General features: G+C 45.6%; 1 protein-coding gene across 9 annotated transcripts; it reads left to right on the forward strand.

Moving 5' to 3' along the window:
- Nucleotides 1-6,858: 6,858 nt before the first annotated feature.
- Nucleotides 6,859-120,635, forward strand: KTN1 (kinectin 1). 9 transcript variants are annotated; one of them, XM_083166260.1, is made up of 47 exons: nucleotides 6,859-7,023; nucleotides 38,628-39,187; nucleotides 43,377-43,526; nucleotides 44,229-44,408; nucleotides 52,285-52,415; nucleotides 56,346-56,459; nucleotides 57,512-57,652; nucleotides 59,812-59,918; nucleotides 68,388-68,520; nucleotides 68,594-68,681; nucleotides 68,847-68,998; nucleotides 71,142-71,210; nucleotides 72,104-72,141; nucleotides 72,618-72,708; nucleotides 74,853-74,921; nucleotides 75,613-75,650; nucleotides 76,952-77,042; nucleotides 78,384-78,452; nucleotides 79,024-79,055; nucleotides 80,707-80,797; nucleotides 82,222-82,290; nucleotides 82,373-82,407; nucleotides 82,970-83,060; nucleotides 83,416-83,484; nucleotides 84,785-84,822; nucleotides 85,904-85,994; nucleotides 86,498-86,566; nucleotides 88,452-88,489; nucleotides 90,323-90,413; nucleotides 90,506-90,571; nucleotides 90,734-90,774; nucleotides 92,289-92,379; nucleotides 92,465-92,542; nucleotides 94,396-94,433; nucleotides 97,693-97,783; nucleotides 99,630-99,731; nucleotides 104,126-104,218; nucleotides 106,162-106,242; nucleotides 106,554-106,643; nucleotides 106,737-106,829; nucleotides 107,585-107,656; nucleotides 111,534-111,617; nucleotides 113,024-113,107; nucleotides 115,147-115,230; nucleotides 116,834-116,926; nucleotides 117,238-117,361; nucleotides 120,172-120,635. In XM_083166260.1, the coding sequence occupies exons 2-47, from the start codon at nucleotides 38,662-38,664 to the stop codon at nucleotides 120,174-120,176; spliced, it is 4,311 nt and encodes a 1,436-aa protein (XP_083022386.1). In that variant the 5' UTR covers nucleotides 6,859-7,023; nucleotides 38,628-38,661; the 3' UTR covers nucleotides 120,177-120,635. The 9 variants fall into 9 exon arrangements, with proteins under 9 accessions (XP_083022386.1, XP_083022387.1, XP_083022389.1 ...); XM_083166261.1 differs by having other exon boundaries at nucleotides 99,630-99,716; XM_083166263.1 differs by lacking the exon at nucleotides 113,024-113,107.
- Nucleotides 120,636-144,179: the final 23,544 nt, after the last annotated feature.

Genomic DNA, 144,179 nt, shown 5'->3' on the forward strand with positions numbered 1-144,179 from the left:
CTGTGTACTATATGGGGGCGGCCATTTTGTGGTGGTCCTCAGCAGAAGAATGGAGCCGCCGGGACCAGCGAGATAGGTAAGTCTGCGGGGGATGGGGGGGGGGGGTGTGTAACTATAGCACCGCAGCCCCCGGCGCCCCTACATGCACAGCGCCCCCCGCGGTGGCGGGGGCTGCGGTGCTATAATTACGCCGCTGGGTTAGTGATGCCTCAGCCTGAGCTCACTACTACATGTCCGTGCAGTACCGTGGTGCTCAGATAATTTCAAGATGGCGCTGTGCATGCACAAGTGACCTGACGGTAGCTATATGGTAAATGAGCTGATGCTACGGTTTTTATGGAGCATCATGGAGGCTGTTATGGTATAGACAGAAAAACGATGTCAAGTCCTGCGCCCTGGGAAGCCGACAAATTTATGACCAGGTATATGGTTTAATATGACCAGACTTGGTTACAATACACAATAATCTATAAAATCACATACAAACTAAACACAAAATAAAAGAGAAAAAAAAAGCACAACCGGTTGTGGCTACATACAGCTCCTAAAATAAAATAAACCTAAAATGGGCATATAATGCTAATTAAAAGCGGCATGCACTGTAACTGTATTAGTTATTGAGTAGACAGAATACGGTCTGCTGTACGGGGGCAGCCATTTTCTGAGTGACAATTTTTTTATGACAGCAGGCGGCGGAGAGCCGGAGCGCAGACTGATTCACTGGCGGAAGGTCCCAGGGCAGACGCAGCGGAAATATGTGGAGGGGTAAGGGGGTTGGGGGGGTCGGGTCGAGCTGGTCGGAGGGGGGGAGGCGCAAGAGATTTGTGGCAGGGGGGAGATTTTTTCATAGTTACGCCACTGACCCTACAGATGTCGCCTTCTTCTCAGGTCTCCCAGTCGCTGGTGCCGATTAACCTTCAGAAGCAACTATATCCGGAGTGAACTCATGAGACGTGTGTAGTGGTTGGTTATCCTATTAGGTGTCCCTCTTATGCATTTGCTGAATAGATCACCAACGCGTTTCCCCGCCTTTCTTTTATTATCAGCGGCATCCTCAGGGAGTAAAAGTAGGAAAAAGAAACACAACCGGTTGTGCTCTTTTATTTTGTGTTTATGTTGTATGTGATTTTATAAATTATTGTGTATTGGAGCAAAAAATATTAATAAATGTCATATTATTGGTGAAATTTATTACCGACATTGCGCAGCTCTATCCTTCTTTTTTGTTATGGTATAGGGCAGGCATGTCCAAACTATGGCCCTCCAGCTGTTATGAAACTACAAGTCCCATCATGCCAGATATGTGGGGTGGGTGGTTGGTCACACAAGACCAGATGGTTCTTGAGTTTGTTAGGATATAATATATATATTGGGGTGTGCTACCACTGGACAAGATTAGTCAATAATCAAGAAGAAGAAACAGAAAGATTTGTCACTGTGTGGTTGGTGCACCAAATTCAATGTGAGGTACTCGTAAAATTTCACATTTATTAGTTAGTCTAAAATGCGAAATATAAAAACACATGCATGAAATGACGATACAACAATACATAGATTAATAAAAAGCTGGTGTGGGTGTTTCAATGCTCTGTTTTTTTTTGTTGTACTTTTATTCCAATTGCATACTTGCCAACATTCAAGGCGGCGGAGGCGGGACGGTGTGCGCGCTGGAGGCAGCGCAGCAAATTTTGGGGATTGTGACCTGCTGGGAAGGGGGCGTGGCCTATACTCTCGACGCTCCAGCGAGGCCACGCCCCCGTTTTCGCCGCGGTGGGGGCATGCCCAGCAGCTCTGTGAGCTGCTGACCAGCCCCCAGCCCCTCTGCCTATTCACGGACTACAGGGGGGGGGGACTCCCAACTGCCCCCCCCGCCGCGGGACACTGCCTGCAGCGGGAGGGACGCTGGAATGTCCCAAAATTTCGGGACGTTCCCGCGATAAGCGGGACAGTTGGGAGGTATGCAATTGTTTGCGTCTCCTTATATATGTATCAATAGTGATCATTTTATGCTTTCCAGCCAAGTCACAGATACTTATAAAGAATATCTGTGACTTGGCTGGAAAGCATAAAATTATCATTATTGATGCAAACAATTGGAATAAAAGTACAACAAAAAACAGAGAACACCCACACCAGCTTTTTATTAATCCATGTATTGTATCGGTTTCGTGTATGTACGTGTGTTTTTATATTTTTCAATTTAAGGCGCATACACACTGTACAATTTTTTTGACCAATTTCCTTGAAAGACATTTCCCTTGAACCCAGTGTCCTGGATGAAAGATGTTGATGAAAGATATTAACGAAAGACGAAAGATCTATCTACAGTTTATAGGCTCTTTTTGAAAGATATCCAAATTGAGCTGCATGCACAGTTGATGAACAACGGGCGAGTACGCGCATCATCATTCATCTTTCGTCGTAAACGCAGTGAAAGATATTTTGAACAATTTTATTCAGAATGGCCGAGATGGGTGAAATTGGTAAAAAAAATTGTACAGTGTGTATGCACCTTAAGACTAACTAATAAATTTGAAATTTTACCTCACATTGAATTTGGTGCACCACACTGTGACAAATCTTTCTCTTTCTTCTTCTTCTTGATTCAGTCCTATCATGCCTTGCCACTGTTTTGCTAATAGGGAATGCTATACCTATGGCAAGGCATGCTGGGATGTGTAGTTTCACAACAGCTGAAGGGCCGCAGTTTGGACATGCCTGGTCGAGGGGGGTCGACAGTCACTAGCCACTAATGGTCAACAGGGACCATATAACCATGGAGACAGTGAAGTAAAAATCCATTTGCAGCCTGTGGGGTAACACCCACATCATTCGATGGTCGGATCAACCTTACATATGCGGGCACGATCAGAAGGAAATGGGCGGGCAGCTGACATCCGGTGATGTCAGCTGCCAGCACCCACGTCATTGGCCCATTCCCATATGCTAATGGTCGGCCAATTAATATGCAGCGTCGGCTGGTGAGCCAATCCGAGCTCGTATGCCTGCAGCCGCTCTGATTGGTTAAGGTTACACGAAATCTGATTGGCTCAAAAGACGGTGCAGCATTTTAATAGGTGGCCTGCATTCTGCATTGAAAAAGCCTGTGCTTTGGGACCTGCTGAGGACTGAGCGCAGCTCAGGCAGCACAGCATAGGCTTGCTGTGGACAAAATGAGCTGCCCAGGCCCTTCCAGAGGCTGGGGCCCGGGACAGCTGTACCCATAGCACCCCCCCTGTCGGCGGCCCTGCTGTTGCGCTGCACATAGAATCTTGCAGGTGTGTACCTAGCATCATGCTGGCCAGATGTCAAGACTTTTTTAGGCTTACCTCTGTAAATGAAATGAAAAACAGGGAACAGGAAAAAAGACGGATTCATGGTTTCAAAATGTTTGGAAATTCCATCAGTAAATCATAGGTTACCCGGCTTCTCCGGGAGAGATTTCCTGTGGCCACAGCCAAGGTCTTGCGGCTGCATGGTAGGACAGAAATGTGATACGCTAATTATTGGTCATGAAAGCCGGGATTTGCATAGCATTTGCAGAACTTTAAAAACCATGTCCTTGTTTTTCCAGTGTGCAACGTTTCCGTCATAACCACCTAATAGTATGTCAGTCACACGTGCCCAATATGTAAAGCAGAATCCTGGGAGCAATGGAGTCATTTGCCACTGGGCTCCTGGCCTAAAGGGGCACTGACTCCATTGCTGCCGCCGGGTACCCACTGGCTTCCCCCCTCATCAGGCGTCAACATGTAGATCGCCCGCTCTCTCTACCATGGCCGCCATCAGGGGGGTGCTGTGGGTACAACTAATTTAGCCCACCACAACCCCTCCTTCTTCCTGCGGCTGCCTCCAATGTTCTGCCTGCGCTCAGTGCGATGAATGAATTCATGCTCCCGGAGCGCAGGCTTCTTCACCTCCGGACACCGGCAGCCAATTAGAGCTCGCATACTGGCAGCCGCTCTGATTAGCTAACGGTATGCGAGCTCTGATTAGCTCACCAGACAGTGATGCATCTTAATTGGCCGCTGGCATCTGAAGGTGAAGATGCCTTGGTTCAGCTCACTGAGCACAGGCAGCACAGCAGAAGGGGGTTGGGACCCGCAGCAGGGCGGTAGCAATGGGTGGAGATATAATTCAGGAGCACTTGGTGGTGATTTAGCAATGGGTGAAGGTATAATTCAGGAGTGCTGGGTGGTGATATAGCAATGGGTGGAGGTATAATTCAGGAGCTCTGGGTGGTGATATAGCAATGGGTGGAGGTATAATTCAGGAGCTCTGGGTGGTGATAGTAGACAATAGTTTTGAGTTTTCACACTGTGCGCTGAAATTAGGTGTCTGCAGCACTAATCACTTAAAGTTACTCCCCAAGTAACATACAAAGTTTATAGGAAAGGTGATATAGCAATGGGTGGAGGTATAATTCAGGAGAGCTTGGTGGTGATATAGCAATGGGTGGAGGTATAATTCAGTAGCTCTGGGTGGTGATATAGCAATGGGTGGAGGTATAATTCAGGAGCGCTTGGTGGTGATATAGCAATGGGCGGAGGTATAACTCAGGAGCATTGGGTGGTGATATAGCAATGGGCGGAGGTATAACTCAGGAGTGCTTGGTGGTGATATAGCAATGGGTGGAGGTCTAAGTCAGGAGTGCTTGGTGGTGATATAGCAATGGGCGGAGGTATAACTCAGGAGCGCTGGGTGGTGATATAGCAATGGACGGAGGTATAACTCAAACAGGAAAAAGGAACAAGTGACCAGCGCTGTTAGTAGATACTCAATCAAGGTTATCTTTCTTGGAGTTTATTTCTATTCTCCGTAATGAATTCTTCCGGGTGCTAGTAAGTAATAAACTCACAATTTAATTCACTCAGGCGTGCCCGTAGCAATTTCTTTGCATATCCCTCACACAAGTAGAGAAGTCGACATGCAGAACAAATGACACGGAGTTGACTTACATGAAAATTCAACCTCGCGTGCACATCAGGGTTTCTTTGCTTTAGTAAGATATAGCAATGGGTTGAGGTATAATTCAGGAATGCTGGTTGGTATCATAGCAAGAGTTGAGGTATAGGGCGTAATTTAGTATGGATTGCTAATTAAAAAATTTGCATATCAAGCAATTACAGAACCACTGTGTATGCAGACTGTTTGCATTACTCCTGCGTGTGGGGAAATAGCGTCAGAAAATGTGTATGAATCATAAATTTATTTATTTATTAACAGTTTCTTATATAGCGCACACAGATTCCGCAGCGCTTTACAGAGTATAGTTATGAGCAAACACACATAACAAATTACAGTACAAGACAGTTTAGGACAAGTACATGGTTAATACGGATAGTTGCACCAGGGGACAGGACACTGAAGCAATTATCAGGGTGGCAGAGGTTTATATATTCTAAGAAAGGCACATAAGGAGAGAGGGCCCTGCTCGTGAGATAAATGCAATGTAGACACACTGACAGGAAGACGGCTTTGGGGGTGGTAACCTGCCGTTTTCTGTGTGTGTCTGATAATTGCAGGTGTGCCCAGGCGTTTTAAGGGTGGGTTTGTGATGTCAGCGCTGCCGTCTTCCAGCCTGTCTCAGACCTACGCAAATTTGCACAACAAAGTCTCTTTGATGTTTTGCGTATGGGTATGTGAGTGGATAGCGGTTAGGGATCCACTACCAGATTTGCACGAGGCGTTATTTCTTTCTGTCAGGGCAGCGATTTTCTCCTCGCAATCAACTGCATATTCTCTAATTAGCGATATCCTGAATTAGACCCACAATTCAGGAGTACTGGGAGGTATCCAAGGAAGGGTGGAGGAAAAACTCATGAGCGCCAGGTAGAGGTATAAATCAGGTGCTCTTGGAGGTAAGATAGCCGGTTGGGAGGAAGGTAATTGCTGATGTCATGAGCTTACACACCTGCCATGTCACAGACTCTTTTTGAAAGATGTCAGACAGGAGCTGATTGGCTGGCTGTTTATCACTCTCCATTTTATCACTTTTGAAGCGTAGTCCATCTGGCCCAATTACTGGCTGAAGGATGTCATTCCAGGAGCTATGCAACAGTGACAGCTCCGCCCCAGTGCCCTCTGCCACGGCACTGCATGCAACCCCAATAGTAACGGCCCTAGCAGCAAGTAACACATGAGTTGTTATGGTAGTAAGAATCATGCAGCTTCTTCTTATTTACTAAGGTGTGAGCACTAATAATGATAGTATGTTGCCCTTACCAACCAATCAGAATCTACTTCTTTATTTAGCATATTCTAGAAGATAATAGATAGTATCTGATTGGTTGCCCATAGCAACATCCCATCTTCTATAGAACTCCGATCTTAGTAAATAAACCCCTTGATGTCCCTATCATCTTACAGGGATACTGTGGAGCCAACCTCTGCCTTGGCAGTGCCAGCGCCCTACATCTCTGCAAGCGTCACACTCATGGCCAAAGCTTGTTGATGATGCTATGGAGCATTATCATCTAAACATGGGGACTGGCATTGGCGCAGAATGTCAACTGGGTGAAAAAAGGGAGCAGTTAGTTGGCACCCCCCTGGCACTGTGATCATGGCAGAGCAGCACCAGGGGCATTATGTAATGCCTGAGATCTGCAGCACTGTGACCAGCGGGGTGCATATTAGGGTATTAATGGTACATAAAGGACAAGCTTGGGAGAGTGCTAGAGTTGAGAGATAAAGTAGCTGCCACATTATACAGGCGGTTTTTGGTGGGGACTTTATCTCTCTACACTTTATCACTCTCCTGCGAGCACAGCAGGGGAGATGTGACTGAGATTGCAGCAGGCACATCCTGTGCTCCAGGGCCCGGCCGCTGCTGCTGCTGCTGCTGGTGACTGGGGGCAGGCTGTACTGACGTGCGGGCTATACCGGGCCCAGCTCCTCCCCCCGTCTCTCCCTGCCCTCCTCCTCCTCCTTCAGTGTCGGGATCTGAATGAGACCAGGGGGACCGGCCGTACATCCAGCGCCCAGGAGGCCGAGGGGAGTGTGAGCAGCGGCGGCTCGGAGCAGGTGAGCGGCAGGGCCTCGGGTGGGTTGCGGGGCTGCCTGGCAGAGGCCTGAGAGAGCGCTGCCCCCCTGCGATCCACCTCACGCCGGGATCTCGTAACCCTTTCCGGCCAGTGTGGAGGCGTCTCCCGGGCTGGCGTAGCTCCGGCAGCTGGGAGCCATGTGGGAGGCGGGCAGGACGGTGCCCCCCTGTGCCCACCCGTCCCATCTCCAGTCACTGTACAGGCCAGGATAACGTGCTGCCACCAGCCTGCTATTATGGCTGCAATCACGGTGCCCTCACCCCTTCCTATCTGCTCGCCGGAGGCCCCATGTCTGGCCAAGGTGTGGTGCCCCCTTCTCTGGTCATGTAGTGATGGATTAGGATCACCCATGCCTGGACAAGGTGTGGTGCCCCCTTCCCTGGTCATATAGTTATGGCTTAGGATCACCCATGTCTTGATAAGGTGTGGTGCCCCCTTCCCTGGTCATATATTGATGGCTTAGGATCACCCATGTCTGGGCAATGTGTGGTGCCCCCTTCCCTGGTCATATAGCGATGGTTTAGGATCACCCATGTCTGGGTAAGGTGTGGTGCCCCCTTCCCTGGTCATATAGTGATGGCTTAGGATCACCCATGTCTGGGCAATGTGCAGTGCCCCCTTCCCTGGTCATATAGTTATGGCTTAGGATCACCCATGTCTTGATAAGGTGTGGTGCCCCCTTCCCTGGTCATATATTGATGGCTTAGGATCACCCATGTCTGGGCAATGTGTGGTGCCCCCTTCCCTGGTCATATAGCGATGGTTTAGGATCACCCATGTCTGGGTAAGGTGTGGTGCCCCCTTCCCTGGTCATATAGTGATGACTTAGGATCACCTATGTGTGGGCAAAGTGTGGTGCCCCCTTCTCTGGTCATATAGCGATGGCTTAGGATCACCCATGTGTGGGCAAAGTGTGGTGCCCCCTTCCCTGGTCATATAGTGATGGCTTAGGATCACCCATGTCTGACAAGGGCCCTTATTCAGATCTGATCGCAATACAAATTTGTTCTCAAAATGGGCAAAATCATGGGCACTGCAGGTGGGGCAGATGTAACATGTATAGAGTGAGTTTTTTTGTTTCTGTGCAGGGTAAATATTGACAGCATTATTTTCACACTGCAATTTAGATTTCAGTTTCAACACACCCCACCCAAATTTAACTCTCTGCACATGTTACATCTGCCCCACCTGCAGTGAACATATGGTGATGGCTTAGGACCACCCGATTGCAGCAGGAAGACAACATTTGAATGGCCATTTGTTTTTCAGTAGTTCTGTAGACTTGAATGGCTTAGGGTCCAGTCCGTCAGCGGGGAATGCGGCCTTTCTGCCCTGCAGCATATTGTGTTACTTACCTGTTCAGTCATGGAAATGTAATAAGATCAAGGTTTGCTACAGCAACTGCCTAAAATTCTATCCAACTATTTTCTTATTAAATCCCCTGTGACTATGTATGAGTAAATAGTTCAAATGAAGCTTGAGTTGCTTTGACACTTTTGCATGGGCTATGCTTATGTTATATAAGTTCGGTATTTATATAGACGGCATCTGTAATCATTAGATCATTGCTGACATGATCTAATGAAGGTCTGGGGAGCCCCTAAGGCACATCACAGCCAGCTGGAGAACCGAAGCTTCCTGGTCCCACGTGAAGTTTGCCATGCAAGTTCTGACACTGGTTGGGAAGGCAGGGGGTAGTCACAATTGCATCACAATCCTCCTTCCTGTCAGCTCTTCAGTTGTTCCTGTCTTTCAAGTTAATTTTATGTTCTTCCTTAAGTCATATTCTCTAAACGTAAAGAACTTATAAAGACTTTCTTTATAATAGGATTTATGTGATTAATACCGTTCTTGGGAAAATTAACTAAAAGGAATTTCATTTCTTTCTGTTTTGAGACGATCGTTTTCTGTAACACCTCTGTACGGTACATAGAACACTGCAGTATAAAGTTATCACCATTAACATCATGTTGCCCCTCTCTCTGTGTACAAATTGTAACAAAATTCCATATACAAAAAGCAAACTAATTTGTTTTTAGTAATATACAGGTTTTAAACAAAACAAACAGAGTAATAATAAAGTATCACACGGATAGTGTGTACAGACGGTAAGATATGGCTTCCGATGTTGCCGATATAGTGAACATCGGAAGCCATATCGCGTGCAGATTGTATGTTTTTTTTAGGGCTTGCGAGCCCGATGCGCTGCCGTGTGAGCGCAAATCGGCAGTGAAATAGAGGGCAGGCAAGACTATATAGTGCAGATCTGCACCATATAGTCTAAATTGTGCCACGCGATGCGAGTCCCGATGCGATCTGATCGTATCGGGACTCGCATAGCACGGCATATCCTGCCGTGTGTACACACCTTGACACAAACATGTAAAATTGATTCAATCTGGACAGACAAATTCTGTGTACACGGTGAGATTCCCTTGCTATTTGAGTGCTTTGTAATCTTTGCTAACTCTGTACTATTTACATACAATTCATGCAATCTGCATTAGATTTGGGTACTTATGTAGTAACTGGGCTGCCGATTTTTTGATTGTATGCCTTAAGTTAAGGCATACAATCAGATGCGATGCGATGCGATATCGCATCGCATCGCATCCGATATCGCATCCGATATCGGATGCGATGACCCGATTTTTCCATAGGAATCAATGTTAAAATGATTCCTATGGAAAAATGGGTCCTTTTCATACCCCTACTATCCAAGTGGGCATGGAGTTGGATATAAACCTGTGGCGAGCGTAGCGAGCCACCGAGCCCGAAGCGTGGCGAGCGAAGCGAGCCCCGCGAGGGGACGGTATTCGTCCCCTCGCGGGGCTCGCTTCGCTCGCCACGCTTCGGGCTCGGTGGCTCGCTACGCTCGCCACAGGTTTATATCCAACTCCATGCCCACTTGGATAGTAGGGGTATGAAAAGGACCCATTTTTCCCATTGAATTCCATGTTAAAATGGACTCAGTCCATTTTAACATTGATTCCTATGGAAAAATCGGGTCATCGCATCGCATCGCATCGCATCGAATCGCATGGTCGCATGCGATGCGATGCGATCTCCCGATCCGACCCGATTTAGAAATCGGCAGCCCAGTTACTACATAAGTACCGTGGACTATATAGTCATTGCTGCCCTGTCTATCTGGGTTTCGGTGTGTGCTGGCACGGGAGCACGCATTGGGATCGCAAGGTAAAAAACCTGTGTGATCTGAATGCGATCCCGATGCGATTTGGCTATATAGTCAAAATCTCATGCTGATTGTACCCGTGTGTGCACACCATTAGACACACGTAGAGATTTGCGGAATTTTGCAACGATTACCAAGATATTGTGTTCTGCATTTGTGACGGATTCTGAATTGGTAATAAATAATTAGAATAAAGTTTGTACCTGGACAATCCATGTTACAATGCAACAAGTGAAATTTGTTTTCTTTTTTTTTTGCGTGCAAGGTAAATACTGGCTGCTTTTGCCTGTAGCCCACAAATGCTCGCTGAGTTGAGACCTCAGTCATGACTGATCGGTCAGGGCCAGTGTTAGGACACGTGTCAAACCGTAACGCAGGTGTCCTAAGGCGAGGTGTCCTAAGGCGAGCTCAAGGAGGGCAGAAGCCTCCCGTGAAGCAGAAGGTGCTCTGGTGAGAACACTGGCCCTGCCCTGCGATTAACTAGATCTTAACTTATCCAGCACGCAGGATATTAATGTTTATTATCATAATTATTAATCGCCGGGCAATAGCATCGTGCAGATTATTTGAATTTTTTTGATTACAAGCCATAATATCATCGGAGTTCATTTTCTTTCAGGCCTCTGTATGCTCCGATTTTGTCATTACAGATTCTTCATTACAGGGTAACACACCCCCCCACCCCCCCCAACTCATAATGATCAGCAGTTGCGCATAAGAATAACCTGTCGGATTATTTTACACCTACCTCTACATGGTTGTAAGATCTGAGATCAGAACGCTAAGCATTAATGGAAAATTAGGCTTTACTTATTAATTTGTCTGGGTCCTAAGCCGCTTCCTCGTTTCGAAGCCCAGACTCTGTAATGTCACATGGAGAGGTTTTCTACCCGATTTCAGGGTTTATTTAATGATCTGGCACTACAGTATATTCAGAAATTCCTTGAGTGCACTCACACCAGTGACATGCATCCTGCTGCAGTTCAGGGGCCCCCTTCTATCATCCAGAAGTGCCAAATATTCTACTTTAACTCACAAACTTTCTTGAATCATAGCGCACTAGAGTATCATCCGTTCCCCCCCCCCCCCAATAAAATGTGTTGGATACGTTTGGGAAAAATAATAATATATTAAGTCACTAGTGCCTCCCTGTCATCTTTAACCACTTGAGTGGCATGCCTGGAAAATTTCCGGGCTCAGCTGCGCTGCTGCAGCGGGCTGTCACGGAACATTTCCGGGCATAGCACCATATTGAAGGTGTGCGCCAGAGGTGCCTGCAGCTGTGCACCACTGGCGCATCACCTGTCCGGCACCCCCACCTCCCCTCCCTTCCCATCGCTCCCCCTCACCTCTCCGGCAATCGTATGCCGGAGCAGGCGGCATGCTTCGGGATGTTCGGGGGGACTTGGGAGTTTGGGCGCCCAAGTCCTTGTGAGTCTCCCAGAGCCTGTCACCTGTTGTGAACGGCGGCTGGGGCAGCGTCAGGGCCCGGGAACTCCGGTGTACGATCACCAGAGTGGAGATGAAGGGGATGGGAAGCGACAGTGGAAGGCATTGGGTTTTGCTGGCCTACTTGCCCTGGTAGGTTTGTCCTGCCCCAGCAAAACCCACCACTCAAGGGGTTAAGGGCCCTACACACTAGGCGGAGGTATCGCATGCGGCCTCCTATGCGATACCACAGCAGTTCTCAGTTAGTCATTTTGCATACGATGTTTCACGTGTGATCCCATTCACCCCCCAGGGACTGCGCATCGGATCAGATTTGTGAGTATATGACATACGATTTGACACCTTTCACACGATTTATCATCCTGATCCTGTGGAAAAGGGCCAAACTCTATCAGCACCTTCCAAAATCTGTACAGTTCCTCTTTCCTGCCCGGTGTGCCGCTCTCTGCTGTGGTGTTTAAAACAGTCTGGTCTGTATCCCAGTGCTGAGATACAGACCTGATTGTGCTAGAAGCAACAAAGTAAAGGGTGACACACCAGGGAGAGAGGAGGAACTGCACATGTTTTGGAAGGTGCATGGTGCTAGAATGATCACTACAATTCATATAGTATGACTTGGCTGGTTTATGGTGTCAGGCAGGGCTAATACTGACCTGTAACACTGTATAATGTTTGCTAGAGGTTAGGGGACTGGAATATAAGCCGTATAGCAGCTAGGTTTATGTTGTAGGTAATAACCTGTCAAACATTAATTCTCATGACGCTATTGCATTCCATGTACTTCTGTATCGGAATAGAGACAGAGATAAAGCAGTAAGATCATTGTGGGTGTTCTTCAGGTCTTCAGGTGTCTTTAAACCTTGTTCTGCAGTATTTATATGACTCCTTACCCCAGGCATGTCCAAATTGTGGCCCTCCAGCTGTTGTGAAACTACACATCCCAGCATGCCTTGCCATAGGTTTAGCATTCCCTAATCGCAAAACAGTGGCAAGGCATGATGGGACATGTAGTTTCACAACAGCTGGAGGGCCATAGTTTGGACATGCCTGCCTTAACCTATTGTAATCCGTGTGGATGAGCCTCTCTTTAACCCCTTCACTGGCAATTCCGAGAATTTTCCGGGCTGTGCCTCAGTGCCCAGTCTAGCAAGCCCGGAAAATTCTTGCGATTGTCACTATTTAGAGCCGGGCAGCACTGCCGAGTTAAATGCTGAACTCCGCCGCGCCTCCTCCTCCCCCCTACCCCCAGCTGTTCTATTACAGCCTACGGCGCCGGCTTATAACAAGCTGGTTGCCGGGGGCAGGGACGGGGCATCGGGCGCAGGGACGGGCAGCGGCTTATTGACAGTTCAGCGGTGCTGCCCGGACCCGGGGAGACAGTGGCTGTGAATTCATCCATGAGGGGAAAACCATTCCCAATCACTGCACGCAGCGGCGATTAAGCTGCTTACAGGGCGCTGCGAAGGCTGCATGGAGAAGGAGGCCGCAGCTGGCGTCAGTGATCCTCCCTCCCAACGGCCGGGAAGGCCTGCTCTTTCTGGGGCTCTCCGAGAACAGCAGGGTTACCACCCCCAAACAGGTGCAGGGTGTCAATTGCCCTGCAAACAGCCAGCATTGGCTGCCTTTGCATGAAGTGCTCACGCATGCACACATCGTGCTGTGCACATGCGCTGTCGCCTAATTATCGGCAGAGAATTAGATTTGGGTGAGTTATTTTGTTTCTGTGCATGGTAAATACTGACTGCTTTATTTTCCCACTGCAGTATAGATCTCACTTTGAAGTAAAACCCCACCAAAACTAATTCTCTCTGCACAAGTTACATCTGCCCCCCCCCCCCTGCAGTGCACATGGCTTTGTCCATTTGAGAAGGAATTTGCCTTTGCGAGTGAACCAGAATAAGGGCCTATATGTATAGTTATGTGTATTGGATTATCTAACAATCTTTTTACCTGCTTGCCACTCCCAGGTGTGGCACACCTAAAGGAGTGTTGTCCCATGTCCTGTGTCTGCTGGGTCTAAAGTACAGCAGGTAATAGCCTACCTGTTGTTCTTGTTTTCTGTTCTGTTCCGCTTTCCTGGCATTGTTTTGCAGGTATGTGGACTTATGTGTACAATACATTGCTATCTCACTCTTTATTTTGGGGGAAGATACTGCATCAATTTGAAATGAACTAATGAGTGATGAAATTTAACCAATTAGCTGATATTATATTTTTAAAATGCAACCCATTAATTGGGTTTTAATTTATTAACAGGGATATACTACTTTAGAAGCTGTTTTTATTATTGATTTATTTTTTTATTAACCGTTTCTTATATAGCGCACACAGATTCCGCAACGCTTTACAGAGAATATTTGAACATTCACATCAGTCCCTGCCCCAGTGGAGCTTAGAATCTATATTCCCTACCACATCTCTTAACATATCTTTTCCGGTTATCCTATTTGTAGTGTCATTCTAGCACCTTTCAAAACCCTCGCAGTTACTCTTCCCTGCCTGGGGTGGCACTGTCTGCCTTGGTGCTTTTAGTACAGTCTGGTCTGTATTGAGATACAGGCTACAATGATAGAGACACCACAGCAGACAGCGACACCCCAGGTAGGAAAGAGGAACTGCATGGGGTTTGAAAGGGGCAGGGTGCTAGAATGAACACTAGCCATTTGTCTGAATAACAGCCAAACCATTAGAAATGGCTTCCCCCAAGTTTTAAGGGGGTTGGGTGAGAATCTGATATAAAGGTTTAGTCTCCAATGTTGAATATTAACAAGAACAAATATTATGTGATTTGTGAGTTGGTGTTAGCACATACTCCCTAGTATGGGAATTCCTAGTAGCCTTTTATATGCAGTTCACTCCATGCAGATCTTGTTGGGTGCAGGGGTAGGTAAATGATGTAATTAGGCCCCACCCCCTGGTTCCAGATGTCTCTAGGGCAGGCATGTCCAAACTGTGGCCCTCCAGCTGTTGTGAAACTACACATCCCAGCATGCCTTGCCATAGTTTTAGCATTCCCCAGTAGCAAAACTGTGGCAGGGCATGATGGGACTTGTAGTTTCACAACAGCTGGAGGGCCATAGTTTGGACATGCCTGCATGGGTGGAGCCTAATTATACCTGCATTGGGGAGGCTCAGACTGGTGGCAGTCAGGGGTGTTTCTAGGTACTTGAGACCCCCGCCCCTGCATGCAACACCGCTTCAGTAAAATACCCAAATACCCCAAAAAAACTTTTTTATTTTTTTTCCAGTACCAGAAAAAGAAAACCGAATTAAGTTTGGATTGTGACAATAATGCGATATTGATGTTCTCTTCTTCACATTGGTTTCTCTTTTACATACATTGAGCATTACCTTGAGTGTGATCGCCAGAATAGGCCATCTAGTGATGCACGAGGCAGCATTACACTGTATGGAATTCGGTCCTGTAAGAGGCTCACAGGATCCGCATTAAGCCAGCCTGTATAGCGAACACATGTCAGGGCTATGAATGTTACACCTCAGGCATCATCCGCACATGCACCGCTGAGCATTCCTAGCTCCCTAGCTGCCCTACTGTAAATCCTGGGAATGTGTGCTCACGTATGTGCATGTACTGAAGGGAGGTTGTTCCTGCAGTGTGCTTGAAGCCGCTGCTTTGGAGCCATTGCACTTTATTTAATGGGTTGCTATCTTGAAAGCTTCCTGTGTTCTGTGTTTACATATTTGGTTATGGACTTGTAATCTGCGTTGGGAAAAGTAAATGTCAAATTAATGGTCGTCTCAGAGCATTTCCACTGTGATAGATGTAGCACTGATTCTCACCCGGTATTTACTTATGGTCTGCAGGTTGTGGATGATCGATGCCATTGATTATACAGCTGTTCTGACAGATCACAAGCCAATGAGACTGACCTTCTGGGTGGGTGTTTTAGGTTGCGGGGTTGGAAGGTTAGGCTTTGGCACTAGCAAGAGGGGGAGCAGGAGGAAGTCTAGTGTTCATTCTAGCACCCGCTATCTTTGAGAACCCATGCAGTTCCTCTTCCCTGCCTGGGATGTCGCTGTCTGCTGGAGTGCTTCTAGCACATTGTGGTCTGTATATCAGCACTGATATGCAAACCAGACCTGTGCTAGAAACAGCAGACAGACACCCCAGGCAGGGAAGAGGAATGCATGGCTTCTCAAAGATAGCGGATGCTAGAATGAACACTAGGTACAGTAAAGGCCCCCCTCAAAATACCTGTCAAATGACCAGCCGTTCTGTGATTGGCTGAGAGAGCTCTCAGCCAATCACAGAACGGCCGGTCATTTGACAGGTATTTTGAAAATCTAATAGCCGCCACTGCGTCCCGTCCCGCAGCGGCAGCGCTGCTATTTGTGATCACAGCATGCCGGCCAGGTCAGCATCACTCGCCGCACCCGCCGGGAACTCATTCGCCCCCACTACTGCCGCCGCCCGCCCCCAATACTGCCGCTGCTATTTGTTATCACAGCATGCTGGCCAGGTCAGTGTGTCTGCCCGCCGTGCTCCCCCGCCTCCCGGTGTCTGCATGCATATGCCTGACAGGTGGGCAGGCATATGCATAGCATACAGGGAGGTCGGATGATCTTATGTGCTGACCGTCCAACCTCCCTGATCCGGTCCGATGCACACGGGACCGCGCATCGGATCGGATCATATATCACACACCTGCGATTTTGGGGCGATTTCATCCAGTTATCGGCCCAAAGTGCCGAAATCTGATGAAATCGTCCCAAAATCGTATAGTGTATGGGGGCCTTAAGTATATTTACATAACCGTAGGAAACCCACACAAGCACAGGGAGAATATACAAACTCCGCACAGTTAGGGCCATGGGGGGAATGGAACCCATGACCTCAGTGCTGTGAGGCAGTAATGCATGCATGCTCCTGAACCATTGTTATTGCAAGGTTACATTGCTAACAAATTATGCCAAGCATTTCTTTCAACAATACGGATGTATTTTTATATAAATAGGCAAAAATAAAACCAATAATTTTTTGTATACTTTTAATATATATATAAATATTACACACCCACTGATAATCGGGCGCCCTCATATTATACATTTTACACAAGCGGTGCAACCCCACCCTGTTTTGCAGAGAACAGCCGTGACTTGTCACGATCATGGCCGGTTCTGGACAATCCACGACCGTTTGTGCGGACACACTCCCTTTTCGACGATCGGCAGGCGGGACAATGAATCCTGCCTGGCGATTTGCAGTTGAGCAAAAGGAAAATGGCCCAGGGTCGCGGCGGACCATCAGTCATAACCTGGGATTGAATACCCCCTCAGACTGTATGTATGTATATATGTGTATGTATATATTTTACTAATTCACTCCATGCTATGCAAGCCTGAAGGATTGTGTACATTTCAGATGCAGTGTAAATACAAAGCAGTCCCAATATTTATGGGTTACATGGAAAAGCAGCCTGTATTTACCCTGCATGCAAATCCAGTGAATGTACTTGCATTGCCACAGGGTTTGTTCCATATGCATACATTTTCTGGACCCCTAAATAGAATCGGACCCATTACTTGCACGTTTGTAAGCTCTCTCTACCTCTTACACTGTCATTATAAGTGCGCTTGTGAAGTAGCTCAGAATGTGTTTGTTCATTTATTTGTTGTCCTGGATGCCGCGATATGTGCTGACCCTGATACCACAAGTCTCCCATCTACATATATTTATTTTCTTGCTGCTAGACTGTGGCGAGTTTGTTTGACTTGGGATCCTGTGGTAAATTTGCACAGTCTGAAGCATGCAGTGAATGTTTAACATTTAAATCAAATGTTTAAACAGAGCAATGCTTCAGATCAGAACCCTGAGATGTCACACCAGCTGGAATCCTGTTATGTTGCCAGCTGACCTACTAGTAGTGTTATTTTGCCCTTGTTTAACAACTATGTAACATTTGTAACTTTCACTTTCCAACCCCCGCCCCCAGACCGGTTTAACTGGACAGGAAACAGGAATTATTGGTCAAGATGGAGAACCACTAAATTGGGTTGATAATGTATTTTTTGGTACTTGTGGAGTATCACGGCTCCCATCGTATGCCATATGTAGTGGCATACGATGCGATGTTTTACCGATTTTTGAGCATTTTTGCTCAAAAATCGTATGCCATCGCATGGCATCGTATGCCATATGTAGTGGCATACGATGGCATACGATGTTTTACCGATTTTTGAGCATTTTAGCTCAAAAATCGTATGCAATCGCATCGGATGCCATACGATGGCATCCGATGCGATGCGATGGCACCCGATTTTGCACAGAAATGCATCAGAATGCATTGAAATGTGTATTAAAGTAGTGAAATGCCCCCAAATGCCATTTTTCATAGTGCACCACCCCCACTATCAACGTCAACCCGAAGCGTGGCGGTACGCGTCCTACGACCTTTTCATACCCCCACTATCCACGTCGGCGTGGAGTTGAGAATAGAATAGTGTGGCGAGCGCAGCGAGCCACCGAGCCCGAAGCGTGGCGAGCGGACGCGGATACCTGTGAAGCCCGCGAGGGGACGCGTATAGCTGTGATGGTATCCGCGTCCCCTCGCGGGGCTCGCTGCGCTTGCCACGCTTCGGGCTCGGTGGCTCGCTTTGCTCGCCACACTATTCTATTCTCAACTCCACGCCGACGTGGATAGTGGGGGTATGAAAAGGTCGTAGGACGCGTACCGCCGCCCCTCGCCGGCTCGCCACGCTTCGGGTTGACGTTGATAGTGGGGGGTGGTGCACTATGAAAATGGCATTTGGGGGCATTTCACAAGTTTAATACACATTTCAATGCATTCTGATGCATTTCAGTGCAAAATCGGGTGCGATCGCATCGCATGCGATGCGATGTGATTTTTAGCATACGATCTGCATACGATGCAGGTCGTGGGAGCCGTGATACTCCACAAGTACCTATTTATTTAAATGGCCTCAACAAATCCTATAAAGTAATGTCAATTCCATGCTATATAACGGTATCGGTTTTGAGTTACTTATATAGTGACCACACATTTGTATGGTGTCCTGCTACAATCCCATCTCTTGTGGGTGTCCTTATATTCCCCCATCTGTTATATTGTACACCTTATGCTGCTTTCCCACTGCCAAACCTGCTTTCATCCGGTTTTTGAAATGTTTCTTTAAACGGTTCAAAGCAGGTTTTAACCCTTTTCCCACTGCATGTAGTAAATGGTATATTACTGGTTAATTACCGTTTTGTACCTTTCACATTGAACCCATTGTGAAAGGTACAAAATGGTAATTAACCAGTATTATACCGCCCCCCCTCCCCTTATACTTACCTGCGTGGGGGATCCGGACAGGGGGGTTCGCGCATTGGTGGGGAGGCAGCGGAGTCCGGCATGGGCACGGTACTTCAATGTCCATGTTGACTGCGTTGACATTCGGGACAAAGAACGTGAAAACTCATGTCGACCTTTTCACTGTTGACCTTCCCATTGTCGACATAATGCTTGTGTCGGCCTTCCGACTCTGTTGATCTTACCCGTATCGACCTATTTCAGGTTTTGACCTTAACTGGTCAACCCAATGCACATGAACCTAAATTGGGTAGACCTATACCCCTTTATTTCAAAGGTTTTTATGTTAATTTTGAATGGTCTGTGCTTAATGACGGCGAAGTGTCCTGATCTAGTCTTAAACTTCTGCCACATAAAGGGAGTGAGTCTACCTAGGCAGGGTCTGTGACCAATCCGGATACCCATGGGAAGCAGGAAGAGCAGCCCTCTGATCTCCCCCTATGCTCCTGCTGAATGAGAATCTCCCCGCACTCCAGGAAGCCTCTGTCCCACCAGGTTTTATACACCCCTTTTGTGAATGGTAGACCGAAGTTGTTGAGTCATCTGTGACCTTCACTGTAGAAGACACAAACATATTTCATTAGTGTAACACGTACCTGGAATGTGAACGTACTGCAGAGAATGCAGCGGAGGGCGTGGGGAGGGAAGCGCACTGGAATAAGTGGACAGGCGTAGCTTGCTTGGAAGGTATTTCCCAGGGAAGGGCCAGGCAGGCATCAACCTGCTTCAGTGCAATATCCGTAATTGCTTCATCACATTCTGTCACCCTGCACGCTGCTCTGACCCACTGGGTCCGATACATCATTACAACGCATATAAATCATGAATGTAAGTGTAGTGCACTCTACAGTATTGATGGACCCTCTGATCCGACCACATTTACAGCCCGTTCCGGCAGTCATCTTATTAATCCTGACCATGTTTGTGATTGGTCGCCGTCTGACTTGGATGCTCTAATGTGTGGCCGCTTATGACATCCCAATCGCAGACTCTATGGCAGGGATGGGGAAACTTCGGCGGTACTTCTTTACTTTCACGGCGCCACTAGATAGGACAGATAGGACAGATAGGACAGATAGGATACTAGATAGGATACGATTTGTATGCGATTTGACATAAGATATCGCATAAGATATAGGATAAGATTTACTATCTATTTCATTACCCCACTATCCACTAGGGCGTGGAGTTGATTTTATATAGCGTGGCGAGCGCAGCGAGCCACCGAGCCCGAAGCGTGGCGAGCGCAGCGAGCCCCGCGAGGGGACACGGAATGTATTTTATGGAATTGCATGCAAATGGCATGCGATATTGGGGACTTGCTTTCAAACAACATCCGTGTCCCCTCGCGGGGCTTGCTGCGCTCGCCACGCTTCGGGCTCGGTGGCTCGCTGCGCTCGCCACGCTATATAAAATCAACTCCACGCCCTAGTGGATAGTGGGGTAATGAAATGGATAGTAAATCTTATCCTATATCTTATGCGATATCTTTTTTTTTTCCAAAATATGTTTTATTGAGCCTCATGTATCAACATTGTTATAAACATCAGAATTAGATATTGAACAGTATTTTATGAGGATCAATTCACAATTTTCAAAATTTTCCAAAAATAGTTAACATATAAAATAGGTAAGGGAAAAAAAAATGGTACATGGAACATGGCATGGCAACATTGGTAGCAGTAAAACAGTAGATTGAGCAATGATTGCCAAGAATAATTAGTAAAGCCTTAGCATTCAGATAAAAATGCACGCCACAAAAATAGTAGCAATACTAATTCGATAGTACCTAATAGATATCAACTTCGAGATATCCAAATAACTAACTAAACAAATAAACAAATAACAGCCCGCCTTTAGCACCAGGTCATCTACCCATCCATGGACCGATCCAGCCATCCAGCAGAGGATACATGGGAGAGAGAGAAAAGAATGGGAACAGAATATGGAGTAAAAGTGCACAAGGAGAGGGGGTCTCAGGACGTATGGCGTCTAAATGGTGACAGGGGTCTTATTTTGGAGGAGTTGAAGGTTATACCACGAGGTGGACTGGAAGCATAATTGGATTGCCGATTTGGTCCTAGGTGGTAGGATTTGGATGTATTTATCCCAGCATTGGAATAGGGTTGCGGTCATGGATTCCTTATGAAGGGACGTCTCTAGCCAATCCATGGTAAATAGGAAGAGCAGCCTAGACGTCGCCATCTCTAAGGAGGGGGCCAGGGTGTGTATCCACTGCTGCAGGATGGCTTTTCTGCCAACAGCGGACAGGATCACCAGGAGTTTTTTGTCGTGCTTGGGGACAGAGGATTGGTCTGCAACGTATCCAAACAACGCCCATGCCTCATTACACTGAAAAACCAGTTTCAATGAAGAGGTGGCAAAGTTGTGTAGGGCGTTCCAGAAAGTTTGGATATGTGGGCAGGACCAAAGGCAGTGAAGTAGGTCAGCATCATGGGAGTGACATTTGGGGCAGTCAGAAGAGTCAGCGGTGCCCATCAGGTAACATCGCTTGGGGGAGAAGTAGGCCCTGTGTAAAATTTTGTAAGACATTTCCTGATAGGAACTAGCTGGAATAAGTTTGAGGTTAGATAAAAATGTGTCTAAAATGGTTTCAGGCTCTAGAGTTGTGATCTGCGATGACCATTTGTGAAGTCCCTGGATATCCGAGTCGGGGTCCAATTCAGGGCGTATGCGTGCGTATAATGTGGATATGGAGTGTGTGCCGGTGCGGATGACAGAGTCAAGGGGATTAGTGATATCTTGGGGCCGCAATTTGGTGAGTATGGATTGCAAGTAGTGAGTTGCTTGGAAGTATGCAAATTTATGGTGTGGCAACAGGTGGTAACGTGAGACAGCTTCGTCAAAGGTTAACGGGGTATGTTGGGTGTTTAGTAGGTGTCGTAATGACAGAATGCCATAAGAGCGCCAGGTGGTGAAGGGAGAGGTGGTTTCGCCACTCTGGAACTCCAAATTGCCCACAAGTGGTAGAGATAAGGAGAGGTAACACTGTAGGTGTAATGATTTCCTAGCACATCTCCATGCGTAAATCGTGGAAGATAGAAGAGGGTTATCGTATTGAACTGACTTTAGGTTGGATGGTTTAGCGTGTAGAATATAACTAAGGGAGAGGGGATGGGAGAGCTGGGAGTCTAAAGAAACATCCGTAAATATGTTAGTATTAGCAATCCAATCTACAGCAAAACGAAGGATACATGCCAAGTTGTAATATTTGATATTAGGTAGGTTGACTCCACCTCTCTGAGTAGTTTGCGTTAGCTTGGAAAGGCTAATTCTAGGTTTCTTGGAGTTCCAGATAAACTTGGATATCATAGCATTAAGGGAAGACAGGTCAGATTTGGTGAGCAAGACTGGGGTCATCTGTAAAATATATAAAAGTTTAGGAAAACTAGCCATCTTAAAAAGGTTACAGCGGCCTATGAAATTAAGAGGTAAATTTTGCCATAAGGTAAGTTCCATTTTAATTTTTTGAATAACTGGAGCTATGTTATGTGTATATAGGGTATGTGGGTGTGGGGGAAGAATAATGCCTAAGTAAGTGATGGAGGAGGTGGCCCATTTAAAGGGGAAAGGTGTGGACCATCCATTGCGTGCCTGACCGAAAATGGCGAGAGCTTCAGATTTTTGGAGATTAATTGAAAAGCCAGCAAAGGAGGAGAAGCTATTGATTGTATCAATAAGGAAGGGGACCGAGTGTTTAGGGTTGGAAAGGAAAAGGAGGATATCGTCCGCGAATGCCACTACCCGTATCTCTCTGGTGCCTATGTTTATGCCCTGGATATGAGATGATGAAGTGATGTGGCGGATGAGTGGTTCAAGTGCCAAGTTGAAAAGTAGTGGGGAGAGGGGGCATCCCTGGCGTGTCCCTCTTTCAAGGGAGAAGGTGGCAGAGGCAACATTGTTAACCAATACTTGGGCCTTAGGGTCTGTGTATATAGATGTGATGAAAGCCCTGAAGGATTCTCCAAATAGTTGACTAGCCAATGTCCTGTGAAGATGAGGCCAAGCTATCTGGTCAAAGGCTTTTTCGGCATCTAAGTTAAGGAGGATATTATCATGGGTTTGGTGGAGCCGGGTATGGGTTATTGCGGCAATAGCTGCGCGAATGCCCACCACTGACTGTCTCCCCTTAACAAAGCCGAGCTGGGCAGGTGAAATTAAATGTGGTAGACACTTCTGTAGACGGTTGGCCATTAATTTTGTTAAGATTTTAAAGTCCTGATTCAGGAGGGAAATAGGGCGATAGGAGCCGACCAGGGAGGGGTTCCTTCCAGGCTTCGGGAGGACTATGATTTTGGCTTCATTAAAGTTGGGCGGTAGGGTTTTGGAGGTCAGGATGTGGTTGAAAAGAAGGGTCAGGATTGGGGAGATCTCAGAGCGTAGCAATTTATAGAATTCAGCTCCGAATCCGTCTGGGCCTGGACTTTTGCCGTTAGAGAGGGACTTGATCGTGGTACATACTTCTTCCTCCGTAATGGGGCTATCTAGCATATCCCTTTCCTCCTGTGAGAGTGTGGGTAAATTAGCTGTCTTCAAGAAGGAATCGCTTTCAGCTACGTTATCAGGGCCCGCCGAGTATAAGGACTTGTAGAAGTTCATGAACTCGGTACATATGTCGTTGGGGTCAGTAATGTATGTTCCCGATTGTTTGATAGTGTTTACCCATGTGCGAGAATGTGGCCCCTTAATCAATTTAGCCAAAAGCTTACCAGATTTGTTTCCAAATCTATGCAGTTTGTTTCTAAAAAAATTGTGTTTGGTCTGGGCCTGTTCTGTAAGATAGGTGTCATAAATCAGTTTGGAAGCAAGATACGCTTCTTTGTTAGCAGGGGTGTCAGATTGCTTATAGGTTCTATAAGTCTCAGTCAAGGTTTTACTTAGCTCTTTTAGACGAAGAGCAAATTTTTTACGCGTAGATTGAACATAGGACATGATATGGCCTCTGAGCACCGCCTTAGAGGCGTTCCAGAATAGTGGAGAGTTTTCTACGTGAGCTGAGTTATCAGTGTTGTAGTTTAACCAGGAATGTTTTAGGTGTAGGAGGAAGTCATTGGAGTGGAAGAGGTGAGACGGAAACCGCCAACATCTGGTAAATGTTTGGGGTAGTGATAGTCGGATGGATAATAAAATGGGGGCATGGTCAGAGATAATGATGTCATAAATGGAAGTGTGTGTTACCTTAGGGAGAAGGTGGTCTGAGATAAATAGGTAATCAATTCGAGAATGTGTCGAATGAGGATGGGAGTAGAATGAATAGTCTCTCTGTAAGGGGTGGAAAATGCGCCAGGGGTCAATTAGAGTGAGCTGAGAGCATAGAGGAGAAAGAAGGTGAGAGAGGGCTGGAGGTCGGTTTGTACTCACCCCAGACCTGTCCATGGATGGGTCGACAACTGTGTTAAGGTCACCTCCAAAGATAAGATTGGTATGGCCCCAGGAGAGTAATTTCTGTAAAAGTAAGGCAAAGAAAGAATCATTGGGGCCCGTAGGAGCGTACACATTGAGCATAGTATAGGTGACATTGTCAATAAGCACATCTAGAAGGATAAATCTGCCCTCCGGGTCAATGAATTTCCTAGCTATGGAATATTGTAAGTTGTTACTGAATAAAATGGCAACGCCCCTGGTTTTGGTAGTGAAGGGGGCGGAGACATATTCCCCGAGCCAGGGAGCCCTGAGTGTTGGTTGTGCACCCTCTACCCAATGGGTCTCTTGCAGGAAGACAATATGTGGGGACATTCGCTGCAGATGTGAGAGAACTTTTCTACGTTTCACTGGGTGGTTGAGGCCCTCTACATTCCAAGATAAGATATTGAATGAGAGAAGAGGGATGTCTCTCCCAGAAGAGGTAGATGGGGGAAGCTGGTCAGTTATGCTAACCAACTCCTGTAGGCGGGATCATAAAGAAAGATAAACATGTTATAGGGAGTCCCCCTTTGTCCCAGCGAGCAAAGGGGGGGAATCCCACAGAGGGGATGCGCCTGGGTGCAGAGCGGGCAAAAATTACTAATAACATACAAACTGTCAAGTATAACATTAATAACTAATTTCGAAAGGGCCCAATGGTCGTCTGAACCTAGAACATTATCTTAAGCGCTCACACAATACAGCTATTATTGAGTAAATAGTATTAAACAGTGAAAGGTGGTATATGCAGTGTTAACCTCGAGTTCGCAGTGTGCATCGAGAAAAAAAAAGGGGGAAGGAGATAGATTGTCTCAACTTCACCACTGCCCAGCAAGAGGTAAAAAGGTTGGGTATAACCAATAGAGGAGAGCCTGTGAAAGGAAGGCTGAGCATGTTCAAGTGTCCGGGATGGAAAAATGGGATTTCGCCTCTTCCAGGGTGTCAAAGAAGATTGGTTTTCCATCTACGAACACACGCAGACGGGCCGGGTATAGCAGGGAGAACTTGATGTTAGCGTTGATGAGATGTTTGCAGACAGGTGTGAACTCTTTACGTTTAGCTGCTACCAAAGCGGAGAAGTCCTGAAAGATAAGTACTTGGTCTCCGTTGTAGGAAAGGTTAGCAGTTTTGCGGTAGTGCTCCAAAACTCTGGTTTTATCTGCGTAGTTGAGGATCCTCATTATGACAGGGCGGGGGCGCCCCCCACGGTTTGGTCTTTCCGGGCCTATCCGGTGAGCTCTTTCTATGGCAAGTGGAGCTCCTTTGAGGTCAAGGGCTAGTTGCTCCGGGAGCCAGGTTGACAGAAGGTTTAAGAGCTCGTGGCCCCTCACCGATTCGGGGATGCCCACCACCCTCAGGTTATTGCGACGGCTCCTGTTTTCCAGGTCCTCGATTTTCTCTTGGAGCGCCTTTATATCCCTGGATTGGGAGTCGATGGTGCCCTGGGCCGTGGTGAGATCGTCTTCCACAGTCGAAACTCTTTGCTCTACCTCGTCCAGGCGTTGGGAGTGGTGGGTCAGTTGGGTAAGAGTGGTGTCGATGGCCTCCTTAATACCCGCCAGCTTCTCATCTAGCAGAGGGCCGAGGACCGCAGCAATGTCAGCTGGTTTCATCTTGGGTTTTTGGGGTTTGGTAGTGGATTTACGTTTTTTCTTTGAGGATGATCTGGTAGATGAGTGATCTGAATCAGTGGAATGTCCACACGTGGTAGCCTCAGAGTGGACTAAAGCTGGGTCCACCGCGGACATTGATAGAGGTATCAGGAACCTTTTCATAAACAGAGGTCCCACTGTAATCCAGATATCAGAGGTAGGAGCACGATCAGCGTAGTAGGAGGGCTGTATGTGTGAGATTCAAAACATCAAAGATTGCATATCGATGGTCACATCATAGAGCAGGTTGGAGTATGATGGTGTCAGACCCGTTGGGAGTCATAAGATGCAGGCCTCTTACATTACATCATAACAGCAGGCCATAGTCTGTATAAAGGTGTATATTCAAAACATGAAGGTGCGGAATCAGAGTCCTGGTGGGCCCAAGGCCAAATAAATGTGTGTGCACAGCGGTACTCCCAAAGAGGGACGCTGGTGGTTCAGGTAGGCTGTGTATTGCGAAGGGGGGGCAGCCTTAGACTGTGGGGGGAGGAGGCGGGGTCCAGATGTAGTGCGGCTGGCAGAGGTAGTTATGCCAGGCAGCCAGGGGGGGTATTATATGAAGAGGCTGTTGCAGGGTTGGGAGAGTGGGGTGCAGGACATCCTCTTCCAGGCCTATATCACTGATGTGGTCCCTTCCAGCCCCAGCCTGTAGGTGTGCTGCAGACAGTTGTGGGATTTGAAGGTGCCCCCTTTATCATGGGGAGTCACCTGTGCCCACCAGGTATCCCCCTGTGGGCTCCGGAGTCAGTGGTGGGATGTGTGGGCAGTGGTGGAGTGCGGGGGATGAGTGGCTGAGGGCGGGAGGCGGCTGGGCCCCCCACGGCGCTTCACCCCAGTACCTTAACCGGGGCCCGAATGGCGCCCGCAGCGTGTCTCCTGCAGGTGTCTGGGCGTCAGTGAGGAGTCCGCTGTCCCCCCCGTCCCCAAGCAGCAGCTGGGGCGCGTGCACAGCGCGCCGGCGTCTGATCGCGGCCGCGCGATGTCCCGGGCGCGGCCGAAATTGAGTCCCCGGCTCCGTCCGACGGACCAGGCCGCAGCTCTTAGGGAGAGTCCCCGACCCCGCAGACCACGCCGCCCGTGTCCCGGAGGCAGAGGACACCGGCTGGAGGGCAGCAGGAGGTAGGACTCGCGGTCTCAAGGGGTTTTTAGGAGGATTTAGGCTGGAGCCCCAGGTAGTTGCTGCCGGACAGAATGGCTGCCAGGCCACGCCCCTTATGCGATATCTTATGTCAAATCGCATACAAATCGTATCCTATCTAGTATCCTATCTGTCCTATCCTATATCTTATGCGATATCTTATGTCAAATCGCATACAAATCGTATCCTATCTAGTATCCTATCTGTCCTATCTAGAGTGGCGCCGTGAAAGTAAAGAAGTACCACTTCGGCCAGCCAGCTGTTGTTGAACTACACATCCCAGCATGCCCTGCATCATGGCCAAATAGCAAAAATGTAGCAGGGCATGCTGGTATGTGTAGTTCAACAACAGCTGGAGGGCTGAAGGTTCCCCATCTCTGCTCTTTGGGCAGTGTGAAAGTAATGAGGATCTTACATGCCTGTTGTAGACTAGATCATGACATTTTGGGTTCTAGGTAACTGGTCTATGTGGCAAGCATGGACATAGGTTCTATAATCTGTGTCTCCTGAAAGGAATTGCGGAAATGCTTGCTGTAGCGTCCATGTATTCCTCAGACAAACCATGTATTCATCCAAGTCTGTGATGTAGAAGTTGTGGAATGAACTGTAGCGCTCAACTGTGAAAGGGATACGGGCGACAGGGTTGGAAGTTCCACACAAGCATTAGGTCGAGAGTCAAAAGGTTGACATGAGTTTTTCATGTTTTTTTGGGGGAGCCGACGTGCGCCGCGCGCAGCGGTTCACTTTGTTGGTGTCCATGTCGACTGTGGTGAAAAAAAGCGTGAAAACCTCCTGTCGATATTTTGACTGTCCACCTTCCAACCCTGTCGGCCTTAGCCATTTTGACCTAAGCCCTGTTAACCGGTCGACCCAAACCCCTTTGAAATACACGGTTAGTATAAGAAAGCGATGGATTCCTACTGCAGGGTTCAAGTGGGAAATGTTTCTGAAGGTGGCCGACATTAGTTACTGAGTTCCATAGGTACCTTTCCCCAGGAGGCTGTCCGGCACTTCATGCAGGATGAACCCCGATCACCAATAGCAGGGCAGTCTCTGTGCGGCCTCTGGTTCCAGAAACTGCAATATTTATATCCAGTAACCTGTTGCCTGATGATTGACCTGACCAGCGCACTACATGTTTGCATGTGCTAAATCCAGCTTAACCCTGCTAATTATAGCAAACCTTTCCTGTCCTCAGACGTAACGCGGTGCTTGAAGTATTGTGGCATAGTGTTCAGTTACTGTGCATATGGGGGGGGATTGGATTCTATAAATTGCTAAATAGTGCCATGTTGTTTGGGAAAAGCAGACGCCTAAGGGGGAAATTTCACCCGGGATGTTGCTATTGGCAACCAAACAGATTCTATCTATCTTTTAGAAGGTGCTAAATTATAAGTAGATTCTGATTGGTTGCCCATAGCGAAGAATTTTACTATCCCGTTGAATTATATATAGACCTGCTGTAGATATTTATTTAGGAACGTTTGTGGGTAATGCATTGCCTTTCTATCCAGATCTTCTTATATGCATCAGATTTAATGCTTTATGGGGGGCATTCAATCCCGGGTCACGACTGTCGTTCCGTCCCGACATTCATGACCCTGGCCCGTTTTTTCGTTTTGCTCGACTGCATATCGCCAGCCAGGATTCAATGTCCCGCCTGGCGATAGCTGAAAAGGGGGCGTGTCTGTGTAAACTGCCGTATATTGTCCAGATTCGGCCATGACCGCGACAATTCATGGCCGTTATGGACAAAACGGGCCTGACTGCTTAGTCTGGCCTGTTCTGTCGATCTGCCTCTTCAATACTGTCGGGGCAAGAGAGCATCGAATAGGCTGCCGCCGCTATTTACCCCATCGGAAATTGCGTCAGGGATTGAATACCCCCCTATATCTGTTAAGGAACAACCAGGCTGCCAGTATAAAGCTGGAGAACATTGGTTAATGTTCCGCTTCGTAGCACGACTACAGAATGTGAGCTATTTTGGAGGAAAATTGGGATATTCAGTTATTGAGTGATATCTTATCGCATGTCTGTGATGTGAGTGGACTAGTTTTATTTGTGTACATCGGCAATACCGTATCCGGTCGACGGATCCTACAATGTCTAAATTCGACTTTTTAGGAAGTGGAACCTGTGTGGAGGAAAGACGGCAGAATACGGCTGTCTGTGAATAGGTGTGTGCTTATATATCTGACTTTCCTAAATATTGGCACGCATTGAATTGGCTCGCAAGAATCAAGAGAAACTCAACAGACACCCCAAACCACTTGGCCGATCACCCATGTCTGAATGTGGGGATATTCTAGATTGATCACCTAAAATATTCTCCTGTCCAGTCTTCTAGAATGTTCCAGACGATTCCAATTTGCACGCATCATGGTTAGGTTCCCTATTAATTGAGTGTGTCCATAATCGACAAGTCGACTATGTCTAGATTGACAATCACTGTGTTAACCACTAATGGGACAGTGGTACACGTATACGTTGTCCATGTTTACCTGTGTCGACATGGAGACTGAAAAACTCCTTTCAACATTGTCACTTTTTTTTTTATTTACAAACTTTATACAGAAAAGCAAATTTGTTAATTCCCAAGAGTATGTAGACCAGGCCTGACCAACCTGTGGCTCTCCAGATGTTGTCAAACTACAAATCCCATCATGCCTTTCCACAGTTTCGCTATAAGGGAGTGCTAAAACTGTGGCAAGGCATGCTGGGATTTGTAGTTTCACAACATTTGGAGAGCCACAGGTTGGCCTGTCCTGATGTAGATGGTGTGCTCACCTCACACTTAGAATTTGTACAGGTTTACTAGGTCAGTACTCATAATGAATGTATTACAGTTTAGAGTAACGTAGGACTGTCGACGCTTCAAACAAGTTGAATGTTCTGCTTATTGCTAATCTTCATAGAGTGCAATAATAAAATAGTAGGGTCATTTCCCTGTATAAGCAGCTGTGTGTGATGTCTGGAAATAAACAGATCAGGGCTAAGTTTATCCTCTAGTCTAGTCGTGTGTGATTACCTTCAAGTCCGTGGCACTTGCCTATTGTGCTAATTATGGGAAGGCTGCGTCTACAACCGTTGACCTTGGAAGCTCTAAAGGAATTCCTTTTTTAAAATACACTCTTTAGCCAAAACATTCATTGTTCCCTGTGCACAGCTTGAAAACTTACTGTAATTAGCATCTTGTAAAGTTACCCAAGTCAGTAGTGTTGTTATAACATTATAACTGTAATCTGAAATATGCCTAGCCCAATGGTTCCTTAACTGGTAGCCTAGAAGCAATTGGATGCTCTAAGGCTCTTGCATTGGTGCCTTGTGTTGGTGGTTCAGGATCGAATCTAATTATGGTCAGTCATAGAGGCAAGACCAGTGCTGGTGGCTGCCAATCAGAAAACATGTGGGCCATCAGAAGCGCAAATGTGCACCACCACAGAACTGACCCAAAATGTGGGTTCACATTGGAGCAATGGGGACTTTTTTCCAACGTCGGAACCAATACCAGTCAGCTCAGACCTCCCATATGCACTGGAGCAATGTTGATGAAGGATGGAATGAACACTGTTCCGTCCTTCATTAATGTGGATGGTATCGCTAGGTTTGATGTCCAGCGCATCAAACCTAGCTTTGTGCTTATTGCACATACACACTGAGCAATATGGGCGATGTGCTGGTCTGATCCGCCTGACTGGATGGTATATCGCTTGTTGTGTACCCAGCTTTAGGATGACAGGTAGGCACAAATGACTTAATTATTTTTTAACAAATAGATTTGTTAAAAAATAATTATCATAAAATAGAAAAATTGCTGATGTTCACATGCATGGCCAACCTGTGGTTGTGAAACTACAAGTCCCAGCATGCCTTGCCACAGTTTTGCTATTAGGGAATGTTAAAAACTGTGGCAAGGCATGCTGAGATGTGTAGTTTCACAACAGCTGGAGAACCACAGGTTGGCCTGTCCTGGTCCAGAGCACTGGTATTCAAGAAAGTAAGTTTGGGAACCAATGATCGAGCTATATACTAATCCTATATCTGTTTCATACCTCCCAACTGTCCTGTTCACAGCAGGAACATTCCGTTTTTTTGCGGACGTTCCCGCATCCTGCCGGAGCCGGCAGTGTGACCCGTGTGTGTGTGTGGGGAGGGCTGTTGTAAGTCCCCACTGTCGCCTGTGAATAGACGTGACTATAGGCCACACCCCCAAAAATTCCGCCACCCCATCATTGCGCGTTTGATCATCCCGGCTGCTAATGATGAAAAGTTGGGAGGTATGGTGTTCTGTCTCCGGCATGCGCATTGGGAGTCAGGGTGCGCAGAAGACACAGAAGCAGGCACCCTCCACCCCCTCTGTGCTATACTTACCCTGGCTAGGAAAGTACGGCCAGGGTAAGTATATGATGGAGGGGCTGGGGATGGGCAGTAGAGACTCATTGGGTTCAATATACAAATATTATAATATCTAGTATCGATGAACAGTTTTTATATAGCGCAGCATATTCTGTTGCGCTTTACAATTGGAGACAGTGATACAACAAACTGGGTATTTACAGATAGTCAAAAGGTAGGTGGGCCCTGCTCGCAAGATTAAGATCTATAACTATGCAGACAAAGCACTGAAGGCAGTATATATAATCTCTTATAAACTCTAAAGGCCCGTACACACTGAGTGATTTTTCGCCCGTCTAAACGATTTTTTTTCCCTGGGTTGGACGGCTTTCCATAGCAGGATGCTTATACCAGCAGATGAGAGGCGGTGATGCGGGAGCGCACATCAGCACTCACCGCTGGCCCACGCACACTGAGCAGTGTGTATGGGCCGTAAGATTCTCCGATGACGGAATGTCTTTCTCTCCCTGTGTGTAACTTTCTGTGTATCCGTAAACTGCCCGGCGGTTAGGTCTATTTCTGTGGCGTGAGGCCGTTTTCCTTAGAAAGGAAATCCTATATTGGACAGAAGCGATGTTCTAAGCTCGGGAGGGTGGCCCCTCACTTCCCCAGAAAAGAGGCTTAGCCGAAATGTAGCGTGCGTAATTATACCCTCATTACTCAGCAGAATTTTATTCAACATCTTATTTTGGGAAGCCGCAGCAGACCCTCGGCTTGCTGATGAACCTTCATGCAATCGAACTATGTTTAGGAGGGGGTCTGCTAAGGGCTGGCTTGCACACGTTTCCACAATCATTCATTTGTTCTGATTCATGGGTTGATTTGCTCGTTGGTGAATGTAATAATTGTAAGATAACTTTTATATTGCCAGATACAGCAGCACATTCCTTTTTGATTTTGTTGGCAGCATACATGCTGTGGGTGGGATTAAAATACATTGCCGCCTGCCCACCGCGATGCCAGCGCATATGTACTAACATATGCGGCTGGCATCGCGGTGCGGTAACTGAGACCCCCGCGATACCTGTACTGTGGTGTGCGGGGGGTCTCCGTCACCTCCCTGCCGCCTGCTTCTCTCCTTACATCGGTGACAGCTAAGCAGGCTGTCCCCGGCGCCTCCTCCTCCCCCCTGCAGCCAGAAGGACGTCCGGCTGCTTTATTAGGGGGAGGAAGGGCTTACCTTCCGGGTCCAGGAGGACCTGGACCAGGTAACCCAGAGGGAGGGGGAGAGGGGGGTCGGTGGGTTTGCGGCGGATGCATCGGGCGGTGAAAAGAAGCCCATAGGCTTCTATAGGGTATCACCACCCACAGGTGGCGATACCCTACAATGCGGTATTGTGCTGGCGGCCTTTTAATACATAGGAAAATGCGGTAAAACGGGGGTTTTACCGCATTTTCCCCTTAGTACATCCCACCCTATATGTGTAAAAGTCACTTAAGCTGGTACACGATAGTAGATAATTGACCTGATGCGACAGCGATTATCGGATTGTTGTGCAAACATACACACTCTGCAGTTTTAAACACAATGTTTTCAATGGTCTTTAACTAGATGCACGGTCCTGCGCGTCGCTATTGCCCGCAGGGAAAGCCAGTGCTTGCAATGGCTTCCCTGCTTGATCGCGGTGCTTTGCCTATAAACAATAGGCAAAGCCCCGCTCAGTCCGATTGCTCAGTACACAGCATCGAGGGGTGAATCGTGAGTGTACCGTGATGTGTGCGGAACGATCGTGTTTAAGGGTAATGTGTGGGAATTTGTCCGTGCACAATTAACTCACGGATAATGATGAGACTGAATTTTTTTTTTTTTTTTGGGTGGGGTGCCCAAAATAATCCCGTTAGAGCAATTATATTGTTGCTTTGATCAGGCACCCAAATAGACAGGGTTTAGCAGTGTGTGTGTAGCGGCGTATCTAAAAGTCCTGGGTATTGAACCCAAACTCCTGTTTGGCACCTAAACCACAGACTTTTCGCACATTTCTTCTCACCGCCTCAGGAGACAGCGATCGGAAATGTCCTTATAATGGGCAACTGAATGGTGCAACAATTGAATCCATGCTTCCTTTTGCGTCCCCTACTGGTAGTTTGGGGGAAATGATTGAATCACAGCCATGATTTTTTTTTGCAGTTTAATGCAAAACTCAACCGTGAAAGCACATTTTTCCCCCACACTCTCCTGAGCAGGGGTACAGTGGAGATGTTCTTATTTTAAGGTAGAAATGCCAGGGGCACATTGCTGAACCTCCCTATCTCATACCAAATAACATGGATCTGGAAATGTTTTCTCTAAGGAACTCTGCTGACTAGTGTAATGCTGTGTACACACGGGGGCAATAGGGGCTATAATCGCTGGAAATATGGTCGCAGGCGACCATATTGCCAGTGATTGGAGTGCGCACCAGCGATAAATCGCCGGGTGCGCGCTCCCGTTTTCTGCCCCATTGTTATCGCTGGTAGCTAATTACCTCTGCAGCTCCCCCAGCAGAGGTTCCTTTTCATCAGCGACCATCTCTGGTCGCTGATGCAAAGGAGACACTGGGCAATATATTGCTCAGGAATATATTGCTAGCAATATATTGCTGGGCAATATATCTCCCCCCGTGTGTACGGGGCTTTAGTCCGAGACTGCAGTGACTTCTTATAATGGTCTTGGTGGCATGGAACTCCAACTTCCAAAAATCCTTTTCTCTATAAATCGTTAAATCCCAAGCAATCCAGATACACGTCCAATAGCTGTCTGTTTGTTTTGGAACCCTGTACAGGTGTCTCCGCCCTTGAGTGTTACTCATGTAATTTAAAGCACATTTTCTACGTGTGCTATATTAGACCAGTATAACATGTTAATGTTTCTCTCCTGTCTATCGAGGGAAAAAGATCAAAGTATGTTTAGTAGTTATAATTGAGCTTCTCACTTTTAAGAGCCCTGTTATTAAAGGGCAACACGTGTCACCGATTTCTGTATAGTCGTATTGCTATAGATCAAAGGATGTATACTGTTTATACTAAAAATGGCCGCATCATTGTCGTTACAAAATCTTCTGCTGCAGGGTGACATTTTTATGAAGGGAGTAAAGTGGTGTACACATGGGGCGATTTTTACTTGATAGTCAAAATCGCCTAGAAGGTTAGCCAAAATTGCCCAGTATGTACACTGCAGGCGATATTGATGGACAGTGATGCACTCCTGCGCATCGTTAATGCCCCCCCCCCCCCCACTCCGTGGCTCCCTTCAGAGCTGGCATTGGCAAGTGTGTATGCACTTGCATATGCCAGCACCCCAACTGGGTCCCCACAGCTGCCAATATCTGTATCGGTGGTGGGGATCGACTAGAGTGTAGTGGACTGGCAGTTTGAGCAACTTGATATGCAGACCAGCACTGTCTGGATTGGTTGATTCCTATACATGGGCGGGGCAGTGATACCACTGCAGCTCAACTGAGTGCGGCTTTTTCACCAGATATTGGGGAAGATGTATAAAGCCTGGTGACGTGATCAAGTGGAAGGCGATAAGGCAGTAGCCAATCAGCTCCTAACTGACCTTATTGAAACACAGCCTGTTATTTAGCAGTAAGGAGCTGATTGGCTGCTGCGTTATACCAGGCTTAATACATCTGCCCCACTGTCTTAAAGGAATTGGGGTGAGGGTCTGCTTTCCCTATAATGTATTTGTGAGGTTATTCAGTCCAGAGCAGCAGCGGATGTCCTCTTAATGTTAAACAGTGTTTCATGGTTGATATCTGTAAATGGAGTTTGGAGGGTTTAGTGGTCCTTCAGGTTCACTAGACAGTCCCTTTAAAATTGTAGGAGCATATGTCAGCTAGAACGATGCAGAAGAATGAAAAGCATTTACCTAGAGGGCATTTCAAGTGCTGAGATTATGGTGTTCAGCAAATAGTCTGATTGGATCAGGTTAATCAAGTGAAGAACGAAAGGATTTCATGACGGCTGAGTTGTCGCTCAGTCGTTTTTACAAGCGCACACCCTTTATTTTGCCCTGATGTTGCTTTTAGAAGGCAGCAGGAGCTTGGCAGAGGCTGCACCTGGGAGCAGGGATCCTCTCTATACCACCCTTCACAGGGACGGACTCTCCTAGCACCCAGTCAGCCGACTGCAGCTGTGATGTGTGTGCGCACCCTGTAGGATCTGTGCCAATGCAGACCTATATCACCTTATCAATCAATCCTGTGACAGCAGCTACTGTTGTGGCTGGATGTCGAACGCAGGGTCACATGTTGACGTTCATGCGTTATAGCTAGACAGACCAACCTGTGGCTCCCTGGATGTTGCAGCACAGAGTATTTAAGTCCACCCTGTGTGTGTCTCCATGTGTAATCATGATTAAAATGAAGGTGCCCATACTCGAGCGCGATTTCACGGTGGATTGGCCACTTTTCTTCCGATTGTGGTGATGATCAGATAAAAAGTGTCCAGATCGCATGTGTTTGACATCAGGACATCACGGGTCTGAGCATCGCCTCGGAGCATGAAGATCACATGGGCCGAAATATTTAATTTTCGGGAGCGCAGGCAATCGCACATCGCACATCGCACTAGGGGGAAATTTACTAAGACGAATACGATTTTTTTCTTATTCTTAAGACGAATGAATACGAATGCAAAATAAAAGTAAATAAATAAAAAAAATGGCTGGGGTCCCCCCCACGGCCGTACCCAGCACCAGGCTCAAAGTGCCGGGGCTGGTTTAAAAAAAATCAGGGAAAAAATTAGATAGGGCTCCGCTGATTTTTTAAAACCAGCCCCAGGGTCTGGTTCGCAAAATACGGGGGACAAAATGAATAGGGGTCCCGTTTTTTAAGAACCAGCCAGCAGGGTAATGCCACAGCCGGGGGGGGAGACTTTTTATACAAGTCCCCCCCAGCCAAAGCATTCATACCTACCGACCAGTCAGCCTGGGCAGGGGTCCTGGGGGAGTGGGGACCCCCCCAACGAAGGGGTCCCCCCCCCCCCCCCCCTCCAGAAATTACCTGCCCAGGCTGAAGCCTGGTGCGGTCCTCGGTAACCCTGGGCTGTGGGTACCGGGCTGATTAAAGTTGTAAAAAAATAGAATTATAAACTATTGTCTAATTCTGTAGAACTATGAGTCCCAGCAAGCCTCCCCCACATGCTGGGACTTGGAGAACCACAAGTCCCAGCATGCGGGGCATTAAAGGGCCTACTGGAACCTCTAGTTCCACAATAATAGAAATAGTTAAAAATGCACACTGACACACATGAAAAATAAAACTTTAATACATCCAAAGCCCACACATACTGATACTTACCTTTCTTGAGCCCGTAGGTAGGTCCCCGGGTCTGGTGTCCGCCGAAATCCACTTTATAAAGTCCTATTTGCCAGCCCCCTATAGCATCCTGGGATACCAATGGGAGAATTCGCAGTCGATCCCCCTTGAACCACCCGGCAGCTTTCAGTGCAACAGGATTGCATGCGATACACCGTATGCGGTCTTTTGTTCATACGATGTCTCGTATGCGATCCTAGCCATACCTGCCTTGCTGCGATGCAACATATCTCTCCTGCAGTACGTGCGATCCTCAAGCTCCAATGTGATGTGCACAAGAACTGATGTCAAATACATGCGATGTGGATGCTTTCTATGCACTTTATCATCGCAGTCGCATAAAAATGTGTCGGTGCTGCCGGAGGAGAACGATATTGCCCATATTGGGCAATATTTAGCTATTAACATGCAATTTCCAACGAACATCAGCAGAAAGTATACACAAATGTTTTGATTCATTTCAGCCATCCCCGTGTACTGCGAGTTGGGGCAATGCCAGTTTTGGCCTCCGTCCTAAGCAAGTGTTAAAAAGAGAGCATTATAGCAACTTCAGTGAGTGACGGTCATAGGCCCAAGGAAGTCTGCTGCTTCCCTGTCCGTGGTATTCTTTCATACCCCCCCTCCCGGCCTGCTGGGTTCATGTGCAGTGCAGCATAAACTTGTTATCCTTTGTTAAATAGGCTTAGCTAAATCAGCTCCTGTGTTTTTGCAGCTCCACTTATTCTCCTGCTCAGATCTAAACTGGAAACTGCTTTGTGTTGTCCTTCAAATTTGGGACTGCCTCGGGTAGGGAGGATTGACTTGGCGCTGTATAAAATTCCAGTAGCACAGGAGATCTCTGGATTCCAGTGTATAGAGCTCCTCCGGGGTGGGGGAGTGGTTGCACTTAAATGCCCCCTCCACCAATAGGCTTCTACAGTGTGACGATGATTACCCATCACTTTGCCACTTACCCTGCATACACTTTAACGGGACTAATATTGGCAATTGCGGTCACTTTAACGCTAATGGTTTAAAAAAAAAAAAATAATCTAAAACTAGTACAAATAAAGGCACATTTTATATTTCAACCAATCTAACAATTATGTTTATTATATAGCAAGTTTCTAGAAAAGCAGCAGCTGGAAATCATTCTCAAAAACTTTTCGAGAAACTCTTGTCCATCAATTTCCTGTTCCCTTCAAATGGAACAAATCTTTATTGGCTATGAACAATAATAATGTGTGTAAACATAGCGACGTGTATACAAAGTAATGGATCTGTCGCTCTTCCAAATGGAATAATACTTGCAGGTGGGCCACCAATAAGTGGGTGCGGGTCCAAGTCAACACGGAAATGTCGACCTAGTGCATATCTGTTGCTCTAGTAGATGTCGACCGCTCATCCGGTTACCAAATAGGTGCGGCCAGTGATAGTCCAGCATGTACTTTAATGTCACTTTGGTCAGGAACACCTACATTAAAGCAGTAGAACATTTGAGTCTGTCTTGTTTTTAGCCAATCACCAAATGGCACTGGTGAATGACTGTTCTCTACAAACTGTGTATCGGTGAGCTACATCACACGTATATGTGTATATTGTTCTTATCTTTGTGTCTATAAATAGAAGTGATTGTTGGCATTGTCTATACATATCTCCCCGGTTTTGCGCAGAAGTTCTAATGTTTTTTATTCTTTTGATAATTTTAATCTCTTAGGAAGACACATACTGCACAACAATAAGAAAGCACAATGGAGTTCTACGAGTCAATGTATTTTACAATCCTCTTCCCACTTGCGGTCGTTCTGATCCTCTTCCTCCTGTTCTGGCTCTCCATGAAGGAGACGTCCTATGACGAGATCCTTGAGAAGCAGAAGAAAGACCAGAAACTCCCCTTCATCAAACTCGACAAAAAGAAAATGGACAAGAAAAAGAACAAGAAGAAGGAATCTCAGAACGGTAACCTTCACGAGTCCGACTCCGAGGCGGCCTCGCGTGACTTTGATTTGGGGGATGCTCTTTCCAGTGAAGAAGAGCATGTTGTCCCAGCTCCCGTAATTCAAGCGGAGATCGCTACCAACGTCCGAGAGCGCAAGAAGAAGGACAAGAAGCAGATAAAGCCGGTGGTGGAAGAACACGTTCACAAGGAAGTCAATGGCACAAAGAATCCGGTAAAGAAACCGGAGACTGTTCCTGTAACAAAGCAGCCAACGCCACCACCTGAGGCCGCGGGGTCCAAGAAAAAGCAAGGACAGAAAAAGCAGAAAAATGGACGAGGTATTTCTATATTCTTTATTTACCTGTAAAACATTGTTGAAGAAAATTAGAAGAGCTGTCCAGAAATAGCTAATTGCACACTGTAGAACGGGGTGGTCAATCCGACCCTTAAGATCTACGAACATGTCATGTTTTCCAGACCACCTGTCTGTTAGGAATGAGTGCAGCAGGTTTGAAAATGTGACAGTTGGTAATGACTGCACCTGTGCACCAGGTAGGTGGTCTGAAAATCATGATCTGTCTTTAAATCTCCAGGTTCAGCTTGGCCAGCCCCACTGTAGAGGTACATCATTGCAATAAGACCCATAGCCCTATTATTTACAAATGAAACCATTGATAAAGTTGTGAGCTCTCTTGACGCTTCCTCCTGACTCTCTCAGCTCAGGATTATACCTGAGAATACCTGTAAGAGCAGTCTTGATTACTGAACCTTTTACCAGCCAATCAGCTCCTAGCTGCCATATTATAGGCTGTGTTAAGAAACAAAATGACATGAGCTGAGCTTAGATCATCTGCCCGTCCATCTCTTCTCCACATTATCTTTTTCTAAACTTTGAATTTTTTTTTTAAAATATTTTAAAATATACAATGTGATTTCTTTAGGTGTAGCTAGTGTATAGGGTTTGTGTTCTTGTGTCTTTTGATTGTTGCATTAACATTTAGTACATTCGATGGGAGACTTTAAAAAAAAATGGTACTTATGTAGTATCTGGGCGTCCGATTTTGTGATTGTATGCCTTACCTTAAGGCATACAATCAGATGCGATGCGATTCGATGCGATTTTGCATAGGATTCAATGTTAAGAAGGTCCTGTTCATTTCCCCACTATCCAAGTGGGCATAGAGTTGATTTTATATAGCGCGGCGAGCGCAGCGATCCACCGAGCCCGAAGCGTGGCGAGCGGACGCATATTTCTTAAAAAGTATTCTGTGTCCCCTCGCGGGGCTCACTACGCTCGCCACGCTTCGGGCTCTATGGCTCGCTACGCTCGCCACAGGTTTATATCCAACTCCATGCCCACTTGGATAGTGGGGAAAGGAAAAGGACCCCTTTTTCCCATTGAATTCTATGTTAAAATGGACTCAGACCATTTTAACATTGAATCCTATAGAAAAATCTTGACCATCGCATACGATTTGGTGATGCGATGTGATCCGATTTCTAAATCGGACGCCCAGATACTACATAAGTACCAAAAAAATATTTAGAAATTGTTCTGGTATTCCCGGAAACCCTAAAAATCAGTTATCAGCGGCTATCGCAGAAAAGGAGGATTGTATTGTGGTATTTAAAAACAAAACAAAAAATAAATTCCTTGAAAATTAAACATTGATGTTTTCAGACATCATTCCCGTGCTGTACTTGCAGCTGTGTGCGCTATGTTAAATAGTCCTATATTTAACGTACAAGATGCAAGTGTTTAATGCTTCCAGCAACATATATTTTCTCCCATTTAACTGTTTTAACAGACTGCATTTTGTTTATCTCTCTGCCATGGGCAATTTTTGTGACATTGTTGTGTACCTGTGGGAATGTATTTGTTTTAGTGTTTTACAGTAGTGCTATATATTTAACGGATGGCTGGCAATTCTCAGTGGATCTTGCTTGGGAGAATATACTGTACATGTATTGTATTGTTGCAGAATTGTGTTTAGCATTGGTCTGTTTGCACGTAGGTGACACTGGGTAAGTTTATGGGACTGTGAGGGTGCTACGGGACAATACTGTGTGAAATGATGGGACTGTGAGGGTGCTACGGGACAATACTGTGTGAAATGATGGGACTGTGGGCCAGATGTATCAAGCTTCCAAAAGCTATAAAGTGAAGTGACAAACATCTAGCCAATAAGCTCCTAGCTGTCATTTATCAAACCCAGCCTGTAACATGACAGTTAGGAGCTGATTGGCTGGCTTTTTATCGCACTCCGTTTTATCACTTTTTGAGGTTCGATATATCTTGCCCTGTGTGTTGGCCCCTAGATTATTCTGGGCAAGTTTAAGGGACTATGGGGGTTATTTTGGTTCACTCTTTCTGACAAATTCCTCCTTAGATGGAAAACCATGTGCACTGCAGGGGGGCAGATGTAACATGTGCAGAGAGAATTATCTTTGGGTGAGTTAGTTTGTTTCTGTGCAGGGTAAATACTGGCTGCTTTATTTCTACACTGCAATATAGATCTCACTGTGAAGTAAAACCCCACCCAAATCTAATTCTCTCTGCACAAGTTACATCTGCCCCACCTGCAGTGCACATAGTTTTGTCCATCTAAGAAGGAATTTGTCATAAAGAGTGAACCAAAATAACCCCCTATGTGTTTGCAGATGGATGACCCTAGTGGGATATGACACTACTTCTACCCATGTTTAGCCAGAGCTTGTCGGTCTTGCTCTGCATGCTGTCGGACCACATCGTTGCTAATAACCTGCACTACCCGTGCTCTGCGTTCACATATTGAGTACAATTATCCAGTCAGGTGACTACATCTAATGGAAATTCAGAGTGCCTGGGGCAGAGCGTGTGTGTGCTGTGCTGTGTGTGTGTGCGGAGCTGATTTGTGACAGAGACTATGGAACACCTCTGTGGTTACCGCTGTAATTTGTCTGCGTCTCATAAGGCCGCTGTCACTTTTGTTAATGAGCAGATATGCCTGTCTGTTTACATAAAGCTATTACTTGGCTCTAAGCTGATGAGAGGAAACATGTCTCATGCAGTATTATGCAGGATAAGAGGCAGCATCCTGGGTGATTAGCAGGTTACTAGCAGACACTGTACTGAGCCTTCATACAACATTTCCATGCTGACCTCTAGGTGTCTGGCTTCATTAATACACATCACCAATGTATTCTGTATTCCACAGATATAACTGTGCCATAGAAATGCCATCATTTTACCGGTGAGAACTTCTACCTAGGAACACTTTTGTATGGAATTGATTTCTACAATTTATAAAGAGGTGTCCACGAACATCAAACATCCTTGCGCATTAAACAGTCCTCCTAGTAGCGTGACTCGGTAGTGCGGGTCTTTTTTTTTTTTCAACGTATTAAATTATTTGCAAAATTGAGTAAATGCTCAAGCAGCTTCTGATGATTAAAATTATATTTAGCATGCCTATATTCTGTGTTAAGAGCGCTCTTTCGCATCAAACAGGCCTTCTAGTAGCGCAACTCGTGGTGCTGGTCTTCTTTTCTTTATGACTTATTACATTATTTGCAAAACTGGGTGAATATGGTGCTCAAGCAGATTTTGCTGATGAAAATGATATGCAGCATGCCTATTTTCCATGGGTGTGACTGTTGCTGCAACTGCATGCAAACGCTATGTTATACCCCTTTTACACCGCTTCAAAACTCCGGGTCTTTGGCGGGTCAGACCCGGGTCATCGGCGGTGTAAATGGGTCACGCTTTGTACCTTTACACGGGACTTCTACCCAGGTCCTGACCTGGGTAGAACACGGCCAGGACCTGGGTAGAGGGCGGTGGAAATGGGTACGCCGGGTCATCTGACCCGGCTCCCATTTACATCAATGGGAGATGTACAACCTGTGGACCGCAGCATCCGCAGGTTGGATGGGGGGCACAGACAGGCTGCGCTGCTGTCTGCTATACTCTGCAGACAGCAGCGGAGGAGGTGAATGTATGCCTGTGTGCGGCATCCATTCACCTCCCGGACAAGGCTGGGGGTGCACGGGGGCTGGGGTCAGCCCAGCAGATTACCTTCGTGCTGAGCTTGCCCCCAGCGCAGCGGTCCCGGCGGAGGCGATCGGCACTTGGAGATGATGTAATCTCCAAGCGGCGGGGGGCTGCGGGCGGTGAAATCGGAGAAAACGCCGGGTTGCACCCAGCTTGCAGCAGGGATCAAAAACCTGGGTGCGACCCGGCGTTTTTGGTTTAAAAGGGGTACTAGTGTTTTCGTGGAAAACACAGTAATGTTCCTTTAAAATTTCTTAGGCAGGTACAGTGGCAATGTGTTTGCTACAAGCTTTAGCTGAACTAAAAACCCTAACTCAAAGCACCTGAACGCAAGTATGTATGTAGATATTGATCATAGAGGTTCCAAAAAATATTTATTTTTATCATTATTCTTTAGCAATACCTCAATGGCTTAACTCTTTGCCATGCAAAGGTTTATGGTTAAAATTGTTATTGATATGCAGATTAAGCGATTTTTATTTTATTTTGAACAGATGATTCCCCTATTAATCCAGAACCGAAAAATGAGCAGGTGGTGCCTTCGAAGAAGGTGGAAATGGTCATTCCGCTGGCAGAGGTGAAGCCCCAGGAATCTGTGTCCGTAAAGAAGACTGCTCCGAAGAAGAAGCAAAAAACAGAGAACCGTATGTATCATTGGAGACAATCAACGGTTTAAGAGTTGTCCTATAAACTCAGGAATGGCTTTCCTGTTGTTCTAGCTTGTTCTCTGAGGCTTTCAAAATACCCAACTCTGGGAAAAATCATTAACTTTGTTTTGCTTTGTGCCACAAGACATCGGTAGCAATTTCTGCCTTTTTAAGTATGTTGTTAGTAAAGTGCCATCACTTTGGTAGGAAGCCAGGAATTACTGCTGTCAGCTTTGTCAGGGTATTGCAGCTCTGCTTAATGGAAACTGGCAGGAGGCTTCCCCACTTTAATAGGCAAAAGATAATGGAGTCTAGGGGGGTATTCAATTCCAGCCGCTATTTTCGCTGGTGGAAATAACGGCACTTGCCTATTCAATGTTGCCGTTACCGACAGCATTGGAGGCAGTTTGTCTTTAAAACAAGTCTGATCTGTTTTGTGGGAAACAGATGCGGATTGTCAAATTTACGGCCGTTTTTGACAATCCGCTACCGTTTTCCCCGATCTGCGGACTGGTTTACGACTGTCGAGTCAAAACAGCCCGTGATTCCGACTATCGGAATCACAAATTGAATGCCCCCTTATTCTGTATTGTACATAGATCTATACTTGGTTGACAAGTCCGTTTGGTCACCTGGCCTATTTGGGGAAACCCGATTCTCAAATTGATGTTTACACCCCAATGCTCTGTTTATTTTCAGCGCTGGTGGATGAGCCGCTGATTATTCCCTCTGTGTACATCCCTCTGATGGATAACTCTGACTCCGGGGTGGTGGAAAAGAAGGAAATTATTAACGTTGAGAAAGCGGAGACTACTGAGATCGTTCAGAAGACTGGGGGCAAGAAGGGCAAGATCGTTACGGATAAAGGGGAGCGCAAAGGTAACTACACTTCTTTCATTTTATTGGTCGTTCTTGCATCTTATGTAATGATATTGTAAACAGGATGTCGTATTTCCTTTTTGGTTTTGTGCTATGGCTCAAAGCCTGTAACACCAGTTAGGAGCTGGTTGTTTATCCCTCTACATTTTATCACTTTTTGAAGCTTGATACATCTGGCCCTTAGGTAGCTAGCTAGTATTTTGACAGGTGTGGACATACTTTTGCGGACTGATTCAAGTCTATAAGTAAAGCAAACAAGCAACTGGGCAAAACTATTCTGCACTGCAGGTGGGGCAGATGTAACATGTGCAAAGAGAGTTAGATTTGGGTGGGGTATTTTCAAACTGAAATCTAAATTGCAGTGTAAGAATAAAGCTGTCAAACAATTGTGGGCTACATGCAAAAGCAGCCAGTATTTATCTTATACTGAATAAATCTAACCCACTTAAATATAAATCTTTTTGCATGTTACATCTGCCCTGCCTGCAGCGCAGTGGTCTTTGCACATTTTACATCTGCCCCACCTGCAGTGCAGCATGGTTTTGCCTATTTTAAGAATAAATTTGCTCTGCATTCAGATCTGAATTAGACCCTTTGTCTGTTACTTTGTCTCAGTATATCTCTGGGCCTATCTCCTTCCTCCGGTGCTCACTCTGTTATTGGGCCGGTGCACTTGAACCCTGACCTACTCAGTGCCTGTCCGGTAACCGGTGTCTGCATTTGTATCTTCAGTACCAACTTTCTGTACAATAAGTCTGAAGGTGGGGAGGGTTTGAATTTCGGTAATTCCTAGTTAGTGAGTCTGGTCTCGGGAAGATGCTGCGCACTTTAGGTAAGGCTCACTGACACACTATTTTATTTTTTATTATTATCGGCAGTCCGCTTTATTTTACGTATTAAATAATGGCTTCCTGAGCAAACGGAACAATGGGATGTCCATATTTGGGATATAAATATCGTTTCCAGTATTCTCTAACTTTCTAATTGTGGCATCTGAGATCTTTCTGCATCAGGTAGGATTTGGCAGTGAGTGACTGCTGGCATTTCCTTACAGGAGGAGGCTGGGGATTATTGTATAGTCCTTTCATCCTAAGCATATGGTGGCCATGGTAACACAACCCCCCTACCAGAGTCCAGACCAAATACCTAATTAAAGCAGAAATACAGCGTCTCCTATAACTTTCTCTTTCAATGGTCCTGGTGACACAGCTCAACACTGGGATGTAGGAGGGTCCGAAGGAGCCAGGCACCTATCCTAAAGCTTTAGAGGGTAGGCTCCTCCCCTACTGCATCCCTGGACTCTCCAGTTCGTGTTAGGTGCCCACTGGAGTGGGTGCTATTCTAAAGGGCTGCAGGAGCAGCCGAAGAATTAGAGTAGTTAGGGGATTTTTATTGTTTTATTAACTTTCACCCTAGCTAGGTAGGCACAGTGTGAGGATTCTCATAGTGAATACTCACACTGCTTGCGCAGCAGGAGCTGACAGAAGCGCGTCCTGTCAGCTCACTGTGCACAGGGGAGACACTGTCTGGTCCCCCTGTGCAGCGCTCATAGCCTTTTCTAAAAGGCTGCCTGGGCTCCGGAGTACCCTGAAACCGGCTCCACGTTTAGGTGGGGATCATGGGGGACAGGCGCTCCGTGATGGCGGCGGCCATTTTATGCGGAGCTTACACGCTGAGCTCCTAGATGAGAGGACAGCAGCGTTGTGACAGGCATGTTCCAAGTGATCCCCATTTGAGGGGGAGACACTGGAACTAGGAAATCCTACCTAAGGAGCGGCTTGCTGGGGGTGGTTGGCGCCAAAAGGTCACGGACCCCGCAGCAGCAGGGACCTGTGGTCTCTTCCTTCACTCTGACTTTGGCGCCTTTCAGAACGCTTGCAGCGGAGCTGAGCTGGCTTACTGATCCTGGCAGAGTGACTTGGATTTCCTGGGCATCGCTTCCCCGCAGTTGAAACCAACAGACAGATAAGTGATTGGGTGCATTGCCTCTGTATAAACGCTTGTACATTGTTTGCACTGTGTATACTGATAGATATACATTTATCACTTGCATCATGTCTGAGCATCAGGCTGTGGTTTTGGGGGAGGGAGCCCTTAATGCACTGAGCGCGTGCAATGTTTGCACACAAAAGTTTGTCCCTGAGCATGGCCAAGGGGGGCTTATGTATTACTTGCGCTGATGTGAGACCCATGGGCAGTGATCCCCATAGGGCAAAGCATATGGAACCTGCGTGGGCCAGGGCCCTAGGCAGGTCAGTAAACGCTTTGGTGCAGCTTTTGGACAGGCAGAGTGATGGGCTGGTAGAATCACAGAGACCTATGCCATCATCTCAGCAGTCGTCTGGCTCCTTGCCTCTTACCCAGGCAGATCCTGCACTTATCCAGGTGATGCAGGATACTGCAAAAGGGATTAACAGGTTCAGTGAAATGCTGGACAAAATGGATGAAAATGTGGCAGGGACCCCTAGAAGGTCTTATGCTTTAACTACTGTGGTAGATGAAGAGGAAGGAGAGTATACTGACATCCCCTGGGATCAGGGTGATGATTTGGAAGAGAACTCTGCTGCTGGTATAGAGGATCTCATTGTAGCTGTGAAGCAGGCTTTAAAGCTGACTGTGGAGGATAAGACTCCTGTTAAAGGTGTTTTTAAGCGACAGCGGAAGGAGGCTGTTACTTTTCCTTCAGATGAGGGGTTACAGGAATTGTTAGAAGGGGCTTGGAAAACTCCTGATAAGAGGCTTCAGATGCCAAAACGATTCCTAAATCTGTACCCCATGCCAGAGTCTCATGCGGAGCTCTGGGAAAGGGTCCCAGTTGTGGACGCTTCAGTGGCACGTTTGTCCAAGGCTACTGTATTACCAGTACAGGGCGGTGCAGCTTTTAAAGATTCTGTGGATAAAAAGCTGGAGGGAAACCTCAAGGCTATCTTTGAAGGGGTGGGGTTTACCTTACGACCCCTTATTGCTTCAGCCTGGGTTTCTAAGGCCATGATAGAGTGGGCTGGTGAATTATGCACCATGCTGCAGGCTGACCCGAGTGCATTACTGCTTGCAGAAAAGATTAAGGCAGCAGCAGAATATGCAGTTGAAGCAGAGGAGGAAGCTATTAAAATGGCAACCCGAGTGTCCACAGTCTCCATTAATGCCAGGAGAGTGCTTTGGCTTAAAGCCTGGGAAGCAGACAATGAGTCCAAGAAGGCTCTGGAAACATTAGCCTTCAAAGGAAAGGTACTCTTTGGTACCGAATTAGAGGAGATTATAAAACAGGCCACAGGCGGCAAAAGTACATTCCTGCCGGCCTCCTCAGCAAAGCAGACATCCAGATTTTCTGCTTTTAAGCCGTCCTTTCGGCCCTCCCCTAGAGGTGGTGCGTCCTTTCGAGGACAGTCTTTCAGGGGAAGGTTTCAGCCCTCTAGAGGCAAGACACAAAAGTCAAAATTTGGCTCTTTTCACAAGAAGCCTGCCAATAAAGGAGAGGATAAACCCTCTGCATGACTGTCAGGGGCTTTGCCCGACAGTGACAAAAGTGGGCGGGCGTCTCACACTCTTCAGGGACGCTTGGGCTTCTCTAGACCAGGATGCCTGGGTGCTAGACATCATAACACAGGGTTACAAAATCCCTTTCAGAGGGCCACCTCCGAAGAGGTTCATTCCCACATCCTTACCAAAGGAGGCACGGCTGCGTACAGCTCTTGTGAGAGCAGCGCACTCCCTTTTGGAAAAAGGGGTGGTGACACTAGTCCCCAAGACAGAGTGGAAGAAAGGCTTTTACTCCACGCTGTTCCTGGTGCCCAAACCAGACGGGTCTTTCAGACCAATACTAAATTTGAAGTCTCTAAATGTTCATTTATGGGTAGACCATTTCAAAATGGAGTCTCTACGGTCAGTACTCCTGAGTCTGGACCAGGGAGAATTTTTGGCGTCCATGGATGTCCAGGACGCATATTTGCACGTTCCTATACACCCGGAGCATCAGACCTTGTTGAGGTTTGCCATAGGAGACCTGCATTTACAATTCCGGGCGTTACCCTTTGGGCTAGCAACCGCGCCAAGGGTATTCACAAAGATAATGTCAGTAATGGCGGCGGTGCTGAGGCTCAGGGGAATCACAGTAATACCCTATTTGGACGATCTCCTGTTCAAAGCAGAGTCAGCAGCCATGCTGCAGAGTCACTTGGCAGAGGCCATCAGTTTTTTGCAGACTCACGGCTGGATTTTAAATTTGCAAAAATCTCAGTTGGTACCGTCACAAAGGCTCCAATTCTTGGGAGTCATACTGGACACCCATCTTCATCGGGTATTCCTCCCGGAGGTAAAGGCCAGGGATCTGGTCACCCTAGTCCAGGAGATTCTCAGGGCTCAGAGCATTTCAGTATGGAGGTGCCTCAAGCTCCTGGGGAAGATGGTGGCGTCATTCGAGACGCTTCAATTTGCCAGGTTCCACTCTCGGAGGTTCCAATGGAACATTTTGTCAGCTTGGTCAGGAGACACTTTGACCATGAAATCCGAGATGATAGTGCTGTCTTCGGACACCCGAGAATCCTTGAAATGGTGGACAGAAGTAGATTCCCTTCAGTGGGGTCGGTCATTACAGACCTGGGACTGGTTGATAGTAACTACCGACGCCAGTCTCAGGGGCTGGGGGGCAATAGTCCTGGATCTCAGGCTTCAGGGCCTGTGGACGGCAGAGGAATCAGCGTTACCAATCAACATCTTGGAGCTGAGAGCTGTCTGGAAAGTCATTTCCTTGGCGGGAGACAGGTTACAGAACCTCCCTTTGAGGATTCAGACCGACAATGCCACAGCTGTGGCGTATCTGAATCACCAGGGAGGTACACGCAGCAGATTGGCCATGTGGGAGGTGTCCAGAATCTTCCTATGGGCGGAACAGAATGTTCCAGCTGTATCGGCTATATTCATCCCAGGAATAGAGAATATAGAAGCCGACTTCCTGAGCAGGGAGGAGCTCAAGGAAGGGGAATGGAGCTTACACCCTCAGGTGTTTCACCAAATCACTTCGATGTGGGGAACTCCGGATGTGGACCTGATGGCATCCAGGATCAACCGTCAAGTGCCCAGGTTCTATGCCAGAACAAGGGATCCACTAGCGGAGGCAGTGGATGCCATGACTATTCACTGGCAGGGAGATCTCCTTTATGCATTCCCACCAGTACCAATGTTGCCGAGACTTCTGAAGAAAATACAGGGGCAGAAGGTTCCAGTGATCTTAGTGGCCCCGGATTGGCCAAGGAGATCCTGGTACTCGAGGCTTCAGAGGTTGTCTGTGGACTCATGGCGTCTACCTCTGAGACCAGACCTTCTAAGACAAGGCCCATTCAATCACCTGGATTCAGATCGATTGATTTTGACGGCCTGGCTATTGAAACCACCATCTTGAAAAGAAAAGGGTTTTCTGAGGCAGTAGTACAGACTATGATAAAAGCCAGAAAAGCTGTATCTTCGGCAAATTATTATAGAGTCTGGAAGACTTACATTCGATGGTGTGAGAGAAGAAAGGCTCATACATCTCATTTTAAGCTATCAAGAATGATGGAATTCTTACAAGATGGTTTTTCATCGGGCCTAAGCCTTCAGTCACTGAAGGTGCAGATTTCGGCCTTGTCCATCTATTTCCAGAAAAAGATAGCCATTTTGCCGGAAATTCAAACCTTTTTACAAGGAGTATCCAGGTTGAAACCTCCATACAAGCAACCAGTAGCACCTTGGGATCTATCACTGGTTTTGGAATGCCTTCAAAAGGCACCTTTTGAACCTTTAAGGTCGGCTGACTTTAAGTTTCTCACGTGGAAGCTAGTGTTTTTGTTAGCAGTAGCATCTGCTAAAAGAGTTTCAGAATTGGGAGCTTTATCATGTAAATCTCCCTTCTTAATTTTTCATGATGACAGGGCTGTTTTAAGAACAGTGCCTCAGTTTTTACCGAAGGTGGTATCTACCTTCCATTTAAATCGGGAGATAGTTCTACCTGTGTTTCAACCCCCAGAGGGTTCTAAGAAAAGGGACAAGTTGAGAACTTTGGATGTTGTGCGTGCCTTACGCATATATGTGGACAGAGTGAAGAGTGTCAGGAAGACTGACACATTGTTGGTATTGTATGACGTACACAAGATTGGTTGGCCTGCATCTAAGCAGACTATTGCTAGGTGGTTGCGGTCTGTGATAGCCTTTGCATACACCAAAGTGGGTAGACCAGTACCGGCCAAAATAAATGCGCATACCACCAGGTCAGTTGCCACCTCTTGGGCGGTTCGACATGGGGCCACAGCTGAGCAGGTTTGCAGAGCTGCCACTTGGTCATCTGTTCACACATTTGCCAAATTCTATAGATTCCATGAGTTCGCGTCGGAGGACGCATCATTCGGGCGAGCAGTGCTGAGAGCTGCAGACCTGAGCGTACCCTCCCAAAGGACCGGCTCTGGAACGTCCCAGTGTTGAGCTGTGTCACCAGGACCATTGAAAGAGAAAAAGGGATTTTTGTAAGAACTTACCGTTCGAATCCCTTTCTCTGATATGGTCCTGGTGACACAGCGATCCCTCCCTTACGCTCAGTAAGTATGCCAGAAGTTTCATGATGTTCATGTTAAAATGGTTAAAAGTTAACAGTTTTCTGTTATAAAATGTGCATATAATATGTGCAGGCGTTTGTACTGAGTTAATGTATTCCAGTGGCTTTGAAAGATGAACTGAAGAGTCCAGGGATGCAGTAGGGGAGGAGCCTACCCTCTAAAGCTTTAGGATAGGTGCCTGGCTCCTTCGGACCCTCCTACATCCCAGTGTTGAGCTGTGTCACCAGGACCATATCAGAGAAAGGGATTCGAACGGTAAGTTCTTACAAAAATCCCTTTTTCCTGTGCATCAGGTTCAGTAAAGGCTGACGGAGCGGTTCTCTATAGCAACGCGTCAGCGCTTTACAATATGGGGCCTAATTCAGACGGAAATGTCGACATGCATTGGGTCGACCACTGAAGGTCAATATGGCTTAAGTCGACACTTGAAATAGGTCAACAGGGATGGAAGTTGACACAAGCATTAGGTCGACAGGGTCAAGGTCGCCGTGGGTTTTTCACCTATTTGAGCCGACATGTGCCGACAGGCGGTATTTCATGTCCTACCAGCCACTAGGGCGTGGAGGGGAGAATAGAATCCATGCCTGAAGCATGACGAGCGCAGCGTTGCACCGATATGGTGTCCATGTTGACTACGTCAACATTTGGGACAACAAATAAAAATAAAACCATGTCGACATTTTGACTGTCGACCTAAAGTTTATGCCGACCTTCCATTCATGTCTACATTAAGCATGTCGACCGATTTCAAGTGTTTGCCTAAGCCATGTCGACCTTCTGTGGACACCCCAATGTATGTCGACCACTGATCCGTACCCATTGAGACCTGTTGGCTAGGCTGCAATTTTTGCAAGTGGAAAAAACCACGCTGCACTGCAGGTGGGGCAGATGTAACCTGTGCAGAGAGTAATAGATTTGGGTGGGGTGTGTTCAAGCTGAAAGCTAAATCTGCAGTTTGCACTCCGATCCGACGCGCATGAGATGGTGCATCCGATCGAATGTCAAACACATCGGATTTGGACCCTTTTCACCCGATTTCTCATTCCGATTCGGCGGAATTGGGAGAAAAGTGGCCAAACCAGACTAGAGTAGGGGGGGGGGGGGATAAGAATAATCAGCGAAACAAACTGACCCCCCCCCCCCCCCAGCCTAACTCTCTGCACATGTACTTCTGCCTCACCTGCAGTGCAGCATGGTTTTGTCCATCTGAATTCAGGCCCATAGGTTTTGTGACATTACTAAATACTGTGCTGATTATAGTAACCTGCTGGAAATCTCTTATTTTTTTTTAGAAAATGCAGAAGTGAAATCCAAGGATTTCTTAGTGTCCATGAAGAATATGATTTTCTCAGATGACGAGGCAATGTCTGTGGTGGATATGCTGAAGAAGAAATCCAGCTCTGTACAAGAGATGGTGCATAAGGTAAGATGATGCGTATTAGTAAGACAGCCAATCAAAATCCACTTCATTTACCATATACACAACCGTATTCCAGTGATGAATCTCCGGTTTTCCCGTTGCATCAAGTATCCACATAGATAAACACACAAGTGTAACAAAGTGGTATAGTCTGTGCGAGTTATTAGAACTACAAGAAATAAATGTCATTCTTCAGTTCTTGTAACTGAGACCAGTTTTACGTCTGAGCTTCTGTGACAATGGGGGTTATTTTGGTTCACTCTTTCTGACAAATTCCTTCTTAGATGAACAAAACCATGTGCACTGCAGGTGGGGCAGATGTAACTTGTGCAGAGAGAATTAGATTTGGGTGGGGTTTTATTTCAGAGTGAGATCTATATTGCAGTGTAAAATAAAGCAGCCAGTATTTACCCTGCACAGAAACAAAATAACTCACCCAAATCTAATTCTCTCTGCACATGTTACATCTACCCCCACCCCCTGCAGTGCACATGGTTTTGTCCATCGAAGAAGGATTTGGTACTTGTGAGTTATCCGGGCGCCCGATGTTGAAATTGAATGTCAGTACAATAAGAGTACGATGCGACGCGATTTCCCTTGAAATTTCCTCGTATCCAAAATCGCGTCGCATTGTATGGTATGCAATGCCACGCGATGCGACGCGATTTTAACACTGAATGATATTGGATGTTCACAACCAGGCCACTATCAACGTGAACCCGAAGCGTGGCGAGCGCTGCGAGGGGCGGCGGTACGCGTCCTCCGACCTTTTCATGCCCTACTATCCACTAGGGCGTGGAGTGAGAATAGAATAGTGTGGCGAGCGCAGCGAGCGGACGCGGATACCTTCACAGGTAAGCGCGTCCCTTCGTGGGCTTCACAGGTATCCGCGTCCCCACGCGGGGCTCGCTGCGCTCGCCACGCTTCGGGCCTCGGTGGCTCGCTGCGCTCGCCACACTATTCTATTCTCACTCCACGCTCTAGTGGATAGTAGGGCATGAAAAGGTCGGAGGACTCGTTCCGCCGCCCCTCGCGGGCTCGCTGCGCTCGCCACGCTTCGGGTTGGCGTCAATAGTGGAGTGGCCTTAACAATGGGGATGGGATTTAAGTTTTGTCACTTTTAGTGGGTTTTGGCCATTTTTACATTGAAATTAATGTAAAATCGGGTCTCAGGGACCATTTTACATTGATTCCAATGTTAAAATCGGGTACACTGCTAAAATCGGGTGCTGATCTCGTCGCGGCGCATCGCATGCCATTTGGTTAACACGCGATGCGACACGATCCAATGGTACCCGATCTAAAATCGGGCGCCCGGATAACTCATAAGTACCAAGGATTTTGTCAGAAAGAGTGAACCAAAATAACCCCCAATATAACCGTGTATAGTCTGAAACCTAAGGACTATTTGCTGTGCTATAGTGTTATATATAGCTATATATAGCTATATATAGCTATATATATATTTATAGTGTTGTAAATATGCCCATAGTCTACTGTTGCACACCAGAAAGGGGGGGGGGGGGTCAATGGTGCCAATTCAGTGGCTTTTCATCCCCCAAAAAATGAGACATGGGCGAAAAACTACCCCAAAAAAGGGGAAAGACCGCAATTGAATACACAGGTGTAGAAACAGATGAATGAATTGAATACCCTGTACAGCCTTTAAAATGGCAGTTAGGAGCTCACTGGCTGATTTTTTTTCCCTCTGTTATCTGTTCCCTCTGTTATCTCTCTCTGAAGGTGAGAGGTAGCGGCAGTGTGTGGCTGTCCGATCCCCCTGAGGCAGGGCGGCAGCGATACATCTGCATGTGACGTATCGGGGTTACATTTGCTAGGTCGACCACTAAAGATCATCAGGGCTTAGGTCGACACACAAAATAGGTTGACATGGCTACAGGGTTTGAAGGTCGACACAAACATTAGGTCTACAGTGAAAAGGTTGACATGAGTTTTTCACATAGATTTGTGCCGACAGGCGGTAGGAGAAGCATGGAGAGCGGATGCCATACACTGATGTGGTCGACTTGCATTGAAATTCGGTACAAAAAAAATAGTGACAAACTCGTCAACCTTTTTGACTGTTGACCTTCCTATCGTTGACCTAATGCTTGTGTCGACTTTAGCCCTGTCGACCTATTTAACATTTTGACCTAATTTATGTCGATATTCATAGTGTCAACCCTATGACCCATCCCCACGTATTGCATGCAATCCACTTACCCTCCACTGGGGGGCAGAGTCTGAGGTCGGAAGGCCATTAGGTTTGACCTCCGACCCCGATCCGAAAACGCATGGTACCTGGCATCGGATCGGATGTCGCACACATGCGATTTGGGCCGATTTCTCAGCCCGGTCTATTGCAATCCGGCCAAAATTGCATGGTGTATGGGGCCTTAAGACTTGGTGAATAAGGGGCAGATGTGCTATGTGTATACTTGTCTGTGTTGCAGTGTTGGTCTCTGTACTAGCTGTCGCCAGAGACAACCTCGTGGTGTTTCCTGACTCACTAGCGCTTGCAGTGCTCAGTGCGGGTGGGTTTCCCCTTAGATTGGGTGAATTCCAGCGTGTGCCAGTTTCTGTAGGAAGTATCACAATAGACTCTGCAGAATACATTGTTGGTGAGCGTAGCGGAAAGGCCGAATAATCCAAATGAGTTTCTCCGTGACTGGAGCTGTGCACACTGTACTAATGGCCATTTTCTTAGTGTACAGATTCAGGAGAGATTCTCTTCCCACATTGATGGTCACTCTTCATATAAACGGTGTTCCGTTGATGCCTTTGTGTCTTGTGTTGCTCATTAGATTAAATGCTGAAAAATGGTGACAGTGATATCCAAATCAGTTCTGTCCGTTTGTATTCTGTGGTGGGTATTCAATTGCTGCCAATTTTGCACCTAGGTGAAGAATTCATCAGTGCAGAAAAAAAGGTGGATTGGCAAATTATCTGCCGGGCCATGTGTATTTGCCAGTTGCGGGCGAAATTGCAGGTGTTTGCCCATTTTTTTTAGTAATTATTAGGTTGACACATGTATTAGGTTGACATGGGGAAGGTTGGCAGTCAAAAAGTCGACATGGGGTTTTTCACATATTTTGAGTTGACATGTGTCGACAGGCGTTATTTCATGCCCTATCATCCACTAGGCGTTGACACTCCAGATGTTGTTGAACTACACATCCCAGCATGCCCTGCATCAGTTTTGGCATGGCCAAATAGCAAAACTGTAGCAGGGCCTGCTGGGATGTGTAGTTACACAACAGCTGGAGTGTCAAGGTTAGCCATCACTGCACTAGGGTATGGTGGGAGAACGTGCCTGAAGCATGGCGAGTGCAGCGAGCCATGAAAGGGGACTCGGTGCTACGTTTCAGTGTCCATGTCCACTGTGTAGACTATCGGGTGAAAAACCCCATGTTGACCTTTTTGACTGTCGACCTAATGCTTGTCGACCTAGTTGGTGTCTTATCCACCTCTGTGATTGCATCTATACAGTCATGCTAGGGCCTGGTTTATGGGCAGTACACACACAGGCACATAAATGTATGACAACTGTGCAGTTATTACATTTCACAATGTCCTCAAACTTGATTGGTTTTATAGCTAGCAACTAACAATGTCAGCACAGACATCAGAATGGAAAGTCATCAGTGTGTTGACAATCTATGTGGGCAGGACACCGCCGACTGCTGTGTCGTCAGTTAAAGTATTTTAACCAGGATTTAACTTTAAATCTTCAGAATTTCAATCTAGACCAGGTTAAAATCCTTTTAAACACTACAACAGGGTCTGTAGCGTCGTCCGGCCCACAGAGCTGACATGCAGTACGTACTGTTGGAAATGGGAGCGTCACCGAGCCTGTGTGTCTTGCTTTCATACTGTATGTGTGTTCTAATGTTTGCATGAAGCGCTGTTTCTGATGCGATTTCTTCTCCTTAGGCGTACAAGGGAGATTCCGCTGCATTAATTCAGTTGGACGAAAAAGAGAAGTTACTTTCTGCTGCCAGAGATGAGTCCGCACTTGTGAAGGAACAGTGTAGGCAGCTTACGCAGGTAACCTGTGACATGGGGTGGGGGATACTTGTGAATTGTTAGTATACATGACTTGTACAGTGATAGGTCTCAGTGCCCATATGCCTGTGTAATTCCATAAGTGGCCCTTCCGGTCTTTTAGGCCTAATAGTCCTGAGTAATTGCTTGCCATTAGGAGGGTAGTATCTTTATCACACTGCAATATGATGTATTTGCAATGAGGGGGGTGAGATTCTTCTTGGTTGGGATGTGATGGGGTATGTCCCCGCTTTACGTGGCAGTATGATGGTATATTGCTGACCGCTAGAGATTGCTAAGTCTGTTACAGCCAGAGGAGGCTACTGCCTGCGGGACCAATCTCAGTGGGGTTGGCGAAGCTAGTTAGAGCTGGTTATGCTAGGAAACCACTGATGGCCAGGAGGCCAGTGTCTTACCCTGTAGCAGGCGGGGAAGATCACCAAACTGTAGGACTGAGACGAAGCCAGAACCATGAGCTTTGAGCGTTGTAGGCCAGGAGGTGCTTTACTGTACCTGTCAGGACTGGGGTTTGGGGAGAGACTCTGATGCAGACTAGCTGCCTCAATATGCTTGACAGTCATTAGGGTGACACCACTAGGTCGACATACTGCAAGGTCGACATGGGTCTAGGTCGACATGGGAAAAATAATGTGCCTGAAGCATGGCGAGCTCAGCGAGCCATGCGAGGGGAGGCGGTGCACTTAATCCTGTGTCCATGTCTACTGTGTCGACATTCGGGTCAAAAAACAGCGAAAGCACCCCATGTTGACCTTTTGATTGTCGACCTAATGACCTGTTGACCATGTCCCATGTTGACCTAATGACTGTCGACCAACCGACTCTTATCCCGAAATACCGCCTATGCTCAAAGAAAAAAAAAACCGAGAAAAACTCGACTTTTTCAATGCCAACCTTCCCATTGTCGACCTTCGGCCCATATCAACCTATTTTAGTGGTCGACCCAGTGCATGTCGACATACATAGGCTCGCCCTAATGACTGTGTACCACCTCTGTTGTGACCTTTCATCTCATGTATAGTATATTTTTATTTAAGGAACTAATGACAGAAAAGCAAAAATCAAACTTGGTTGAAGCAAAAGCCCGGGAGAGGATCAGCTTGCTGGAGAAGGAACACGGAGTCATCCAAAGCAAGATACACAGCAACTTCCAGGACACCCAGCAAATGCAGCTCAAAGTAAGGATGTGGAAGCCGCCATTCTGTGCACTTGCTAGCTGCCCGGGCGGATGTCCTGTTAAAGTGAATTTGTATATTGGGAAATGCTGGGATCTGTAGTGCAGCAATGAGTGTGCCACAGTTTTTTCTCAAGTATTACACATCCATTGTTAATTGTTGCCGCGTAAACATGGCCAGGGCGGTGTGTGGCGTCTTTGGGCTCGCTTGACAATGTGTTCGAACTGACTTGGAGACTATTGCTTAAGATGCACAGTGTAGACCAGGCATGTCCAAACGATGGCCCTCCAGCTGTTGTAAAACTACACGTCCCATCATACCTTGCCACAGTTTTCTATTAGGGAATGCTAAAACTATGGCAAGGCATGCTGTAATGTGTAGTTTCACAACTGCTGGAGGGCCATAGTTTGGACATGCCTGGTGTGGAAGCGGGACCATTTGTCTACAGCCATTAGGTCGACATGCCATTAGGTCGACATGGGGTTTTTAACAGTTTTTTGACCCAAATGTCGACACAGCCGACATGAACACAGTTTGAAGTGAACCGCAGCCCCTCGCTTCGCTCGCAATTCTTTGGGCACGGTGCATCGCTGCGCTCGGCACACTATTTTATTCTCGCCCTAGTGGATGGTAAGGGTATGAAATACCGCCTGTCTGCACATGTCGGCTCAAAAAACAGTGAAAAACCACATGTCGACCTTTTGGCCTGTCGACCTTTTGGCGTGTCGACCTCTTGCCATGTCGACCTTTTGGCTGTCTATCTTATTGGTGTAGACAAATAGTCCAGATACCGCCTGGTCTAGACTTAACCTTTTTAGTGTACTAATTTAAAAATGAAATTCCTAAAAAAGTGAAACTTTTCAGGGAATCCCTCTAGGACAGGCATGTCCAACCTGCGGCCCTCCAGCTGTTGTGAAACTACACATCCCAGCATGCCTTGCCATAGCTTTAGCATGCCCTAATATCAAAACTGTGGCTGAGGCCTTCTGGGATGTGTAGTTTCACAACAGCTGGAGGGCCGCAGGTTGGACATGCCTGCTGTAGGAGATTATCTTTGAGTGTCAATCCCTGATATATAGTAGTCTTGCTCATTGCCCCCGTGTTAGATGATTTTACAGTGTGTCACACTTGTCCTGATTTATCCACAATGCCTCGTCATCTACTCCTTATTAAGTGCCATCGCCAACGCTGCTTTAAATAACTCCGCCGATCTGTCATTTATAGCTTCGGATTGAACGGTCGCTCTGCTTCCTTCCAAATACCAAAGCAGAACGTAAGCTGGGAGCAGATGGTGCCCTAAGACATCCGTTAGCGTGTGCTCATGTGTGTGTGTATAGATAGGCATCTATATATAACCTGTGTCCTCCCTCTAAATACACTGCTCCGTGTGCCAAGTCATAGTCTCTGGGAGAGCAGGCCAATCAGATGGGCGTTGTAACTGGACGGTGTAATATTGTGTCACCTGAGCATAATGGACTCATAAAGGGGGCAGGAGCCAAGAAGTAGTAGGATAAAGAATGTACAAAGGAAAATAAAATACAACCTTCAGAATATTGGCATATTTATAATGCCTGATTTATTTTTAGATTTTGCTATTGCCCAGGCATCTTTAGAACGGCAATTGAGCGTAAATATCTGGGCTGCTTTAAATATAGTTGAAATAATCAAAGTTGTGCAGCTTGTGGTATATTTCATATAAAACCGCTTTAAAAATGATTCCACCTGCTTTGTGAGTGGCCCATGGCGACCAATCAGCACTGAAGTAACATCTATCATTTGCATAATATAAAATACAGAGCAGCCGATTGGTTGCCATGGGCCACTTCTCCCTTATCACTGCTTCATACATCTACCCCCTATTGCAGCCACCCCTCACTACCAGGACACTGAACGCATTCCATGTGGATGCTGAAATATCTGCCTGTTCATTGCGGGATTATACGGGATTCGTGGATGAGCAGCAATTGGGAAATAAATCTGGAGATTCCAATCTTTATATGTATTCCTTGCGTATCCCATGTATGACAATATCTGCATTGGTGTTCAGTTGTACAATGTGATATAACAGACGCTTGTTGCTGTAAATAAACCGGTCCCTGGACACATGGTAAAGTTGTTGTAGCTGTTCTCATGAAAGGGAATAACCTGTGGCGTTTGCTTAGTTCCAGCAGGTGCGGGAGCAGTTAGAGAGCCAGCTCGCACACCTGAAGCAGGAGAACGGTATTCTAAGAGATGCTGTGAGCTCGGCCACCAACCAGATGGAAAGCAAGTATGTCCTTCCTTCCTCCTGCTTCTCTATGGGAGATCTGCCTGTGTGTTAGTGTATGTGTACACAGTAGGCACCGTCGCTTCCCATTGTTCTAGCCAGGCTCCTACATGACCAGCACATCCTGCCCAGTACTTCTATGGCCATAGAGGTTTGCAATGTTCTGTGTTAGGGGACGCAGATGTATAGAATCCGGTTGCCCCGATATAACACACCTGCCGATATGAGTACAGGGCAAGTGTCCGTCTCCTTAAAAAATAAAGTGTGCGGTGCAGATGGAATACTCAGAAAAACCTGCATCCAAGTATGTGTATAATATATATATATATATATATATATGGGAAAGAAAGGGGGGTTTCAGGGTGCGCTTAACCTTTCCTGATTGAACAGAATCTTTCAGGTAAGTAAAACAATTTAATATAAAACTGCCCTAAGGGCATAGCAGTGTACAATAAAGGTTTGGTACAATTACAGTGAATCACAATAAAAATGATATCTTTTTATACAAATGATGTACAATCACAACAAGTGTTTCAATACGCCCATAAGCCCAACGCGTTTCGTCATTTGCATGACTTCATCAGGGGCACGATACGATAGTTGAACAAGATGATCACACAATTGTAAACTGAGACAAAATTCTCCCAGGCGGTAAAAAAGCGAAGGTGATTCTTAGGTAATGTTAATACAAACGACCATAAATCCACTGGTTGCTGTATATAATATATGGAATGATAGCACCTCAGGCTCTTTTAAGCGAAAGAAACGGCCTTCAAATATTATACGTATAGTTTTTTGCTTGACAAGTCCACAGTTGGAATTTGTGATCCAAAAGATGGGTGTACACTGCTCAGCTCCAAACATGATGTTAAAAGAGCCTGAGGTGCTATCATTCCATATATTATATACAGCAACCAGTGGATTTATGGTCGTTTGTATTAACATTACCTAAGAATCACCTTCGCTTTTTTACCGCCTGGGAGAATTTTGTCTCAGTTTACAATTGTGTGATCATCTTGTTCAACTATCGCATCGTGCCCCTGATGAAGTCATGCAAATGACGAAACGCGTTGGGCTTATGGGCGTATTGAAACACTTGTTGTGATTGTACATCATTTGTATAAAAAGATATCATTTTTATTGTGATTCACTGTAATTGTACCAAACCTTTATTGTACACTGCTATGCCCTTAGGGCAGTTTTATATTAAATTGTTTTACTTACCTGAAAGATTCTGTTCAATCAGGAAAGGTTAAGCGCACCCTGAAACCCCCCTTTCTTTCCCATTTCTGTACCGGGTCCCATCTAACAGGGGACCCTATCAGGGTAGCAGCTCCCTCAAGTATCATTGTGCGCATAGTGTGGTCCTTTTCGATATATATATATATATATATATATATATATATATATATATATATTATACAAGGTGATGGAATACAGTCCCTAGGTGGACACATGAAATAGGTGGACAGACTTAATGTCGGAAGGTCAACCCAACGACTGTGGGAAGTGAGGTACCGTGTGTGAAGTATGCCGAGCGCAGCGGTACGCTGATATGGTGACTTACGTCAACATTTGGGTAAAAGAAACCAGCGAAAAACTCATGTTGACCTTTTAATTGTCGACCTAATGCTTGTGTTGACATTCTGACCTATTGCATGCGTCGACCTAAGCCCTGTCAACCTTTAGTGGTGCACCTAATGTATGTAGACACTTATTATGTCAGTCCCTATGACCCATATACATAATAACAATGATATTCCTTCGGTTTAACTCATCTAATCTAAAGCCGAGGTTTCCTCCGCCAGCCATACACTTAGACGGCTTGTCCCCTTGTCACCTGATTCCGAATCGGGTGACAAGTGCCCAAATCATATGTGCCTAACCTCTGATTTCGATCTGATGCATGACTCCGTTTGCTTTGCATGGGATCTGGAGATCACAAATGCTGCACATAAGATTTGTGGGATCCGGCTGGTTCCGAGTGTTTCCCGCTTTGGCAGGAGCAATGAACAGATCCTCTATATGGACCCTTCAGCGGGTCGCTGCCTGATCAGAATTCATCTTATATTTTTTTTTTTTTTATTTGCATATAAAAAAGACATACATGTATATAGAATTATGCATCTTATTTTCACAGGATTTATACCAGTGTTATACAGTTATGTGTTGCTTCAGCAACTCTTGTTTCACATATAAAACCTAAACAACATCTGTGGGAAAATCCCCGCACAATCTATATACCTTACAATCACATAAAAATCCCCCTACCCCCCAACCCCAACAACATTAATGATCCCCAATCATATCGTCTTCCTAAATTCATAAGCACATACATTACCCATCAAACTTCCCCTATATTTTTAAGTAAGTAGCATATCCCCTCTTCTACGCCAGTATCCGCTGATTTCTACCTTATCCATCTAATGTAGTATCTCCATTTCTGTTCTTAATTTACTCATGCTTACTGTTCAATTCTCATCCCTTCCCTATGGTATTTGATAAATACATTTGATACTCCCTAGTAAAGGGAGGGAAAGAGAGAAGAAGAAAAAAAAAAAAAAAAAAAAAATAAACCCAAAGAAGAGGTTTAATCAATACTGCCTTTAAATATTAACCATTTGTGCCATATCTTATTAAATTTTTTTAATCCATTTCTAATTTTATAAACGTGTCTCTCGTGTTTTATTGTGTACTTCACCAGTGCTCTCCACTCTGCTATCTCCGGACCTGTTTTTGCTAGCCAACTCCTTGCTATAACAACCTTGGCTAGGGAACACATAATGGAGATAAATACTTTAGTAAAACTATCCATATTAACATCTTCTATCATATTTAGCAAACAACACCTATTGGTAAGAACTTGTTCTATGATGCCTACCTCCACCAAATCCTTTTTTACTTCCAACCAAAATTTTTGTATATTTTGACATTCCCATACCAAGTGATAAAAAGTGCCCTTAGCCCTATTACATTTGGGACATTTATCTTCCCTAAGTGCTCCAAATTTCAAAAGCCTTCCTGTTGTGAAATATGCTCTGTGTAGAATAAACAATTGTATTTGCTGTGTCTTTATTGAATTAGTTAATTTTGGAATTGATTTCAAAACAGTATGCCATTCTTCTTTATTTATATGACCCAAATCTCCTTCCCATTTAGATTTTACTTTCCCTAGTCCTTCCTCATGTTTTTTTTTTAAGAGAGTATCATAGATCCTAGATATCTTATTAATTTTTTCCCCACTCACCATAATTTCTCTCACCGGGGAGGGACCCATTTCCACAATCTGTTCTCCATACTGGGATTGTAGAGCATTTTTCAATTGGAGATATCTAAATATATAAGAGGATGGTAAACTATATTCCTCCTTCAGTCTATCAAACGATTTAATTTTATTTTCTTCATATACCTGGCCTAATGATCTTATTCCTTGCTTGCCCCAAAACTTAAAGATCTGTGAAATGTCGGGATCCTTTCTAGAGATATCATTACCTAGCGGGTGGTTTATATCTATGCCGTTAAAGCTAAATAATTTATTTACATCTCTCCATATTTGAATTGCTTGTTTTACCATGGGGAGGCTCTGCTGCACTTTTCCTCCTGCTATCAACCTTTGGGCTGGTGTATACTCCCCACCACTATCTCTAACCAGATCTTGTATCCCTTCCCCAATGGTAGAGTCCCCAAACCAGTCTGCCATTGCTCTTATTTGACAGGCAAAATAATATAGCCTAAAATCCGGCATCGCCATTCCACCATCATCCTTTTTCCTTAACATAGTCTGGAGACTAATTTTTGGACGAGAGTTTTTCCATACAAAAGATCCAATTATACTATTTAATTTCCTAAAAAATTCCTTAGGGATATATTGGGGGGATTGTTGAAAAACATAAAGAAATTTCGGGAGGGTAATCATTTTTAATATATTAACCCTTCCCATAGTTGTTAAAGGTAGTTTATTCCAGTGCTTTATTCTATTCCCCAAATCCTGGGTTAATGGGAGTAGGTTTAATTCCCCAAACTCATCAATATTGGCTGTAATCCATATTCCCAGATATTTAAAGGACTTAACTGTTTTTAATGGAGTGTTTAGTGCGGGGATCCCAGATCGCAAAGGCAAAACACTGGACTTACCCCAATTTACCTGGAAACCTGAATATCTCCCAAATTCCTCTATTATGTTTAACGCTAACGGAATCCCCTTTCCCCCATCCCGCAAAAATAGTAGAACATCATCGGCATATAAAGCCACCACATCCCTCTCCTTACCCCGTGTAAAGCCTTCATTCCTCAGTTGTTCCCGTAAGAGGCAAGCCAAAGGCTCCATTATCAAGGCAAAAAGGGTGGGCGAAAGGGGGCAACCTTGTCTGGTCCCTCTACTGATCGAAAATGGTAAGGTTGTGTACCCATTTGTTGCAATTCTGGCCACAGGGTTTTGATATAATAACTGCACCCATTTAATGAAATTTGGGCCGATCCCAACCCTCTCCATTACCCCCCAGAGGAATTGCCATTCCACTACATCAAAAGCTTTTGTTGCGTCTAAAGAAACAATTACCGGGTGTCGATCTTCTACATGTGATTTCTGTAGGTGAATAAAAACTTTTTTCAAATTGATTGAGGTATCTTTTCCTGGCATAAAGCCCGTCTGATCCTCAAATACAATTTGGTTTATATATTTGTTCAATCTCCTAGACAGCACTTTGGCCAATATTTTGGCCTCTACTGCTATCAACGAGATTGGCCTATACGAATCCAAAAGCTCCGGGTTCTTGTCACCTTTTAAAAGCACTATTATTTTGGTCTCAAGCATCGATCTTGGAAGACCATCCTCTTCAAAACAATTGCTTAGAATCTCCAAAAAAATAGGTGCTATTACATTTATATATTTTTTATATATTTCGCCAGGAAGGCCATCTAGCCCTGGGGACTTACCATTGGGTAGGTCCATGATGACTTCTTTTATCTCATTCAAGCTAATTGGGGCGTCTAGTTCTTCTCTGCCAGTTTCCATCAATCTGGGTATCTTTATATTCTCCAAGAAAGATCTTATTTCTTCTACACTACAACCACTTTTAGATGAATATATGGCTCTAAAATATTCTAAGAAAGCCTCTGCAATCTGTCTAGCTGTATATACATCCTCTCCCTTACCATTTCTAACCCTCGTAATTATGTTAGGAGGTTTCTCAGCCTGGGCTATATATGCCAAGAAGGATCCCGATCTATCTGAACTGGCATAGTTTGTAAAAGAGCTATATTTTAAGAATCTTGCATTTTCTAGTTCTAGAGAATCTAACCAGTTTTTTTTGGCCTCTATCCACTTGTTCTTATTTTGCTCCGTATTGCTATGTAGGTAGATTTCCTCTAACTTCATGCTTTCTTCTTCTAGATCTTTTAGTTTTTTATTTTTTTGATTTTTCCCGGTAGCTAATCCCTTTTTTAGCAAACCTCTCAAGTAGGCCTTAAATGCGTCCCACACATATCCATTAGCCGAAGTACCTTTGTTAATATCCCAAAATTCCTTCAGGTTTTCGGGGATTCCCTCTTCATTACCCAGGCAATTCAATCTTCTAGTGTCAAATTTCCAATAATGGTTACCCCGATCTCCTTCTTTCACAAAGTCTAATACAAGGGGAGAGTGGTCTGAGACCCCTCTGGCCCTATAGTCCACTTTATCTACAACTGATATTAAATCCCTTGACACCCAAACCATATCGATCCTAGAAAATGAGTCAAACTGGGTGGAGTAGCAGGAAAACTGCTTTACACCTGGGTTTCTCACCCTCCAGATGTCCACCCAGCCCAACTCATTTATAAACCTATCCAGTCCCAAATTACTCCTTTTTGTTGTAGTTGACCTATTACTCCATCTATCCTTATTGATATCAAGCACGTTATTAAAATCCCCTGTACATATAACCGGAAGCCCCGGTGCAACAGAGATAAATTCCAGCGCTACTTTCAAAATATCATAAGCGAAAGGCGGTGGAATATACACCACCAAAAGATGGACCTGCATAGCATCCACAACACATTCCATAAATATATATCTTCCCAAGGGATCCTTTAAAATTCTCTTACAAGTGAATGGCAGGGATTTTTTAACCAGTATTGACACTCCTCTGGAGTTTGATGTATGGGATGAATGGAAACTCTGTCCAATCCAGGCCTTGTTTAGGGCTTTAACCTTATTACCCACCAGGTGGGTCTCGGCAATACAAATAATATCTGCTCTAGTTTGTTTGATTTGGTTCATAACTAATGTTCTCTTAATCTTATCATTTAGGCCTCTTACATTCCAAAATAACAGTCTACTCATCCCTGCCCTTCACTTGGTATATATAACATCTGACCAGCCAATCCTAACGTAAGCTTCACTCCAACATATCTGAAAGTGGCCCACATTTTGATAGATCTATACATGTACTTTAGATGAATAACACGACCTTCTACTTGGGGATCATTAAAACAAAACACACTCATAAACAGACAAACAACACATACCCCCCCACCTCCCCCCCCCTCCCCCCTCCCTGCATACCTATCCCCCCCTGGTATACCTATTCCCATATCCTCCCCCCTGCGTCCCTTAGGGCTTTACTCTAGGGCCACCAACGTGCGGTAGACTCCCTGGACTTAAACGACAATAACAAATTTTAATTTGTGGACATCTGAGTGCCCCCTGTCGCCCATTTATCCACCCAATTGGCGGCTTCCTTCGGTGTCTGGAAAAAATGGGTCTGACCATCATGAATCACTCTCAATTTCGCAGGAAACAGCATCGAGTACATTATTCCCCTCTCTCGCAGTCGTTTTTTTACATCAAAGAATTTTGCTCTGTTTTTTTGTACTTCTACAGCCAGGTCAGGAAATATAGATATCCTTGCACCTTCACAGTCTAGCGGTTCTGCCACCCTTGCCTGTCTAAGAATGGCATCCCGGTCCTGAAAGTTTAGCACCTTAATAATCATGGTACGGGATGGTGCACCTGGAGGAGGCGGCCTTGATGGAATTCTATGAGCTCTTTCTATCGCAAACAATTTAGATATTTTCTCTGCGCCGAACTTAGCCCGGCACCAATCTTCCATAAACTTTATGGGATCGGACCCCTCCACTTTTTCAGGGAACCCAATAAATCTCAAGTTGTTCCGTCTCAACCTTCCCTCCATGTCCGTCATTTTTGCCTTCATCTCCTTTACTTGGTCAATTACTGAATCCATTTTAACAATCAGGAGAGTATTACTGTCCTCGACATTAGAAATTCTGTTTTCTGCCTCCTTAATTCTCCCCTTCACCTCCTTTATCTCTTGTCTGGCCATGACTATTTCGGCACGTATTTCATCTACTTTCCCCATAAGTCGATCTTCACTGCCTTTAATAGCCTCCATTAGTTGTTGAAGGGAGATCTCTGGAGGAGAGTTTGGGGGGACATTACTTTTTGCTGGGGAGTTAACCGGTGTGGATGTGGGGGTATTAGTTCTTTGTGTCCTTGCAAAGCGCTCCAGCTTCGCTGCAGCTGCGGCGTTCCCTGTTTTCCCCATTGGGCCTTCCCAAACGACGGGGGTTTAATCGGAAATATATGGGAAGCTCACAGCTTGTTTTGGAGCTCTTTATGTGTGTTAATACTTTTGCAGGCCTCACTGCCTGTTAGGTAATCTGTGTCCAGCTATAAAGAGTTCACTATTTAGAAAACCAAGGAGCGCTCACAACAGTATGTTCACAATACACAGCAGGCTTATATACTTTTCAGCGTAGGTACTGTTTGCCAAAGGCGCATACAGTTTTTCCCACACCAGCACCCGCCAGCGGTCTCTGGCTTGTTGTTACTTCAACCCCTCCACACCACCCGGTACCTGACTCCGTTTTGGCTTGTTTGGCTGTTTGCCGCTGGACTGTCCCTCCGGAGGCTTGAAGGCTTCCAGCACGGCTTTTTGCTGCCGGGGATCACGTATCTAGCCACGCGGCACGTACTCTGTGTCACTGGCCGCCGCTTCACACTTTTCCGGCAACTCCGTCGGATCTCCGGCAGCCGCTGCCCCGACTGCTTTGCCGCCTTCTCCCTCCACTCCGGCTGCACGCTCTTTCTCGCCGCGCTGTCTGCGGTCACACAGGCGCTGCCCCGACTGCTTTGCCGCCTTCTCCCTCCACTCCGGCTGCACGCTCTCACTCGCCGCGCGGTCTGAGGTCACACCGGTGCAATTCCTCTCGACAGTTTGTTATAAAGACCAATATGTCTTCCCAGCGGGTCACAGGTACTCAGTCTTGCCGCGTCTAGGGCTTTTACTGGGCGGCAGGCATCAGCTTCATATGTATAGCAGGATGGAAGCCCAGGGAGTCACACACCACACTCCTCTACTCCCGCGCTGCCGTGGCCACGCCCCAGAATTCATCTTATATTTTAACGAGATAAAGAACAGCCGCACGTTGGTGCCCAAATATATTACTCATAGTTTGCTCTCTGTTTGACAGGCAATCCAATGATCTTATCAAGCTTCGCCAAGATTACGCCAGGCTGGTTAAAGAACTGAATGAGAAATCAAGCAGCTTGGCAGAGGAGGAACTGCAGAAAAAGAACCAGGAGCAGATGGCGGTTGGGCTAAAGGTGAAGAACATTCTGTACAAAGTTGTGGGCCGGTCTCTTGGAGAGAGGTATTAATCCCTGGTTGCTGTTCTAGGCTCAGATGCAAGAATCAGAGAGAAGATGGGAAGAAGTAGAAAAGTACCTAAGAAAACGGATGTCCGATCTGGAAATGACCCAGCAAGGTTGGTACTCCCATGCTCTGCTTCAGGTTTGGCTTTCTGTTTCCCTGTCACACGTTTTGGGGCATCTTTGATGGACACACATACTAAAATATCGCAGTGTTGATCTGTTTGTGTGCTCCATTGTCCTGCTTATGTCAAGCTTGTCCTGCGCTCTCCCCCCACCAGATGTACAGACAAAGCTGCATACCAAGGAGGCTGAAGTCCAGAGTCTGCACAGCAAACTCACAGACACCATCGTGACCAACCAGCAGCTGGAGCAGCGAATCATGCAGCTTATGGATGCTGGGCAGGACGGCAGCATACAGATGCAGGTGCAGGTACTGTGTCATTCTATTTGCTGCTGTTTGCACACGATCTGTGGGTACCTTGGGTGTGGATTATGTGTAGAACATGGAAAAGGTTGACGCATGAAAAGGCCGACGTGAGTTTTTCAAGTTTTTTTGGTGAAGTGTTGAGTCCTTATTAGGGATGGCCAGCGACACACACATGGGCCAATCAAAACCTTAGGGGTGGGGCTTTATGGGTGTTGGTGGTGGAGTTATCCTCTGCCCGCCCCCTTGGATAAGAAAAACAACAACTATTTGTTTATGCTTTGCCATCGGTTGAGTGAAACCATCTAGTTCTCCCCCATCGATGGCCAAACTATTCTACATTGGTCACAAACCATCGATGATTTTGAATCCTCAATGGTCGATGGGCATCCCTAGTCCTGGTAGATGTGTGGTTTGAATGAGCGCTATTTTGTGATCAATCTGAAAATCAATTTTATGTGGGTGCACCTAGTTTACCATTTACTACTGGGTATATGTGATTCTTCCTTTATGCTGTTCTCACACTGTCTTTATCGCGCCCTGCTGCTGCAGCGGAGGAGGGAGTAAATCTCCCGCAGTCCTTAGTCCCTGAGCTGGAATCGGTCCCTAAGGCATCTGTAAATGTGTACACTGTTTTGCTTAAATTACATTTAGCTCTGACTGCGGAGTTCACATAAATAAGTATATTCTATGTTTATCTCTTTTTCATTAAGTTTGTTTCATCTTTCAGTTTATTTTTTATATATTGCATTTACTTTTTCATGAGGCTATTTCGGTTGGATAGGGCCAGTACGCTGTACATTATTTAGGGTGTGCACGGTTTGTTTGATCACGCTAGTTTTGAATGATCGATCTATGACTGTCCGGACAGTTGGAATGCTGGCTGTTTCCAACAGCTTCAAACAGTATATAGACCAGTGATGGCTAAACTTTGTCCCTCCAGCTGTTGTTGAACTACACACCCCAGCATGCCCTGCATAAGTTTTAGCATGGCCAAACAGTAAAACTGATGCTGGGATGTGTAGTTCAACAACAGCTGGAGTGTCAAGGTTAGCCATCACTGATCTAGACAGTCGGTATGCATTGTACCAAGTGTCGTAAAATCCGCAAGTTGTCGGAAACTGCAACGACTTTGTCAATCCACGTCCGTTTCCGACCAAACTGATTCAACTTTTTAAAAAAAGTTTAATCTGACACCCTTCAATGCTGTGTTTAACGGCAGCACTGAATAAGGTGAGTGCTAATATTTCCCCTGTCGAGAAATATCGTCACAGGTGGAATACCCCCCATAGTGTGTATGCTCAGTATTGTTAACAAACTCCCCGTCTGAACATGCAGATCAATTTTGGCTTTGTAACCAATGACTCGCATGTTCAGTGGGGTCCCGGTGATGTCTCTGAACGATATTGTTAAAGATATCGTTCAGTGTGTATGCACAGTATCATCCACCTTCAGGACCACCGAAATCGTGACTTAATTATATCGGTGGTCCCACAGGTTGCCTAGTGTGTATGGGACTTAAGCATTGGATGAACTAGAGAGCGAGTTTATCATGCACAAGTCCATAAGCTCCTTGCTACCATATTATTATCTCTCTCTAATGCTGTGCACACACGGGGTAATATGATTGCTGGGGATAGATTGCTAGCAATATATCCCCAGCAATCATATTGCTCAGTGTCTCCTTTTCATCAGCGATGAAAAGGAGACACTGCTACGGGGCGGAGGGGGAGTGCAGATGCTGCTGCTGTCACTTTGATGGGAGGAGGGAGGGAGCAGCGGCACGGGGCTGAGGAGATCAACGCTGATGTCCCCGGCGCTGACCTCCCGGCACAGCGATCGCCGGGGAAAGCCGCTGGGCGCAGGAGCATGCTCCAGCGACCATTAGGCAGTGCACACGGGAGCGCGCAGATTTTTTTTTTTACATGAAATTGCACCCGTGTGTAAACACCTTAAGGCTTAGTACATCTCTCCCTATTTTGGAAACATGGGTCGGTTCGGCTGCTGAGAACAGTCATGGGTAAAGGGGGTATATATTGGGAACTCCGCATTCGGTCCTTATTCATAATCTCCAGTAGAGTCCAGTGGTCAGGGAACGGGATTACCAATGTGCAGCACAAGTTATTCTTGTTTTCTCTTCTTTTGTAAGGATCTGTTGAAGCAAAATGAAGCCCTAAATGTACAGATACAAAAATACCATTCCCAGATGCAAGCCCAGGTAACGAGACACCAATTAACTTAATTATCATAGAAACAGAGGTGGGTAGGTGATTAGAATTTAGTACTTTACCACTTAGGGGTATATTCAATTAGAATCGGATCCATTCCGACATGCATTTGTCAGAATGGATCCGACAAGCCCTATTCAATGATCGGCCAAATCCGACTGTCGTATTTGGCCATTCCTGTGTCTCCCCCTCCTGCTGCTGCGGTCAGCAGCTTCCTGTTTGTGAAATCACAGGGAGCTGCTGAAGGGGAGCCACACTTGCAGCCTGTGGACCAGGCAGCGCGGCCGGGAGAGAGGAGCCTGGCCTGGAGGATGGGACTGAGTGAGCACCAGTAGCGGGAGGACAGTGCCAGTTGAGCTTCTGCTCATCTCCTCAATCCAATTTTTTTTAAAAGATTGTTGGAAACGGGGCCCAAACCTGTCGGAGTTGTCCACGTTTCCGACAAAAGCACATTGATCTGTGGCTATTCCGCCAATCCACGTGGCTTCCAACAGGTCGGACCATTCTGACCTGTTGGAAAACCCCTTCCGACCTAAATCAGTTGGAAACTTCCATAGTTTCAACTATATTTGAATTAGGTTTATGAGGCAGGGAACTAGGGTTAGGCACTAGTAGGGAGGGTAAGGCAGTGGTGGTGGAGGGAGGGGATGGCATGGGGCCGGTACATATACTTACCTCACCACTGTCAGGATTCCCTCTGCCAAATCTCCATGGCTGGTCATCCGTAGGTATCCCCTAAATCCAGCGGAATGTCGCAGTAGTTGCCACTAAGCTCCTTTGTGATCACCAGCTGTTTACAGTTGTCCTTTCTAGCCTTTCTTCCTGAAAGTAGGATGTAGTGCTCCGTACCGCTGACAACACCTGTGTGCATTTTCTTTTCCAGTCTTCTGCCTCGGTGAGAGTGGATGAACTGCATAAAGCGTAAGTTTTAGTACAAGTGTTATTACCCATTGACAAACCATAGGAATGGTCACAGCCTGTTATTGCTCCAGACCCTGAATGATGGGATCCATGACTGATTTGAGAGACTTGTAAAGCACCAGTCTGCTTTCGTCATTTTTCAAACACAGCCTGAAACATGGCAGTTAGGGTTTGTACACACCTGGCTGATATAAGAATAATAGGTTTCCAGATGGATCAGAACGACCCATTGTGCATATTTGGCAGTGTGTTTGCCCTATTGGACGTTCCCGTGGGTCACATGCCATATCACATGATCAGATGGGCCGCACTGCAATGAAGTTCTGTAGGAGCCAGAGCTGCTTTATTGGTGCTGTTACTTGATAACGTGTCATACATCCGGCTGCTCTCAGAAGCAGGTTGCCCTAAGCCTCAGGGAGCGCCACAAGTGGAGACGTTCTGTATTACAAATGTAACCATCCTCCATGTGTTCTTAGGATGGCAGAGAAGAATAAGGAGATGAAACAGATGGAGGAATCTATGGCTTTGAAACATGCTAATTTCACAAACAGCGAAGAGGAGCTGAAGGTAGTGTAAGCATTAATGTTGTGTGCCGTGCTCTGTAGCAGTGATAGGCATGCTGGTTTGCTTCAGGGGCCACCTTTCAAAGACCTGAGCATTGCCAATTATCTACATAAGGCAGGCATGTCCAAACGATGGCCCTCCAGCTGTTGTGAAACTACACGTCCCATCATGCCTTGCCACAGTTTTTCTATTAGGGAATGCTAAAACTATGGCAAGGCTTGCTGGGATGTGGAGTTTCATAACGGATGGAGGGCGACAGGTTGGACATGCCTGCCATAAGGTAAGGCAACATACTTCTCAAAAAACATGGCGGGGCACATCACGGAACTGCAGTGTCCTTGTGATGCCTCTTGTCCCACCTTTGCAGTGTTCATGGTGGACAAAGTAGTCGGGGAAGGTCAGGTTGTATTCATATCAATAGCATTGACTCAAATCACTGCGGTGTCTTCCAACTTTTCTATTTCCTGCACATTTATTGCCTGGCTCCAGAATACCACACATGTGAATCTATACAGGGTTTTGTTTGGCAATGGAGAATGGCAGAAATATCACTTCTGGGTGAGGTGACCCAAGTATTTAGTTTCTAAAGATACTTTAAATTAAACATGTCCAAACTGTTGCCCTCCAGCTGCTGTGAAACTTCACATCCCAGCATGCCATAGTTTTAGCATTCCCTTACAGCAAAGCTGTGGCAAGGCATGATGGAACTTGTAGTTTCACCACAGCTGGAGGCCCACAGTTTGGACATGCCTGCTTTTAGACACTGTAACAGTTTATTTAAAGTAAATATTATCAATATATAGTAATATTCCAGTTGCAGGACTATCCCTATCATCAGTAAAGGAACTTGCAGAGTTCTGCTGGCCGACAGATCCAGGTTTTCCCTCATAATTCCCTTCTCACTCTCCAACGCCCTTATTGGTGTTGGTGGTTCCATTACAGTGTGAGGAATGTCCAAGTTCAGCATCCAATCAGAAGCAACAGCAGAGTGGATGAGCAATCTGCTACACATTCTCTTCAGTCAGTAGGACGATGCCCAGCAATTTGCTTCCCATCTTTAGTGAGCACAGTTTACCAAGGACAAAAATTGTGGATCATGAAGTACTGTGTTCAGTTCTGGAGTCCATATCACCAGAAGGATATAAATACATTAGAGAGTGTACAAAGAAGGGCAACTAAAATGGTGCATGGCCTACATCACAAAACGTACCAGGAAAGACTAAAATATCTTCACATGTATAGTTTGGAGCAGAGAATGAAAGGGGACATGATAGAAATATTCAAATATATCAAGGGTTTTAACATAGTTCAGGAGGGAAATTTTCTTCAAAGGAAGAGAAGTAATAGAACACGAGGACATGCACTGAAACTGGAGGGAGGTAGGTTCAGGGGAAATGTTAGAAATAATTACTTCACAGAAAGGGTAGTGGATAAGTGGAATAGCCTCCCATCAGAGGTGGTAGAGGCTAAGACAGTAGAACAATTTAAACATGCTTGGGATAGGCATATGAATATCCTTACAACGAAATAAGGATTAAAAAGGGCTGAGATTACCTGAAGGATAAAAAAGGGGCAGGTTAGATGGGCCAAATGGTTCTTATCTGCCGTCCCATTCTATGTTTCTATGTCTACAAAATATATATTTCATAACCAACCATATTGGAGGCATAGCTAATGTTATACATATGTAACACCAATTAATTACGTAATTAGATGTTTTGTAATTGAGAACAAGATGAATATATTAAACCATATTTCATAACTCAGTGATAGGAGCTTAGCATTACTATGTTACGATTGCTAAGGTATAGACGATGAGACAAAGGTTGGGAGCTCTGCGAGCAGTACATAAGCTTGAAGTATGTGCTGCTGTTATCATTCTGCCCTCTGATTGGTCCCACAGTCGCCCACTGCTGGGACCAATCAGAGGGCTAGAATGAGAACAGCAGCAGTGTGTTACCAATTTTGCAGGACGTGTGCAATGAGTGCCGTGGCCTAGTCATACGTCAACACCTCCAAACATACCAAATGTCCTGCCCTAAAAATACTCTTTATTCCACAAGCCACTTCCAGCAGTCGGCATGTCCTATATTGTAAGAATGTAGGATGCCAGTTAATTGAATAAAAAAAATTGTTTTAATTTGCAGGATTTAAGGAAACAGAACGAGTCGCTGAACATTCAGATTCAAAAATACATTTCACAAATACAATCCCAGGTAAGAAATGCAGCGCTAAAGTGGTAAAGTTGTCACTGCCTTATTGCAATCCTTCCCTGCAGACCGTAGCCTCAGTGTATGAGAAATATACATGTGTATTATAGTCCCACTAGTGAAAAGCCCATCAGAATGACGGCTTCTGCAATGTGCTTTCACTTTGAGCTGTGACAGTTTTTACTTCCACTTTAAAATGTGACAGTTTTTAGCCTACGAACTCTCCACCCCACCCCCAGTCCTTATCTGCTCCTACCTCCAATCCCTGTCTTCACAGCTCCCTCTCTCCATACCCAGCAAGTTTGAAACAGATCAGTGTCCCTGCAAAATTACTTTAACTTTCTGTTGTGATCTTTTAGCTCACAAAGAAGTACTTTGGTCTGTCATGTGGCCCTAGTGGTCAGTGACAGCAATTCACCTCATAGAGGTGAGGAGTAGTTACTTTTTTTTTTTTTTTTTTACTAAAAAGATTGTCACACATTTTGGAAGTAGCATCTCACCAAGCAATAAACAGATATTCAGTATTTGGCCTGAACAAAATCCCATAATTGGTACATCAGGACTTTTTGCTTAAACGTACAAAACATTTTTCAGTTTACTTTTTCCCCTTTTAAATGAACTATGAGATGTACTCTTAATGGCACTCTTATGTGTCGGGTGTTTGCCAATGTTTACACCATTCCTCTTTATCTTTCAGGCTTCGGCGTCGGTCCTTGTTGAAAAACTGCAGAAAACGTATGTTTATATTATCAGGAAATTTATAGCTGTTTGGAAATTAAATTATGTTTAGTGTCTCAGCTTCCTGCGCTTTACAGGGTCACGCGCTCCAGTAAACGTCACCTGCAGTAGTTCTACGCAGCTTTTTTGCACTCTCCAAACAGAGTAAAAATAATTGTTTTGCACATTCTTTGCTAATGACACAATTTCCTGTGTGCCAGGAACGATCCTCAGACATTTAAACAACGGCTGATTGCCGTTATCGTTTTTTTTCCACAATGGAAATTAACATCATTCTTACGTTATGTATTTATTGTATAGTGAGCGTGCTGATTGGTCAGTTTTAAAAGAAATGCTTCAACAGTGATGTTGGTTATGTAACATGTCAGTAACAGTGTAATTGCAATAGTATGGACTTGCCCAGATCTTTGCATGCAAATAGGGATTATTCAACTCAAGATTTGTGCAGAACGGTCTTTTAGATTCGGCATTAAAATGGTGACACCAGAACTCTGGTCCCAAAAATATCTTTATGTAGGCAGCCGCATTGAACAATTCACACTCCTAATCGTTTTTGTCTATTATAGACACCATGGCTTGTGGATTTATAATCACCGGCTGCTTTCCTACCTCTGATGAGAAGGCTTCTGACAGCCGGGTACTCTACAGCTAACGCAACTCTGCAGGCTGCTCCTACCTCTACTGATGAGGTGCTAGCGGCCCTCCCATTAGGAGATCTGCCCGCAACTGAATCTCACTAGCCACAGTGCCTAAAAGTTTGTTGCAATCACCTTTTTTATTGGTTTCATTTATGGCAGCAGCTACTGTGCTACGAATACTCACAATCCGTGCTGCCACGTCTCAGCGTTACCTTATGTTGGTCAGTGATTCTTCCAATAGTCACTTCTGGAAGAGTACAAACTTCAGAACACGTGACTATTAGTTAATGTACTAACCCGGTGGCAAAAGCTTGTTACCCATGGCAACCAAGCAGATAGTAGCTTCATTTAATCTTGTTGTAAATAGATCTGGTTGCTATGTGTTACCGCATGTATGTGTGGTGTTCACCTGAAAGTAGCCATACACTGCTCTGACTTTTTGGAGAAGTGTCTGACCATCCGATCAACCATGAGCCACATGAGACCTTTCCGGGTGGCAGGATCGCAATGCGTTCCCCGCCGCCGGGAGGGGGCCAATTCCGGAATCATGTCTGCAGCAGCGGGTATGCTGCAAATAAGTCCAGAGCTGCTTTTCAGGATAATGCATTATTATTGGGATGTGAGGGCTGTGTCAGTAACGGGGGGGTGTTCTCCCTGCAGCATCGCAGACAAGGACCAGGAGATAAAACAGGTGAAAGATGCAGTGTCACTTGAACATGCCCATTTTGCAAACTCCGAGGAGGAACTAAAGGTAAAACCCAACAGCAGGTTAATTATTATTATTATTATTATTATTTTTTTTAAATGTATTCCCTCTTCTAAAACAAGTAATTATTGTGACTGTGAAGTACATGCTTGTCTCCGCATACAGCCTTCCTCAGTGACTCTCCCCAACCCTTCACATTTCATGTCATCGTCAGCTGCGGAGGAAATTGTGTGGCACTCATTGTCCTACTATATAATGTACTAGCTACCTGCAGTCCTTAGCTGGTCACTAATGCCATTAGCGATCTACTCATTAATAATGCTGCTTTAGACCCGGGATTTGAAACTTTTCTTAAAACGGGTCAGAGCAAGTTAAACCCCTTTCACAATGCATGTTGTAAACAGTATATTACTGGTTAATTACCGTTTTCGTACCTTTCACATTGAACCCGCATCACCCATAAGCAGTTGTGGGCAGTGACTTTCATGCAGGGATCCAGCCTTTCACCTTCTATCACCCCCCCCCCCCCTTTAAACCCCTTTCACAATGCATGTTGTAAACAGTATATTACTGGTTAATTACCGTTTTCGTACCTTTCACATTGAACCCGCATCACCCATAAGCAGTTGTGGGCAGTGACTTTCATGCAGGGATCCAGCCTTTCACCTTCTATCACCCCCCCCCCCCCCCCCCCCCACGGAGGCAGCCAACCATCCCATCCATCCATCTCACCTGCCACTCTTGGACGAAGGTGGGCAAACCCCCCTCCCCTGGTACCTGGCCAGCACATGGATCTGGACAGTGGGGGGTCCATGCATCACTGGAGAGGCAGCGGGCTCCCTGCGGGGGATGGGAAGTCAGCGGCGGGGTCCCAGAGGTGGATGGGAACTAGTAGCTCCACAATCACCAAAATACCGGGTTATAGCTGCGGTATGAAAGGGGTATTAATTGCTGGCACCTAGTTGTATTGCTCCTAAGGCTAGACCTCACACTATCTAACCTCTGTATGGATCTAGATTGTCTGCATTTGGGGGTTGTCATTGCATTGCATCGGTTTAATTCTATTTAATTAAATTGCCGCTGTCAGGTATGTTCTATATTACTCCCATCCGTTCTACCAAAACAGGCATTAAAGTGTAACAATCTAAGAGGGTGATTCAATTATCCTCGTGCTAGCAGTGTCAGAGGTACCGTAACTGGCTGAAATGTGCCAAGTCGAGCAACGCAAGGACACCGCTTTGAGTTGACTTCCACCCCCATGAGTGTTGTAGGGGTCCTCAACTTGCTTTGAGATATGACCAAATAGATGGATAATCTTTGCGTAGAGATTATTTTATACAGTGCATAGCCATAGGCTTGAGAGTCATGTTTTCTTTTTCCCTGTAGACACTACAGAGAGAGAACGGTTTGTTGAAAGCTGAACTAGAGAAGTTTCAGGTGACACAGAATGAACAGGTGAGGTGGTACTATCAGAGGTGTAAGCTAAAATATAGGACAGGAAGTTGTCAGGTCCTTAATCTGTATGTATTGTTATTTCTTCCTGAGCAGAGGGGAAGAACTGTAGGCCTCTGTTCAGGACCATATTTACATTAATTGTAGGCCCTGCGCAAACCAACACACTGGCCCCCCCTGCACACTCGTTAACTGGAAAACAATAAGATTACATGCCCCGCCAGCGGTCCTGTGCCGTGTTTCCACTTCCGTACAGTGACTGGCTGTCAGCACTCAGCCATCCACCAATCAGAATGTTCAAAAAAAATCAAGCCTCTGTTGTGACAGCATGATTGTTGGTTTGTCCTTTCTCACATAAGATCTGCAGACTGGTCTCTACAGTTTGTACCCCAAATCTCCTAGGTCAAAAATAAAAAAACTATTCTGCACAAGGCTTTTTTTTTGGGGGGGGGGGGGGGGTCCAGCTGTGCTGGTGTACTCCAGGTTGTACGGTGTCTCTGTTCTGCTTGTATGAATTAGAGCAAGTCACTGAAAATGTTATATTTGTTAAGCAGTGTTATGGCTTCTGTTGCAGGCTGCTGCTGCTCTGGAACAGTTGCAGAAAAGGTAAGTCCCCTATTGGATGTAACGCGGTCTCATTTAATTGACATCGAAGCTCATTCATACACATTGCATAAGGAATATGGGGGGTATTTAATATCGTCCGTTATTTCTGCCGGGGGAAATAGCGGGAGCCGCGTATACCAATGCTGCCAAATTCGACAGCATTAAAGGCGGATTCTGACAAACAATCCGGGCTGTAAAACAAGTCGGATCTGTTTTGTCGGAAACAGACGCGCTTTGTCGAATTTACGCAGTTTTTAATCAATCCACGGCCGGCTTCACTGACACGCCCACTTTGCGACACTCGAGAGCCGGAACATTTTATTGTGGCTGTCGAGTTTCAGTCAAGCTGAGCGAAATCTGCCCGTGGTTCCGACAGTTGGAATCCCATATTGAATGTCCTCTACATGACTCCTGTATGCCAGGTTTATCAGTCTATAAGGAATGTTCTATTAGTGCAATGTGGGTGGTAACAGCGTTAGATTTTATATGTAGCAGAGTACAAGCCATTTTGTTCACCATTATATGACCATCTTCAACATCATGTCCCTTATTAACTGAAAAGTCAGGTATTTACTGAAATAAGTGCCCAATAAACCAAACTTATTACGCTAGAAATCACAGTTGTGAATTTAACGGGGGGGTCTCAGTTTGACCCAGATTTTATAAATGTACAAACCTAGAATCTCCCAGATGGTTTTCATAAAATGTACAGATCAGCTGTGTGCTAAGTTACAGCAACGCTCCGGGAGATATTTACATGGGTGAAGCTTTGCAGTTTGCTACAGAAGTGGTTATACGTTCTTGTGGGAAGGGTGTCCTCTACAGGCAGCTCTGAGTAGTGCGGCCTTTCTTAGAAACTGAATATCGGGGGAGTTAAATTAGCCACGTGGTTGAATTGCCGGCGCTGGAGGTATTCAATCAGCACAGAATACCCTGTGCAAGTCCCTGCAGATGGAATAAACCAGGTAAAGTCTTCGGGAATAAAGAACATTGATTCCGCCGTTTAGGAGAAGAGAGCAAGTACTAACCAATCAGCTCCTAACAGTCATTTTCCAAATACATCCTTTAAATAGAATGTTCACCTTTACCCGCCCGCTAGCAGCCATTGTACGCTACTAAGCGAGCCAACCTGCAATTTCCACATTCTATGCTGGAGAAATGCAATTTCTAGAGAGACCCCTGACTTCTTATGACTGTTCCTGTTGGCGGTCTCCACTGTGTCTAGCCGGCAGAGTACAGAAATGTTCTATAGACTTAACAAGAAAACAAAGTATCTCCTCCACTGAAATCTATCAAACCATTGTGTTTTATGTAAGCGTTGCTGCTGTTTAATGCTAAGTACCAGAATAAGTGGTTATATATATATATATATATATATATATATATATATATATATATATATATATATATATATATATATATATAATCTCAGGTAACAATGTTGGCCATTCATTTCTTTCTGGTAGAGGAATAGCTCTCAGCATCCTGATTAAGGTCTGTTTCGATCTTTCACAGAGGCCATTGCACTGAGGATAATAAGCTGTCATGTGCATTTAGTGAAATGTCATTGTGTATGAGTATTACATTGTCCGCGGCAATGTGACATTAATGAAGGAACAGACATCTGCTAGATGACATCCTCTCTTTTCAGTGTTGTGGAAAAAGATGAGCAGATCAGATCTCTGGAACGGAGACTGGAGGCTGAGCTGGCGAAGGTGACCAGTAACGACGAGGAACACAAAGTAAGGGACAGAGTGTGCTGGAGTCACATAATGTATGGTCATGCAAATGCAATACTCGTTCTCTCTCCATACTGCAAGCCTAAAATCCAGGGTAAAGAGGATGTCATTGTGGAGCTTCGGTAGAAAATGGACCTGGGGGAAAGTTTGGGTGGTGGTTTATGGACGTTAGTACATAGGATGAAACAATGGTCTTGTGCCATCTAAGGATTTGGCTGGATTCTGAGAATATTGTGTGTTACCATCATGGTTGTCTTTAGTTTATGGTTCATTTAGGGACGGCAGGCGTTATTGAGGTGCCTGTACTTATGTTGCTTCCATTTAGTAACCTGGTATAGGCATCTGCCTCTATTATCATGCGTTAACCTGGCAGATTGTGTAATACTGTGATGCTGTAGTGTAATGGTGCAGCGAGGTGAGAATTTCCGCACCCCGTACAGTAACCACAGGCATTTTCCCACACGTGTTAGTGGGTAAGCCTGGGGCTGCTCCGCTGTAGTCTCCGGGGATATGTGAGATGCTGATTGGTAAACTAGTCACTAGAATCTGGTGTAGATTTCTCTCACCTGCAGTAGGTTGTCCATAACTCAGGGGTGCAGTGTGTAAGTTTTGTGCAGTGCTGGTACCGGTTGTTAGGTCCGACAGTCAGTAGATCGACAGCTGTTGGTAGACATGGGCATGAAAAGATCGACCTGAATTTTTAATTATTTTTTTTTCTTTCTGAGCACTTTTCCATACTTTAAGATTCACGTAGACTACAGTAAAGAACTGTAAAGTATCCAAAGCATGTTCTCCATGCAAAGGTACGCGTTACCCGAATTGGGGTCCATGTCGACATAGGCACCCAAAAAATATGAAAAACTCATGTCGACTTCATATGTTGACCATTTCCTTAACAACATTTCCTGTGTCAACCTTTTGTCAATGTTAATCTAGTGCATGTGGACTTTTTTCACTGTCTATCCATTTGCGGTCGACCTAATGACTATCCAGCTAGACCCTGTTAATCTAGTAATCCCCACCCGTACGGTACTGTTGAAGCATCAGAGTTAAGATTTTTGGGGTAAATGTATGATGCTTGGAGAAGTGTTATCTATCCCCATACAAAATGTTCTGTGCAAGGTGATAATGCACCAGCCAATCAGCTCCAATATGTAAATTGACAGTTAGGATCTGATTGGCTGGTGCATTATCACCTTGCACAGAATGTTCTTTATGGGGATAGATCCCACTTCTCCAAGCTTCATACATTCACCCCTCAGTTTCGAAGTACTTATATTTGATATTTATAAGACACGGTAGTAGACAAAGAGGAGAGTTGGGCGATTGTTTTTCAGATAGGTGTCTCGGTCCATTCTCCTATTTGGGAATCTTAGAAGTGAATGCTAGAGAACCCGCTTTAGTCTCATCGTCTTATTTTGTATCAGTCCCTACAGAACCTGAACAGTGAGTTACAGCAGCAGGTTCACAAGTTTCAGGAACATTTTCTGGATCAGGTGAGATCATTTCCTCCTTTGTTATATCCTTGAGTTTTGAGGGTATCTGGAACATTTGCCAACTGCCTTTTTATTCCTTTAGGCAAATAAAGATACGCTTGGACAGATGGAGAAGAGGTAACTGTAATGCCTGAGTGACTGTTCTATCCTGTGTGATTATAGGCATTGATGAGATCTGGGTCTGGATGAAAATCATGCAGCAGTGTGTCGGATAAGCTGGTGGTTGTGATTTGTGTTCTATGAGGGGTATTCAATTCAATCAGGGATTCCGACTGGCGGAATACCGGGCTGTTTTTGTTTCTTCCGACTGAAACGCGACAGCTGGAATTCAATTCCCTGAGTGTCGGAAAGTCTGCAAAATCGGCTGTGGATTGTCAAAAAACGGACGTGAATATGACAATCCATATCCATTTCCGACCAAACACATCTGACTTTTTTTTTTTTTTGAAAGTCAGACCGGTTTTGTGGGAAACTGCCTTCAATGCTGCATTGAATAGGCGAGTGCCGCTATTTATGCTGGGATTGAATACCCCCTGTGACTTCAGTCTATGGAAATGTTAAGGATGTAACCACTTGCCTTCTTTTTTGGTTTTGCCGTAATGAACGTTCTATGCTGATGTGGTTATGTGTGGTGGAAATGCTTGTTGTGAGTAAAGGGGAATGTTTTTTCCTTTTGTAGCATGCAAGAGAAAGATGAAAAGATCAAAACGGTTGAGGAGTTGTTGGAGACCGGACTCATAGAAGTTGCAAACAAAGAAGAAGAGTTGAGGGTAAGTTGCTTTCCTTATCCCTAGAGCGATTGCCACAGGTCTCCGTTCTCTAATTGGTACATTGGGTACGGCTGACTGTCATTAAACTAGTCTGTAATAGTTAAGAAAACTGTCAGTGGTTCTGCTTGCTAAGAAACCTATATGTGTTTCTCATTTGGGGTTGCATGTTACAATATATATTAAGGGTAATTTAAAATTAATTTGGCCATTAAGGTCCAAATTACAGATTCAGTATTTTCGGGTTGGTCTAAAGAGAAATACCATGATCTGGCAACAACATTCCAGAATTCCTTTTGCAGCATATAATTGTATAGGCTTCTTCTATGTGAGCTCATCTTAGTGATGTCTTTTCCAGACGCTAAGGAATGAAAATGCAAATTTGAGAATGGACGTGCAGAATCTTAAGGCCCATCACAAGGACCAGGTAATGGGTGACATAATGTTAAATTGAAACGTTTAAAGTGACTGTTGCCTGAGAAGGTTTACTGGCCTAATTGCAACCAGCACATGGGGATGCTGTGTATTACAGTATGCGGATTCAGATGTATGTTATATCTATGTTCCAGCAGGAAGCAAACTCAAGATACTTTTTCTTCCTAGTTTTTTTTTCTTTGTCGTGGTTTTGGTCCTTACTAGACCTAGCTTGACATCTATTCACATAATACCATTATCCTGATGATAATGCACATTATGCCATACTACAAACTACTGCAATGTGAGATATGCAGTAAGCAAAAATAAACCTGATTAGGGAAGAGAATTAAAACAATGGTAGCTGTACTGCATTGTGAGTGTGGCAACCAGACTTAACAGACCACTATATACCACTATGTATATAGAAACTATACTGTTAAAAAAAAATAATATATATATATATATATATATATATATATATATATATATAATGTCTCTGGTCGGTCCGGCACTCCTGCTGGGTCAGGTACAGCTGCTCCGGTGCCCCCTGCAGGATAGGTCAATACAGTGGTGGGTAGGCAGTGGCACTGATGAGTCTTACGATGATAAAGAAAAAGTTTTTTATTGCTAAAACGCTGACATCTCAATATCCCCTTTTTCTTCATCATCGTAAGACTCCTGAGTGCCACTGCCTACCCACCACTGTGTGTATATATATATGTATGTATACATACATACATACATACATACATACATACATACATTTATCACGTATGGGTTGGATGGAGATTAAGTACCAATCACCAGGTCCTCACTGTCATTTTTCAAATACAACCTTTAGGAGCTTAAAGACTGGTACCTTTACCTCTCCATCCAATGCTTAGAAAATACCAAATTTAATATTTACATTTGACAAACACAGGGAAATGTCACATATATGATTATAGTCCCTTTTAAGAGTAAACTTAACATTATCCCTTTTTTTTCCCGTCAGAAATGTTCTCCACAAAGAGGACAAACATGGTCCTTTGAATACAGTGGTTAAATCAAATGGATTTAACCAATTCGTTTTTTGTCTGCTTTCCAATGATTTGGAGAAAATGGTCAATTGTGATTTGCGCTCATACATGACCAGATTTTTACTCCATCCAGAAAGATTGGACAGATAATCTTATTCTCCGTACACATATCGGCACTTTGTCCACTAGAATAGGTTGAATTTTCATTTGATCTATTCAATCTATCTGACGGTCAGAAAACATGTGACCTCTTTTTTGAAACAGTCATTTACTGTATTTATTTATTTTTAGGTAGCCCTTACGTCTGTGGTGGAGGACCTAAAACATGTGTAAGTTGCTCCTGATGCCAGGTCATGCTGTCTTTAATGGTTCCTGTACAATGTTCGTTGCGGCAAAGGCCATAGATTTGCCGCAGTTAGATTTATAATGCGTTTTCCAGGTTTCTGAAAGGTTCCGGTTTAGACGGGAATATTGATCCTTATTTATATGGTATAAGTGATCACAGATTTATATGTCCAAACATCAGCGTCTCACCCAGGTTTTCATTATTTTATATTTAAAGGTTTTCATTCTTTCACATTTAAGCAGGGATGGGGAATCTTCGGCCTTCCAGCTGTTGTTGAACTACACATCCCAGCATGCCGTGCAACAGTTTTAGTATGGCCAAATAGCAAAAAAGTAATGAAATAATGAACCTATATTGAAAGTCGTCATTTAAAACCCTGACTTGCATCATTTTCTTATAATATAAATATTTTGGTGCACCCCTAAGTGAAGATCAGCTCGTTGGATTTAATTAGTGTTACAAAAATTCTGATGAGTTAGACAATTTAAGACCTAATACAGTGATTGAAAATCCTGATCTGATTGGCTCACTGCGAGTGAGAGGACTGTTAGGCAATTGGGTGATGTTGGAAGATGATTGCTCACATGGTCAGTCGCTGTCCTCTTCCCTCCCGTGTTTTTTCGGCCAATCGAATCAATATCTAGATGAATGGTGCAGACCGATGAGGGACAATAGTCTTTTTGGCGTGACGCACACCATGGTTTACAGCTAATTAGAGTCTAGTATAGTAATGTGTAGGCCACATGACAAGTTGGCCAAGAAAAGGCAACTTATATCACCATCACACTTAACCCTGCTCCACCCTGTATCTCACCTGAATACTCAACACCGGCAGTATTTTAGGCATGACCCGGTTCTGCCTTTCACTTGGCAGCTGATTGGGATATAACCCAGGTCAGATCCATGCAAGCCCCGTGCCAACCTTTTCACATTGAGCCAAGCACCCAGGTCACAATAACCCTCTGTGTAAAAGAGTAATGAAACCCCCCCCCCCCCATATTTTTTTTTTAAATGTTCTTTTAACTATTGATTTGTAATGGTATTAATACATATTCTGTTTTTAGTATCCATGAGAAGGATGGCCAAATAAGGTCTGTGGAAGATCTGCTTCACGCTGAGCAGCTCCGGGCCAACAATGAGGAAAAGACCGTACAGGTATTATGTTCTCTGAAGGTGCCAGATTATTATAGTAGAATAATAATATACATTTTTTTTTATTCATTTTTATATTTTTCAATTATTAAAATACATTTTGGATACACATCTTCGGTGGGAATAATTAGATTTCAGTTTGAACCACACCCCACCCAAATCTATATCTGTCTCCACCACCTGCAGTGCAACATGATTTTGCCCATTTTCATGCTTTTTTGCTTTGCTGGCAAAGCTGAATGAAGCCCCGTGTTTCTGTGGTCAACAGTGGGACCCATAGCTGCTCCACTGAAATATATTAGCCAATTTGCCCTTCACGAGCCTTGAATTCATTCTAATAAGTGCAATGGATTCATAACCAGCAAATCATGTAATTTCACTGCATGTTGTGTGACCCGTAAAGGCCCATGCATCCTGTAAGTAAAATAGCGTTCATTCATTCATGTTATGTATGCCATTGTGTTGTGGTCTTGTCTCCCATCTGTCTCATTCTTGTTGTTGTCAAGGCGTTGACTAAAGAAATTGAAGCGCTAAAGGAAGCGTTAGGAAATAGCCAGCTTGAAAAGGCTGAACAGGTAACACATTTGTTATGTCACTGAAATAACGTAATGCAGTTTACAAGACCAATGTTTGATAGACTGGACTGATGACTGTTTTCTTTCTGTCCAATCAGCAAAGGGCAGTCATACTGTTTGTACGCCAGTAATGTTAGAATTGTATGCAGTCTGTTTTGGGCCCCTACAGCTGCTTCTATAAAATCATTATTTCCAAATAGTAAACTTAGCCTGAAACATTAAGTTTCGTTTTTTTGTTCAAGTGAGGGAGGAGAGGTAGAGAGTTCCATAGAGTTGGAGCAGCAAAGTTGAAAGCTCGACCCCCAGATGAATTCAGGGAGATTCTGGGTACTGTTAGTAGTCCTTCTTCAGTGGATCGTAGTAGGACAGTAAGGGATCAGCAGCTGTTGCAGGTACCTTGGACCCTGGTCATGTAGGGCCTTGAAAGTGAGTAAGCCAATCTTGAAAACGATTCGCCATTTTACAGGTAGCCAGTGAAGGGCGTAGAGAATGGGAGTTATGTGGCAGGAGCGGGGCTGGTTAGTTAATAGACTTGTGGGCTGCATTTTGTACCAGCTGCAAGCGGTGCAATTCTTTTGCTGGGAGACCCAGGTAGAGAGCATTGCAGTAGTCTATGCGTGATGATATAAATGCATGTATTACTTTAGGCAGGTCTTCTGAGGGAATTAAGTGCATGATTCTGGCTATATTCCTTAGATGATACAATGAGGATTTGATTGTGGCTGACACCTGATGTTTAAGTGTCAGGCCACTATCCAGGACAACACCAAGATTCCGCACATGATCAGAGTTTTTTAGTGCTGTTCCCCCCCCAGACCTGTCAGTTGCCTATGCTGCCGTCTTGTCCTGTGATTTATAATTGGGGCGGTAAAAAATAGCATTTTGTAAAATCCCCAACTTGCCGATCCTGGTCCCCTGACAGAGGCTTAAGGAGAATGGGGAATTGCCAGGATTCTCCCCTGATTATATGGGCACCTTAAGAATTCTGGGTTTAGTTCGAATAGTATATTCTCTGTATAGGTGGGTGAGAGCAGTGTAGTCTGTGATCAACCGTGTTACCCTAGTAATGCCTATAGTTCCTTATAAATATAGTATATTTGTGTGGATGTATTAAAAGCCATTTCATGAGCACCATGGGTTTTTAAAGAGCTGTTGGTTGTTTCAAAGTTCTTTCCTGTAAAAGAAATGAGGGGCCTGATTCAGCGCGGTTTGCGAACAGGTCAGCCCTGCCGAATTTATTTTATTATTATTTATTAACAGTTTCTTATATAGCGCAGCATATTCCGTTGTGCTTTACAATGGATACTACAAACTGGGTATTTACAGACAGTCAACGGTATGAGGGCCCTGCTCGCAACCTTACAATCTATAGAATGCCCGCCTTCCCCTCCCGCTGCCCGCATCCCTTCTCTAGCATGCGGGGGGGGGGGGGGGGACGTGTACAAAAACGCACCTCCTCGCATGCGTCCAAAGGAGAGAGGATTTATTTGACGGTCACCGACCATCTAATGGTTGTTCTCCCCTTTGGAAAAATAAGTCAGATGGCCGAAAAGGGGGCAGGCGCTGACCTAATGGAACGCCAGCCCCCCGGTCCCTGGCAGACATTGACCCACCTGCATTTCCAGGGGAACGGCCAGCGGTTTTATGGGAATGCCCATGAACCGTTGGGTGTTCCTCTGCTTGCCCCCCTCTGCAGCAAACTGCACGGCGAGTGTGGAACATGCCACTTCCGTCTGCTCCAGCGGTTTGCGGATGCAGGATCGGCGCCTACGTTCCATAGCACATACAAGTGTAATGTAATATTTACAGCTTATATCCCTGTGTCACATTTGTTAGATCTTGTAACTGATTTGCTCTCCGCTTTACATTGGTGTATCTTCTGCAGGTCTCCAGCATTGCACACGTTCAGGAGCTGCAGAACCAGTACGTATACATCAGTGGCTTTGTCTTCTATGTAACCTGGTGTAGCATAGGGCAATCATAGTAGTTCTAGACGAAGAGGTGCACCATCGGAGACATTGCATCTGTAAATATATCAACTCAAATGCGACAGCTTAATGAGGCCATTAGTGTTCTCTAAGCAAATATCGCACTCTGCACTTCATGACGCTTGGTTAATGCATCCCCATTATCTGTTTTTAAGTGTTACTGTAATATTTTGCATCTGATCTTCTTCCTAGAAATTAATGTTGCTGCTATAAATCCGGTTTATAAACACTTTAAAACTTTGTTGCAAAGCACAGAGTATGTAAGCTCTACATTGATGCTTCGGTACTTGTTTCCTAGCACGGCCACAATCTTGTGGATCGTGTACCTTTTAAGTTAAGGTACACGATCCACACGATGGACCCGATTTCCTTTGAAATCAGGTCCATTTTGCCGGCAAAGGTGCAATATCGGGGGCATCGCGTCGGTCAGGACCATTAACATTGGTCCCGACGCGACCGACGCGATGCCCCCGATTTCCCCATAGGCTTCAATGTTAAAATATTTTTTAACATTGAAATCGTGAGGTTCGCGTCGGTCTTGTGCCATTATAATGGCACAAGATGAGATGGACTTGATTAAATCCATCTCACCTTTAAAAAAAATGTGAAAAATGTGAAATGGGCCAATATGACCCATTTCACATTATAGATGTCCCCGTTGTCACCCCACGATAGACGCCAATCCGAAGCGTGGCGAGCGCAGCGAGCCCGCGAGGGGCGGCGGTGCGCGTCCTCCGACCTTTTCATTCCCCTACTATCCATGTCGGCGTGGAGTTGAGAATAGAATAGTGTGGCGAACGCAGCGAGCCACCGAGCCCGAAGCGTAGCGAGCCCCGCGAGGGGACGCGTATAACTTCACAGGTATACGCGTCCCCACGCGGGGCTTGCTGCGCTCGCCACGCTTCGGGCTCGGTGGCTCGCTGCGCTCGCCACACTATTCTATTCTCACTCCACGCCCTAGTGGATAGTAGGGGAATGAAAAGGTCGGAGGACGCGCACCGCCGCCCCTCGCGGGCTCGCTGCGCTCGCCACGCTTCGGGTTGGCGTCTATCGTGGGGTGGGGTTTACGTCGTTAAATTTGGGGGTGTAGGGAATATTTTACATTGAATCCAATGTAAAATCGGGTCCCAGGGACCCGATTTACATTTCATTCAATTAAAAAATCGGGTCGGTCGCGTCGATCGCATCGCATGCGACCAAATCGCATGCGATGCGATCGACCCTATTTTTCCGACACGACCACCCCGATGTAAATTGGTGTGGCCGTGCTAGGAAACAAGTACCGATGCTTCTGTTCCGGACTTGTTCTTCTAGTATCATACATCTAGTCTCAACACGCCACGTGGCCTTAGATCCCTGGTGTTTTGGAGCGGAGTAGAGTAACCTCTTTTTCGCTCAAATGATGTTCTTAATAGTGTCATGCAGTGAACTGCATAATAAGACTGCACTGATTGTTATTTGGCACTTGTATATTTGTGCGACTGAGTCTGTACAAAGCCTACTAGATCATGGCGGGAGAAACGCGTCTTACACAGTTTCAATATGTGCACAATATGATCGGGTGGAATTAATAGAGGCCCATGTCTGCTCGGCTAGTGGCGTAGGAATCCATTGGTTACAGATCATGTGACATGCATCTTAATTACTTTCAGCTGTGCAGCGAAGAATTGCAGTTGCAAACCAGCGCTCTACTAGCAGTGGTGGAAGTCCTTAATGTTACACTATCCCGTCATCTAGCCTAGATGTATAAACATTCTTCTTTGTGTAGGTTGAAGGGCCGGGAGGAGAACTTGAAGGTGACCGAAGAACGATTTAATGAACGCGAGAAAGTGATTCTAGAAAAAGAAAGACAAGTTGAGGTGACTTGCTAATCTTCCTCTGTCATTAAGCTTGTTTTATCCGTATCGGTTTAGCTTTTAGTAATTGTACATATGTGTTCTTGCTTTGTAAGGGTCTACTGAAAGAAAGTGAACAGCTGAAACTCCATATTAAAGAAGTCCAGAAGAAGCTATCACAGGTGCACTATATTGCTGGTTAACTACAGGGGTGCCTGGGAGGTCTATATATAACGCTTGTGGCCCCTTCCGGTCCGCTTCATTGTAATATGTTCTTTTTCTGGGTAATCGTTTTGTTTCCTAAATAATCCTGAGAGCGTCATTTTTATATTTTTCTCCCATAGCAAGACTCAACGTCAGCAGGAGTGCAGGATCTTCAGAGGATGTAAGTTCTCTTCTGTGTGTGAATTACATTGCCGCTAATATGGTCCTTCCCCCTCGCCACGGCCTGCTTCATCCACTCCTATTCCACTAAGAACCACAAGGGGAGCAGGAGAGCCGATCAAAAGCTACCCACGCTTTCCCTCTGCAACAGTTGTAACATTGTGGACTTACATTTTCTGCCACTTTGGTTGTAATTGAGCTTTAGACATTTTTTTCTTATTTAAATTACATTTAACACATGTTTTTTTTTTTTTTTATTAGATATTTAACTAAAGGAAAGAAAGCCCCTATGTGATGTTTTGCACCCCCCAAGTCCTTAGGTCCTCCATTAGGACCCCTAGCAGTAATCAAGACCCAGCGCAATACCCTAAACCGCCCTCCCTCGTGATGACAGATCTCCAGTGGCCCCACCCACCAGGTTCCGTGGGCCCCACCTACTATGTTAAAAACCCACCACTATGGCATATAATCTGGTTTCTATGCCCCATTTCTCCAGTTTAGTGGTTCCCATATGCGGCTCTCAAGGAACCCCAATAGTGCAGGTTTTAAGGATCTCCGTGTGGGAAGTGGTCATCTATTAGAATGAACTTAGGTCTACAGTCATTAGGTCGACCCCACTAGGTCGACTGGCAGGAAGGTCGACCTGACTTAAGGTCGACATGGGCCAAGGTCGACATGACTTAAGGTCGAATTTGCATAAAGGTCGACATGAGGAAGGTCGACTGGTCATAAGGTCGACATGGGGTTTTTCGCTGTTTTTTGAGCCGACATGTGCCGACAGGCGGTATTTCATGCCCTACCATCCACTAGGGCGTGGAGGAGGTTATTAAAGCTGTGGCGAGCGAAGCGAGCCACCGTGCCCGAAGCATTGCGAGCGAAGTGAGTGATGCGAGGGTCCGATTCTCATTGCCAACTGTGTCCATGTCGACTGTGTCGACATTCGGATAAAAAACAGTGAAAAACCCATGTCGACCTTCCTCATGTCGACCTTTATGCAAATTCGACCTTAAGTCATGTCGACCTTGGCCCATGTCGACCTTAAATCAGGTCGATCTTCCTGCCAGTCGAGCTAGTGGGGTCGACCTAATGCCTGTAGACCTAAGTTCATTCTGACATGTACCGATTCCCTCCGTGTTTGGGCACAGTTCATTTGAATTAGTCCCCCAGTTGGTTTGATCTTACCATCTGTGCACAAGCAGCGATATCCTGGACTGTTGTGGTGCCTTGGAGACCACGTTTGGAACCACTTCCCTAGAGGCAATAAACCTATTTGTAGAGCATCACCCAAGGAAGTGTTGCTTTGCAGGAATGGCGGACATGATACGGACTTGATAGCTGTACATTTACCACAATTGTTTCAAACACAAACTATTGTATATGAAATATAAAGGATCCAAGAGCTGGATGTTCATGTACCTGTGCTTTATTACTGAGGCAGAGCTGTAGTCGCTGGAGCGGTTATACTCCTTGGAATTGATAAGTAAACGCCACTTTCCTTTAATCCTTGCTGTGTAGAGTAGAGCAGCAGGAAGAGAAGATAAGGAGAATGGAGGCTGCACTACAGGAGCGAGAGTCGAACGTGGCGGACACAACTCAGGAACTAACGGTAACCTGGGCCATCTGCAGCAGCAGGCGAGGGTGACGCCATAGTGCCAGGGGTAACGCTGACTTATTATTTGGGTATTTAATAGGGTTTGAAAAAAGAAAATGAAATTTTGAAAATTCAGGCCTGTGAACTACAAAGAAAACACGATCAACAGCTAAAACAGGTATGACGGATATTCTAGCACGGTTGTCTGTAGATATTGGCCAACGAGACCTAGGTAGGAACTAGGCATGTCCAAAGAAGGATAATGTGCCTGTAACACACCTCCATTATTTCTCCTGTGCTGTTCCCCATTTGTGGATCTCTGATCAGAGACTTCCGAATCTTCTGCTTTCTTACAAACCCCCTCCTTGCGTAGCCTATCCTTTCCCCACCTAATATTACTTACCTGCTCTTCTCCCATACCCACTCTTGTCCTGCTCCTATTGTCTCAGAATAGCCCTCTCCCTCTAGATCAGGCATGGCCAAACGATGGTCCTCCAGCTGTTGTCAATCTACAGGTACCATCATGCCTTGCCACAGTTTTGCTGTTAGGGAATGCTAAAACTATGGCAAGGCATGCTGGGATGTATACAACATCAGTTGGAGGGCCACAGTTTGGACATGCCTGCTCTAGAGTGTGAGCGCTTACAAGCCTTTTGTCTTAAGCCCCATACACACTAGAGGATATAGTAAAAGATGTCAGAGAGGGCCTTCTGATCGATACCCTTTACCATATGCTCTAGTGTGTACACTCGATATCATTAACGATGCAGACTCTCGCGTGTAGTTAACGACCTCTTCTGTCTTAATTTGCGAGTCAATTTTGGCTATACAGCCAACGCCCGCATGTCCAGCGTGCCCCGGTGACGTCACTGAATGATATAGTTTACCAATATCGTTCAGCGTGTATGCTCAATATCCATGAGATCATTAACTATTTCGGCCAGGATTGTGTAGTGTGTATGGGGCTTTAAATCTGTTCATCGCTTTCTGTATTTTTGTTCTATTATCTGATTTTTAGCTCCATACAAATAAGTGATAAAAAAAAAAGTAATTGCAATGTGAGAAGCTATTTATCAAATGTTCTTCCAGTTTCCTCACCTGCCCTTAATTCTCACCTGTTCATAATAGCCGATTAGCCTTAGTCCATCACTAGTGCCACCCACCTACCCTCTACCCTCCGTGTTGCTTCTCTACCTTCTAGACTGCAAGTCTTTACAGGCAGGACTTGTTCTCCTCCCCTAGCCCTAGTGTTCCATAGTCCCCTGTCTCCTCTGTTCCCAGTGTTATTCTGACACTGTCTCTTCTCTTGTTCTCTTCTCACTGCTATTTGATGTCCTATGCCCCACCGGGATACGGTCGTATTGTCGACAGCACTTAGGTCGACAGGTGGCAAGGTCGACAGGTGGCAAGGTCAACATGGTTTTAGGTTGACACAGCGTTAGGTCGACAGGCCGGAAGGTCGACATGGTTTTTTTTTTGCGGTTTTTGAGCCGACATGTGCCGACAGGCGGTATTTCATGCCCTACCATCCACTGGGGCATGATGGGAGAATAAAATAGTGTGCCGAGCGCAGCGAGGCACCTTGCCCAAAGCATTGCGAGCGGCTGTGGTTGACTTCCACTGTGTTCATTTCGACTGTGTAGACGTTCGGGTAAAAAAAACAATGTCGACCTTGCCACCTGTCGACAATACGATCCACACCCGCCCCACCCCATTCACTGCCATTCAACCCCATCAGTCCTGGATCGCTCCTACTCCCCCCCCCCCCCCCCCCCCCGCCTACTCTGTTATATCTTCCTTTTGCTGGTGTTATTGTTGTTCTGCACATTTGTGCATTCTATTCTATAACCAGCACGCAACGCTGCTGACAGCTTGTCGTGCCCTGTAAATAAACCATCATTTATATTTGTTATAAAACAAGTTCCCAAAGAAATGTTCTATTGGCAGATGAATGAGACTAGAACCAATGTTAATCTTGAAGAAGGTGTCATAAAGGTGATTACCGTGCAGTGACTGTTGGTTTTATTTTAGGTTTCCTCAGTTGCTCAAAGCGAAGAATTACTAAAAGCGTAAGTATAGGATTTCCTAGGCCTGACAGGACATTATATAGGTATCTGTATCCCTGCTGTGTATGACCTGGGTAACCGTAGTATAGAGGATTATGGATGGAAAAAACAAATCCTAAACTGCAGTTCCCTGGTCTGGGGGACATGGGGTGCCTATGGCGGTCTGAGCAGGGTGGTGGGTGGGGGTACTCATTATCTGCTGGCTTTTTCAAACCTTGGCGGAGGAAAGATTTTCATTCTGGCTAAATTTTGAGGTTGAGCAGAGTTTTCCTTTTTAAGCCTGCGTCCTACAGTCACGTCCGAGGTGATGTAAGGCAATATATTAAAGCTGGTTTACAATGGGATACAGTCCTAGGTTGACACTATAAAGGTTGACAGGACTTGGGTCGACGCATAAAATAAGTCGACATAGCTAAGATTGGCAGGTAGACAATGGGAAGGTCGATAGTCAAAATGGACCCATGAGTTATTCACATTGGTTTGAGCCAGTTTGTGCTGACAGGCAGTATTTTATAACCTACCATCCACTATGGTGTGGTGGGAGCAGGAGCGCTGACTGGGCGGCCGGGCCCCAGTTAAAGTAAGGGGGCGTGGTCACCTGGATGGGTGTGGTTACAGGAAAATGGTTAGTCTGTGCGGGCAGCATGCAGAACAGGTTGGAGGGAGGAATCCTGCAGGGCGTGCCTCTTTCCCCCGCTGGGTAGAGCAGTCTGTCCTCTCTGACTGCCCAGCTCTCTGAAACGCTGCAGGAGGGAGCGGGACCTGGATCCCTCCATCAAACTCGGGCTCGGTGGGAGAATATAACAGTATACCCGAAGCATGGTGAGCGCAGCGGTACACTGATATGGTGTTCATTTTGAAATTTGGGACAAAACGTGAAAAACTGATGTTGACCTTTTTGACTGTCTACCTAATGCTTGTGTCCACCTTCCAACCCTGTCCACCTTAGCCATGCCAAACTGTGTCATCTTAACCCCTGTCGACTTTAATGTATGTCAACCTTCACACAGTCGACCTTCTGATCCATACCTATATAGATATATATATGAAACAATTGTAAGATGGCGCCCTTTAAGGATTAGGTCAAACAAGCCTTCAAGTAATCCTTAAACTTTCTAAAAGTAAATAAAGTAAAGTCCATACATTTTTTTATTAAAAGTATCTATTTCCACTCGAAATTGGTGGTTGGTTCAGACCATTAGAAGGTTCAGATATTTCAAGATAGCAAACAAATATTCCCAACGCGTTTCGTCCCCACACAGGACTTCATCAGGGGTTCGCAGATTGTGTAATAAATTACTTTCTACAGCTTTCACAAAAGTTACTTCCAACAGATTTCGTAGATGGAGTAAATCCGCAATAGGAAGGTTCAATTTGATCATTAAATGTCACACACTCTGGGATACATAGTGACTCAGGCTAATTGCATACAGATGTTGAGTCCGTGTGTGAGCCTCTCAATATTCATACACGGTCTTGCCTTAAAAGGTTAAAAGTCTGTAGACATCACCATTTCTTGGTTTAAATCAGTCAAATGATTTATCTTAAAGCCAGATAATATTCCTAGTAGGATATATTGTCTCTATGCTTGATTAAGATACAGGTGTATTCTGCACAGGATCTGAGTGACTCGGGGTATTCTCACTTACTGGAGATGTGTACTTATGAAGGGCTCTGTACCTGCTGCAGTGAGATGGTGATCCTTTCTGGCTGCCGGGCTCCCCTTGCTCTCCTACCGCCGGGCTCCCCTTGCTCTCCTACCGCCGGGCTCCCCTTGCTCTCCTACCGCCGGGCTCCCCTTGCTCTCCTACCGCCGGGCTCCCCTTGCTCTCCTACCGCCGGGCTCCCCTTGCTCTCCTACCGCCGGGCTCCCCTTGCTCTCCTACCGCCGGGCTCCCCTTGCTCTCCTACCGCCGGGCTCCCCTTGCTCTCCTACCGCCGGGCTCCCCTTGCTCTCCTACCGCCGGGCTCCCCTTGCTCTCCTACCGCCGGGCTCCCCTTGCTCTCCTACCGCCGGGCTCCCCTTGCCCCCCTACCGCCGGGCTCCCCTTGCCCTCCTACCACCTTGCCCTCCTACCGCCGGGCTCCCCTTGCCCTCCTACCGCCGGGCTCCCCTTGCCCTCCTACCGCCGGGCTCCCCTTGCCCTCCTACCGCCGGGCTCCCCTTGCCCTCCTACCCCCGGGCTCCCCTTGCCCTCCTACCCCCGGGCTCCCCTTGCCCTCCTACCCCCGGGCTCCCCTTGCCCTCCTACCCCCGGGCTCCCCTTGCCCTCCTACCCCCGGGCTCCCCTTGCCCTCCTACCCCCGGGCTCCCCTTGCCCTCCTACCCCCGGGCTCCCCTTGCCCTCCTACCCCCGGGCTCCCCTTGCCCTCCTACCCCCGGGCTCCCCTTGCCCTCCTACCCCCGGGCTCCCCTTGCCCTCCTACCCCCGGGCTCCCCTTGCCCTCCTACCCCCGGGCTCCCCTTGCCCTCCTACCCCCGGGCTCCCCTTGCCCTCCTACCCCCGGGCTCCCCTTGCCCTCCTACCCCTTGCTCTCCTACCGCCGGGCTCCCCTTGCCCTCCTACCGCCGGGCTCCCCTTGCCCTCCTACCGCCGGGCTCCCCTTGCCCTCCTACCGCCGGGCTCCCCTTGCCCTCCTACCGCCGGGCTCCCCTTGCCCTCCTACCCCCTTGCCCTCCTACCGCCGGGCTCCCCTTGCCCTCCTACCCCCGGGCTCCCCTTGCCCTCCTACCCCTTGCCCTCCTACCGCCGGGCTCCCCTTGCCCTCCTACCGCCGGGCTCCCCTTGCCCTCCTACCGCCGGGCTCCCCTTGCCCTCCTACCGCCGGGCTCCCCTTGCCCTCCTACCGCCGGGCTCCCCTTGCCCTCCTACCGCCGGGCTCCCCTTGCCCTCCTACCCCCGGGCTCCCCTTGCCCTCCTACCCCCTTGCTCTCCTACCGCCGGGCTCCCCTTGCTCTCCTACCGCCGGGCTCCCCTTGCTCTCCTACCGCCGGGCTCCCCTTGCTCTCCTACCGCCGGGCTCCCCTTGCTCTCCTACCGCCGGGCTTCTGCTATTCTCTGCGCTCCCCCACATAGAACCCATGTGCTTCTATTCCTGGAGAGTGGGATGGGTTACAGAAGGAAAAATAACTTAAATAAAGCGATACTCGTTTAGATGGTTGGGTACCGCTGAATAACCCTGATGTAAGCATCTTCTGGCGTAACCATTGACTGTACATGAATTCTGGTTTTGCGTATAATCTGCATGTGTGTGTTTTCAGGCTTGCAGAAAAAGACAGATCTATAAGTGATCTGCTAGGGGAGCTGGAATCTCAGAAGTCTGCAGTGGAGCAACAGAGGAAGAAAAACAATGTAAGTGTTGCCTCCATAACCGGTCTTTTATTGATGTATCCTATATCTTGCTGGTATTGTGCTTGAGCCTCATGCAGATAGTAGTGCATGTCTTATGTCAGTGGCGGATGTGACGATAACACTGTGTGTAGCTGTGTATAGTGACCCCTGCTCCTTGTATGTGGGGGCAGAGGTATCAGGTTTGTAATTACCAAATGTGGCTCCACAGAGAACATTAATCATTCATTTGTTTCCAGAAACTGGAATTATTATTTTCTCTATAGTAAGAGATGTAGGGAAGCTTCTAAAGAGAACACATGTAGATGTTGCCCATAGCAACCGTTACTAATTATCATTTTAAAGAATGTACTTTATAAATGATGACATGAAGCTGATTGGTTGGTTATGGGCAACACCCCCACAAACTACAACCATAATTCTTATGTGTCTATTGCCTGTATGTGTCTTGGGGCTTCAGCAGTGCCACCCTCATTTGCTGCTAGTGACTGGCCCCAGAGGCTATTGGGTAATGCCATCCTCACATGCTGCTTGTGGGTATTGGGTAATGCCACCCTCATATGCTGCTAGTGACTGGCCCCAGAGGCTATTGGGTAATGCCATCCTCACATGCTGCTTGTGGGTATTGGGTAATGCCACCCTCATATGCTGCTTGTGGCTGGCCACAGTGGCTATTGGATAATGCCATCCTCACATGCTGCTTGTGGGCATTGGGTAATGCCACCCTTGTATGCTGCTTGTGGCTGTTGGGTAATGCCACTCTCATGTGCTGCTTGTGGCTGTCCGCAGTGGCTGTTGGGTATTTTTTTTATTTTTTTTTTGCTCTGCAGCCTGCCTTGCTCATCTAGTACCCTGTATATAGTAGTGCTGTATTCCATATCTATCTGTTTGGCTGCTTTCTGTAATTGGGGACAGTGGAGCTTGTGTCCCCAGTAAGTGTACGGTTTCATTAATGTAGAAAAAGTGCGAATACCCCATAGATACAGTTACCTATAATAAGGATTGATATCTTATTTTTTGGTCAGTTAGGGCAAGCTACACTTATATATATTGGCATACAGGTACAGAACATTGTGCTTGAGGTGTTTGCACTATATTATTACATAAGACGTTGCAGTACTTTCCCTGCCTTGTTCTTCAGCTTCCTAAAGTCAGACATTGCCCCCATACGTCACCCCGCTGATCATACGACGGCCATAATTTTGTGCTTCATTTAGATGTATGGAATGTACAAAATGTTATGGGTATCTCTTGTCAATGTATGTCTTGGGGCTTTAGCAGCGCCACCCTCAAGAGGTGCTTGTGACTGGCCGCAGTGGTTACTGGGTAACTTTTAATCCATCTTAAGTTTTTTAATTATATATATTTTATTGCTATTGTGCGCTTCAGACATTTGTAAATAAACCTTTTGTGTATTGTGTTGTATGTTGTGAATACCGGCCCTTTCTTTCTTCCTTTTGGTGGATTGGTTTCTACTCTTTCTTCCTAAGAACTTTCCCTTTTTACACTTGGGCAACCCCACCCCCCATTGTCAACAAACCCCTCCCCCATAATGGCACTTTAAAACAAAGACTACCAAACCTCCAAAATCTGCTTAAAATAGACTAAATGCAAAGCTTCCAATGTCCTTACTCCCATTATTTTAGTGTAATACAGAAAAACATTGAAGCCTTTAGCCATGGTTGTCCCCAAGTAGTAATATTCCCAGCCCAGTGTGGTTTATTATGGCGGGTATGGGGATGACCATCAATCCCAGTCAACTGCCTTCAAAGGCAAATTTACTGATTTGAGCTATGAAGACTTTTTAGTAAATGGGTCGACTGAAATAATTCTTTCTAAAAACAATTAGGACCTTCGGGAGAAAAACTGGAAAGCAATGGAAGCATTGGCATCTACTGAAAAAATGCTACAAGAGAGAGTCAACAAGACAGCCAAGGTTGTAATACTACCGGTGGGGGACATAGCTCCAATTGTGCCCGTGCGCGTCTGCTCCAACTGCTGACTCGGTATCCAGGAAGGGTGGCATAGCTTGCTAGATGCTGATACTGCCAAGAACTAATATCGGCTTAGTTCCGGCTATGCCGTCAAACACTTTTACATACAAAATTTTTACAAAAATAATTATTCGCATTGAAATAACAAAAAAAATTTGTTCGCATTAAGACTCCATGTCGATATAAGGATGAAAGCTCAATCTTATTGTATTGCCAAGTTAGTCAGATGCTGACCTCTGCCAAGCGGATATCTGCAGCTGCTTTCATGTACGATGGTTCACTTTGACGGGAGGATCAGCCTTTACAGGCCACCACGTGGATACCTAGTTAAACCTACAGGGGGAGCAGTTGTGCACTTTAGTACACACTTGTGGTGATGTAGTGGACACATTTTCCCAGTGCGCTCACACTACCACAAGTGACGTTAGTACACAATGAAGCCCTGATTGGCTACAGTGCAAGACACTTCAAATCATAACTATATGTTCTACTTTGCACTTGATTTCTCTTCTCTCTTGATACTGTGTCCATTTTGTTCTTTTGTTCCTTTGTTTTCACCCATTGGCATGCCAGTCTGTTCATATAGTTTGTATGCACGTTCAGATAGAGGACGACCTCTTGAATTAACAATTTTTTTTTTTTCTAACCCTGAGCGTCTGTTTTTTTGCTGAGTGGTGCAGTGTGTAAAATGGTATAGAACTCTCACCTTGCACCCAGGGAAAGGTGCCATGTAAGGGAATCGCTGGTTGCATTTAGCCTGCAGAATGCTGTGATTATGCTGTAGAGGCTGCTGGGAATGTTTGCTTATCATAGGCAGTTGCTACGGTTTTCCTGATTCTCTAAAGTTTTATATGATCTATTCGTTCCCAGGACTTTGATGTACCTGGGCATATACTACACTCAGGACAGTCCTGCAATCCATAAGGGAAGTGAATGGGATCATGGGCTCATGTTCAGATGCAAAATATATATATTTTTTCATAATCAAGCATAGCTTGGTCTTCACATATTATAGTATTCATTCTAGCACCCGCTAGCTTTGAAAACCCATGCAGTTCCTCTTCCCCGCCTGGGGTGTCGCTGTCTGCTGTGGTGTTTCTAGCTCAGGTCTGGTTTGCATATCAGTGCTGATATAAAGACCACACGGTGCTAGAAGCACTACAGCAGACAGCGACACCTCAGGCAGGGAAGAGGAACTGCATGGGATTTCAAAGATAGCAGGTGCTAGAATGAACACTATATTAATAAACCATATAGATCAGGCTGCTGATTGACTTCAGTGTTGTGGTACACAGGAGTGCTGATTTATCTGTTCACCGCTAGACCATTCCAAGTTCAAGGTTTTGTTTTGAGAACAACAATATGAATGCAACTATTGTCTTGTAACAGAGCAGTGTCCGGGTTGTATCCAGAATTCCTTCATGTTGATGTGTACTTGAAACAGTCTCTCCACAATCTGTTGTTTTCTGGCCTCATAAATGGATCCCTCTGGATTGCAAGGACGTGCATACTGAGGCATCCGCCTCCCCAATATTCCACCCTTGGTACGAACATGGCTAATATCGGTAGAACATTTTGTTCTGCGGCCACTGAATGACCATGCTGTCTTCTCTCTTGGACTTGAGTGTTTTAAGCTTATCCTATGGCCGATATGACGGCGATACTGAACTAGGTCTTGAGTAAAACCCTTTATCAGAAACGTTGCTTCCGGCTACTGCAAACCCTGTAACCAACGGGACTGTCCAATTCCATATCACAAACTGATGGTCCCCAGTGAAACTGCTTTCTCTCAACCACTAGAACAGCAACCACTAGATCACAAAGTGTTGTGATTGTCTCTATTTGTAAGTAGAGCTGGTTTTGGAAGGCCTTTGAATGGAATTCTAAGATTCACTGACATTTCTCAGGGGACCAATAGACAATTTTGGGAGAAATATCCTTTGCTGTTGATGCTGAACCCAGAAAGTCCAGCTTCTAAGTAGGGTACAGGTTGGATTTTTTTTAGAAAATGTTAAACTGTGGGATCCCAGTGGTTTCCTTCAGACACTTTGCTAATTTAAAAATAAATAAAAGTAAGTTAGACACTGAATAAAGTTAAATGGAAAAAAACAAAAAACTAATAGCAGCAAAATGTTCTGCAGTGCAGTCCTATAGAAGAGGGAGGAGCTTAGGACCTTTGCAATATGTAAAGTTCTACCTAATTCTTTCCAACATGACCCATTGCAGGAGGGATAGAATACTCCGTTCCTAGACTTCTCTCTTCATGATTGCCATCAGCTGTGCTGAACTAGGTCAGGGATGGGGGAACCTTTGGTCCTCCAGCAGTTGTTTGTCTACATATCCCAGCATGCCTTGCAGTGATTTAGCTTGGCCAAATAGCAAAACTGTAGCACGGCATGCTGGTATGTGTAGTTCAATAACAGCTGGAGTGCCAAAGGTTCCGCATCCCTCAGGGCTTGGCTACTAATGAGGGTGGTCATCTTTTATAGGTAGTGTGTGTGTGTGTGTGTGTGTGTGTGTGTGTGGTATATCAGGTTTAAAAAAAGTAGATTTAAAGAACCCATGTCAACATTTCATGTGTTGACCATTTAATGTAATGTAAACCGTTTGACCATGTCGACTTAGCTATAGTCGTCCAATTCACCATATGCCACCATTTGCTACAAACGAGTACTTTTGTGATCGGGCAGTCTCATTACCCTATACACGAGGGTTGATCTCAATCCAAATACTTTTTTTTTTTTTTTTGTGCTAATTATTTTTAATGTTCAGGTTTCTTACTAAAGGTATACAGGCATCTTAGTTTCATGAAACAAACCGCTCATGTCTTCCAGGTCACTGAGCAGGTGCACTCATTACTCACTGACACATTTCCCAGGTCACCTAGCAGATGCATAGGTGCAGTCATTACTCACTGACACATTTCCCAGGTCCCCTAGCAACAGGTGCACTCATTACTCACTGACCCATTTCCCAGGTCACCTTGCAGCAGGTGCACTCAGTACTCACTGACACATTTCCCAGGTCACCTTGCAGCAGATGCACAGGTATAGTCATTACTCACTGACCCATTTCCCAGGTCACCTCACAGGTGCACTCATTACTCACTGACACATTTCCCAGGTCACCTTGCAGCAGGTGCACAGGTATAGTCATTACTCACTGACCCATTTCCCAGGTCACCTCACAGGTGTACTCATTACTCACTGACATTTTCATTTGAAAAGGTCTTTAGGTTGCCCTCATTATGACGTGATTGTTTGAGAACCTATAATCTTATGATTCGTACGCACTGGCCGATATATTTTGCGTTCGATTGAAGGGGTGATCTATCATTGGAGCATCGCCCAGTGTGTACCAGCAGTATATCTGCCAATGGCGCCATTCAGATATATATCGCGTCGTTTGTGCATCTAGATACATCTAAAGATAAATTGAGGCAGCATGCTGTGTGTACAGCTGCGCCGGAAGCTGCCTGATGATTGACAACCCAATGGTCTGCAAGCATTAATAGCAATCTGAAATACATTGGCAATGAAGGAAACTTCCTGGGTTCTTCAGAAGTGCTAGCACAGCATTGGTGATTGTGCCACGTCTCACTCGGTGAGATGAGGGCCATGTTGCCAGTGCCCATGCCGCCGGTTCCCTCTATGTGAGGCGAGAACACAGACAAGCTCTCCATCTCCCATTTGTGTTGGTTCTGACGACAACCTTTGATCCTAGCCAGACACCATTTGTACAAGGCCGACAATCCTGAGAATGCAGTCACATAACTGTCATCACTGAGGCTTGAGGCCCCTATACTATGAAGAATGCATCCAGCATGTGTAGCTCGTCGCTTGGGATGCCTTCTATTGCATTCTCTTCATTGTTGGTACTTACATGCTTGCACAGTGGGTACTCGTTGAACCATACATTTTACAGTAAAAAGTAGCCCGTGATTAAAAGAAAATAAATATATATACTGTACCTTTTTTATCTATTTTCTAAAGTTTTAAAACCGGATACATTGGCCACAGAGTTCTGTACCATTGCGATAAACGCTACCAATGTTCTAGAAAGGATTTATGTTTAATCTTATGTAACCAAATCTAGAATGCAAATAATCTCTTGCATCGTTCATCTGGTGTGAATGGACTGACCTCTTATAGCGATGTTCCTCTGTGTTGACTATAGCCCATGTGCATGTTTGTATGTAATTAGTTGTACCCAGCTACTGTATATGTTTGATTTCTCCCATCCCCCCCCCCCCCCCATAACATCTCTTTGTAGTTTATTCCCATACGTCCACAAACATGACCTTTGACCTGTGCTAATGCAGCACTTAACTGAGATCCCTTCTTGTCCCTAGGAGAAGCAGCAGCAGGTCCTGCGCACAGGGGAGGCCGAAGTGCGGGGAATCCTGCAGAAGATCTTCCCAGATGTATCCGTTTCTTCTAGTTTGGTAAGAGATCCCCCTGGAAAAGAGTTTGGTTCTCATAGACTCCTCTGCCTTACAGAGTGGACATGTTTTCACCCTGTTGTGCTGGCGATAAATGGGGCCCTGACAAATAACCTCGGTACAGTTACCTGGGAATCTTACACGGCTAGCTACCAGGGTGCAGTGTAAACAGGTGAAAAGGCTCATCCAACCCAGGCCCGTTAAAACTCTATGGGAAATCGGCTCGCCAGCGCTTGGAGAGGTCTCCTCCAAGCACAAGCTGACCGTTTTTCACCGGAACTGGATCAGAGTGGTGGCGGCTTGCCAGGACAGTAACCCAGGTTCTCGGCTCTGTGTGAAAGGGTAATAATTAAAGTGCAGAATATGTGGACAGGTATACAGAAGTGTAGTCCTTCTTCTTTTTTTTTTTTTTTTTTTTTTTAATCTAAAAGTGATATAATTAGCAAAGAATAAAACATTGGGATTACGCCCATTAAACATTGTCATACTCTGCTATGCCCATTACATAGTCTGTCTTCATGCCTCTTACACATTATGAGACACACTGTAATGCCTTTTACACATTATGGCACACACCGTAATGCCCATTACACATGATCGGATACACCAAAAGTTCTCAGCGGCACCATGTGGAGGGCAGCGTAAGGGTGCACAGTGCCACAAACAAAAAGGGCAGGGTGCATTTTGAGGTTTTAAAAATGGGCAGGGTGTGGCACCCTGCAAAACCAGCTTTGAGGAACACTACTAAAGGAAAAGATGCCATTTAAGAGCACCAAATATGTAACTTTTGTGCTTAGGGTTACCACCTAGTCCCTTTAATTCCGGACACATATTAATTACACAGGTTCTGTGGCTGGCTGACTTCAAGACTCCACTTCACCTGATTTTAAACTGCCACAGAACCTGTGTAATTAACATGTGTCCGGAATTAAAGGTCCTAGGTGGTAACCCTATTTGTGCTGCGTATCTATAATGTTATCTAATATTAATTTGCCGGTTCTTTAGGGTACATGATTTTATTTAGTGTGGGTTTTTGCAGAAAAAAGGATCATATTGATTTATTGTCAATGCTATAGTGCGAGAAGGTATCACTACGGTGATCAGAAATTGTGCCCGGGTTGCGTATTCCCCATATTCAGGGATGAGTGTTCCCTCCTTTTTCTCAGTTATACCCCTTTTCCACTAGCAACCTGGGTCGGACCCGGTAATTTGTACCCGGATCGATACCGGGTTGGACCTGGGTTTAAGACACATTTCCACTACAGTGCTACCTGGTAAATTGCTGGATCAGCCCCGTTTACACTTAACCCAGGTAAAGCCTGTTTTTTCCTACAGATTACATAAGAAAAGGCCTTTTTAAAGGGCTTTACCAAAGGGGAGGTCATAAAACAGGGCCACCATTACCCAAAAGGGCCACCATTAAACACATTTTCTGATTAAAGAATAGACCAGAAATATTAATTTGAAAAAGTTTTGCCTTTATTTTAGTCCCAAATATTCAATATGAAACCTTTTCAAAAGTGTCTTCACACACGACACGTAAAACTATTGTGAAAACTGTTGTTTGCAGTATACCTGAGCCATTTGTGTACCTAGACATGTAAAAAGTGCACATAAACATATACAAAATGCACGTAACAATGCCCCAGAAGCTCCAATCAGCTCTGTTTTTCAAATATACCGGGTTGGGAGCGTTTCCACTAACCCTGAACCCAGGTGCAAACCGGGTGCTACCCTGATCATTACCTGGGTAGGATTGCAGGGGAATCCAAACCGGGTTATTTGACAGGGAGCATTTCCACTAGCAAAAAAACCCGGGTAGATGCGCGTCCCCGTGGAGATTACCGGGTTATTTCTGCTAGTGGAAAAGGGGTATAAGAGAATCATGTATTTGGTCACCGTGATGGCCAGAACAATGCTTTAAGCCATTTTGTCCTCTTTCCCAGGGTCACGGTGAATGGATCCAGGAATTTGAGAAGTTGGCGAAGGTTTGTTTGCATGAAAGCGGAGGAACTGAGCAAGTGAAGGTGAGTGTGGGTCTCTCTGTGTTTACTTTGGGTGTGGTATAGAAGATCTTCAAGGTCTAGATGACAGTCATTAGATCGAAGGAGTCAGAAGGTTGACTGTTAAAATGAAGGCAGTGGGTATGGTTGACCGGGTCAAAGGATTAACCTGACCAAGGTTGACAAGTTTTTTGGATGTAATTTTCTATATCTAACCACAATCAGTGAAGACGTGTTTGCTAAATTATCCCGACTATGTGGAATTCGCCCCTGGCTTTTCCTGCTGGAGATCCTTCCATCACCCCTGGTAAAGACAGAATGACTTCCTTCCCTAGGTATTGGAGCAGAAGCTGAAGGACGGCGAGGAGGTGCACACCATGCTGCAGATGGAGTGTGAGAAGTACAAGTCTGTGCTTGCGGAAACGGTGTGTATGGGCTGCGATGGCGGATTAGCTGCTGCACTGTGTAGCGTGCCGGTGTGAGCGGCTGCCTTACTTTTATGCTGTGTGCACATATAGGAAGGAATCCTACAGAGGCTGCAGCGCAGCGTGGAAGAGGAGGAAGGACGGTGGAAGCTGAAACTGGAGGAGTCTGAGGATATGCAGAGAGAGGTTGGTAGTGTGGAGAACCCTTCCGTTCCTCTTCCTACAATTTCACATCACACGCACCACAGCCAAGGAGTTCTCTAGTGGGGCTCCAACCATGTGGAATATTTTTCAGCATTTGTAGACCTAGAATCGCCCATGCAGTGTAAGGCTATCTTCAGATGACATTTTCTGTTTGTGGTCCTCATACACCTGGCCTCAATAGACCATGCAGCGCAAGATTTCTTGTGCACGTGTGCCTTATTTGCACCACAGATGCAGCGAAACACGGCACAGTCTACACCAGACGCCAGGCTGTGATTTTACCACGCAGGAGTTGGTGTTACACATGTACAGAGTTGCAGATGACGGACAACAGATATAGGTGCTGCATTGTAGTACTTTGTGAGTAGATTCGGAATAGTTTGCAGTACCCAATGTCTGGGTGTATTTGAATATAGAATATTAGGTACTTATGTAATATCTGGGCTCCCGTTTTTCTTGTGAGACCGCGTCCCCTTGCGGGGCTCGCTGCGCTCGCCACGCTTCGGGCACGGTGGCTCGCTGCGCTCGCCACACTATATAAAATCAACTCCATGCGTAGTTGGATAGTAGGGGTATGAAAAAATGAGGTGCATTTAACATGGGAGCCCAGATAATACATAAGTACCGAATATTATTATTCAAGGTGATATTTTAAATGTTTTGGGCAGGTTGCTGTTGTAAATAATTGTACCTTCTATGCTTGTCTTAAAAAATGTGTGTCTATATTTTGAATTTAGGTAAAGTCTAAAGTTCACATACTGGAACAGGAGCTGGATATACTGACAAGACGAAACAAGGAATCAGAAAATGTGAGTGTTCAGGCAGATTTCCATAGTACATGACCAATGTGACAGATAAGGTGTGTGTTGTGACACCAGGCTCAGCGATAGAGAAACTTGGTACTCCAGCTGTTGTTCAACTACACATCCCAGCATGCCTTGCAATAGTTTGCTATTTGGCCATGCCACAACTCCTGCAGTGCATGCTGGAATGTGTAGTTCAACAACAGCTGGAGTGACCAGGTTCTCCATCACTGCACTAGACGATAGTGTTTATGACTGATATTGTTAACACCCCACGGGAGTGGGCATCGGGGTACTTATGTAGTATCTGGGCTGCCGATTTTGTGATTATGGGGCAGATGTATTAAGCCGGGCGAAGAGATAAACTGGAGATAAAGTGGAAGGAGATAACGCACCAGCCAATCAGCTGTGTTTGAAATATGACAGTTGGGAGTTGATTGGCTGGTGCGTTAACTCCTTCCACTTTATCTCCAGTTTATCTCTTCGCCAGGCTTAATACATCTGCCCCTGTATGCCTTAAGGTACCCATAGACGGTCCGTTCCCGGACCGTCCGTTTTGTACTATGCGATGCGCGCTCCCGCGCATCACATAGTACGGTACAAAAAGTATGTGCTGCACATACTTTTTGTACTAGGTACACATCGTATCGGATCGCAATGCATGCACTAGGCATGCGATCCGATACGATGCATGCTAATTAAGACCCAAACGGTTCAGTTTAACGGACCGTGTATGGGCCCCTTTACCTTAAGGCATACAATCAGATGCGATGCGATTCGATGCGATTTTGCATAGGATTCAATGTTAAGAAGGTCCTGTTCATTTCCCCACTATCCAAGTGGGCATAGAGTTGATTTTATATAGCGAGGCGAGCGAACGCATATTTCTTAAAAAGTATTCTGTGTCCCCTCGCCACAGGTTTATATCCAACTCCATGCCCACTTGGATAGTGGGGAAAGGAAAAGGACCCCTTTTTCCCATTGAATTCTATGTTAAAATGGACTCAGACCATTTTAACATTGAATCCTATGGAACTTGACGGATGCCCAGATACTACATAAGTACCTGCATCGGTACCAATATTAAGCGAACACAATAAGCAATATTACAAACGATATTGTTTGAAATATCGCAAAGTATATCAGCAACATAGCGTTTGGGAATGGGTGTGTATGTGGGATACGTTATTAGGTCCACCCTATTTAGGTTGCCATGCATTGGGTTGACGTGCCTAAGATCGACACAAGCATTAGGTCAACAATGGGTATGTCGACAGTGGGTTTTTCACGATTTTGAGCCAACATGTAACGACAGGCGGTGTTTCGTGCCCTACCATCCACTATGGCGTGGTGGGGAAATATAATGGTGAGCCGTGCGAGGGGACGCTGTACACTTCGATGGTGTCCATGTCGGTTGACATTCGGGACCAAAAAAAAGTTAGAAGCCTCATGTCGAACTTTCCATTGTCTACCTAATGCTTGCGTCGGCGACTTGTTGACCTAATATGCGATGTCCCAATGTAAATTATCTCACTGGTACAATGCACATCTATTTACATGGATGCACCTAGATTTCTTCCGAATCGCATAGGGTCTATGGAGAAAGAACAGGGGTGCACTGGCTGTGTGCAAGGAATGTATGCTCAGAGTCCCGCTGCAAATGATGGAGTAGACCCCTTTGGTGACGCAATGCACTAATATCTTTATTGGTGATATTGCAAATGGAATTGAGGGTAAAATGGGCCTTTTTGTAGATGACACAAAGGTATGCAACAGGGTAGACACACCAGGAGGGGTAAAACAAATGATTGATGATCTAGGTAGATTAGAGGAACTGTGTCCAGTTCTGGAGGCCATATCTCCAGAAGGATATAAATACATTAGAGCAGGGGTGTCCAAACTTTTTGCGACGAGGGCCAGATTTGGTGAGGTGAAAATGTGTGGGGGCCGACCATTCAGCCTGACATTCTTTGAATCATTAATCACATCAGAATGTTCTCCCACTGTGCCCCAATTCACTTTGTCCCCCAGTGTGCCCTCATTCACTGTATGTCCCCCATTCTGCCCCTTCACTGTATATTCCCCTGCCTGCCCCCATTCACTGTATGTCCTGCACTCTGCCCCCTTCACATTATATTCCCCTGCCTGACCTTCTCTGTATATCCCTCGGCCTGCCCCTACTTCACTGTATGCCCCATTCACTGTATGTTCCCCACTCTGCACCCATTCACTCTGTCCCGTAGCTTGCCCCCCCTTCTCTGAATGTCCAGGGGTTGGACGCACACTCACCCGAAAGCCGCCAAACACATCTCACTGTGGCGGCCGGCACCTCCTCACTGCTGCAGACAGCAAGGTAAAGGCTGTGCATCCTGCATCTGATGCTCCTCTTGCTTCTGGCTGGAGGCTGCGGGCTACTTGAAATGACGGAACGGGCCGCAATTGGCCCCCGGGCCTGACTTTGGACATGCCTGCATTAGAGACTGTACAAAGAAGGGCAACTAAAATGGTGCATGGCCTACATCACAAAACGTACCAGGAAAGACTAAAAGATCTTAATATGTATACTTTGGAGCAGAGAAGGGAAAGGGGGGACATGATAGAAACTTTCAAATATATCAAGACTTTAACAAGGTACAGGTGGGAGACATTCTTCACTGGAAGAGGAGCAACAGAACACGAGGACATGCACTGACACTAGAGGAAGGAAGGTACAGGTGGGAGACATTCTTCACAGGAAGAGGAGCAGCAGAACACGAGGACATGCACTGACACTAGAGGGAGGAAGGTACAGGTGGGAGACATTCTTCACAGGAAGAGGAGCAGCAGAACACGAGGACATGCACTGAAACTAGAGGGAGGAAGGTACAGGTGGGAGACATTCTTCACAGGAGGAGCAACAGAACACGAGGACATGCACTGACACTAGAGGGAGGAAGGTACAGGTGGGAGACATTCTTCACAGGAAGAGGAGCAACAGAACACGAGGACATGCACTGACACTAGAGGGGGGAAGGTACAGGTGGGAGACATTCTTCACAGGAGGAGCAACAGAACACGAGGACATGCACTGACACTAGAGGAAGGAAGGTACAGGTGGGAGACATTCTTCACAGGAAGAGGAGCAACAGAACACGAGGACATGCACTGACACTAGAGGGAGGAAGGTACAGGTGGGAGACATTCTTCACAGGAAGAGGAGCAACAGAACACGAGGACATGCACTGAAACTAGAGGGAGGAAGATTCAGGGGAAATGCGAGGAAGAATTACTTCACAGAAAGAGTAGTAGATAAGTGGAATAGCCTCCCATCAGAGGTGGTAGAGGCAAATACAGTAGTACAATGTAAACATGCTTGGGATAAGCATATTGATATCCTTACAAAAAAATAAGGATTAAAAAGGGTTGAGATTACCTGAAGGATAAAAAAGGGGCAGACTAGATGGGCCAAGTGGTTCTTATCTGCTGTCACATTCTATGCTTCTATGAGTGTTAAAATTAGTTTTGGTGGTTTGCATTCAACAAACGTGTCCTCCGCTACCTTATTATTCTGCATCTGCAATGTTCATGGATTTTGTTGCACTTTGCAAATAATACAGTAGAATATAACACCATGGTCTGTACAGAGTGATGCAAATGTATATGTACATTTGAGATCTGACGTCAGCACAGCGTTGGATAAAAACACCTGCGTAGTAAAAGGAATGAGGTCATTCTACTTCCCGAATTCCCTCTATGGGGTGCTAGCATCGTTATTCTGGACACTGGTCTTCCATATGTATTCCCTTACTACAGACTTACAGTAGGGAGTGCATTACCCCTATATGATGTATACTTTGTAGGAGCTTTTTTGTATTAATCATGGTTTTATTTTTATTCTAATCAGCTCCTAAAAGAGAAGGAACATTTAGAAGCCGAGTTAGAAAAGGCAGAACTGGAAAGAGCCACTTATGTGTCGGAAGTACGAGAGGTGAGTAGATTGCCGACTCTTTGCGTCAGTACAGTGACCTCTACTGTAAGCGTACCTGCAGCATTTCTCATTAAGGGGTTGATTTCATGAAGCTTCTACTAGGAAAAGGCAGGGTTGCCCCTAGCAACCAATCAAGTTCCCAACCTCAGTCCTCAAGACACACTTAACAGTCCAGGTTTTAACGATAGCCGTACTTGAGCACAGGTGACTAAATTAGTACCTCAGTTATTTTGATTTAACCATCAGTGCTCAAACATCACCAAAATCTGCACTCTGTACACACTGGCCAATATATCGCTGGTCCATCCGCCAGTGTGTGCCAGCGATACAGATGGAGCCTTCTTCAACTAGTCTTCTCTGGGGAGCCATGGCTCACCAAGGCTTATTATCATCTATTGTTCTCAGCTGCAATACAATACATAGAACAATACAGTAGGGGATTAGCAGAGGATTAAGTCCGACAGCTCTGGCTCACCTAATCCTATTAAAGGGCTAGATGAGGATGGCTCTGTCTGTATGTCTGTTAATGACCTTGTACAGAGACAGCCGATAAGCGGTTTATGTATACAGATATATCGACCCATCATGCTACAGGTATGATCTGCTGACCGCCCACACACCTGCCGCAGAAGCCGGTGGTGATCGAGGGCACATTGTGGATGCAGATCTGTTTGGGTGTGTACCCAGCCTTAGTGTGCCCTGAGGCAATAAAGATAGAACTAGAATCTGGTTGCCATGGGCATTCCCCCCGCTTGTCTTGTCAGCTTCAGTAAACAGGACACGGAACAGTATTTAAATGTCTTCCCCAGAAACTTTGTTGTCATCATTGTTGCATTAATAGCATGTTTTACAGGTGTTTTGTGTTTCATGCCAACATCATGGCTGCCTTTTCTTTAGAGAACGCATTATTTGCCATGATATGAGTGGCGAGCACGTGTTCCATGCAGGAATAGTGTTTTCGCCTTGCAGTACTGCTACTGGGTGACATTGTGATCCCCAGATGACCTGTCTCATGTGCTACCGGTACAGATTCCTGGTGTAGCAGGGTAATGTCTCTTGAAGGCTGAGGCTGCACCTGCCAACCCTTCTATACCTGGGGTCAGGGCCACCAACAGGTCGTCCGGGCCCGGTAAATTGAGGAGCGTGGCTACTGGGTGGGGCCTCTGGAGGGGTGTGGCCACATCCCCTAGCTGCAGTTGTATCTGTCCTCAGCTCAGCACATGGCACTGAGCAGCCTTTGCTGAGCTGGGGAGAGACGCTGTGCTGCGGTCTCTCATCTCTCACAAAAGCCTGGCTCCCTGGAAGGGGGCAGCGGGCCCCGGGCCTCTCTAGCAGATCCGGGCCCGGGGGGAAAGTATCAGCACCCCTCTCGAACGCTTCTGTAAAGACTCTGAACTTCCTTTCAGCTGAAAGATCTCTTGACTGAATTGCAACGAAAGCTTGACGGTTCATATTCAGAGGCAATGAGGCAGAACGAGGAGCTGTCCTTGGTAAGAAGCTGGGTCTCCTCTGTGTACCTGGGGCACTCGCTGCTACCTGTCCGCTACTCTTACCTGTCCGGTGTCATACGGAGCTGTGTCCATCTGTCAGGCCTTCAGTCTCTGCTTCTTCATCCTTATGTGTACAGCAATTGTACAATGCCAGACTTTCTTATCTCACTTCACCTCAATGTAAGGTGGTTAACTCGCTGCATGCATTAATCCTGCTCTATGCTGGGGGTGAGCTTGTAATTGTGTGACCACACTAATGCCATTATTATGCGTCAGTGACAAATTCGGATACATTCGCCGAGGTTTGTTTTACATGTTTCTGGGCCATGAGCGGTTTCTGATATAATGGAAGAAAGAAATTAAATCCTGTTATGACATCACCTGGCAAAATTTGATTGCATGTCCATCGTTAACTATATAGTGCGTACACACTGGACGATATGCACGATATATCGCTTACAATGTTGTTAGCGTGCCTATTGTTAGCAACGAATCGGGCAGAGTTTACGCACCTTTAGAGAAAGCTAATTTGTAGATTACCTTTGTCTGAAAACCAATACAGCTTTTTCCTTTTTGTAAGAAACATTCAGAAGTTGCTCAGTGCACTCTGCCATATTTAGCAGCAGTCATTGGTACCACTAGAGTCCAGTTAATCAAACTTTATTAACAGACATTACAACCAGTTTTTATAGACGACCTATAAGCAGCCCGTATCAGCAGTGGCAGCTGATGATGGTCGATCCGTTGTATGAATAAATGCTGTTTTTAGGAAGTGTGTGTGTGTTCCAAGTTTCCCAATCCATAAAACTATGCAGGCATTCTAGAGGCCAAACAGACCTGGGCACCCTTTCGGAAAGTAACAGGAATTGGGTGAGGGGGTGTGGCTGCTGCATTGAGGGTGTGGTCGTGTCTGAGCGGGTTTGGCCACACCCCTGGTTCGTGTGAACATTTCTGTAAAGCAAAGCACCACCCCCCCTCATAGGATACCAGTGTGTTATTGCTGCACACACTGGAGGCATCAGTCTTCTGCGTGTAGCCGGGGACAACCTCACTGCTGTTACGTAGTCTGGAGTTTTGTATGTGAAAGTTTGTGCTGACGTTGCCTGACGAATATTTAGTTGAACTGCCACTGGAATATTGACGTTTTATGGCAGTGCAGTTTATTGTCATAGGGGGAGATGTATAAAAACATGGAGGCTAATAAGTAGAAAGAGAAAGTACCAGCGGATCCAAGTGCTATTTTACAGGCTGTGTTTGACAATTTAAGGAGCTGATTGGTACTTTATCTCCAAGATTTGATACATCTCCCCCATAGTACGTTAGGCTACAGGGTAGTTTTAAGAATGAATGCTCTGTTAAAGAACATGGATTTGTCTATGCTTTTAACGAGCATGTTTAAATGTCATATGTATATTCCCATAAAGTGACAATTTCTCCTACAGCACTGTATAAATAAAGTTTATTGTGTAGTGTGTACACATCTTGTTTGACCGGCGGCACTGCCGCTATAGTCAACTGGATCGGCAGTGACGCCAGACGGCTAGTTTATACGGGGCTTAAAACAAAGGAGGAAAGGCCTGCAAATGATGCGATGTCATCAGTAATTTCCCTTAAACTCCTGACAAGGTAGTGTATAGAATTATATGTGCCTGATGGTGATAGTTTTGGTTTGCTTGGTCCCTCTGTGCACTGTGATTTGCTGGTTTCAATTCCCAGCTCCCAGTCAGCCAATCACACACAGTGGATGTACCTGCCCAGGTGTAGCCTTGCGTGAGGCCACTTTCCCTGTGATGGATCTGCAGTTGGACTCTATTGAAGAGGTCTCTAGTAATGACTCAAAGTCCTGCGTGCTGTATCCATGGATGTGTCTGCTCTGCAGTATGTCTTCTCCTCTGCGCCCTACTCTATTAATCAGAACTGTATGTGTATGGGGAGGAATTTGTTCCTCAGTAATCTACGTGGTTCTTGTAGTCCTTCTAATATGCTAAATACATTCTGCTGAATAGAATTGTAATCATTTTATTCTTAAATGCCAACAGCTGAAGACTCAACTGAATGAGACCTTGCAGAAGCTGGAGGGGGAACAGAAGCAGAGGCAGAAAACGGCAAGTGACTTGCATGAGGTATGAAATGTCGTCTTTATGTAGTCTGAAGACCCGCATGTGTAATACATGGAGTGCGATTGCCAGCGAGAACCTGAATGTTGTGTGCCGCCACCTCGCCTGGTGTAGCACACGGTATACCTGCTGCTTAGCTGCAGAACTGTATGTGCACCACCGCCATGAGCGGTGTTCCTGGCCTGTCTTGTGTAATGTTACTCCCATAGAATTTGACGGCAGATCAGAACCACTTGGCCCATCTAGTCTGCCCCTTTTTTAAATGTTACCTCAAATCATATTTGATCCATAAGGATATCAATATGCCTATCCCAAGCATACACTTTATAAGTGTACCATCTCCATTCCTATCCATAAGCCAGGGCTTTTTTTGTTTGTTTTTGTTTTGTTTTTGTTTCTTTTTTGTTTCTTTTTTTGTTTAGTTTCTATATGTGTCCCAGAATTGGGAAGTGGGACAATTTTTATATTTGTCGCTTTTGTTGTGTTTCTGTAGAACACACTTGTAGCTTGGCCTACATGTTGCAGAGAACACAATGTGATTTAGTATTTTGCTGAAGCAAATATTTTGTTGCCTTGTAACTGATGGAGTCTTAGTAAACTGCTGGTATTCAATGATTTCCATTTTTTTTCAGCTAGCTGGAAAAAAAACCCAGGACTTTACTATTCAATTGCGTCCACTTTCAGATGGTTTTTAGTCATTTTTAGCTAATGCAGTTTTGACTTAAAAAAAGTAAAAAAAACCCTGGAACTGCATCAGAGAAAAATGGATGCAATTTCTCCTTCATCCACCAGGTGTCACTGGAGTAACAGTGGGGAATAGAAGGGCGACTGCAGGGCGCATGGGCACTTTAATAATTTTCAGCGACAGTGTGGCCAGTTCTCCCCTTCTACTTCCCCAGACAGACTTATTTTGTGCCCTGCGGGAGCAAGGCACACTTCTGACTTGCTCCAAGAAAGTCTAGGAGATTAATTTCACTGAATTACTCGCTGATCAAAACTGCTTTTTGACATAAAAAAAAAAAAAACCCTGTAAAAATAACAGAACAGTGGCTGTACATGCCTGATGAGAGCAACACTTGAATTGCGCCGTTGGGTGCCATCTAGTGGCCGCCGGTGCACAGAACACTTGAGGTGAGGAGCAGCGTTAGCCTTTTATTATACAGGATAATGGAATCCCTGCAGCTGTAAAACAGATACCGGCATTGAAGAAATGCACAGGGGGAAAAAAAAATAAAGGTTTAGAGGAATTCAATTGCAGGTGAAGTGTGCAAATTACCGTACATGCGGCATTAAAGTCCCGGCAACAGTACTGCATCTAGAACCACGGGCGCCCAAATTTGTACATAACTGCAGTTCTGAACAGGATCAGGTTGCCGTACTGATTCAGCCTGGTGAAGGCATCCACCTGTAATTGAATTCCCCCAGTATTGTTACCATGTAGTTGCGTTAGAGGCTAAGCATGGACAGTCATTCGCTAGACCCACGAGCCATAGAACCCCCTGTGCTCGTGCTTGCAATGACCGTTCAGAATTTGTACAGCTGAATCCTATGGGATGGTTCCACAAAACAGTGTTTCAATCCTGCTCTTCTGTGTCTTGCATCTCTCTAGGCTCAGAAATCTCTGGACTTTATTCAGCTAGAAATCCTGAAAGGCTCGGGTGATAGTAATGTCATAGAGAACAGCGGCAACTCTCCAGATGGGGTGAGTCAGTGGCGGTAATACCAGAACCAGTCTGCAAGCATAACATACGTATTGACCTAGATTCAAACGTCTCGCTAAAGCCACGTTTGGACATTTACATGTTAAATCTGGGATGCAGCAGAATCACGGAATAAACCAATTTGTATGAACAACCGGTTTTGTCCGTTTCATGTTGTTTTGGGAGCAAATGGTCAAGGTCATCTGCTCTCATCCATTACCAGATTTTCATTCCAACCAACCAGATCTGGCAGATGATCTGGCAGATAATTGTGTAGTGTATGCCCACCTGTACACCTCTGTCTTTGTTCCAGGTGGAGCAGGAAAGGAACGAGAAGATGTTACCAAGTTTAAGCCAGAGTGTGACGCAGTTACAGCAGTGTCTCCAAGCGGTGAACCAGCAGCTCACAAAGGGACGAGAAAACGTTCAGATAATAGGTACGAGAAAGCATTTTCAGAGATTGGATCATCCGAGACCATTGTATTCAAAATGCACAGATCAAAAAAACTAAAGGTGCCCATACACTGGTCCAATTTGGCCTGTTGTCATCCGATGCAGATGGATCGCGTAATGTATTGGATGAAAACTGGCCAAATGAGATCGGATCGGAGCCTGCAGATCTTGTGTGTGCAGCACATAAGATAAATCGATTGAACCATCAGCGGCATCCGATCTTCCACCTGTCATGTGCCCGGTCTGCCCCTGCCAGTGCCTGACTGCCAGAGCCAGGATACTTGCCTTCACCTGTGCAGGGGTGGGACAGGGGCACACGGATTGGTCGCCCTCACACACAGTTGTCCAGGCTCAGTGGGGCTGGTCACACCCATCGGGAGAGCGGTGGAAGGTGACTGGCCCTCCCAGAGCCCAGTGACGTCAGGGAGATCTGACAGGCTGAGGCAGCACTGACCCGGGACAGCGGCGAGACAGGATGAGACACCCTGTAATGCCCTATAATCCCCTGTCCCCCACCAGCTCCCTGGGAGTCCTGCGATAAATCGCATGTTATTATCGTATGTAAAAAAAAGGCACAAATCCAGTGCCAATTCGCATGTAGCCCTCCCGGGCAGCTGACTCGGAAGGTAATTGGAAATCGGGTTGGACTTTTCTGAGGAACAATTCAGACCTGTGTATGGCCACCAGTAGTCTTTTGCACAGATACACTAGATGACGCTGCAAACGATAGTGTCACTTATGATTTCCCTTGAACTCCTGGACAAACGATATTGTGCGTACACACTGAGTGATTCTACAAACGATCTCGTTATCCGCCACATATCACTGACGATATCCTCAGATAACGACCCATGGGAGCACGCATTGCTAACGATAAAGTGCGTAAACACTGTACAATATACATGAAAATATCATTGCGAAATATTGTATTGTGCAGATCATGTTAAGATATTGTCTAGTGTGTACGCACTTAGTGATGTCACTGGAAGTGTGATCAGTTAATCCTCTGAACACCTGAAACTGATCAGGGAGCAAATTGTTATGTAGGGTTTTATAGGGCTTAGCGCAGGGGAGCCAAGCTACAGACAGAGGGCGATATTAGATCAGCATAAATTCAGTGTTTGGTAGATTGGGGGGGGGGGTTTAGCTACAGCCCCCATAGGCTTTTTACGGAGAGGGTTCGACACTGCCCTATAAAACAGAATCTGTAATTAAAATCACACCCAAACTTACCACCCCCAGTAATAATGGGATCATTGGGTCGACCTCCTGCTGGTCAACAGTCATTAGGTCGACAGGTGTCTAGATTGACATGGTCGACATGGGTTAGGTCAAAAGTTTGATATGGTGTTTACTACTGTTTTTTTTACTCGACAGTCGACATGGACACAGTTTTAAGTGCACTGCGTCCCCTCCGCCTGTTCGCCATGCTTCGGGCACGGTGCCTCACTACGCTCGGCACACTATTTTATTCTCCCACCACGCCCTAGTGGATGGAAGGGCATGAAACACCAGTATACACAATTTTTTTGTGTCGGTATCACTGCGCCAAACCTGACTGCCGCAACTTATACCCCCTTGGGATACCAGCCCCAAAATCCAGATACAGAAAAACACAAAGCGGGAGTATATTGATGCGCTGTCAGAAAATAAGGTGTATTGTTCACTCCTTCTTCCTTGGTCGTGTGTATTTTCCAAGGCTAGACACTCATATGGAAAAACAAGCAGATATACATAATGGGTAAATCAGGTAATCCAGTATGGAAAAATATACACGTGTTATTCCCAATAACTGACCTGTACAACAGGCCCTATATGCCCGTAAAGGTATCTTTAAGGCACCCCAAGTGTTCTACTTTCCATGGAGTAAATGCTCAGCTTCTGGCAATGCCCTATATGCACACAAAGGTTTCTTTTTGTTCCCAGGTTTCCCAGATCTCAGGAATAAGGTGTTGCCTCAGACTTGTAGATTGATGGCGGTACAAAAATTTATTTTCAGTCCATACAACGATAAAAGGGAACAAAAATTACAAAACGGATAAAACCTGGTGCTGTGGAGTTGCTATTCCAGTATCGCAGATCCATCCCCTCTGGCCCTTTTTTGTGACTCTTTGGGCACCAACTCTCCTCTGGACCCGAGTGAGGGTTGAGTTGGCAGAGATAGGAGGTGAAGTGGTACTTGGATCACTTTGTACATTTCTATCTGTTTTGTAATTTTTGTTACCTGTCTGGATTTTTTATCGTTGTATGGACTGTGAAAATAAATTTTTGTACCGTCATCAATCTACAAGTCTGAGGCTACACCTTATTCCTGAGATCTGGGCAACCTGGGAACAAAAAGAAACCTTTGTGTGCATATAGGGTATTGCCAGAAGCTGAGCATTTACTCCATGGAAAGTGGAACACTTGGGGTGCCTTAAAGATACCTTTACGGGCATATAGGGCCTGTTGTACAGGTCAGTTATTGGGAATAACACGTGGATATTTTTCCATACTGGATTACCTGATTTACCCATTATGTATATCTGCTTGTTTTTCCATATGAGTGTCTAGCCTTGGAAAATACACAAGACCAAGGAAGAAGGAGTGAACAACACACCTTATTTTCTGACAGCACATCAATATACTCCCGCTTTGTGTTTTTTTGGGCATGAAATACCGCCTGTCGGCTCAAAAAAAACTGTGAAAAACCCCAGCTCGCTGATTGGTTGCTCTGGGGTTTGACATATTGTTGGTGTTACAAATAGATTTTTCTCCTTTGTAATAAATAATCCAATCTCCCATCTCTCCGCAGGATGAAGTCAGAAGGGATTACTCCGTTCAGGAAGTAGTGCAAGGCATTGTAATTATATGTTGCCAAAATGAAAGCCTTATTTATGTCTTCACCCTTTCTACTTTGTCCGAAACACTGAACAGAGCTTCATCTTTTCTAATGCTTGTTAAACTACTGATTCAGAAGCGAACAACAAACAAAAGAAACTCAGCAGACAGTTTAGTTTTATAGTAAAAGAGCGGAATAAAAAAAAAATCTGGATATTTAGATCTCTACATTCCTGAAGATGCAGCAAAGACGTGTACCTTTTATCCTATTTTGTTCAATACAGATTTATTCAGAAGAATCAACTATGATAAAGATGATGTAACAAATATATCCTTTTATTACAGACATTGTACACTGTTTTACTTATATCCACTTTGGGAGTAGATGCTTCTTGACTTCAACCTCAAATAAAACACTCCTGTTTTTTTTGTTGCTAATCCAGTTTGTGTGTTTGTAGTGGTGTTAAGTGATCGATCAAAGCTGGCAAGGGAAAGTTTCTGGTAGGCAGATGTTGCTGTGGGACGATGTTCCCCGTTACACTTGGCCAGTGAATTAGAGGTGTAGTACAAGAATCCTCAAATAAAGGGGTAGTTGTGGCCTACAGTATGCACATTTTTAACCCTTGCGTGCCAACGTTGCTGTAAAAGATCCTCAAAATATCCCTTAAAAAGGCCAGCGCCGCACCCAGCGGCTGTTCTTTTTTTAAGGGGGGTGCAATATTTAACTAAACTTCATCTAATTGACTTGGCTGTATTTGTAAAATATATGTAGGGGTAATGTCAGAGCGCGTCCGCAAGAGTCTCTACCAGAAGAAAATTCTCTTCCTCCTTTCTTTTTGTGCTTTTTAGAACTCGCCTCGTCGTTCTATATGCAAAAAATAGGGAGAGAAACATACTTGTGTAGAATTGCAACAGGATGGATGGAATAAAAGATTTTTGTATCATGTGGTTTTATGTTTCTAGATAGAACACACCACACTCACATCGGTGTGTGGGGTTCTAGCTTATCACGGTATCTTAAACACCTTCACCAGGTCCACCCAAAATGATCGTGGTACGTACAACAACTCACATAAAGGAAAGGAGAAAGAAACAGAAACCTATAAAGGTTTCTTTAGATGGGCGTACCCCAAACTCACACATCATCAGATGGAATAAAGCTCATCAAGGTTTCTTTTATCTTCTACTCCAATATCTCTCCCAACTTCAGTGACGTTTATAAAGATGATGTATTTCATATAAACCGTCACACAAAATATTTCTTTAAAAGTCCACCATGGAGGTATCCAATATACAACAAGGCAATGATGATGGTAAAATAGAAAAAACACACAAAAAGACCTTCCTGATCAGTCTGTTTGAAAAAAGTCCTAAATCAAATACCTTATGGAAATTTCTAACTCCCGGTGGTCCCCTTCAGGGAGTAATCACACGTGATGGGGGAGCGTTGTCAATACGGAGTAATCGCATGTGCTCTGGTGATGGGGGAGCGTTGTCACCACTGAGTCATCACACGTGCTCTGGTGATGGGGGAGCGTTTCAATACGGAGTAATCGCATGTGCTCTGGTGATGGGGGAGCATTGTCACCACGGAGTAGTGGCACCACAGAGTAGTCACACGTGCTCTGGTGATGGAGTGTTGTCAGTAATCTGCCTTTTAACCATAGGACTTGTGTGTGTGAACGGTATAACCTGGGTCGAAATTTCATGGTCTTCAACCCTGCCCTACCCCAGGTAGGATTGTCCCATTCACTCTAAAAATAGAACCTCAGACTCCTCAGTCTTAACTGATGAGAAAATCTGCACCTCTCAATACATACCTGCTAACATTTAAAAAATAATTAAAGGGACCTTCCGCTGGGCTGGTCATACAGAACACTGTTATCGGCCTATAGAGCGGAATGAGGTTTTTCTGTATAAGTCTCATTTTATACTACAACAATTATTAATGTACACTATAAGTAGGTGTGTGTAGGTATATGTATAATCTGTTTTGTACAGTTGGTTCATATTGACATTTTTGGACATTTTAAGGCGCTGTACATGAAAGTTGTCTACAATGTCCTGGAATGATGGACAGTTCAGCATTTGGAGGTAGGGCATGGAGCACAGATAAAGGACAGATCTGCTTTCCCTGTACGGGGCAGGGCAGCCTGCAGCGAGCAGATAGCCAGCCCCCACTGACCACAGACCCTGATCCTTTGTGCCAGGTTTCCTGTTTTTGTGGGACATCTTTCAGTGTGATCACAGGGGAAACGCTGTCCAGTGACTGTTACGGATCCTACAATTCAGTAAGGAATATTGCTGCTGCTGCAAACAGAATATAAACCACTGGATGAAACTTTGATGCGGAAACCATGCAGTGTGTCTTATGGGCAAAACCTTGCACTGTATTCTACACAAAGATTTGCACAGGACAAGTGCCAGAGTTTCTGCAGTATGTAGGCTTTTGTGTATGTTGTGTGATACAGCAGGTTGGCGTACAGTTGGTTCATATTGACATTTTTGGACATTTTAAGGCGCTGTACATGAAAGTTGTCTACAATGTCCTGGAATGATGGACAGTTCAGCATTTGGAGGTAGGGCATGGAGCACAGATAAAGGACAGATCTGCTTTCCCTGTACGGGGCAGGGCAGCCTGCAGCGAGCAGATAGCCAGCCCCCACTGACCACAGACCCTGATCCTTTGTGCCAGGTTTCCTGTTTTTGTGGGACATCTTTCAGTGTGATCACAGGGGAAACGCTGTCCAGTGACTGTTACGGATCCTACAATTCAGTAAGGAATATTGCTGCTGCTGCAAACAGAATATAAACCACTGGATGAAACTTTGATGCGGAAACCATGCAGTGTGTCTTATGGGCAAAACCTTGCACTGTATTCTACACAAAGATTTGCACAGGACAAGTGCCAGAGTTTCTGCAGTATGTAGGCTTTTGTGTATGTTGTGTGATACAGCAGGTTGGCGTATTTGCTCCTTGGTGCATGAAGAGCAATTCTCCTGCCGACAGCCGTGGGATTTCTAAACATTAACCACGTTTATATTGGAACATGCCCATAATACGGTACCATCGCCATACATCCACTTACCCACCACCCTGTCACCGCCCTAAAACGCTGGGATGTCTGTGTAGTGCGTCTTAGACATAAAAGTGCTGATATTTGCATCATTTGGATCATTGTTTTTTTTTGTATTTTAGACATCTTGGTAAAATGTCATTTTTAGAGATGCATTTTTTTATATAACCACTAGAGGGAGACCTTTTAGAACCAATAGTATAATGCTAGTCTGTGAAGAAAGCATTTGGAATTTATAACACAGCCCAGGTTTGCCACAACTGAGAGAATCAGTAATCGGCAGAAATAAATGATTATGACATAAGATTACTGCATACAATTTGCTCTGTTTTAAAGTAGAGTATTTTTTTTCAAACCCCACCATTACAGACCAGGTTTTAAGAATATCCATGCTTGGTCACAGCAGGTGATGTACCTCAGTCAATGGGCTAGGCTGATCATACTGTCCATTTAACAGCTGGCTGACTTCAAGGTTGCATTTCACCTGATTATAATCAGCTGCAGAACCAGTGCAATCCATGAGTGCTCTGGTTTAAAGGGATGATCTGGTTTGCCTAGATTTAATAATCTGGATGGATGTTCTTAAACTGTTGACACTAATGGCTGAGTTTGGGAATCTCTGCCCTAGATTATAGATTCTCAGGACCCCATTGTTACCTGGTTAGTTGGTATCCCAGCTGGAGCACAGGTGTACTAATTACGGACACATTAACCAGGTCGCCCAGCAGGGGCACAGGTGTACTAATTACTGACACATTAACCAGGTTGCCCAGCAGGAGCACAGTTGTACTAATTACTGACACATTAACCAGGTCGCCCAGCAGGGGCACAGGTGTACTAATTACTGACACATTAACCAGGTTGCCCAGCAGGAGCACAGGTGTACTAATTACTGACTGTTTCCCAGGTCACCCAGCAGCTGCACTCATTACTCACTGAGCAAGTGCATGGTCTCTGGCTGTGCTGCTCCACCATTGCTAGCTGCTGGTGTTGCCATATTAACATGGTAGTGGAGAAGAGCTAAGCTTCTTCACCAATTGATGAATTGCCGAGTTCTGCGGTACCCACAGAAGTCTGGATGGCAGTGAGTGCTGGCATGTTAACCCTTTGCATGGAATGAAGCAGACACTAGCCTAATTTCCAATGCATTCACAGAGGTCCAGTTCACAACATGCAGAAGAACCGGTAAGTGCCTTATATTTGCATTTACAATCTGGCATCTACATATCAGTAAAACAGCTTATTATATACTTGTCACCATGTATCCAAGCTGGGCAAAATGTTAAAGGTGTAATGCTCCCCATTTATAGGGTCACTTTGCTTTAAGTTATTGTGTGAGCAATCCAACAGAGGTTGGAGGATATCACCCAGTTTGTTTAATCAGTGTTTGCAATTGTAAAGCAGAATGGAATCTGCTGCGCTGTATAAGAAACTAAGTAAATAAATGATGTTGCCGGCACTTGCTATAGTTTTGTAGCTTCCCTGCAGAGAATGTAAAATAACCAGCTCATTGCATGATGTTACGTATCATCTACTGCTCTGCTTCCTCATCAGTAGACTGGGCTATGGGTCAGTGTGTCGACCAAATTTAGGTTGACATGCATTGGGTCGACCACTGAAGGGTTGACAGGCCTTGGGTGGAGAGCTGAAATAGGTCGACGTGGCTAAGGTTGACAGGGTCGGTAAGTTGATCCAAGCATTAGGTCCAACAATGGGAAGGTCAGCAGTCAAAATGTCGACATGGGTTTTTCATGGTTTTTGTCCTGAATGTCGACATGGTCAACATGGACACCGTCTAAATGTATTGCGTCATTTCTCTCGGGCAGTACAGTAAACTGGCATTAAGCCAGAGTCTATTGTGTATGCGCAGGACTCTGGGAACATGGCACTCGTTCCTGAGGACATGTCTATTGTACATGCACAAATCACTGGGAAGATGGCTGCCATGGCGGCCATTTTCCCAATGATTTTTGCCACTGATGTGCCATCACCAGACCCGTGAGTATGGTTAAAACTGTGCAGGGTATGCGTTATGTGTGGGCCCCCCTGTAGCCTGTGTGCAGTGAACCTAATATAGACACATGCAGCCAAACCGCTCCTAACTGCCATGTTACAGGCTGTGTTTGAGAGAGAGCAGTTAGGAGCTGCTGCTTTATCACTCTACACTTTATCACATTTCAGGGTTTAGTACATCACAGATACAGTGGTAGGGCATAGCATTGTATTGTAACAGTAATGGGACTGTGGGGATCGCCCCTTTATTTTGGGCCAGATGTATCAAGGTTCAAATAGTGATAAAATGGAGAGTGATAAACAACCAGCCAATCAGCTTCTACCTGTCATGTTACAGGCTTGTTTTGAAACATGACAAATAGGAGCTGATTGGTTGGCTTTTTATCACTCTCCACTTTATCACTTCTGGAAGCTTGGTGCATCTGGCTCTTTGCCTGTTACCGCGGTGATCTGTGCTGCTGACACGCGGGGTAATTGTCAGCACAGATGACTTCGCGCCTGGTCATACCTTGAGCTGCATTTTCCGAATGCTTTCCGGCAGCCTAAGGACAGAAAATCAAAGCTTGTCACTTGACTTTCTGCACGAGAACACAATCAATCTGCCCTGTGACAAGCGCTTTAATGCGATGCCGTTCCTGACTGCTATTATACTTGTGCAGCAAAGCTTTAAAAAGGACATTTGTATAATCACAAAGCTGAGAACAAGCTCATAGTAACATCTTATTAGATTTCACCTTTCATTTTATTATTGTTTTACTTACATGGTTTATTGTATGTCATGATTGGCTCTACTATTGTTCTTTTAACACCAGAGCATTGAAACAGCATCCCCCCCCCCCCCCCCCCTTTTTCTGCTTTCCGATGCCCGGGTCGCAGAGTCTTCTGACTCAGGACTTCAGCTGCACAGCAAGCACAGATTGCAGAGCAGGGCACTGCTGCCACCCTGGCCTGGATTTCCCCCAAGGCAACCAACCTAAGCACCCACCTTAGAGCACAACTTAGGCCTTGGCTGGGCCCAACGAAATCTGTCACATCCCACGATCCATCACAAAGGCTGGCTTCTAGATCAATGTTGTACAGAGGCTCAGACCAGTGTTAATATCACTAATATTGGCACTGAACTCCTGTACTTCATTCCTCCCAACAACTATGATCCCTGTGCCCCGCAGCACTCCCAAAAAAGGGGCATGAGGGCATGGCGTATTAGAAGATCCACAGCCACCACCGGCATTAACCCTTTGAGTGCCAAGCAAACCTGTAGTGTTTACCTTGTATAGGAAATATAATCTTTATTTACACGTTATTTATTTGAATTTATACAACAAATGTGACATCTCTCACAGGGTTCCTCAGACATCCTTCATTTTGTGGTAGGCAGACTCGTACCCCCCTAGATTCCGGCGCCCTGGACAGATGCCTAATGGTAGTCAGCCCTAGCTGTGAGTGGAGACAGGAGCCTGATATTTAATTCCCTTGATGGACAGAAAAAAAACATCCGTTGTATAAGTGTAATCGTCACGTTACCATACAGACTTTACAACAAATTCAAGTTGTCATTATCTAGCGCCTAATTACAATATGTCATTTTTATTCTGCGACTGAAGAATACCCCTGCGCCTAATTGACACTTTGTGAATTTGATAGCGAGAGTTTGGGCCAGCCAGGAGCCACAGGGGTGTTTATACTGCGGCTATGGCGACTTCTCAGTTAAAGCCGTCTCCCTTGAACAATTTGCTGTCATGTGTCGCGGTAATGGCCATTGAACAGCTTTTCAATAGACTTGATTGTTAACGACTCCTTGAAGTTAATCATTAACTGTTCGGCGACAGTAAATTGCTGCCGTTTCTTAGGTTGTCTAGAACTTTCCAGTCAGAGAAATGCGTGACTTGTACGACTTCTTTCCCAAGCATAGATATTCCCGTGACAGAATGCATACAAGTCTTTGGTGTTCAATCCTATACCCACAGGGTCATAGAACCTAAAATACATTTAAGTGTAATTATAAAATGTACAGTATCATGCAGTAGTCCCAAACCTAAGTATATGCTAAAGTTCCCATAAGTATAATGTTTAAGGGCCACCGTTTCTAACTTGGGCATGGCAGGAAATGACCACTGCGTTTATTCCAGAAAAACTTCCCAATACTGTATATACCTGAAGTGGTTTGGCATGTCTAGTGGAACATGGTTTATTTTAGGAACGCAAATAAATGCTATATGTGTGTAATAGAACAGTCAGGAGTAGAGACAAGCTCTGATCCCTGTCTTTTGCTTTTGGATCTGCAATCATCTTTTGTTGTTTTTTTCGTCAAAACTACCCTTCTGGGGCTGAATTTTAACAGAAAATTGATAGATACAGCTAATATCACGTAAGGCGGGCCTGTTTCTGTTCCTACATTATTTTAAGTAGGCATGTGCACCGGCCACTTTTAGTGTTTTGCGTCTGTATCTCCCTTCCCTGGTAGATTGCGGCACCTCTGGACTGATACGGCACACATGAAATTATACAGCACACATGGCTCACCCCAGAAAGTATACAGCACACATGGCTCACCCCAGGAAGTATACAGCACACATGGCTCACCCCAGGAAGTATACAGCACACATGGCTCACCCCAGGAAGTATACAGCACAAATGGCTCACCCCAGGAAGTATACAGCACACTTGGCTCACCCCAGGATTTATACAGCACACTTGGCTCACCCCTGGACTGATACTTAACAGCCCTTGTAGTAAAAAGGGGAAAAAAGAAGTGCAGGACTAAATGTGCCCATACACGCACTGATTTTGCTCTGCGTTTTGTGCTACATCACATCGCATTGCATGCGTTGTGATGCGATCAAAAGACAGTACAAAAAGTATGTGCAGCACATACTTTTTGTACTGTGCGATGAGATGCAGCGGGAGCGCGCATCTCATCGCATAGCATCGCACCGGGAAAATCGGTGTGTGTATGGGCACCTTTATACGGGACACTTAGCACCACCCCATGAATTATACAGCAGACTTGGCAGCTCCCCTGAAAATATACCGGACACTTGCAGTTTAAAAAAAAAAAAAACTCCTTTTTCTTTTAATTAAAAAAAGGGCAGCACCCCTGGACTGATACAGCGGACTTAGCAGCACCCCATGAATTATATGGTACACTTGGCTCACCCCTGGAATTATATATGACACATGGCAGCACCCCTGGAATTATACGACACACATGGGGCATCCCTACAATTATACACGGCACATGGTAGCACTCCTGGAATTATACACGTCATATAGCAGCACCCCATGAATTATATATGACACACGGCAGCATCCCTGGAGTTATATGGCACACATGGGGCACCCCTGGAATTATATATGACACACGGCAGCACCCCTGGAGTTATATGGCACACATGGGGCACCCCTGGTATTATACACGACAATGTCAGCACCCCTGGAATTATACATGACATATGGCAGCACACCCTGGAATTTAATACGACACATGGCAGCACTCCTGAAATTATACATCACATATGGCAGCAACCCTGGAATTATATACAATACATGGCAGCACCCCTGGAGTTATACGGCACACATGGGCACCCCTGCAATTATATATGATGCATGGGGCCCCCCCAGGATTTATACACAAAACATGGGGCACCCCTGGGCTGTACGGTACACTGGGCAGCACAGGAGTAAAAATTATTTATTTATTTTCAAATACACAGCAATCCCCATTTATTAGCCCCCAGCCCCCTTAGTAGTGCCCCATAATAGTACCCTTTTTAGGGTTTCCCCCTTAGTAGTTGTCCCCCATAGTAGTTTCCCCCTTAGTAACTGTCTCTCATAGTAGTTCTCCCCTTAGTAGTTGTCCCCCATAGTAGTTTCTTCCATCGTATACTAGTTTCCCCCATATTATTTGTCCCCCATTGTAGCAGCCCCCTCTCAGCCTCCATTACAGCCCCTAGTAGCAGACAGCATGGGACAAGTACGTGCTGTGTGCAATCAAGTGCGGCAATGAAGATGGCGCAGATGACTGGGACTTATATAGAGTATGGGTCTTGCGAGAATACAACAGCAGGTAGGACTCCTTTTGACTTGGTTTATTGACGGGACAGTAGCAAGCCACTCGGAAACGCCTCGGCCCAGGTAAGTTTGGGTGTGTTCGGATCTCTAGGAAATTAGCCAAAAGCAAAGGAGCAGCAGCACAAACACACAGCAGTTTAAAAAGACTGACTATGGCACATCTATGAAATATTGCCACACAGCAGTGGCAGACAGGATGGCAGTTTAAAAAGAACTTGCAATAAGCTCTCAGTGACTGGGCACAGCAGCCACAATGCTGTGATTCGTGGGTTTGTGAAGAGAGGGTGGGGCTAAGTAATGCAAATTTGATCATGTGCTCATTCTCTGATCCAACTGTATGAGCTTAATTCATTACATTCAATGGGATTGAATTGTTGTTGCAGTGGTGCCCCTATGCAGCCCGATCTAGCACCATATTGGCAGATTTTTGCATGCGGCCCTATTGGACTGTGGGAGTGGTGGTACCATAAGTGTGGCATTCAGCTGGACTCACTGGCACTGTAAGGGCACTCATGGCTAATTTAATTGAACCCTCTGTCTCACTATAATGATTGATGACTGAGGATCTATAATTGGGTTGTAGATGAGAGGCAACATTACACACTGGGCCTGATTCAGACCTGATCGCTGTTGTGCAAATGTGCAGGTGACTGTGAGTAGATAGACGCTGCCCGACATAGGCCCTTATTCAGATCTGAGCTCAGTACAAATTTGTTTGGAAAATGGGCAAAACCATGTGCACTGCAGGTGGGGTAGATGTAACATGTATAGAGAGAGTTAGATTTGTGTGAGTTATTTTGTTTCTGTGCAGGGTAAATACTGACTGCATTATTTTTACACTGCAATTTAATTTAATTTCAGCACACCCCACCCAAATGTAACTTTCTCTGCACAGGTTACATCTGCCCCACCTGTACTGAGCTCAGATCAGAATAAGGCCCATAGTGAAATCCCGCCCCATGCAAGTCTACAGATGACTTGCTAATGGATCGTTGAGCAGCAAAATCATTTGCAACTCACTCACCATGCAATGATTTCCCAGTCGATCAGGTCTGAATAACCCCCATTGTATTCTATGGGAAAGGGGCTGTTGTAGGAGAAAACCAGATCCTGCTTCTCCAGATTTACCCCAATATTGGCTGCAACCCTTGACACAGTTTCTATACACTGGGGTCCTTATTCTGGTTCACTCGCAAAGGCAAGTTCCTTCTCAAATGGACAAAACCATGTGCGCTGCAGGTGGGGCAGATGTAACACGAGCAGAGAGAATTAGATTTGGGTGACTTATTTTGTTTCTGTGCAGAGAAAATACTGACTGCTTTATTTTTACACTGCAATATAGATCTAACTTTGAAGTAAAACCCCACCCAAATCTAATTTTCTTTGGACATGTTACATCTGCCCCACCTGCAGGGCACATGGTTTGGTCTATTTGAGAAGGAATTTGCCTCTGCGAGTGAACCAGAATAAGGGCCTAGATACCAGCCCACAAACCGACAGAACAACATAACAAAGATGTCGGTGCCGGCAGCTGTGCGCGCCCGAGTGCGGCAACACTTGCATTGCTTGGTCGGGCTCCACTTAGTGGCTGCTGGCGTGCACAACTCTTGAATCCCCCCTATAGAGATGAGGCGCAGGGTGACCCTTTTATTAAATCGGGTGACACCTATCTTGGTTTTCTTCCTTTCTCTCTCTTTATCTATCCACCGCTATCCATAAATAGATGTACCCAGTGATTAAAACTTTTCCCTACAGGCAGCAAACTATCACTAGGAAGGAGAGTCATAGTAAACCTGTATTGAGCAGCTTGTAGTCGCTAAATCTGATTATGTATAATACTAAAATATTACATTTAAGTTTAATGATAATAATAACACTCATGGTGGCAGCTGCCGGTTCTGTCGTGGGGTTGGCAAGAAAATGCCAGGATGGAGAATGTGACGTGTTTGGTGCACAGAGAGCGCTGATAGGTTGGAGTGAATAGTGCACCGTATATAATTACACAATGAGAAGAACTAGAACAAAACAAATCAATAGATTGCAAATAGAAACAAGGCAATCGCTGGCACCAGGGTCTGTGGTAATGAAGGTGCATTGAGCCAGAATGCAGATATTTTGATTGATTGAGTGAAATTGGAGGAAGAGGATGTTTGTGACAGTAGAGGTCACAGGAACAGGGGAAACTACAAGTGAAATATTATAGATATAATACAAGTGTCATTGTATAAGTGAGGGACTACTGTCCTGCTTTCTGTAGGAACGTCCTGTTTTTGGGGATGTTCCCATGTCCCGCCCAGGTCTGCCAGTTGGGAGTCCCCTGTCACTCAGCTGAGCAGAGGTGAATAGATGCATATGTACACAGCTTCTATTCACGCAGACAGAGGGGCTGGGGGTGTGGCTAGAAGCTCACAGAGCCTTTTGTCATTTCCCCACAGCAGCAACATGGGGGCGTGGCCTCACAGAATGATGCAATCAAGCCACACACCCTTTCACTAGGAAACGCCCCCAAATTTTGGGCATGCATAGGCGTCCCGCTGCAGCACATCATAAAGTTGGGAGGTATGCTACTGCAGTGGGCTATGTATAATATGTGCAGGGATTGTAGTACCTGCCACACACCCTGCACCCATCTCATGCCCGTCCTGCGGCTGCCCGCACCAACACATGGGATCAGGGACTTGTGCTAAGCGATCTAGGGTAGGCGATTGGACAAGTTACACACTCACCAGGGCCGTTCGTTGCAAGAGGGAAGGCCGGGGGCAAAAACATTGCTCACCCTTGGGAACTCCCAGTGTTTTATGGGTGTTCCCATGAACCCGCTGGGCGTTCTCATGGGTATGGAGGAAAACCTAAGCCTCCCGGGGGCCGGGAAGCTGAAGCCACTGGATGTAAGCCGCCCGCCTCGTCTTCGTCCTTGCACTCGTAAAGACTTATATTTGTGAATTCAGGAGAAATCATTCAACAGTCAGCAACCATCAAATGGTATTCGGCGGCGGGTGTTCGGCGGTGGGTATTTGGCCCGGCGGCATCTCAGTGCTTGCAGCTTACCAACCAACCTGAATCATTCCCTTAGTACATTTCAGTTCTTAGACTGCTTTGCCCCGTCTAAGGCATGATGTACTGGACTGCTGGGCTGGCAAATGTACAACCTCCTGCTCCCTGTGTGTTCCTTATGGAGGAAATTCTGCTGCCACATCGCAGATTACGCAACACAGGATACATTGTCAGCACCACACTCCTATAAATCTATTTGCATTGCCCACACAGCGCAGGAACAGATGTAAAGTGCTTTATTTTATTTGCCGCAGGAAGAATGAAACCATTTCAACCGTCAGAGAATGAATGAGGGGAATATGAAGGTGACTCGCAAGTTTCATGTTGCAGTAAGTTCCCGGGATCATAGACCTTATTTCCGGTACACCATGGACGGTTCCTGAGGTGCACAACTCGGTGCGGTATCCGGTTGATAGATCTACAGTTTCTAGATAAACTAGGTCAACATGCGCAAGATGGACACACGAAAGGTCAACATGTGTTGTTCATGATTTCTTTCATTTTTTGGACATATACCCCTTTCACATTGCACATCAAACCCAGGCTATTGCCGGGTTGACCCGGGTCGAAGTACGGTGTGGAAGCACCAAAACTTATAATCGGGGGCGGAGACATACTCTGATGTCATCAACCCTGCCCCCATTCCAGCCAAATGCTGTTATTTGCAGGACTACAAAGAGGGGCACGGCTAAAATACCACGAAATAACGTGATTGCGTCATTTTATCCCCTTAACCTAAAGCTCTGCGATTGCCACCATTTGTCTCGGAAGCTGAGGGGGGTGCTTTGAGGATGTGGGAGACATTTCCGCGAAGGGTCAAAATGGGGGAACTTTGGATGACCAAGGATGAATTTGGAAGCTCTGTTTGTATATATGAAAAATTGATCAAGATTAGCCCTCCTGACACCCCACCCTCCCTTATAAAGAGTGCTGGTCTTTGTGGGTTGAATGTGTCCTCTCTAATAGTTTGCCGCACCTCCACTGATGTCTGACCACACCCCTTTACTTGGGCCCTTACCACTGCGTTTTTGGTGGGCCTTGCATACCCAAATCCGACGCTGGGTACACCGTGTACTCACCTACTGTGTAATGTTATGTTGCGCTGGAGATTTATTTATATATAAAAAAATATATAGTGCAGAATATAAATGCACATTGGTCTTACTGTTACTGTTTCGTTTAGAACAAAGGAGAGGACTGGATTGCTTTCATGTTTCCTGGTTATTATATGTTGTCTGATATCAGTGACCTAACCACGTGTTAGCGTTATGGTTAACTGACATAAGTACTGTAAGAATACACAACTAGCTCCGTATCGGAGCTTGGAGACCGGGGCCTATATACTGACTGAGACCTCGGAGTGCCGGTGTAGTCTTACACAACAATTGATTGTGTTCTACTTTCCCTCAGCTTTCCCGTATCATGAACCCTTTTTCCCATTCAAGAGCGTTTGACCTCTCTCCTTGTGACTGTCACATTATCCATGTTAATGTTATAGACCGCCGCAGAGTTTGTCCAAACATTCCTTAAAAAAGGCCGGTTATCCATGAACTGCCTGAGGAATCTGGATGAGAACAAGTACGGCATTATGAAAGCTAGCTTATATCATTTCATGGAACTGATCAATAGATAATAATAGCCTCTTTAGAGTTTTTATCTTGGATATCGATTGTGAAATATATATAATTATGAAATAATTCATGGTTCCTCAAATGCAGACACGTCCTGACACCAGAAGAAAATGACCTCATAACCCTTTAATTTCAATATTAAGAAACCTCCATTGCTCAGTGTTTAATGGGACAATCCCCGGTGCCATTGGTGTGGGGCTGATTTTACTAAATGTGCTGCAAATTGTTTTGTTGGACCTATCCCCCTCAGGAAAACATCTATGTCCTACTGCTGACCAGTCTAGGACTGGTGGTACCATGGTAGACAGTAGCAGCTTCCTGCACCTCAATGACCAAATCTGGCAGACAGCCTGAGTAAGCGTTGGCTTAAGTAGATGCTGGGACCATTGCAAACAGTGGCAACTCCTACCCAAAGTCAATTGAGGTGTTGAAGGTGGCTTCTTCTGCACTGCCCCCAATGCACACTGCCTATCGCGCTGCCCATCACACCATGATGAATGGTGCGCATGCGTGCAAGCCACAATCAGTGTCGGGGAGAAGAAAACAATCCCGGACGGCGGCCCCACGCACGCTCACTAACTTCTATGGGCTGCATGCTGTGCAGCCCATAGAGTAAACTTCTGGCTTGCAGGGGAAATTTGCCCATGCACAGCTGCAACCACCCTGTTCTTCTCTGCGGCTTCTACGGACTGCATCGGCTGCAGTCCTTATAGCTCAGCAGTGCTGGCAAAAAAGCTTCCCAATGGAAGCCGTAACTGCCGATCACAGAATAGCAGGTGATTAACAGATAATACTTCCAATAGGAAGCTACTGCAATCATTAAGCTTACTGGCGATGGCAGATTTTTACTGGGGGGGGGGGGGGGGGTGCAGTCATGCATCCCCTAGTGAAAAACCACCACTGATTGCGACTGATCAATCTAACATAGACGGTCCGTTCCCACGCATCACATAGTACGGTACAAAAAGTATGTGCTGCACATACTTTTTGTACTAGCTAAACATCGTATCGGATCGCATTGCATGCACTAGGCATGCACTAGGCATGCGATCCGATACGATGCATGCTAATTAAGACCCAAACGGATCCGTTTAACGGACCGTGTATGGGCCCCTTAATGTTGATTGGATGCAGGTTACAGATATTGGCAGGGGGTGTCTACCTCCTGTAGACGCCTCCTGCTAAATTTTGGATGACTGGGTGGAGGAGGATATGGAGGAAAAAACATTTCAGTGAGCTTGTGAAAGTCACACCTATAAGGGCAGACATGACATCTGAGAGGCGTGTCCTAAATGAACATCCAAATGTAAATAAGCCCTTAAAGCAGTTAGTTACATTTACTTGCTTTAACCAGTGCAGGGAATGGTGCCATTAGAATGATAAATCACCCAATTGGAATTTCCTCTGATTTCTTCTTTCCCCCCAATAATATATATGCTACATAATGGGGTAAGATGCAATCGGGGAGATTGCTAGACTCTGCAGGGAGTTGGGGAGATAGCTACTGTTTCAGGAAGCCTCCCTGACCACCAGGGAGAGTTGGCTAGTATAATGTTAATGGTGTGAAGAGGCGGCGCCTGTACGGCCATGTGGTAAATTTATTGCATGTAAGAAAATGATAGTATCTGACTGGATAAGGGCAATGTCACCACGTTTCATTTTTAGAAGCTTTAGTAAATGTACCCCATAGGTTATACTCTGCTTTTTTCTTTTATTACTTGGGGATTTCATAATAGTATATCCAGTTCTGCGCTCATGTCTGATAAAACCTTTCCAGGAAAATGCATTTCCTGCATGCTCAAATCCTGCAATTGATCCGGTAACGATTCGTGGAGAAGATGAGGGAGATGATTGTTGATTCAAGATGTTGAAATGCTGTTGTCTACGTTACCTGACGGGGCTAAAAGCCTATTGGCTAGATGTGCCTTCAGACGGCAAGATTGGGTTAATAATTCCCCTTACATCACCCAAGCAAACAAGCACATACGTCATCACTAGGACATCTCTTGAACAATTGGAATAGTGTCAGATAATTCCTGCGTCTCTGCTCGTCTGCCATATCAAAGCTTGCACAGATATACAATTGTGAGTGATACAATACCAACCAAGCAACTTGCAACTGTCATTTTTCAAACACAGCTTGCAAATTGTAAGGCAGAAGCTGATTGGCTGGTAATTTATCTCTAACAATTTTATCTCTCTACCTGATTTGATGAATATATCCGAATTATCTTTGAACTGCAGACTTATTTCCCAAGGATGTCTAAATACGCACTCCCTCACTATCGGTGGCCAATCAGAGGAAGCACTAGGTGATGTATACCTAGTAGCGTCATGTGTCCTCTGCCTGGTTACTGTGTGTGACTTTGGCTTCCCTATCTACCCCTCTACTGATCTTGGCTTGTCATTTAAGCACCAGGGGCCAACTGGACTGAGCTTCAAAAGTGATAAAATGGAGAGTGATAAACAGCCAGCCAATCAGCTGCTATCTGCCATGTCAAAGACTGTGTTTGAAAATGTCAGGAAGGAGCTGATTGGCTGGCTGTTTATCACTCTCCATGTTATCACTTTTGAAGCTTAGTGCATCTGACCCCAGATCTGTTATTTAGGTAACTCCTCTGCAGTATCAACGTGTACAGTCAGCCGGAGGGTAATTTTTCCATTTGTCATCCTACCCAGTCCTCAGGAGTGTGGAGACTCCTCAGAAACTTGTCCTTAAAAAATAGTTCTTAACCCAAACCATAAATTATCATCACATCGCTATAATGAACATTGCCGCCAGAGTCAGCTTTATTAGGACACCCAAATCTAACTCCCTCTGCACGTTACATCTGCCCCACCTGCAGAGCCAGCATGGTTTTGCCCATCTGTGTGCTTTTTGCTTTGAATCAGGCCCATTGTACGGTACATAGTACGTTTGTTACAATACTGATCCGTCTGATTGAGATAAAGGACTGACCATTCCCTGGAGGTATTGAACAGGTCTGGTTGTTGCATTTGCTATATCTCCAATAGAACTGGCTCCCCTGGGTCTGCCTCTGGTATCTATTTTAATAGTGTGGGCCTCTTCCATCTCACAAGAGCCTAGGAGAGCCGTAATGGATAACAGTATTGGAGAATACCACTGGGACTTGGAGATGTCTCCATAACTCTCCTGGAATCCTCCTAATTGATGTTTCATATACGGCATGTGAGGAACATTCATCAAACTGCCAGAAACCACTGTGGGCCAGATGTACTAAGTCTTGGAGAGAGATAAGGTACCAGCCAATCGGCTCCTGTTATTTTTCAAACTTAGCCTGTAACATGGCCATTAGGAGCTGATGGCTGGACTTAATCCAGCTTCACTTTGTGGTTGCTATTGATGGCGATAGTACAAACAGTCGTAAATGGCAGCATAATAATTAATGGATGACCATCAATGTTTTTGACTATTGATGCACGTCTATATTCTTTGACTAGCTGGCTCATGGGCCAATGAGAGAATGGAGGCGTGGCTTCATGGGTGTCAGGGGCGGAGCTATACTCCATGTCCCTGCACCTTCGGGAGAATAAAAAAAATGGTTATACAGTGCCATTGATTGGTGGGGGGATCTGGTACTATCAGTGGTAACTATTTGACATCAACCATAAACCATCGATGATTATGATTAATTGATGACCATTCCTACTCAGTACATCTCCCCCTGTGTCCCAAGACATTCCCTGTTACAGTCCATATAGTATGCTACAGTATGCATAGACACAGGAAGTGCAGGGGATGGGATATCACTAAGAAATACTAATAATCTACTATTTTGCTTATTAAGGAAAGCCGGCATGAAACAAACGTTTTCATTTCAATCCAAAAACGGCTTCAATCATTGCTACACATTGCGGCTATTATGTAAAAGTGTAATTATCTGCAATGTTCGTAAAAGTGTTTTTGATGGCATGATTATGTAATGTGATACCATAAGAAGTATTTGGAAGTAATGATACCCTATTTGTTGTAGTGACTACATTCTAATACTTGTTCTGTACTTTCCTCAGGCAGGATTATACCTCCCGTTCTCCACAGGGAGTACTGACAGAGTAACAACGGAAATAACATACTCTATAACCAGCATATTTTAAGGAGACATTACCTCAAAAGAGGCAAAAATACCATTAAGCAATACAGGTATCCGTTCGATGGTCAATGTGTCAACATGAATGAGGTTGATATACCCTCCAACATGACCCTTTCCATTAGGTACAAAATGCTCTGTTCCTGGACTTCCCTGCCGGTGGCAGTTGCAGAGTTGGAGCTACAGCACAGTCCAATATTCAAAGAGGGGAGCCACACCTAATGCCACTCCAAACATCACTGTCCTGGACTCACTGGCAGTTGATGTGACCCCCTCTTTGAATTTTGGACTGTGCTGGAGTCCAAACTCTGTAACTGCCACTGGCAGGGAAGTCCCGGAAAAGAGCATTTTGTACCTAATGGAATGGGTCATGTTGGAGGGTATGGGTTGATATAGACAAAGGTCAACGTAGCAATGGCCACACCCAGGAAACGTCAGATTTCCGCCCCAAACATCAGCTTCCTGTCAGTCAAACTGTGACTACTATGCGATTGCTAATTCAGTTTGTACATGTACAACGTGAAGAGCACACATGTGCAGTTGGACGATAATCGCTCCAAGCCCATGAGGCCCTTACCCCGGCCCTGAGGCCCTTATTCTGATTGAGTTGGACGGCTCCGTGTGCATTCGGACGGCCGATGTTTGCGCATGTACAGAGGGGTATCTGCGCATGTGCGAATGCCTCGCACATCCAAACACGGCGTGAGTTCCGTACAGAAAACGATCGTACGGAACCATCTGAGCAGGGAGTGGAGAGGGGCGTGAAGGGATGTTTGGGCTCATTACCATATGCATACGCCCCGCGCTTCATGGGCGTTCCCATGAAACTGCTGGGCGTATGTATGGTAATCCGGTCGTGACGCATGTGTGGGCGGCGGACATATGACATTGCTGGATGCCAGCTGCCCGCCCATATCCCTACTTTCATACGGAGAAATGTCCGAGTGGTCTGGAGCACTCAGTGCTGCCTGAGTGCTCGGTCCATCATTCGATGGTCGGCGACCATCGGAGGTTAGGGGAGGTTCCCACAGATGGAGGAGGTGTTCACATGAAACATCCACTCGTGGTCCGTTCGTTCGGTGCCTTACCACATTCGGACTGTAGGCGGGGCTAAGAACACTCGGATCCTGTCCGAAATACGCATCCATCCGAATCAACTAGAATAAGGCCCTGAGGGGCAGATTTATTAAGCTTGGAGAAGAGATAAACTGGAGATAAAGCGGAGAAAAGGTAAAAGGAGATAAAGCACCAGCCAATCAGCTGCCAACTGTCTTTTTCAAACACAGCTGATTGGCTGGTGCATTATCTCCTTTTACCTTTTCTCCGCTTTATCTCCAGTTTATCTCTTCTCCAAGCTTAATAAATCTGCCCCTGAGTGTTGTAAGAAATCTGAGGGAAGCGTGGCTTATTCCCTGACAGGAAGTACGGGAGATAGCTGCAGACGGACGATTATAAATACTTATTTACTCTGCCATGGAACAACAGAGATGTAAATGAAACTCTGCTGAACTTGCTGCATTTACTCCACCTGCTCCCCATATGTTTGGCACTCGCCAATGTATGACATGTCTGCGGAGGTTCTCACGCTTATTGCACAAGCAGCATCTGGCTTCATGCATCCTCCACAACTAAAAATCACATATATTAGATCTTTCAGCAAAATAAGATTTCTTCTCTCCTTACGTTGCTTGGTCATAATGGAAAATCACTTATTCCGTCTCTCTGTCTGCAGACCGTTACCAAAGTAGCAATATAAAGGAGGGACACTGACAATGGGCGTATCCCTGTACTGTACCCATACATGATACTTACAGAAATCACTGGTACGGGGCAACTTGTCCAAAGTCCATAAGAAATGGTTTCATCAGAGAATGTTCTGGCTGGGACTCGAGGACTGACTGTGTTTGGCTGTGCCATATGGGTTACAACTTGCAGTGGTGGTTTTTACCTATCGGCTGCGGGACTGCAGTCCCCCCCAGGTACAGTCAGTCACTAGAGTGAAACCAGATGCAGTCTGTGAGACTGCACTGACTGGCTTCAATGTGACTGGCAGTGACTTCCTATTGGAAGTCAGACCTGCCAGTCACCTAAGGCAGTCTCACTGGGAGGTGTTCCCTCCTTCCTGGACGCCTCTTTGGCTTCTATGGGCTGCAACCAAAGCAGCCCATAGAACCTGAGGTATGGGGGAATCCCTTTCACCGGTCATTTGTTTGCATTGCAGAGTTACCTATGCTCTATGCCCATCTGGACTGGGCACTGCCCATATGTGTTCCTTAAACCTGACAATGAATGAGTGCAAACTATAATCAAACATTTGCTTCTTAATACACTAAAATGGACAAAACTGTCCCTGATAGGCAGCACCGGCTGTCAATCAGGGAGCTGGGAGATCTGCACCAAATATCCAGAGGGGCAATGACAAGCAGTTTGAGAGAGCGGCCCTGGCCCTCCCTTCTCTTGCAGAGACGCAGGGTCCCGGACAGCAGTGGCGTGCAGTGAGGCTATTGCCCATAAGGCAACATGTTTCACTACCAGGAACAATGCCTCCTTAGGCATTATATTAAGTATTCTGCCTGTTCTTGCAGCGCTACCCAATGGCAGATAAGCCGGGGAAATCGCCCCAAACACAGCCCGGGTCCATAATCCTCCTCTGTGATCACTTAAGGCCTAAACGGTGTGTCTGCGTTCCACCAAAGCCACTGGTGGAACGCACCGCCATAATTACGGAAGTGATTTTCCGCTCCTGAGCGGAACTATGATCTTATTGGCCAAATGCATTCCACTGGTAGAACGCATGGCCATATTGCTAGATTTACTTATCACCTAATGGGAAACATACTGTTTAGGTGGTTGGCAACGTGCGCTCAGCGTTCCCATGAAAATGCTGGGCATTCCCAAGGTAATTGCCCGATAGTGCAGGGGCAGGCGGCTGACGTCAGCGGATGTCAGCTGCCCGCCCGCTTCTCGCACAGGGCACTCATAGATGTAAGACACCAGAGAAAGGTGTCTTACATCTGCGAGGGCTGTAGAAATCATTCGATGGATGTTTATGCTAAGTATTCATTTGCACAGGCGCGGGAGAACACAGCATGCAAGGGGGGGGGGGGGGGGGGGTGGGCAGCCATGTGGGCAGAGTTAAAAATTCACAGCTTTGCGTGTCAAAAAAAAATTAGGGCCAATGTCCCCAAAAGTGCCACTAACATTATGTTCCCATTGCTTAATATGCGATCTATAAAATGGTCTCACATATATGCTATCCTTGCAAGTTAGTCTACTAGTAGTACCCCTTACATATTATATACCCCTTTTTATACTAGAACCCTATCACCCTCGTTATATAATGTTATATATGCCAATCACCCCCACACAGTTTAAATACTACATACTGTATATATCACCCCACATACCTTATATACTACATATATATCACCCCGTATATACTACATATATATCACCCCCTACACACCCCTTATATCATATATACCTATCATAGGTGAGTCTAGAAATATGATAATGGGTGGTCCCAGATTTAACTACCAATGCTGTAGGGCCGTGTAGGGAGCGTGGCCTCAAGGGAAGGAGGTGTGGCATCCCAAAAGGGGTGTGGCATTACACATTATACCACACACTGTAATGCCCATTACACATTTTTGCAAACTCTGTAATACCCATTACACATAAGGCCCCACACTCTGATGACCGTCACACATTATGCCACACCGTGAAACCCATCACACATTATAACACACACCATGATGCCCAAAACATATTTGATACATAAGTGCCGCTTATCTACATGCTCATTGCTGGGGGTTCTTGCTTGATGCCAGGGGCTTCATGCTCGTTGGCAAGGGGGAGTGAATTTGCTCATTGTCAAGGGGAGGCAATTGCTCATTGCCAAGGGGGAGGGATTCTAACAGCCGCTGGCCGCACACATTTTAAAGCAATGACAGCCAGGCAGAGAGAGCGATATACCACAAGGTTTATGCCCTGATTGTTTAAAATGGGAAACACTGTATAAATTTTACATTTACAATCCATTCTGCACGTAGATCCGAGTGCCCCAAAACAGAATCACATTTATTGAACAAGGCTCATTTATTGGCCAGCTGATGTACCCGGCGTTGCCCAGGTTTAAATCTTCAAGGTAATAAGTTTAGTTCAACTTAATGAGTTTTAAGTCAGTCATCATTTTAGGAATAATTAGCAGCTCTTCCAACACACCCGTGAGGTGGCTGCCTGGTGTCGTTTTTGTTTTTGGGGTATCGCCAGTAGCCCTAATCCCCAGTTGGCATTCCAGTTCAATCTGAGCAGGTATTATCACAGACGAGTAGCAGGCCCAGCACCAGAAGCAGCCGCAGGATCTAGGCTATGGTATCGGCTTGCTGGAGTTAGAAGCAGGTGACCAGTCTCACCAATACCAGCTCTAGGGAGCGGCAGCAGCATTAGGAATAAAGGGGGGGTGCGGGAGTAATGGTGGATGGTGGGCGTGTACTGTAGCCCTGGCTGGGCGGGGGGAGGTGATGTCAAGGGGGTGCGGTGTGTAGAACGTTATACACATAGAACACTTTCCCCTGGGGGGGGCGGGTTTGTGTATCCCAGTGGGCGGGAACATTATATACACAGGGCATGAGTGACAGATCTGGCTAAATATATGAGATATACACACACACACACATTTGCCCCTGGACACATCTATACATATAGTTCGGGTATGTACCACGCTCTTTGTTTGTGGCTGCTCCAATAATCGTGGATAAATATAGATAAAGAATGGAGTGCTCTATGTATATTAATTAAAATATGACTGGAAAAAATTTGTTGTTTAAAACAATGTTTACATTCCTTTTTAGCATACCTCCCAACTGTCACGATTTTAGAGGGACAGTCCCGATTTTCGGGTACTGTCCCGCTGTCCCACCCGCGGCAGGCATTGTCCCGCTGCGGGGGGTGGCAGTTGGGAGACCCCCCAATCTAGTAGAATAGACGCTGTGTGCATGCGCACAGCGTCTATTCTCGTATGAAAATGAGGTTGCGGCTAATTAGCATAAGCCGCGCCCTCATTTGCATACGCCCCACCCCCTTTTCGGTCGCTCGCACGGCTTTGCCGCGCGAGTGTCCCTATTTCCTCTGGCCAGAAGTTGGGAGGTATGCTTTTTAGGAGTAGATGGAGTCCCCAGTTATTTCCTATCTGTCCCTACTTTACAATGCCAGCGGCACAGCACGGTGGCTGTGAGATGACTTGAGTTTTGATTTCTCTCCCGTTTCGCCAGTGTGTCGGTAGGCGGAACGACAGCATTGAATAGGTGCCCGCCACCATTTCCCCTTTCTATCTATCTATCTATCTATCTATCTATCTATCTATCTATCTATCTATCTATCTATCTATCTATCTATCTATCTATTTGGTTTGATTCACCTTGACAAAGGGGCATGCCAGTCCCGAAACATTGGTTTTGCATTGTTATGCTTTGAAAATACAGTTTGAAAAAGTTCCTCAGAGTGCCACTGTTTATTCTCTCAAATGATTTATCCTCATTTCGGAAGGCACCAGGGTCGCTGCCACACAGGGGAGAGTGCTGGGCCGCCAAACGGATATCTATATATAAGGGGGGGCACCAATATTTATCTTGCCTCTGGGCAACTGGGAGGAATTTACACCACTGCCTAGGTGGATACCCCCTCGATACGGTACACAACAAACGATTATAAATACAAGTAGAAAAGTTTTATTCATATAACATAAATTAGATCACAATGACATGCACATGGCGGAAATCGACCTTAATACCAAACAGATGTAACATGAGCGCATTGCCATGTAGCTGGGCCAAATGGTAAACAATATAATTACCCGGGTATCTTTCCCCAATATGAGCAGAAGTGTGTAGAGGGGTTTAGGGGGGGAACCTGCTGCACCACACCAATGCGCTCCGACCTAGATTTTCTTAAGATCTTTCGACCTAAATAGACGCGTTTCGACCTAAATAATCTTTTTAAAACCTTGAAAAAAAAACTATTTAGGTCG

This window comes from Crinia signifera, chromosome 12 (assembly GCF_055691185.1).
Source record: "Crinia signifera chromosome 12, ASM5569118v1, whole genome shotgun sequence".
In the NCBI taxonomy this organism is placed as follows: Eukaryota; Metazoa; Chordata; class Amphibia; order Anura; family Myobatrachidae; genus Crinia; species Crinia signifera.

Excerpts from the sequence above, each read along its gene's own strand:
- KTN1 (XM_083166260.1), top strand. The coding sequence starts at position 38,662 with ATGGAGTTCTACGAGTCAATGTATTTTACAATCCTCTTCCCACTTGCG. Across the intron at positions 74,922-75,612 it reads TTTCACAAATACAATCCCAG|GCTTCGGCGTCGGTCCTTGT; the intron begins GTAAGAAATGCA and ends TTTATCTTTCAG. Across the intron at positions 97,784-99,629 it reads AACAGAGGAAGAAAAACAAT|GACCTTCGGGAGAAAAACTG; the intron begins GTAAGTGTTGCC and ends AAAAACAATTAG.